This window comes from Apus apus, chromosome 2, assembly GCF_020740795.1.
Source record: "Apus apus isolate bApuApu2 chromosome 2, bApuApu2.pri.cur, whole genome shotgun sequence".
Classification (NCBI taxonomy): domain Eukaryota; kingdom Metazoa; phylum Chordata; class Aves; order Apodiformes; family Apodidae; genus Apus; species Apus apus.
In genome coordinates, this window is record NC_067283.1 from 33,554,167 (window position 1) to 33,667,469 (window position 113,303).

The 113,303-nt window shown below is 40.7% G+C and overlaps 2 protein-coding genes across 7 annotated transcripts; one reads left to right on the forward strand and one right to left on the reverse strand.

The window, feature by feature from the left end:
• Positions 1 to 13,273: 13,273 nt before the first annotated feature.
• Positions 13,274 to 73,090, forward strand: PALS2 (protein associated with LIN7 2, MAGUK p55 family member). Of its 2 annotated transcripts, none has more exons than XM_051610892.1 (12): positions 13,274 to 13,399; positions 40,564 to 40,682; positions 44,951 to 45,103; positions 54,183 to 54,335; positions 54,820 to 55,047; positions 56,187 to 56,318; positions 58,256 to 58,355; positions 58,904 to 58,972; positions 59,965 to 60,126; positions 62,744 to 62,946; positions 63,720 to 63,848; positions 66,119 to 73,090. In XM_051610892.1, the coding sequence occupies exons 2-12, from the start codon at positions 40,566 to 40,568 to the stop codon at positions 66,293 to 66,295; spliced, it is 1,623 nt and encodes a 540-aa protein (XP_051466852.1). In that variant the 5' UTR covers positions 13,274 to 13,399; positions 40,564 to 40,565; the 3' UTR covers positions 66,296 to 73,090. The 2 variants fall into 2 exon arrangements, with proteins under 2 accessions (XP_051466852.1, XP_051466853.1); XM_051610893.1 differs by having other exon boundaries at positions 13,317 to 13,399; positions 40,561 to 40,682.
• Positions 73,091 to 75,038: 1,948 nt separating this feature from the next.
• GSDME (gasdermin E) lies at positions 75,039 to 104,918 on the reverse strand. 5 transcript variants are annotated; one of them, XM_051611314.1, is made up of 12 exons: positions 103,949 to 104,009; positions 102,099 to 102,211; positions 100,106 to 100,225; positions 99,435 to 99,665; positions 96,902 to 97,094; positions 88,033 to 88,204; positions 86,877 to 86,997; positions 81,383 to 81,571; positions 79,138 to 79,265; positions 78,839 to 79,022; positions 77,220 to 77,293; positions 75,039 to 76,400 (listed from the first exon to the last, which is right to left on the reverse strand). In XM_051611314.1, the coding sequence occupies exons 4-12, from the start codon at positions 99,643 to 99,645 to the stop codon at positions 76,170 to 76,172; spliced, it is 1,503 nt and encodes a 500-aa protein (XP_051467274.1). In that variant the 5' UTR covers positions 99,646 to 99,665; positions 100,106 to 100,225; positions 102,099 to 102,211; positions 103,949 to 104,009; the 3' UTR covers positions 75,039 to 76,169. The 5 variants fall into 5 exon arrangements, with proteins under 5 accessions (XP_051467274.1, XP_051467278.1, XP_051467277.1 ...); XM_051611318.1 differs by lacking the exons at positions 102,099 to 102,211; positions 103,949 to 104,009 and adding an exon at positions 104,411 to 104,918; XM_051611317.1 differs by lacking the exon at positions 102,099 to 102,211 and having other exon boundaries at positions 103,949 to 104,003.
• Positions 104,919 to 113,303: the final 8,385 nt, after the last annotated feature.

The window sequence follows — 113,303 nt, forward strand, 5'->3', positions numbered from 1 at the left end:
CTGCCAGAAATTTGTCTGGGGCAAAGGAAATGAGAGCTTTGTCTGTAGCTCCTGCAGGCAGATTTGTGTTGTACAGCTCCATATACCTATTTTGTAACCAACCTCTTGCCTCAGAAGAAGTTGTACAAGTAAGTTCAGGAGGCCCAGTTTTCCCTGGCTTTCCAGAATGCACTCCACAGCAAAAGTGGTGTTTTGACTGGACATAAAACAAAAGGATACCATTAGTCCTACGAACCAAGTTTCTCAAATGACAAGCAATTTTGTGAAAGAAACTAACTTCAGGGGCAGAAAGTACAGGCTTTGGGTCTGTTTAGACCATACAGTAATTAGACTTGAAAAGGAGCGATACATGTGCCTACACTGACACATTTTTGAAGCTTGGTCTGCTGTTGTGGCCATAACTGGATTTCCTTCATATAGTTTTAGGACAAATGGGCCCAAATCTTTAAAGTACACGTTGCAGTCTTAACAGCATGTGAAAGTTAAAGAGGAAAAGGAACCACAAGTTATGGAAGATCAATATTGGTGGAATAATTCTTTAACTGCTCTTCCCATGATATTATATTTGTTTGAAATGAGAATTTGAACCTTGACTGTGATTGTAAGATGAGTCCTTTCTAAAAAGTACCTAATCAAGACTTATTTTTCCCTTTGTTTCCCCTTCCAGTCCATGAAACATTTCAAATCACCTCGTATTTGTCTTCACTATTTCTTCTTTATTTTCTCATTCAGGCAGAAAAGTGTCCTCTGATGCTGCTGTCATCTTTGCCAGACTGATTTGTGGGTTTCTTTAAGTGAATTTGCAGATAGCAGGGAACTGGCAGCAATGGTTGCTACTGACAATTATCTACTGACAATTATCTTCTGACAATTACTGACTATTGTCTTCTACTGGATTTTTTTTTTTAGAGGGTAGAAAGGAGGACCCTGTGAACTGCTGACCTGTCAGCCTCGCCTCTGTGCCTGTGAAGATCATGGAACAGATCCTTCTAGAAGACATGATAAGGCACATGGATGACAGGGAGATGATTCAGGCAACCAGCATAAATTTACTAGGGGCAAATCCTGCTTGACCAACCTAGTGGCTTTCTACAATGGTGTGACTGCATCAGTGGACAAGGGAAGACCTATGGATGTCATCTATCTGGATTTCTGCAAGGCCTTTGACATGGTCCCCCACAACATCCTTCTCTCTAGGTTGAAGAGATGTGGGTTTAATGGGTGGACTGTTCAGTGGATAAGGAATTGGCTGGATGGTCACATCCAGATGGTAGTGGTCAATGGCTTGATGTCCAGATGGAAAACAGCAACAAGTGGTGTCCCTTAGGGGTCTGTACTGGGACCAGTGTTGTTTAATATCTTCATTAACGATATTGACAGTGGCATTGAGAGCACCCTCAGCAAGTTTGCAATGACATCAAGCAGTCAATATACCAGTAGAATGGAATGACATCCAGAGGGACCTGGACAAGCTGGAGAGGTGGGCCCAGGTGAACCTCATGAGGGGTACTAGTGGATCAAAAGCTGGACAGGAGCCACCAATGTACAATTGCAGCCCAGCAGGCCACCTGCATCCTGCTCTGCATCAAAAGAAGTGTGGGCTGCAGATCAAGAGAGGTGATTCTGCCCCTCTGCTCTGGTGAGATTTCACCTGGAATACTGCATGCAGCTCTGGGGCCGCCAACACAAGAAGGAGCTGGAACTGTTGGAGTGTGTCCAAAGAAGGGCAACAAAAATGATCAGAGGGATGGAGCACCTCTCTTCTGAAGACAGGCTGGGGGTGTTGTGGTTGTTCAGCATGAAGAAAAGACTACAGGGGGACCTTATAGAGACCTTCCAATACCTGAAAGGAGCCTACAGAAAGGGTGGGAAAGACCAGTTCACAAGGGTATATAATGATAGGACAAGAGGTCATGGTTTCCAGCTAGAAAAGGGTAGATTTAGGTTGGACATTGGGAAAAAATTCTGTAATACAAGAGTGGTGAATCACTGAAACAGATTGCCTAGGAGAGGTGGAGGAGGCCCCATCCCTGGAGACATTCAAGGTCAGGCTTGATGGGGCTCCAAGCAATCTATTCTAGTGTAAGATGTCCCTGCTTATTGTAGGGGGGTTGGACTAGATGACCTTTCAATGTCACTTCCAACCCAAGACATTCTATGATTCTATATTATTATATAGAATATAATGGTAGCATTCTATAATATTATATATATGACAATGTATATATTTATGTCTATATTATTATTCTATTCTATTTCACCGAAGATATAATTTTTTGCTGGCATCCCATTGAACTGGAGATATGAATGGCAATGTATTTTGTCTTGTGTCTTGGGGTAGAGGTCAGTGTGAACCACAAACCTGAGAGCACAATTGCTCTCTATTACCCACCATCCACCATCCCAGGGGAAGATCAAAGGGAATCAAGGAAGAGAGACTTAAAAATGGAAATTAAAACTGCAACAGGTTTACTGTAACATGGGAGAAAGGAGTAACACATGGGGTGAAGGACAGATACATAAACTTATATAGAAATACGTACAAAACCAATGTTGATGATTGCCGGCATAGGTGAGTGAGGGTCACTTGTGGCACGCCCAACTCAGCAGTGGGGTCCACAGCTCTTCACAGCACTCAATGGAGTAGGATTCTGGAGACCATGTGGAAAGTTGAGGGGAAAATAGCAGCCTCCAATTGCAGCAGAGGCAGGGAAGAAAGGCACAGGAGAAGAAGTGGGGCTGAGCTTCCACTTCTCCTGGCTTTTATAGACTATGGCAAGAAGTGGGAGGGAATACTGATCCCTCTCTTTTCCGACCTTTCCAGGTCCTTCGGGTCCTAAAGACCCTCTCTTGTTCCTCTTACAGGTGTCAACAAATTTGCTGGGTCCACTCAAACTATAATAACATCTTGAAAAGATTTGCAGCCAGAGTTTGGGAAAGGAGCTGTCTTTTGTAGCCAGAGCTACAACAGCAGCTTAGGGAAGAGGGCCTTGCAGTCCAAAGCTGCTAAAACTGCTCATTTCTCTGTTGCAAGGGATCGTTCTTCCTGACCTTAGCTAACAATTCATTTGGCCTTGAAGCATGAGGATAGAGTGTCTCTGGCAACACATTTTGTAAGGTGGAGAACACTCAGGAAATGAACTGAACCTACTCATGAAGGCTTCTGAGAAGTGACTTTTCTGATATACTTAGGTTCACAAATTATTTGATACTCTTGAGCTTAATGGAAGTTTTTAATTAAAATTCTCTGCATTGATACTCTGATTTTATTGAAAGTGATAAGTATTTGTTTGGACTGGATTTTTGTTTAAGCTGGGGTCCCTTTACAGCCAGCACAGGATAAAAGAATTTTGAAGTGGGTGTAAATGACAACATTTTAACAATGTAACAGAAACCTTAGGGAAAAAGAGAATGTCAGTTTTTCTGGAATTTTGTCTTTGTGTGTCTGGACTGAAGGCAAGATGGTGAAATTAGGGCAATTTCTGCATTATCTTTCAAGAAATTATTTTCAGATATGAGTACCTTGCCTAGAGATCTGGCAAGCATTATTTTCAGAATTCTGCCATGGCTTCTTATTCACTTTGGGGACCTCCTTCTCTGGGAAGAAGGCTATTGAAAGAGAAAAAAATTAAGACATTTTTTTGGGTGGCCATAAAAGACTTCAGAACATGAAAGCCTTCCTCCTAAAGCTGTGCAGCTGAGAGTGCGAGGCTGCTGAGGCCAAAAGGAGAGCAAACAAAGAATAGTATGGAACTACAGCCAATTTATTACAGCACAGCTGGGCAGTTGTAGCCCAGATTATCTATTTCATTGGATAAACCATATCTGCCAGAACTGTCTTCTCTCCCTGTAGATGTAGCTCCTTTTCTCCATGTTCTGGATACAAATTATGAACTCATTGAGTTATTGAATCACTGATTAATTCAGGAAGGGAGCTCGGGAGGCTAGTCCAACTGCATGGATCAAGACCACATTCCTCAGGGCTTTACCCAGCTGAGTTTTGAAAACCTCCAAAGATGGAGACTGTACAACTTGGCAAACACTTCCACTGCTTCCTAATGATGAAAAAGGTTTTATTTATCTACACCCTGAATTTCTCTTGATTCCATCTATGTCTTTTGCTTCTCATCCTTCAGTGATGCACCACTGAGGAATCTGGCTCCATCTTCCCAAAAACTTCCTTATAGCCACTCCCAGGCTGCTGTTATGTTCCTCTCAAAGCCATTTCTGCTCCAGACTGAGTAGGCCCGGTTGCCTCAGCCTCTCCTCACTGGCTAAGTGCTCCAGTCCCCAGAGATCTTGGTGCCCCTCTGTTGAACCTGCTTCAGTTTATTCAGTGTTGTTCTTGTACTGGGGTTCCCAAAATGGCAGGCAGTATTTCAATGTCGTCTAACAAGTGCCAAGTAATGGGGAGCAATAATATACTGACTTTCCTCCTATATTAGTAGAGCCTGGGTTGCTGTTAATCATCTTTGCTGCCAGAGGACCCTGCTGGCTTGTGTTCAGCTCAGTCTATCAATACCTCCCCTGGGCCTTTTCAGAACAGCTCCTGCCCAACCACGCAGACACATTTTCCCCCGGGCTGGATCAGTGCAAAGGGTTCATCTCTGGTGCAGGACTTGACATTTGTCCTTGCTGAATTTCATGAGGTTTCTGTTGGTCCATTCCTCCAGCAAGTCAAGGTCTTTCTGGATGGCAGCCCTCTCCACTAGCATGTTAACTCTACCCCCAACCAGGTCTCATCTGCAAATCTGTTGAGCAGTCATCACTCTGTCACCTCCTCCAGGCCATTGTTAAGGATGTTCAACAGGACAGGTCCCAGGACAGACCCTTGTGGTCTTGTTACTCTTGCAACTAGCCTCTGGGAAGAGCCATTAACCACTGCTCTCTGGAACTGACCATCTGATTGATTCAGTTTTCTGCTCCTCCAGACTGAAGTGCGAACCTGGATAAAAGGACAATGTGCCAAAAACCTTGCTGTAGTCTATTAAGCTTTTTAAGCCCTGTTAATATCTTGACATCCACAGCTCTCTTGTCATCCACAAACCCAGTCATTTTACCATAGAAATGCATTCCAGCTGGTAAGGCATGATTTACTGTTTCTAAATCCATGCTGATTTTTTCCAGTCACCTTCTTCATATGCCTAGAAATGTGTTCCAGAAGGACTTTCTCCAGGATTTTCCCAGAAACCTAACTGAGGCTGTCCCTCCTGTAGTTTCCCAAATCATACTCTTGGCATTTTCTGAAGATGGGTGTAATATTTTCCTCTTTTCAGTTGTCAGGGAACTCCTTTGATGTCTAGACTTTTCAAGGCTGGTAGAGAGCAGCCTTGTAAGGACATCAGCCAGCTCTATCAGCTCTCTCATATGCAGCCCATCTGGTCCCATAGACTTGTATGAGCTGACTTCTCACAAGAAATCACTGTCATGATTTTCATCCATTGCTGGTACTTCTCCTCCTTGCACAGAGGCCTGATAGACTTTGTTGGTGAAGAATGAGGAAAAGAAGACATTGAGTATTTAAAATGTAGTGGTGTTTGTTGTCACTACATCACCTACCCTATTCAGCAACAGACCCACATTTTCACATTCCAGAAAAAACAGCTAGTTATTTTCAATTGCAGCTAATAGAATTTCTCTGATGCACACACTGATGGAAAATAAAATTCAAGTATACACACAGAACACCTACAACAATATGCTCAGGCAATTAAAGAAAATGAACAGTACTTCCAAAACTAAATATTCCAAACATGTCATTTCATCTCCTAACTAAGAGCTGATAATCTTTTGGAACTACGTCTTTCTGCAAAATCTGTAACATCATTGACCTAATCTGAGGGTCATGTGAACTTGCAACCTGTATCAGCTTAGTCAACAGTATTCCTGTGTCCAACCAGTGACCGCTATTTTTGAACTGGGCTGCCAATCCCAGGTGTAAGAGTTTTGACAGATTTCAGACAGTAACACACTCAGGCTAACATGTTCAGGGGAATTTTATGTTTGTTTTTGTTCGTTTGTTTGTTTTTTTAACAAGCCTAAGTATTTTATCTCTCAAACTCTGTCAGGGAAGAGGAGCAGAGGTAACATAAGAAAATAGAACTCTTTTCTCTATCTGGCCAAGTGCAGCCTCTGTTCTTTGGTAACAGCATGTTGCTTTAGAAGGCTGTACCTCTGCTCCCCAGTAATAACCTTGCTAATTGTATAGTGTTGTATATAGTGGAAAGATTTTTCCTGACCCTGCAGGGAACTAGTGCTGTGAAGCATGAGATTTGATTAGCCTTATTATCTTAGCTTGCCCAGTTACCAATGTTGTAAGCTGCCACAAAATTATCCACCCCTTTTAAAAATAAAGCCATACTATTTGTCTTGATTATCTTCTCCTGCGGAGCTGAATTTCAGATGCAAACAGACCTCAGTGACGAAAATAGCATCGGAATCAGACATATAGCCTTTTAACTCTGTAGGTACTGTCTCCTTTTATTCTTTAACATAGTCTTTCTATGAAAATCAACATTCTCCTAATTATTGCAGTTTTGATTACCCTTCCCAAAAGAAAACTGTTTTTATTTTACCTTCAATATATGTAATCACCCTGGTGATGTTTTAATGAGTTCCTATGGGAAAGTTTGGAAAATCATGCAATTTCTTATGGATTTTGCTGTTTTTTCTGGATCTTTTTTAAAATCTTGAATGACGTTTTGTGTACAGACATGAAATCGTATTGTATATCAAAAAAAACCAGCCCCCTAGCTCATTTCTTTGGCACAAAGAGCTTCATTTAAAAAACAAAATCACTGTTCTGATGATGATGATCTTGGAATTGTATGCCAGTGGATACATAAACAAGTTATCATTATAAGACAAAGAAGCGGACATTTTATTGTCTGTAATTTATTAGGTGATGAAGACAGCGTAGTTTAGGTGTTATGAAATAAAGAAGCAGTCTAGAGTTCCAGTTGTCTGAAGGCTGATCATAACAACTGGTTATCCAAGTGTGACGTTGTTAAACTACAGTATACAGAACACTGGACTTGTAGAGTTTGCCAGTAATTGGCTTAAAATATAATTAAAAAAAAGTACTGCCTCAAAGTTCTTTACTCAATGCCAAGTGCTCAACATCAGTTCCCCAAAACAATTAAACATAAAAAGGGGAACTAAGTCAATGAAGTAGCTCTTCTGTGAGTATATCTGTTCACTTTGTCATTAAAATACTCATCAGTGACAGAGAATTCAGACCCGGAATTCTACAGGGCATGAGAGAGGAATTTGGCACAGTTGATATCAGCCAGTAGGTCATTCCTCCAGTAATAAGCAAATGTGGTGGTGCAAATGGTGTCAACAGGTTTTGTTTTCTGTTTGTACACCCAGAACTGTAAGGGGATCAAAAACCACATCATCATCATCCTCCCCACATTTTGTACACTGGAGTGTCTGCTCCTCTAACTCCTCTACAGCACGGTAGGAGCCCTAGCAAAACCAAAAGACCCTGAAGAAAGGCTTCTACCGTGTTACTTGTAGAACCAGCAGAGAACTATCATAACATTAGCAATTCTAGTCTCTGCAGTTTTACAGAGATGAATATCAGATCTCATAGTAAAAGGAACCTTTTGCTTGAGTGAGATCCGTATCATCAAAGGCAGAGTTCAAAGCTCTGCAGAGTCATAAACTCCAGTTCAAGTGAATACTAATCAATCAGCCCCAAAGTATGAGGGTTGGGTCTGTTCTACCATAGAGTCTTTGTGCTTCCTGAATCCTGTGGCTAGACAGAGACTGAGATAATCCCTGGCATAAAGCAACTTGGCTTTGGCACTATTTTAATTTATGCCTGGCTGACTATGATCACTAGCCAGAAATTGCTGGGGCATAAGTCAGCCCTGGCCAGGTCCCCATCTTCTCTGTCCTACACCGGGAACAGGCTGAGGCTTGGCTGAAGTGCAGTAATTGCCTGCTAAATGGATAAGAGAGATTTACAGCCGTTTTGCACTGCAGGAATGATGCAAAGCTATCAGACCCATCAGGGTCCTAATGACCATCCTTGGACGAGGGATTTCTGTTATGAGCGGCATGTGAATGTAAGTAATAAAAAGCCAAAAGGATATGATAAATCCTGCTAGAGGGTAAAGATCGATTTCTAAATTCTTCTCTAGAACAATACATCTCTGTTTCTTCCTTGACCCTAACAGGTCAAATGGATTAAGTAGTGGGAGAGAATCGTGTGTGAGCACTTGGGACACATTCCCTAAAGGGCTCTAATAGCCAAACAGCAGCTGCAGAGGCCAGCATGGAAGACAGTCAAAAGGCTGTGGAGCAGTCAAAGTACTTTGGGCTTAGATATTTCTGTTACAGCCAGAAATGGGCTCTCCGGTTTCACAGGTTTGGATTCAAACTTTGAGTTAAACTGTAACATGGAATCTCTGTAGTGAAGTGATTTTCTTTCATTGGCCACGAAGGCAAGGTCAGGATATCATGCAAGACGCCAGTATAAATTGCTACAACCCTTTCTCATTAACAGAATAATGTTCAGCCTCAAATACAGGGTCTTTAAGAGAAGAAGTCAACAGGATGTTGAGTTGTGAAATACAGGACAAGATGACAGTACTCATTTTGTGCCTCAGGTTCAAAAGATTTTCCATGAAAACATTGCAAAAAATAAATGAGGGGAAAAGGAGAGAGAAGGATCTGGAGTTACTTTTTGGAGTGTGAGGATTTTCGACACCTGTCAGCTTTCCCATTGTTGCTGCAGGAGTTCAAACGTGGAAAGGGTGGTAGGTCATTACTTGGCTTAGAATCCCTCAAGACACATTAGGTTTCCTTTCAGTTTAATAAGGAAAAGATAACTGCTTGTGAAGCAGATTTTCAAAAATATGTTCATTTTGGACTTTTTAACTGAGACATCACAGGAGGGCTGTAAGCTCTTTGGACCCAGGGATGCGTAATTCCATGTACTTAGGAAGCTCTCAGCACCGTGACTCTTTTCTGAGCATACTGTTTGGTAGCTACTGTAATTTGAAGAGTAAGTAAAAATAATTCCTAAAGGAATTTTACATGCTGGTTTCCTAAGATGAGGTCAGCAAGATCTTACTTACTTGATGCATCTTTATTGGTCAATCTGAGAAAGATTTTTCACCTGCTGGCTGCCGTCCCACAATTTATTTAATTATGCCCATCATAGATACGATTCTTCTTTTGACATCTTCAGTTGCATAAAAATAAGTTTATTTGTTATCTGGTAGGAAACCACATTCCAAACCTGTTAAAACGAAAATTGACCCCAGTGGAATTTCTGTCCTAACTATACCCTCACATAGTTTTGGCTTTCCCTTTCCCCAGTGGCTCCCAAAGCAAAAGCCAGTGCAAACTGCAGACAGCTTATTATTTAGGGTTATCATTTGTCACACCAGGCAATCATGTGTTCTTAAAACAGCATACTTAAGTAAATTACAGTAAAAAACATGGACTTGGATTTACTTACATTTTGGATTTACTGGCTGGACAGTGGGGCCCAAAGAGTGGTGGTCAATGGGGTCAAATCCAGCTGGTGGCCAGTCACAAGTGGTGTTCCTCAGGGCTCAGTGTTGGGACCATTTCTGTTTAACATCTTTATTGATGATCTTGATAAGGACACAGAGTGTAGTGAGTTCACAGAAGACACCAAGCTAGGTGGGAGTGTTGATCTGCACGAGGATAGGGAGGCTCTACAGAGAGACTTGGATAGATTAGATTCTTGGGCTAGTGTTAATGGTCTGGGCTTCAACAAGGCCAAGCACTGGGTCCTGCACTTGGGCCACAACAACCTCAGGCAACGCTACAGGCTTGGGGAAGTGTGGCTGGAAAGTGTCTGGCAGAAAAGGACCTGGGGGTTCTAATTGACAAGCAGCTGAATACGAGCCAGCAGTGTGCCCAGGTGGCCAAGAAAGCCAACAGCATCCTGGCTTGTATTAGAAAAAGTGAGACCGGCAGCAGTAGAGAGGTGCTTATCCCCCTGTCTTCAGCACTGGTGAGGCCACACCTGGAGTTATTGTGTCCAGTTTTGGGCACCTCAATTCAAGAGAGATATCGAGGTGCTGGAGTGAGTACAGAGGAGGGCAATGAAGCTGGTGAAGGGCCTAGAGAATAAATCTTGGGAAGAACGCATGAAGGAGCTGGGAATGTTTAGTTTGAGGAAGAGGAGGCCGAGGGGAGACCTCATCAGTCTCTACAAGTACCTGAAAGGTCATTGTAGAGAGGTTGGTGCTAGTCTCTTTTCACAGGTAATTAGCAACAGAACAAGAGTGAATGGCTTCAAGCTCCAACCGGGTAGGTTTAAACTGGACATTAGGAAATTTTTTTTCACAGAAAGAGTGGTTAGACACTGGAATAGGCTGCTCAGGGAGGTGGTTGAGTCACCATCCCTGGATGTGTTTAAGGGTCATTTGGATGTGGTGTTGGTGGATTTGGTTTAGGGGACAACTTTGTAGAGTAAGGATGATGGTTGGACTCCGTGATCCCAAAGGTCTTTTCCAACCTGAATAGTTTTATGATTCTATAAAAATTCTTGGAAAGTCAGTAGGAGAAGGAAAAAGTGAATGAAAACAAGTTGAGGAATGAAGTATTGTTTTGGATATGAACATTTTATTTTCTGGGACAAATTTTACCATGAGATACACACTCCAGCATCCGTGAGAACTGTGCATGCAAGACTGACAATGTTTGCAACTCAAATTTCAGTAGGTCCAAAGATGAGAGTCTTCGCAAAATCAACCAGAAGCAGAAAGTAAAAGCTAGTCTATCACTGTTGTAAACGAACAAAATGTCTAGAGTAAATAGTGATCAGAAGTGCAGGAAAATAAGTTTTACAGTGTTGCTTCCACCTCAGTAGTCTTGAATGTTACTAATACCAGGGGGAATTACCCCTCCACACAAACGCCCTTTGAAATATTTGGCTTCCTCTTGGCCAGTGCTTCTTACACGGTGCCTGAACAGGCAGCGCCAGGTGAAACGCTGACATATCCCCCTCCTGACTCGGGCCGGGGAGAGCCCAGATTGGCCCTCCCTCACACCCACAGACACTTGCCTTTTTGCACTCACACGGGTGCCCTCTCACACCACCACCCTCTCCGACACACCCATCGCGCGGTCGGTCACACGCAGAGGTGCTCGCTGCACTCACTGCCACGGACACACGCCCTTGTTCTCACATACGGTCTCACGCACCTGCTCTCACATTCACAGCCCCCTTCACACACACACACACACTCACACACACACTCACACACACACTCACACACACACACCCCCGCGGGGGCGGGACCCGCCGCCAGGCAGGGAGCAGGCAGGGGGCAGGCAGGCAGGGCACAGGCAGGGCACAGGCAGGCAGGAGCAGGCAGGGCACAGGCAGGGCAGGGCACAGGCAGGCAGGCAGGGGCAGGCAGGGCACAGGCAGGCAGGCAGGGGCAGGAAGGGGCAGGCAGGGCACAGGCAGGCAGGGCACAGGCAGGCAGGGGCAGGCAGGGCACAGGCAGGGCACAGGCAGGCAGGGGCAGGCAGGGCACAGGCAGGGCACAGGCAGGGCACAGGCAGGCAGGGGCAGGCAGGGCACAGGCAGGGCACAGGCAGGCAGGGCACAGGCAGGGCACAGGCAGGCAGGGGCAGGCAGGGCACAGGCAGGGCACAGGCAGGCAGGGCACAGGCAGGGCACAGGCAGGCAGGGGCAGGCAGGGGCAGGCAGGGGCAGGCAGGGGCAGGCAGGGCACAGGCAGGGGCAGGCAGGGAGGGCACAGGCAGGCAGGGCACAGGCAGGGCACAGGCAGGGGCAGGCAGGGCACAGGCAGGTAGGGCACAGGCAGGCAGGGCAGGCAGGGGCAGGCAGGGCACAGGCAGGGCACAGGCAGGGGCAGGCAGGGCACAGGCAGGCAGGGCACAGGCAGGGCACAGGCAGGGGCAGGCACAGGCAGGCACAGGCAGGCACAGGCAGGGGCAGGCACAGGCAGGGGACAGGCAGGGGCAGGCAGGGCACAGGCAGGCAGGGGCAGGTAGGGGCAGGCAGGGCACAGGCAGGGCACAGGCAGGGGCAGGAAGGGGCAGGCAGGGCACAGGCAGGGGCAGGCAGGGCACAGGCAGGCAGGGGCAGGAAGGGGCAGGCAGGGCACAGGCAGGCAGGGGCAGGCAGGGCACAGGCAGGGCACAGGCAGGCAGGGCACAGGCAGGGCACAGGCAGGGGCAGGCACAGGCAGGGCACAGGCAGGGCACAGGCAGGCAGGGCACAGGCAGGGCACAGGCAGGGGCAGGCACAGGCAGGGCACAGGCAGGGGCAGGCAGGGCACAGGCAGGCAGGGCACAGGCAGGCAGGGCAGGCAGGGGCAGGCAGGGCACAGGCAGAGGCAGGCAGGGCACAGGCAGGCAGGGCACAGGCAGGGCACAGGCAGGCAGGGCACAGGCAGGCAGGGCAGGCAGGGGCAGGCAGGGCACAGGCAGGGCACAGGCAGGGGCAGGCAGGGCACAGGCAGGCAGGGCACAGGCAGGGCACAGGCAGGGGCAGGCACAGGCAGGCACAGGCAGGCACAGGCAGGGGCAGGCACAGGCAGGGGACAGGCAGGGGCAGGCAGGGCACAGGCAGGCAGGGGCAGGCAGGGGCAGGCAGGGCACAGGCAGGGCACAGGCAGGGGCAGGAAGGGGCAGGCAGGGCACAGGCAGGGGCAGGCAGGGCACAGGCAGGCAGGGGCAGGAAGGGGCAGGCAGGGCACAGGCAGGCAGGGGCAGGCAGGGCACAGGCAGGGCACAGGCAGGCAGGGCACAGGCAGGGCACAGGCAGGGGCAGGCACAGGCAGGGCACAGGCAGGGCACAGGCAGGGCACAGGCAGGCAGGGCACAGGCAGGGCACAGGCAGGGGCAGGCACAGGCAGGGCACAGGCAGGGGCAGGCAGGGCACAGGCAGGCAGGGCACAGGCAGGCAGGGCAGGCAGGGGCAGGCAGGGCACAGGCAGGGGCAGGCAGGGCACAGGCAGGCAGGGCACAGGCAGGGCACAGGCAGGGGCAGGCACAGGCAGGGGACAGGCAGGCACAGGCAGGGGCAGGCACAGGCAGGGCACAGGCAGGGCACAGGCAGGCAGGCCCTCACGCGCCCGGCCGTTCGCTCCGGGGGCGGGAGGTGCTCGCGCGCCATCCATCGCCGCGGAGGCCGCGCGCGCGCCGGGGAGGCGGGTCGGGAGGGGGCGGGGGCGGAGGGAGGAGCGCGTGCTACGGGCAGGCCGGCGGCGCGCGCCGAGGCGGGCGCAGAGCGGAGCGCGCGGGGGCAGCGGCAGCACCTCTGGCTCGCGCTCTCCCTCCGCCAACCGCCGGCTCGCGCGCCCGAGTTCGTAGATGGGGCTGAGCGGCCGCCGCTGAGCAGGGGACGGGGAGGGGCAGCCGGAGCCAGCCGGTGAGTTGCGGGGCCGGCGAGTTGCGGGGCCGGCGAGGCGGTCGCGTGTGTGTGTGTCGGGGGGAAGGGTTCGTCCGCCCGCTCCGCCCCCCCTCCCCGCCGGCGGGGTAGCGGCGGGAGGCAGGGTCCCGCGGCCATCCCGGCCGAGCCCCTTGCCCCGCGGCCGGGCCGCCGGAGCGGGGCGCGCTGCCCCGGCGGCTGGAGCTGAGGCGCCTCGTGTGCGTGTGGCGTGAGTGGGGAAGAGCCGCCCGCCCGCAGGTATCGGTGCGGGGCGGGCCTGCGGGGGAGCGAACATGGCAGCGCCGGAGTCGGCGAAGAGGGACTTCTTGCCCCCAGAGCAAGGATTAACCCTCCTCCTCCCGCCTCCGGATGCGTCCCCAGGAGACTCGCTCTTCATCTGCCGCTCCGGATTATCTACCCGCCCACCCTCTTTCCCCCACCCCCTTCCCGGTATTTTCTCTCCTCTTGGAGATTATCAGATTTCCCGCCCCTCCCTCTCCGGGATCCTCCACCTCCCTCCTCCTCCGAGGGGATTATCTCCCCCCTTCTCTGCCGGATTATCCCCCCGGTTCGCTGTCCCTGCCCCTCCCTTGTTATGCCCCTCCGCAGCCTCGGTTCTCAGGGATTATTAACTCTCCTTTGGGGTAATTGCTCCTCTCTTGATCTCTGCCCCGGCCTTTCCCTGCTTATTTTCCTCCCGAGGAAGTCATCCCTCCCCTTCCGTCTGCTTCTGACTGGGGAAAGGGGAGAAAATGTGGTTGCAGTCGGGTGGGCAGTAGTTTCCAGTAGTGCTGTCATCTCCTTGATCTCTGTACTAGTACTACAGGCAGGTAGGTGGTAGGAGAGGCACCAAGGATGTACAAAGCTTGTGGCAGAGTTCAGCCTGTGGTCTTGTGCTCTGTGTGCAGGAAAATATCTGCACCCTTTCTGCAGTGTTACAGCTGTTGGTGGAGATGCTAGTGACAGAGAGCCTTTCTGATCCCTGCTTTATGAAGACATGCCCATGCATGGCTAGGTGGTGGATATTGCGTGTTATCCAGAAACTGCACTGAAGGAAAGCCAACAGCCTCCTAGCTTCTTTAAGGAAAGTGCAATGTAGCATAGTAGTAGTATAAATAAGTGGGAAGGTGCATGGTTGACATTGCTGCTGTCCAGGGGTCAAAGCTGACTCGGATAGCTTCTGACTTGGCTTTCGTGACAGTTGTCTTAGGCTGTTGCTCTGTGGTGAGGGCGAAGGAGGCAGGAATCTTTTGCTTAGGCGCTGATTCTTATGTGGTTCATTGCCGTCAACATGGTGGCAGAGGAAAAATGAGTTTGTTTCTGACAAGGAGAGATATGGTTTATCTCATGCATTTGGCTCCTGTGTAGGTTAGACCATTCTCTTCTCGTTACTCCGGGTCTTACTGCACATGGGATTGCTGGAGGAGAGTTGTAGATCTGTTGACCATCTTGCAGCATGCGACCCATGATTATAACCATTAAAGTTCCTCAACTTGGCTTTGAGGGGAGGAGGGGCCCTGAGAAATTGTAGGGAGGCTGAGCAGCTATTAATAGATGTTGGACTAGAGGAGGCTTTGAATGTATCTTAGCATGCTGCTTCTGAACAGATAGTGTCTGTTAAACTGGTCGGGTTGACACTAGCATCATAATGTTTCATTTTATTTCTTCTGAGGTGGTTGGCTTTCAACACTTTAATGTGTGACTGGACCATGCAACATCTGTCACAAAAATCTTCTTGAAAATGCCATAGAGAAAATTCTTATTTAAGTAAAGTGCTGATAATTGGGATCTGGTTTGAGCTCATTTTAATGTGATTTTTAAAGGGCTCTTCAGAGAAATCTGTAATTTCCTCTTCCCTCCCTTGAATTTGGAATTTATTATCTTTCTCTCCTTATTTTATTTTTGAAGTATTGCACTATGTAGATTACCTGAGATCCATATTGTTGTGAAAAATCTGCAGTACTGATGAGGCATGGTGTCATAATGCTGGTAGCATTGTTTGGTTTTTATTTCCTTGCTTTTTCTAGATCAGACACTTGACTGCTGTCTTTGCTGTTGGGTTTTTGCAGGCTTTTTTAATTTTTTTTTTTATTTTTTTTGTTTAATTTTAATGGAACCTTCAGTGTCTAACCAAAAGGGTGTGTATTCAGCTTCTTTGAATTCTGGGCGGTTGCATTTGGTTTAGATCCTACAGATGACTGCTGTTTCAGTCTGTCTCATCAAGACCTATGTCATATGGAATTTATTGATAAATATACTGTACCAGCTATGTGGAATGGTCTCTGTTGTGCTGCTATATTAGTGGGCTAACTGTGCATACTAAAAGTCTCTAAAATGATTGAAAAGCTGTTGCAACATATGTGCAGTGGGACCTTTCTTGAACTACCTCTTGTTGCTTTTTTTTTTCTTTAAACAAATAATGGAAGCTATTAAGATAAATCATGGCTTAATTGCATATGTTTTGGTTTTTTTTAAAAAAAGAAAAATAAGAAAAGAAGTATTGAAAGCATGATTGACTAATGTGAAGGCGCCTTAATGAAGGCTAATAGAGAGGGTCAATGTCTGCAAGAACCCTGACTTTTAGGGCATTTTTTTATTTAAAGCATAAATTTTAATCTGAATTTTTTTTTTTGGGGGGGTCTGAATTACTGTGTATACGAACCTCAGGGAAGCAGGAAGGAACAGAAACCTAGGCAATATAACTTACTGCTTTTTGGCGTTTTTAATTGATGTTTAACCACAGTAAAAGCAGAAAACCCAAATAATCTGCCGAGTAATTTGACACGCCTTATTTTGAGCCATTAGGGATGTGATCTGAGCATTGTCCTCAAACACTTAGCTTCTTAAGTCAGAATCAAGTTCTAGCTTGATATTAGGTCCTTGTGTTGGGTATTTCTACATGCAGAAACAAAGGTCAATGATCTGGGAAAAACTATAGTACTGTGACAGACAAAAGAGTCTTTAGCATGAGTCTCTTCATACAGTCCCTGAATAGTTCTGTTTTTCTAAATGTATTTATTTGTATAAAGTACTTACAGTTTGAATATAGTTTTAAAGAAGTTTAGCATCCTGCTTTAAAACCATGCTTTCTGCTATAGCTATAAGTGATTTGAAGTTCTGACTTCATGTGACTGTCTCAGGCTTTTCTGAGTGCCCTTTGATCCTCTGTGAAGGACACTGATCTGTAGAACACGGAATCTTTTCTTATGCTGTAGAAGAGGATTTCTTTTTATTTAAGAGGCAGGCATGCACTTGGGATTGTGATAATGTTTGTAGTAGTACTTTAGGTGATGCAGTCTTCGGATGTGGAATGAATTATACTGTCTTCAGATTTGAAAGGGTGAAAAGCCCACACAAGTTTAAATAAACCATCCTGTTGTGTTCTGTGTTTAAGGTAAAAATGGATAAAAAATAAGTCAACTTGGTTGGAGGGAGCTGACTGGGATAGTGATCGTGCTGCAGGAAAAAGTATTTGCTGCAGAAAGAGTACCACAGGATGGAGAGATGGTTTCTCAACACTGCATACACCTGAAGTTGCTTTTTGCTGCTTATTTTTTCTCTCTCTTTATGTTGTTGGGTTTTTTTTTTGGTTGTTGTTGTTTGTTTGTTTTTTGAGCTGGCCTTTAATGAGATGGGTTTTTGGTTCTTTTGAGGAGAAGAGAGCTGATAGAGGTGTTGAGATGTACAAATAAACTCTTAACAAGTCAAACAAGTTATTGTACACAGTGTAAGTTCTGTGAATTCAGTGCTGAAGCAAGATGAGTTTGGCCTTGCACATCTGGTAAAAAAATGACTTTTTAGAAACATCCTGCAACTGGAGTGTCACAGACACTATTGAAGTGTTTTGTGTGGAAATATGAAGCAGATTATGATGATAGCTTTAAGAACGATTCTGTGAGAGGGAAAGTTGCCTTACTGTCTTCCACAACAGAGAAGCTCCTAAAAAGGGTCCTGGGGAAAAGTGAGTTTAGTTCAGGCTGACATGTGAGAGGCAGGCTGATACACAGATGTGCCAGTTACAAATATTATTAGAGGAATGTAATGGTTTGTTTTCATCAATGGGAAGGTATCAATATGACTTTTTAATTACAGGATAAATAGTAGGTGATGATTGTTTCAGAGCTTAAAACTGATCTAAGATTTTATTGAAGTGTCTACTAGCTAAAAGGCATTGCCAAACAGCTGAACCAGTAGATGTTACTGGCTAGCTCAATGCAGTTTTGACTGAAATCTTTCTAATCTGAGTTAAACAAAATGTCAGAATAATGGTTCAGGTTTTGGGGGGAGTGAAGATAATTTGTAAGTTAAGGTATCGTCTGATTCCTTGATCATTATATCTGCAGTTGGATCTCAGGTTATAGTGCAGCAAAACTGTTGTCTTTTGCAGTGGGATAAATAAAGCATCATGATGTTAATGTGCTATCTTGTGGCTTATAAGTTGCTTTTTCCAGAATAAAGCAAGCCTGAATTGTTCAGTTACTGCTGATGCCATTCTTACAAGAATAATGGAGACAAAAGTAAAAGAAAAAGATTAGGAGAGGTATTTTTCCATGTGAAAACATTTGCATTCCTATTTTGGGTTCATTAGAGTCTTCATGGAATCACTTTAAAATTATGGGAAGTAATTTCAGAGCCTGTATTAAACAATAAAAAATTGAAAATGGGGGATTCTCTACTTTTACCTTATATTTAATTATTTTCAAAGTCCCTTTGGCTTAAAATAAAAGGTATTACATAATGGGAATGCTTTGTATTAGCAACCACTCTGTGGCTTTTACTAGTTAGTTATTTAAAGAACTTTTTCTAATGTTAGTGTACAGTTCTCATGAAAACATGGTAGAAATTAGCAAGGTATTGAAATGAGATGACGTTTCTTATTTACTAGCAACAAAGGGTATTTTAAGAGTTACGTGGATATTTTATTTTAAGAGAATTGACTAGTTTTACATTCTGAGAAGCAACCTCGTGAAATCCATGCTGAATGTGGGGAACATCAGTGGTTTCTGCTAACTATTTTTTTGGGGGTGGAGGAAACCAGTTCTTTGCATCTTACACAAAACACTGTTCTTACAGCTTTGGTTTACCCAAATCTCAAAGGATCAAATTACTGTTTAAGTTTAATTCACTTTTCCAGTAGGTGGAAGCACAACTGTTGATTTCAAATGAGCTTAAGCCTTTACTTTTTGATTCCAAACATTTTGTCAGGTTCACTTAAGCCCCTTTTGTCAGGTTCATTTTGCCTCTTTTGTCTTTGTTAAAAATGTCATTTCAGTAGTAAAAATGAGTACTCAAATAGTTGGAATTTAGTTTTCTAATTAAAGCCTTATCTCCACTCAGGTGAAAAGTACGTTAATGAAAAGTTAAAGTGATAATAATTTTAAATATCTAAAGCTCAGGATGGAGGAAAGTAGATTGAGGGTAAATAGAGTAAGTAGTCTCAGGGTAAAAGACAGGGCTAAGTTTTTTCTTAAGTAACATGGTGTAGAGAAGCACTCAAGTAAATCTGTAGGGAAATGAAAGAAAAATGTATCAGCAGTTCTGACTGTGTTATTACATTCCTTGATATGTTTTTTAAAAAATTCTTGATTCCATGTTCATTCCTTAGTTACCAATTTTAAGTTCAGAGATATGCATGCAACTATCATGTGAGAGGTTTTATATGTAAAGCCCCAAACTTTTAATGTGACAATTACTTTTTTAACAAGTAAGTGGGCTAACTGGTAAGTCAGCTTTTATGTTTCGTTGTATTAAAATTCCACTCCGTGCCTTTCCTGATCAACTGTTGAAGCTTACAGAAGTCTTTTGGCAAGTTGAAACTGCTTATACAACAGAATTTCTGAAACTGGGAAGGCAAATTGCAGTGTAGTGAATGAAATGAGTGAAAAGTTTATTTTGCCTTACTAAGCAATTCCAGCTTTCTATATTGTGAACTACTGCCCTGTAGCAAAGCTCAGTGTTGCTAGACAGAAATTGCTTGAATGATACTGAGTTTACCATGGTCACGCTGCTTCTTAGGGCTTCACTTTTTTTGGATTGCTAGAAGTGCAGGAGGAGGAAGTGTAATTAACAATTGAAAATTCAGTTTATGCACTCATTGGTAAAGAACATGTGAGCAGGGAGAAATTGCCAAGTGAAACTTAATGTTTATAGAGTGTATGACTGTAAGGCTGTCATCTGAATGTGAATTGTGCAGATACTCAGTCACTATTTCCAGATCTGCTGATACAGTTTTGCTGTTTACAGTAGATTTGATATGCAGTAGCAGAATGGTCAGCCCTGATCAGTGAAGCTCTTTTTTGTAGATTTAATCTATGTAGAGTTTGAGCAACTTCTAGAAGCATGTTGCTTGATGTAAATGGCATTCCTCATATATGATCTTCACTCTGAGGGCAAACTCTTTGTGTACAGTGCTATGTGTGATATTTAAAGCAATGTTCAAGTGAAATTTATTTATGAAGTGAAACAAACACTAGTGATGCTTGGGCTGCCTCTGTGATTTTGTTTTCATTCTTTCATCACTTTCTCTGGAGTGGCCCACTTGCTGCATAGATAAAATATAACCTTGACATTAAACTGTTGCCTGAGAGAAGTTGTCCATCATTAGGTCTGATAATCTCATAGGTGTCTTGGCTGAAGACTGATAAAATGTACATACTACATTTGAGTCACTGTTCTTTGGGAAGCAAGATAAACTGGTAAAGAGTGTTACTGAGTTTTAACAGCACTTCTTTAACATTAGCTGGTTAAATAGAGGTAGTGATTGTGCTTGAATTGCTCTGACTGGTGGTTGAGAATGCTTATTCTTCTGCCTGCAGGGATCATGTCCGTTTCATGTTCCCCTTGCTAGGATGGAGAAATGTTTGGGCAGTTTTGAGGACAGGCAAGAAATACTTTCAAAGAAACATTAGGAAAGGGGTAGGAGAGCGCTGAATTGTCTCTTAAGCTTGAAACATAATTAGGTAGAAAAGAAGTCCATCCATCCGTCTGTCTGTGTGTCCATCCTATCCCCCAAGCTCCCAATATGTAGGTCTTAGGGATCAAGACATTGTTAGAAATCTTGCTATTGGGATGCAAGAGTAAGTGGATGTGTACACAGGAGAGAAGGGTAAGAGGCTTTGGGTGTTAAAATATGTAGAAAGGTGTTTTTTATTTTACTGTTCCCAAGTTCCGAGTGTCAGGTATGGAAGCGTGCATCAGAGCCCCTTCTGTTCTCAGTAGAAATGTAGCTCGAACGCTCCCTCTCGTGGTCACACTGTGACATCGAAGTACTCTGGGAAGCCGCGGTTACTACTCCGGATGAGTGACGGGAACCCGCTATTATTTTGTAGCTGTCTCAGTGATAAATAAACCGGTGCTACTTAGTAAGTCAGTATCTAAATACATTAGAAAAAAAAATCCACTGTTGCCAAAACTTGATACATTTGGAAGTCTTGGTCTAATAATTGAATAAAAAAATTAATTTACCATCCAGTAGTCTATTGCTTGGGGGAAGTTGCTGCAGGCTGTTTGCTGGGACTTTTTGTGCTGTTACCATGGAATTTTACTGCTGAACAGAACTTCTTAGCTATGAATTGAAGCGTACTCATTTAACTGCCGAACCTAGGCAAATAGTTCTGCAAACAGCACAGAGTAACTAAACAGCAGCAGAATGAAATGTGTACCAAGTTTACCATACAGTTGTCAGTCTTACAATCAGATTCCATGCTATTACAGTTCAGAAAAGCTGTAAGCAGCAACAGTAAAACTGTTTAACACGGGTCTTCAGAAGGAAGTACTTAATTGGTACTAATGAACAGCACCTGGACTCCTAATAAAGTGGAAGTTCTCAAGATGTGTTGTCATAAGTTGTTTGAAATTTCCAGAATCGAATGCTTCAAACCTGATGCCAAACTTCTGGTGGTGTTTCACTTTGTTTCTTTTTAACTGTTCAAAACTTGAGTTTCTGGTTCCTAGTAAAGTTATTTTTGGTAGACAAGACATAAGGTTAGGCCTTGTTTGACCACACATCTTATTCTTCATGAAGCCATCAAAACTATTATGAGACAGTTTTGTATTGCAGTGTGACTGTCAGAATCGTGCTATTAGGTCTTGCTGTTAACTGGAGGTGTTGCATTAAAATGCTTTATGTAGACTATTAAGTAAGTTAGAGCTCATAACAATATAGTTTTATTTTTTGAAGTAATCTCATTTGTAAGATACTGGCAAAAACTTGTATAGAGAAGCTTTCAGCTAAACCAGTAGGAATTTTTTTCTTTAGAGCTGTAAGGTTTAGTCTAATTACAGATTGGCAAAAAGTACTTCTGCAAGAAGTACCAATAGCTCTTAAGCTACTTGACTTAAAATGTATGGCCACTATAGGGAAAAGTGGAACTGTGTGTCCATTCATGCTAGCCATCTGGTGTTCTACAATCTTACTGGTTGCACATATCCATTTATCACCACCAAAAAAGGCTATTACACAGAATGTGTACTTTTGTACATAAAAATATTTTCTCAGTATTCATGCCATTATGAAGCATTTATGCATTTCAAATAAAAAAATAGTAATAATAAAAGAAATCCCTGGGGCCTCCTCACTCCAGGCATAAGTGATTTTACTTTACAAATATAATTACTGTACTTCCAAAAGGTAATCTCTCTGGACAGCCGTAGACTAGTATGAATTAGATTACTCTGTTTTTTCCTCCAGGGTAAGTTAATACGTTGAGTTTTATTTTTCTGTAATTACTTCAAAATTCAGATCACTTTCAGTTCTTACTATTCTTCCTTATTGCCAGACCGGGATAGCCAAGAATACTTGCATTTTAAAGGCTAACATTAAATTTTATTTACCCATAATTTTATTTTCTTCAGATAGGTATCGCTCTACTCCTGGAGCTTATGTTGTGTTCACTTAGTCTCAGTTGTAGAGTTTCTTAATTTGGAAATACTGGAAATATTTACTTAATAAGCAGAGAGTAAGCACACTAAATCTTTGAGTTGCAACATTTAAGTAAGTCTAGCTAGAGCAGTGTTTTTGTTAAATCTCTATTTCCAGAGTTCTGAGTTTGCAAACTCTTCAAGTAGTGTGGCAGTAAACTGTGTGAATAAAACAAGCTAATACATTTTACCTCTGTTACAAAATCTTGGGACAGAAAGCCAGTCAGTATGATAAACAGATGAGCAGAGGTAGTATTGGGAGATACTACAGGCAAGGAAATGTTTTTCCCATTTTTCTTTATTAACATCATTAGGAAGGGCAATTACCTGGATAGATGACTGTGAACCATGGTCCAAATGAGCCAGTTCCAAAATGCAGATGCTTTTATATAAATGGCCTTTTTCTATTTGGATTTTACTTACTTTAAGAAGTAGTGAGGCACTTGAGCATTAGATCAGAGAAATCTACAAAGGTGAATTTGTAAGTGAACCTCATATTTTTGGAACATAGTACTGTTTTGAAACAGAAGGAAGTTGTGGATGTTTTGATGTGTCAGGACAGGACTTCCTGTTTGTATTGAATACAGGACTTGCCAGAATATCTGTAGATGAAGTTAATTTTAATTCTGTAGTTGGCACCTGGTGTCTCAGTGTAGGACTGTTACATACTAATGCAAGATTTGCTTGTTAAATTCAATGTAATGGGTAAAACTTGTTACCTTGTTACTTGCATTGTCAGTGAAGTCCTCCAGCCTGGCTATATAACACTTGAGACCATTTCAAATCTGAAAGGTTTTGGTCGTTCTTTAATATGGTAAATTTTCAAATAATAAGAATTGTTATTGAGTCAGAACAAAGGTCCATTTAGCTCCATATCCTTTTTCCAACATGCAGTCCAACTTCTGAAATTATTCAGAATCTATGAGGAGCTCCTAGTAACATTATCTCTCAGCAGATTTTCAAGAAGAAAGACATGGAAGTCTCTTTATGAGAAGGTGCTGGGGCCAGGCAATGTAGTGTCTGGATAGCCTTATTTCACCTTCCAGAAAGGGATAAAGAAGCATATCATGGCCCCTAAGTGCCTAGACATCATTAGCAAAAAACCGGTGAATAATTTCATTGTTCTAATCTGTAACGGTGGCAGAATCCAATATGTAATGTGTTGTTTGCACCTAAAATGACATCTTATGCAATTGCCATGGGCGTGCACATTAACAGCTTCCAAAAAAGATCTGATTGCTTTGCAGAGGGGATTGAAAACTAAGGCAGCAGAATAACCGATAATGCTAAAGGTTTAAGACTGAACGTCTCCAGAAAGTCCGTCCCTTTGTAGACAGCAAAGATAACACATTTGCCACCATTTTTCTTTCTTTGCTTTTCTACCCATCGTTAGGGAGACAATATAAATTCAAGAGGATGATCTACAATATCAGGCACAGGTAAGCAGCTGTGGGTATGGCTACCTGTCAGAAAAAATTCTTATTCCCTAATATTGCACTGAAGAAAGACCCTGCATCAGGACCTTTCTGCTGTTTGATGCGATATTGCTTTATATTGAGTTAATACTGTTTGAACTGAGTGGGGTTTTTATCAGTAATGGGTTGGAGCTAGCAGTCATTCCATTAAATGCTCTTTAAAAAATACATATATTCTATTTTTGGTTTTTATGTGTGCATGTGACTGTGTACGTACATACATTTATGTATACATAGTTTAAAAGAGAGCCTTTTTAATAAAGTGTAGTGTTTTATGTATACATATTGAGTGTATGTATATACATACATACATGTGTATCTTAAAAAATGGAACTTACCTGTGACCAGGATCTATAAGGTACCTAAGAAAGCATAAAACTAAAGTAAGCATACATGATACTTTCCTGAGGTAGTCTTCCAGAATCCAAGTAAAATTTAAGACTTTTTGAACTAAATGGGGTTTATGGATTGTTTGTGTAATTTGTGTTATGTGCTTTTACTATTTAAGCAGCTTCTATTTCAAAACTGGTCTCAGCTTCTCCATGGACTAATTCATATGTGTGCACTGGAGATCTGTTCGATTAAACATGAGATACTCCTATCCTTGGACTGGATTACTCTTTAGTTTCTTTAAATTATTTACATGGATTTTATCTGGAGTTCTTGATAACTGAGATGTGATATGTGTATCACTGTAGCCTACTGTGAAGACTGAGACAGCACTAGTGCTTCTTTTGGTAATAGAGCTGGTCGTAAGTTTGCAGCAGATTGACTGTTACCTATCTGTGTAGTTTAGGAAGCATGTCAGATTGACCAGGTTACCCACAGATTGGTCTTCGCTTGGCTATGCTTGGCTCCATGCTGCATAATGTTATATCCAGATGAACAACAGAATTAGATGTTTAGCCTTCAAGCGCTGGAGCCTGTATGCCTGTTTACGTATTTACCTGCTCTTCAGAAATCTGACTGCTGCTGTGTGACATGTTCCTCCTGATCTCATTTTCCACACAGGCACCCTGTGTAAGGTAGACCTAGCCTTGGCCAAGATCTTGATGTAGCTTTAAGCATTCTTTTGCCCACAGTGTGGGGATTTAATAAACAAAGAAAGATACAGTGTGATGGGACTAAATGAAGAACATTTTAATGGTTTGAATTTTGGGTTGGTTGGTCATAGTGTTCTTTGAACTTACATGTCTGTGCTGCTAACAGATTGTCACCTGAAGCTAAAGGAAAGACTTCTAGCAATAGAAATAGTTTTTCAAGTCAGTCTGACATTTTGGTATCCTGTGCTTGGAAACACATCTTCAACCAGTCTGTGGAAATGCACTGATAATAAGGAAACAGTGATCTGGTTTAGATTGCTTTGATGAAAAAACGTTCTTCCTAAAGTTCTTCACCTTGTCCTATATCTGTACTCAGGAACAAACTGTAGCAACTGACTCATCTTTCACTCACTTCAGTAATTTTATGGGCATTTTGTTATGTCAGTATCTCTTGGAAAACACTTGCAAGTCTACAGTACTAAACCAATGACTTTCAAGCTTCTTGGTTCAGTTCTCTGATGTAAGTAAGAAGGATGAAATCAGGACTTCTATACCATCTTGTATTGAAAGTGAACAGATGTATTTTGCTTAGTGAAATCAGCTTGATACGAGATTTTGGAATCCAAGCACTGATTGCCATTCAGAATAGAGTCCTAATACTATAGAAATAGTTTCTGCTACCTGTTGGAAATGTGGTGACAAGGACCCAGAGATGTGTAAAGACCTCTTTCCTCTTGTGTTCCAGTGTTTAATCTTTCCTCACTTCTTTGGTAAAAGTTGAAGTTCTTGTGATTGATCAGTTCAGCAGTCAGTTGAAGAGGTGATAAAGAAGCAGTGCTCCAATATATTTTTCTAAAAATGTTTTAATTTTTTTTTTCGAGGTGACTTTTTTACTACCTTTGAACAAGAGGTATAGTTGCTGGTAAATTCCAAATTTAGAATAACTGGAATGTAGAAGTGTTCTCAGGCTTGATATAAGTTGGGACATATATAAAATTAAGAGCAGTTCCATTACCAGTAACTTGATCTAGGCTTTTTGAGGTGCTCTTTCTTCTTGGGATAAGAGATTTTTATATTGGCAGGTAAAACAAATAATTGTTTGTTTGGTTTGGGGTTTTTGTCATTTCGAAATAATGCAATAGCGGAGTTCAGAAAAAAAAAATTACCAACTTTTCTTATCTCAGGTTGCACCAGGAAAGCAGGTCTTCCTTTAGTTGTTGGTGTGTCTTGCTCAGAGAAGTAACGATGGTACATCTACCTTCCATTCTCAAAAATAGCTGTAGTTTGATCTTCTCATATCTTGAAAGTGATGCTTGACTAGACTTGTCTTTTCTTTTGCTGAAGAAATAAATCCTGTGGAAGAGAACTGAAATGAAGTGCAGCATGCATATATGTCTTGTATAGAAATAGGAGAAAATAAGAGGAGTGAAATTTACCAGCTGAAATTGGATGTTATCTGCTCAAATGATGCCCAGAAATACTCTTGTACATCTGAAGATGTTGAATGCATCATAAATCTCAGATAATATTATCTGGAATTACTATACTTAAGTCATCTTCCAGGTGGAAGTGCCAGGCTGTGTACATGACACAGATGGAGCACGCGTCAATCCCAATTAACCACTACCCCTATCCTTTCATGATAGACTGTGTGCGAAAATGCCAGGCTATGTATGGTTCCTGCACTATCAACTGGAGCATCCTGTAAGCTATCTTATATTTTTTTGTCTGTCCTTTTGAACCTCTCTCCTTTTGTTGTATCTAGTTTTCCTAACTTCATTGTAATGTGTTATCTAATTTCCAGCCTTTATAATTTATTTATTTATTTATTTATTTATTTATTTTAATTCAATACATTTCCAAATAATTTGCTATTAAATAGGTGTTCGGGATTTTTGGGCCTCAAACAAAATTCTACTCTTGTTTCTGTGTTGGAGAGGTGACCAGCTTTTCTGTGTATGGTATGGTTAAATTTTGGCTAATTGTTTGGGTGTGTGTGCATGCATGTGTGTTATAATGGCTCATGTAATTTGGAAATGTACAAAGAGATGACTGCAAAAAAACATGAGAGAATTTGACACTTAAGATAATCTTGAATTTCTGCATCTTGGTGGTGACTAAGCTCATTAAAATATATTTTCCTCCCCTCTCAAATGTATAATATAACAAAAACCTTCAAAGAATTAAAATCAGCTCATTTTTTACTAGAGGCATCTTTACTAGAGGCATCAGAACTGCTGTGTCTGTAAGTTTCTTTGGGGTGCTCCTATGGTAGTGTGTGCTTTTTATGCAATCTATTTCCTTTCCTCAAAAATCATAGAACACTCTGTGTTGCACTGGCTGTGCTGTAAACACTGGAGATTCAAGTAAGAATTTTAGGGGAAAGCAACAATGTCTCAGATGCATTTTGCAGTGATATTTCCGTGTTTCAAATTTATGGTAGAGTCTTGCGGCTCTGCTGAACAAGCAATTTATGCTGCACTATGTGCTTCTCTTCTTGTCAGTCTGCATTGCTTTTCTGTATCTGTCATACAGAATAATCTATATCCACCTCTTATTTGAAAGCCCCATAACTGAAGAGCTAGACTGATATAATTACTTTACTGATTTATTTATTTTATGAAGTCTTGAACTGAAGGTAGTCTTCCTTATACTTCAAGGAAGATCTGACATATGTGCTCATGCAAAATTGTATGAATGTTCCTTTCTCACAAAAAGAAAACTTGTTAAGTTCAAGTATCTGTCTAAAACAAGGACTGTCTGCTGAGAGGTGGACATGGTTAAAGAAGAATTAGGAAAACTGACAGACAGTGATTTATCTGTAAGTCTTATTTGAAAACCCTTTAGGGGAATGGTTGTACAGCTTCCTGCTATTAGTCGGTATTGTCTTCAGAATGAGTGAAAATATTTTTCAGTTTGTGCTTAAGTTTAGACTCTTTCCAAGTGTTACACTACTGAATATGGGCCATTGACTACTTTTTGTTTTAAGATCAAATAACTGTCTTGGGGCTCTCATTTGACATTTGTCATACACATTTGTATGTGGGTAATTGAACTCTGTTGTGTATCTTGAGGCAGTTAGTGGATTTGGTAATGCTTAGTTTTATTTTAACCCACTTCCTGTGGGAACAGAGAAGACTAACAGCTCATGAGTCTGATGAGGTGTAAAATCCATTGGTACAAAACTCAATTTATTGTAGTGAAAATCTAATTGCTCTGTTAATCATAGTTCACGTGCACAATCTTAGGTTTGGGTATCTACATGTCCACTGGCTTCCTACACTTCTTTCTCTTCTTGTAGTAAAGTATGTATGTATGTATAATATAGATCAAGAGTAGTTAAATGGAGCCACAGTATGGATTTGCAGGTACTGTCAGAGCAAGAAAAGTGCAACAGGCATACGAGACCAGGAAATTACAACACTACTTGGTGTACTCTTCTTGAACTTCTTAAATATTCCAAAAATTCATTTATTAAGCACAGGAAAACTGCAGTTTTTGAGCATGTGAAATTGACGTAATTGTGTTGTGAATTTCCAGTTCTTAGGATATAAGTAAAAATGCTGCCATTAGACTATTTAATTCTCTACCCTTTCAGCCGTAATGTAGTCCTATGTTTAGCCGACATGGTACATGCTTGTTTGTATCTTTTTCCTTTATAGCCCTTACATCCATTGTTCTGGACAGGGGGATGGCAATTAATTTGAGAAAAGTTTTTTTAATACAGAGACTTGGCATCTTATTTCAACTACTGTCAGGAGCTCATTCAAACTAGTCTCTCTGGTATTAAAAAGCAAGTGCCGATTCCTTCTGTGTGAAAGTTAGCTGGTCTGGGTTTGAAAACTTATGCTGAGAAGTGATGTGGTGTTTAAATCCTGACACTGTGTTTAGAAAAACAGAAACTGCCAGAGTTTCTGCAACTGAGAAAGCTTCTTTCATGTTTCTACTGTTTTAGTTATTGAACAGAGTCCTTCTTACAGGATCAAGTATCATTGCTATTTGCAACTGTGGGAAGTTTCCATAGAGAACTGCTCGGTGCCATCAGTAAGCTTGATTTATGGAAAGGATATTATAGTAATGAAAATTAAAAAAATATCTTTCTCTTCCAAACTGAGTATTCCAAAGCAAGTTTCAACAGGAAGATCTGATGCTTCTAATGGATCTCTGTGCAGACTAATGCTAGTAGGTGGACTGGCAATCCACTGATTGCTTGTCTGGCTATGAACAGGCAGGCTCCTGGGCTCTTGCCTTTGTTAGTGTGCCCTGGGATCTCTCCAGGCAGGCAATCTGCCTGCATGTTATTAACTTTATAGCTGTTTCCACAGGCAATTTTCACCTCCCAGCTGGACAAAAAAGAGGCTAAAGTCCAGCATGCTGCCTTGCAACTTTGCACATGCATGTAGGTGACATGTAGGATGCTTGCAGCTGATCTATCAGCCTCTGTTGATTTAGGGAGGTGCCAGCTTGGTCTACTTGAAAATCTTGGCTGCTCTTCAGGGAGCAACATGCAACTAGATTAGGTCCTAATACTTGTTCCTGTACCACATGGCAAGTGGAATGTGTGCAGGTATGCTGGGGGTCATGTTAACAGACAGGGTATCCAAAAAGTCAAGCAGAATCAAGATTTCACATGGGTTTTGCGCATGTCTCCAGGAACAATGTGGTGGAAAATGAAATAAATATAGCTCATTATTAGGAAAAAAAAAAAACAACAACAATGAAACAAATTTATTTTCTTTGCAACAAGCAATTTATGTTTTCTGAAAATACATTCTTAGACTATGTTTTGTTTCAGACCTTTCATAGAATCATAGAATCATAGAATCCTAGGGGTTGGAAAGGACCTCAAAAGATCATCTAGTCCAACCCCCCTGCCAGAGCAGGGTCACCTAGAGTACATCACACAGGAATGCGTCCAGGCGGGTTTTGAATGTCTCCAGTGAAGAAGACTCCACAACCTCTCTGGGCAGCCTGTTCCAGTGCTCTGTCACTCTCACAGTAAAAAATTTTTTTCTGATATTCACCTTAAACCTCCTATGCTCCAATTTGTATCCATTACTCCTCCTCCTTTCAAAATTATGAGGAAGCGTTTGGCCGTTTAACTTCAGCTCTGGGTTTCCATGTGGTATTTACTATGTATCTATTTGGTTCCTGCTACCTTGTGTGTGCTGAATGACGTATCTGCTGGGATAGTACTTGTTTTCTCTGTTGCCAGTCATTATGATTGTTATTAATGTTTTTTTGACCTTGTAACACCAAGAAACTGTTAGATATCTTAGCATTACAGAAAAATACATTGTTGCCCTTTTAAGTTCACTTAGGAACTTGCGGGTAACTTCATGTTAAATTATTCTGCAATCTTAAAACAAGTTGTGTCCCTAGTATGAATTTATCCATAGGAGGTTGCATTGCTCTCTTTTTACGTATCTCTCAGGCCCAATACTCCTCTGGTAAAGAGGAATTTAATGGGAAGTATAATAAGAAGATACTACTATGGATGGGACTGATTACTCTGGGAACTCATTTAGTGTGATGAGACAGGCCTTTTAACTGCCATACTGCAGACAGTTGGCAAAGCAATTGCTCTTTTCCAGGTCAGGACCCAAACCTCGTAAAACCTTCTTATATAAAAGAAAGATGGAATTATTTATCCGTTGCAGTGGAATTCCAAAGATGGAAATGGAGAAGGGTCATGGACCCTAACCTGCCATTCCTGATTATACATAGGAGGACTTGGCTATTTTGAGAGTCCTCTCCACTTCTTTTCTGTTGATGGCATTATATTGTAAGTAATTGTGAGTAAGTAACTGGGCCTAGAAACTTCTGCCAATCTGAAAGGTTCCATTGTCAAAAACCAATGAGGTTCTTGGCTAAGTCAGGTACTGTTTGTACTGACCTCTTCCTCTCTTCTATCCTTCCCACCCCTTTTTCTGACACCTCCTAAGCAGCTGGGGAAAGAATGGAGCAAAGGATTTAGGTCAAAACCAAGAGAGTCTGTGGCTTTGTTTGTTTTACCATAAATGGGATTGAAGAGAGTTAGCGTGTGAGGATTTGTATGAACTGCTTTTAAGAAACAGCAATTGCAGCTTGAAGTCTAGAAAATTTTCTTAAAATGGCTTTAATTTGTTCACCTCTGTAGACTTTCTCATGTTTCAGATGCACCCAAGATGTCAAGTTCCATCATGGCCCCATTTTTACAAGAAAACATGCTATAAAAGAGATAATGAAATTTAAGTGAAAGCTGTAGTTTTTCAGCATTAATACTTTCAGATATTACAGTAATTTATCTGTCCCAGAAACAATAAAATGCCTGGATGAGCTGTATTATTTTATTAGTTTTTGCTGTGATGTGAAATGTCCAAGAAGAAGAGTTAATCTGTCTTAGTGTTTGCCAGAATTTCTTTTGGAAATTTCATTTTGGCTTGTGCAACATTAACAAAGGGAGTGATTCGTGTGAGTGGCTGGAAGTATGTGCTTGAATAGTTACTGCTATGGAAGACATGAAATAAACTGAAGTGTGATCACTGCCTTCCTTTACAGCAGTTATTGGGCTCTGTGTGCTTTCATGTCATCTGGTGCAGGCTTGATACAGTAGCAGTGTATTATATCTGGAAATATAACATGTTTCTAACTTCCCACTAAATCTTTAGTACTGGTAGTAAGCTGTACTTCATTTAACCACATTCTTTGGACATCAGGAATGGAGCCATCAATAGTTGCGGAAGCATGATTTCTGTTTATATACAAAGCTGATAATGTAATTTCTGGCCATGAACTATATTCACCTGTCTTTTACTGCAGCCCTTCCTCTACTCTGAAGTTTCTGTCAGCTACTACCCCAATTTCCAAAAGAAGAATTTAATGGAAGGATGTTTATAACTCCCATTTTAATAAGAAAACTTGTTACTATTTGGTTGCAAGCTGTTCAGTGTAAGTCTTTACTGAAAAAATTATCTGGTTTTGCTTCAGCTGGGGAGACAGAGTACATGACTGAAAATTCCAAAGCTCCTAGGCTAAACTTAATGAAACCAAACTTGTTATTCTAAGGAAATAGAGTAGAAAAATTAGAACTTTTCAGTATGCATTGCAGGTGCAAGTGCAAAATATTATTTGTAAAATAGCCTTTGCAGTTTCTCTATCTGTGTGTCCACATTATAAAGTGCATAACACTGTCATTCACAGTTCACAGCAGTAAGTTTAAAACTAACTTGAAAGTGAAGGTGGTAAACACTCAAAGTGAACATTCAATGTGGTAATTTTCTTAAAAACATCTAGTTCTTAATGAGAGCTGTCCTAAGACCTCTCAAATACTTTTTTCCCCTGTCATTGAACTAAGATATTCTTAAATTGAATTTGATTTTCCCATTTTTAATTAAGCATTTGTGATCCCAAGTAAATCCTGACAACATTCTGCAGGGAAGTAGTCTGGGAGGTGAAACACTTCACTAAGTGCAGTGTGACTTACTCTGGAATTTTTCAGTTCCCTTCGAAGTCTGAGTCTCAAAGTGATCCTTTTATTCCTTTCCCAGTGTTCTTGGACATGCCCTTCAAAGGATTAAAGGAAGGTCACTATTTAGGATAATGAATAGTTAATTGTATAAATCTTTACTGTGTTAAATTAGAAGTTTAGAATACTCTTTCTTACTAGGGAAGTGGCTGAGATGTATTTTGGACATTCATGCAGGTCAAGTAAGCCTTGTTTGGCCATCTCTGTATTAAAATACAAAGGTCTTATATGGCATCTTTCACCTTTTAAAAACATCAGCATCATTGTTCTGCAAGCAAGTTTGGAAAATCCATTTTCTATCCACTACATCACTACTAACATTCCAGGTGTGTTTTGGTAAATGTTTTTGGTAGTTAAGGCTTTACCTTGTGTCTTACAGTAAACAAGAACTGCCTCATAACAAGTTTCAAGTCACCTTGAACTAAAACGTTGTTAATTTAGCAACTTACTTTTACAGCTTTGTTAGGGCAGAGATGGGGAGTGCTTGCATAGGAGGGATTAGTTTTGTGGTAGTGGGAGCATTAGAGTTTAGGAATAAACTTCAAATGAAACTACTGGAAAATGTGCAAGATGATCATGTAAAATTGAAAACTGAAGGTCCTGGGCTAGAGATTATTTAAATTTTATTATTTTTGCGGTTTCATTTCTGTCTTAAATTTTTTGCCTGAAAATTGTGATGCAGGGTAAGACTTGATGAAATTACATAGACTGAATCAACTGAATACCTCCCTGTGGAAGATTTGCATGATGGGGTTTTTTCTTTCTAGAAAAATGGGGTAGATGTAATAACATCATAGTAAAATATCTTTTTTTATTTCAAAGTAGAATCACTTTCATTTTTTAGTAAATAATGTGTTGAGATAATCTAAATCTGAAATGCTTTAATTTTAATTTTGCTCTGAAAAACTCTTGAGTTTGTTTTCTGCATAAGAACTGAGAAATTTTCAAATACTTGTGCAGTATCTGTAGTACAACCTCAAATAAAAATATTTTTATGTCTTCAGGTTTAATTTAAATACTCCAATGTTTTAGGTTTTAAGTGAAAATGAAACAAATACTTCACAATAGCAGAAACAGAGCATGCATGAGATGTTGATATATGGATGTGATGTAGTAAAAGGCGTAAGTGTAGTTTTTGGAGTGACTGCATCATAATGGGGCAATCAGAATTTGAAAGTGTTGTGTTTGAATGTTTTAATTGAAAAAAGCATTCTGTTAAGAATAAATCTGAGAATGTGTTCATACAGCTCTACTTCACTCAAAATCAAAGTCCTTAATAATAAAATTCTTAATTGTTACAGTTCCTCAGTGTCTCCTACACTTAAAGCTGTAGAAAGAGGTAGTGTTAAAAGCAGTAGTAGTATCTGGATGAAATTTGGTTTCTGGTGAAATTCTCTAAACATTTTCACTGAAGCAAAAGAGGATCAAACCGAAGTGCTAAAAACTGATTTGAGTAATAGCAGTGAGACAAAATATGCGTGTAGTGTTTTGCACTTACGGAAGAGGATACTTTGTTCAGCTGCAGATTCAAGGTCTGGAGGAGACAGAGGTTCAGAATGGTCATTTATGTTCTTTTGTGACAAACCAGTAGATTGAGCTGACAGTATGATGTAACTATCACAGTCAAAATGGATCTCATGATCTATCTGTTTCAGGAGAAAAAGAAGTATTAATAGTGTTGTGCAAGGCATTCATGAGGCTGATATACTTTGCACAATTCTGACTATCCAGAGTGAAAAAAACGTGCACGCTGGAAGAGGTACACAGGAATTATGCCAAGCTTGCTTCTTTCCCAGTCACCTTATTATATATGTGGGGAGAAATTGCCCTCTTTAGGTCAGAAGAAGGAAAACTTAGGCATTGTTTGCTAGCTGTAAATAATCTGGGATAAGAACAAGGAACAGAAGGAATTGTTTAAGGTAAATGTTCATATTAAAAAAGATTGAAGAAACACTCAGGTATCTGAACTGTGGATTTTAAAATTATTTTCTACTGGTATTTTATTAGATAATCTGGTACTTTCAGATGGAAGGATGCAAACACCCCTGAGATATAAACTCCAGCAGAACCAACAAGATCTCTAGTGATCAGATTTGTCATGGGTCTCTGGAGATGCATAGTGTTGTTACTTTGCTCCAATTTTTTGTATCAAAAGTACCTTGTCTTGCTTGCAGACATGCCCAAACCACATTACAAAACGGCTCTGTAAATATTATTGTTATCTGTGATGTTTACACTGGCAGTAGTCTACTTTACAATCCTTGTGAATTTTAGATTATTATTATTTTTTTAAATATGCTTGTATAGTGTGCTTAGATGAAAGTGTGAATGGCTGAAGAAAGATGTTCATAACAGAACTTGAACCTCCTGTTTTGTTGCTGCTGGATTTCCTGTGCTTAGAAGTGTAGACAGAATGTAATACTCTAAAGTTCCACAGCTCACCTTTATCCATTGTGGCAAGGTTGACTGGAGACCAGTAACATGGTGATGCTTTGTTCCCTTTTTATCTTAACTGAAATTATTTTAAAATAGTGCTTTTCTTTCCAAAAGAGGCAGCTGTGAAGTCCATCTGTTCTTCAGAAAATTTGTGCTTCACCTTTTTTTTCAAACTTCACAACCTGAAAGAAGAAGGGGTACAGTGTTTGAGATGGGGAGGGGTGGTTTGCTCTTCCCAGTAGCTTTTTTGACCTTAAGAGTCATGAAGAAAAATGGGCAAAAAAGATGTAGCTGAGATAGGTTTGATATGGGTAGGAACTGCTTGAGCTTCTATTCATAGAAATGCTAAAATAGTTCAATCTTGGCTTGCCAGGAGACTGGGAAAAGATTAAGTAAAAAAATAATAGACGTTTGTAAGCATTTCTGTTATTTTTTTTAAACATGCAAAAATTCTGTGAGCAGACTTTGAGTATCCATTCGTTCTTATAAATTAAACTTTTCCTTCCTCCTTTACTGATTCATTGCCATACATTTCAGTCCTGCAGTCAGTAAGGTACGCAAGCTGCGGACAACAGTTCCTTCATTTAGGAATCTTACTGTCTTTCTAGAGGAGGCCCACTGTATTTACTGGAAGAGGAAAGGTTCCTGTTTAGAAAATGTGCCTATATAAAAACAGGCTGAGAGAATTGAGGCTACTCTGCCTGGAGAAGAGAAGGCTCCGGGGGGAACCTTTTAACAGCCTTCCAATACCTGAAGGGGGCCTACAGGAAGTGGGAAGTGGTGGCTATTCACCAGAGAGGGCAGTGATAGGACAAGGGGTTATGGTTTTAAACTGAAACAGGGTAGATATAGGTTAGACATCAGGAATAAATTATTCACCATAAGGGCAGTAAGGTGCTGGAATAGGTTGCCCAGGAAGGTTGTGGATGCCCCCTCCCTAGAGGTGTTTAAGGCCAGGTTGAATGAAGTTCTGTACAGCCTGGTCTCGTGTGAGGTGTTGCTGCTCATAGCAGGGAGGTTGGAACCTGATGATCTTTAAGGTCCCTTCCAACTTTAACTGTTCTATGATTCTGTGATATTACAGTGAACTGCTGCCCAGAAGTACATGAGTTAAGGTGGCTACCAATAGTCTGTAGCTGCATTGGCCCAACACTCCCTGCTTGGCCATTATTTGTCATATAGCCTGGACAAAACCTCACACTGATGTAGATGCCAAGTCTGTGGATGCTTGAGAGCCCAAGTATGATTGTACCCTACTACAGTAAGGAACACAGGCATACCTCGTGTGTGATCGTGTAACTAATTTGTAGCCCAGCGCAGAGGAGCAGGGGGGTTAAACTGCAGTTGTTTATCACTTTCATAGTACTTCTCTGGAGGTATTTCTTAATGTGATCCCTTCTCACTAAATACAGTTGCTGGCTGTGTCAATGCAAACATAATATTCTATGTGCTCACTGCATAATACTTTCCCAGAGACTTTTATCTTAAAACCTGGTTTCTGAAACTTACTCTAACAGTAGTAACAGAGGGCTTTGTCAGCGTTTCATGTATATTTTGTCAAGTATGTTAGTGAATGAACTAGTTTGTACTATCTAAAAATGTTAACTTCTTAATAAGTACTCATTTTCTCAGACCCAGGCTGCCAAAAATATAATTTGTAACTGGGGAGAGAAGTGGCCAATGCAAAATAACTTTTTTTTTTTTTCCTGTAGTGTTGTAAAGCGTAAGTCCATTTTTAAAAAACATGAATACAAATGGAAAAAAACATAAACAGCTGTCATTGATTAAGAGCTGTATGAGTTACAAATTAATCACCTTCTGTCTGTGCATATTGGATGTCTTGTAAAATTTTTCTTTTGGATATGTCCCTCCTGAAAAGGTTTTAAATAACACAGGAAATTGTTTCCAAAGTATAGTTGTGGCAAGATTTCAATCTAACTTTCTAGATTGTGTGTGAAGCACCATCCTCACCAATAGTCCTTGAGGTATTTATTATACCTTCCTATCCAGATGAGTAGGTCATGTGCATACATTTATTTAAATATATTATACATAACTTTCTTTTAATTCCTTTTAGGTTCTAAGACTAATAAAATTGAATTGAGCTAAAAAAAACCTAATCCATGCAAGGTATTCACTCTGGAAAGCTTTAATTTTCCCCAGTGAGTGACACATTTGTCTTCTGTCTGCAAATCTGGAAAATTTATTTAAATGTATGCTTCCTCTTTCCTTTACATAGAATTAATGTAGACAAGAATTAGGCACTGAAAGAAAGAGTAAAATCAAATTTGAGAGAAGAGTCACTGTTGAGAGCTTGTTGAAAAGCTGTCTTTTTCTTACAAATACAAGAAGAGTTATCATAGTATCTTTTACTTCTATTTGGTCTTAATTTACTGTTGTAAGGTACAGTATGTAGATTAAACCTTTGAAGCATCCTTTGAAGGCTGGAATTGCTGTGTGTGAATTAAGAAGAGTTAATTCTGGTTAGTAAATTTTGGATTTGTGAGTAAAATTTCTGTATTCTTATGCCTCAGGATGCATGGTGTTTACCACTGAGATCAAATAACTTGTATCCTTCCCACATTCCCCTTTTGATATGGGGTTCAAATGACAAATTAGTTTCTCTGAAATTTTCTTTGAAAATTGACTGTGGAAATTAGGTCTACATGTTCCTTGTCACAAAAAAACAGGGGTTGAAGTGAAGGGTGTCCCATTGTAATCTCATTTTCTCTTAGGAGTCCCAGCAGAAAGTCAGTTCCATTGTCACTTTTTCCTAAGAATCCCTTTATTTCAACACCTTATCTCAACTGAGAACCTTTTTTTGGTTTTGTTTCTAGTATTGAAGCAACACTGTTTACAGCTAAGATGACTCTCACCATGATAGCTGTGCCATAAGAGAAGGCAACTATCAGATGTACAGCAATAGGAAGCTATTTCTGAAAACAGCTGGCTTTGGTTGGGATGCGAATCTGCCTTTGTGAATTTTTTGAGCTCTTCTTATTGATGAAGGTGCTTCCTGCTTTCCAAGAATGTGAAAACATACTTAAGCAGTTTTGATTCTAGAATTTGTGAAACCTTTATGAAATAAAATATTCATTTGAAAATAACTTGTCTAGCTTCACAAAGCTTGAAAGTCATTCTTGTGAAGCTTAATGTTGTTCTGAAGAGTTTCTCCTTGATGATCAAGTTTTTATATAGAAAGTTTTATTTTTTAATGTGATAATTCTAAGATAGGCAGAATTTTGAAAGGGTTAGGGAAGAAACAGCTTATTAATGCAGAGATCTATAAGGAATGTCATTATTATGCACACCTCTGTCAGCATCAAGTGCTGGAATTGCAACTGGTACTTGAGATCCATGTTTTGCATGCTGAAGAAAGCTGTATTTTTACTCAGAGTTTTATAAGAACAAAAGTGCTAGCCTGAAGTCCCCTAAAAGCAATTAACAACTGTTAATAATAAGCTTTCTTTACATTTTTACATTTTTATAGCACTACCTAGTACAAAATGTAAATTGGCTAGAAACACCTCACCTATTTCTGCAAATAATATATTAAGTATTTGTTATTAATAATAAAGTATTACAACTACATTAAGAGGAGTTAATCTGTAACTAGGAACTGAGAAAACATGAAACAAGGCAGTTGCATCTGCAGCTAGACTAGTCAAATAGGACGTACCTCATCTGAGGAAGATCTGTACTATTTGACATGCTGAGAGAATTAAGGTTGGTCAGCCTGGATAATAGAAGGCTCTGGGGAGACCTCATAGCCTTCCTACAGGGGGGCTGCAGTAAAGCTGGAGAGGGACTTTTTACAAGGGCAGTAATGAGGGAGAATGGCTTTAACCTGGAAGAGTGTTGATTGAGATTAGATATTAGGAGTGCGAGGGTGGTGAGACACTGGCACAGGTTACCCAGGTAAGTTGTGACTGCCCCCTCCCTGGAAATATTCAAGGCCAGGTTGGATGGGGCTTTGAGCAACCTGGTCTAGTGGGAGGTGGCCCTGACCATGGCAGGGAGTTTGGAGATAGATAATCTTTCAGGTCCCATCCAACCCAAACCATTCTATGATTTTATTTACAGGTTGATTTGGTGACTTTATGTAATGTGTGATTGCTAACAGCACTTTGTCTATTAAAAAAATAGAGATCATATTGCTTCAAAATCTGAAAGCACGAAGTGTCATTTTCCCACCTACTCACGGTTTCACAGAAGATTCTCTTTTTGAAAGCAAGAAATACGTTTAAATTTTTTTTTATTTTTTTAAATGAAGTCTTTTGACATACACTGCTGTAGTTAAAATGTGGCACACAGAACAATTTGATTGTTGAGAAGTCAGTTCCATTTGACGGAAAGAATGGACAGACAATTTTTTCTTGGAATGGAATTTTCTGGAAGAATTGAAATTAGAAAGTAGGTGTTGAGAAATGCTGTTTGTTCTATTAGTGTGCAGTGTTTCATAAGAGCTTTCATTATAAAGCAATGGGAAAAGTTAAGGGTAAATTCCTGTGTGGGAGAAGGGGCATATACGCTTTCTAATTCTCTTGATATATGCTGCTGTGCAACATGCAAAGCATTGCAGTACACAGTGGTTTCTCCAATTTTTTTGTAGCTTGCTTAGGATCTCAACAGAAAATTTTTTAGTGTATCTGTATATGTGTCTGAGCATGCATATATAACTCAGCAGGAGTTTAAAAGAGTACAGTTAAAAACAAGAACAGTATAGGTGTAGCATAAGATAATACTATGAGATAAGAATATTTAGTCGTATGTTGGAAAACGGGAAAAGAATGATCTTGCGAAGTTCCAGGGGTGCTGGAACTTTTGAGCTCGGCCTAGGCTGGCACAAGCTGCAAGCTCTGGGCTAGCTGATGTAAATACCTGCTAAGGGCTGCTGCACACCCAAGAACTCCGTAATATGTGAACATGCTGAACTTCTAACGTAAAGCACGTGTTTTGTTCAGCTTTTTCTTAAATTAATGGGTTGAAACAGACAGTTATAAAATAAATTCTCAGCACTAATCTCAATGACTTTACAGGACAGGAGAGCTGGGATGGTGGGATTTTCTGACTTTTTCTTGGGCTCTGTTGTTCTCTCTCACCTAAATTGCTGCAGCCAGCTCTGTGGATCTGTACATAGTGAGGAAAATGTCCACTGTGGGTACTGAACAGGCATGATAAGTTTTAGATTTTAGGATATACTTCGTGTTGTAGCATGTTGTGGTGTTAGCATCTCCATTACCCTTAGTGCTGGAGTGCAATAAGGCAGAACTAGTTGTAAAGGACTGGGGGATGGCAGATGCTGGGGGTGGACACAAGTGTCTCCAAGGTAAGAATTGCCTTGGAAGCAAATTTTTGGTTAAAAAAATTGGTTTGTAACTATGTGTCAATTTTAAAAACAGTGGCTGAGAACTTGTTCCGAAAAGGAGATTAAATGAAGACAGAAATTAACAAATTGCTTTTATTGTATTTGGAAGATTATATGTACCTTATACATGGTATATACTTGTTTGATTTCTCGGTCTTTAAGCAGTTGTGAATCTTGAAAGGAATGTGCTGGGTGTGGATTTAAGTTGATTGTGATGATAAGGAGTTGGATAGATCTTTTCCACCTTTCAAGCAATAACAAAATAAGTCCTCTTCCCTTTGTCCAATTGCTCTCAGTAGGTGTAGTTGGCTGCTTAACATCTCTAAAGTTAATACTGTGGAGTTTCCCAGAGCTTTTGTTATTTATGCAAACCTGTTTTGGTCAGTACTTATCTTTTGTTTTTGTTTTGTCAGCAGCCATGCAGCAGGTCCTGGATAACCTTACTGATCTGCCGACATCGACAGGTGCTGAAGAAATAGACCTGATTTTTCTTAAAGGAATTATGGAAAACCCTATTGTAAGATCACTTGCTAAGGTATTTAAACTTGCTGCTCGGAGTAGAATCTTTGAATGTTTTAACTCTTACATTATTGTGTGAATATTGGTTATGGATTGAGGTATTAACAGAGGCTTTTATGTACAGTAGGTCTTATTAAAATACTTGAAGATATCATATAATGTGATTTCTGTGCATGCTGATTTATTGTTATATGGAAAAATCTAGAGGAAGAAGACAAATTCAGAGAATTCAGAATTAATGTGGAAAAATTATTTATGAAGAAAATGTCAAAATACTTGAAATTAGAAGCAGTGTGTAGTCTCATCACCACTGTTGTGTGCAAAACCAGTATGCCTTCTGACTTTCAGCATTTCTGGCAAAGATGAAACGTGAGAGCAATAACTCTTTCCCCCATGGTGTAAACAAGTTTTCTTCTTGTGTCTGGCTGAAAATTACTTTCTGATGAGCCCAGTAGTGTTCTCTCCATGCCGTTTCCTGGATTTCAGAGTAATACTGGAACCTTTGATTGTCAGCTCTCTGAAACATGAGCTATCCTTAATTTTGGTCTTGCCTTATGAAAATAGTTTATTTATAGATGGTACATATTTATAAGTGTGTAAGGTGGTATTTATAAAAAGATCTTCGGACTTTTAAATGAAAATGTAATAGGAGATGCAGTCGTTATTGCACAGCACTTAAATTCTTAGTCTTCCTGAAAATAAGGTCCTTTAATGAGGAAGAAATAGTTTATATGAATAGACATCTGAAAGCAGTGCCCTCTGGGCAGGCATGAAATACTCTGTAAAGGTAAAGGATTGTTGTTCAGGGGTTTTGTTCCATATAAAAATCTGGAAAGGAAAATTTCTCATAAGAATTCATAGAAGAATTTACTTCTATTTAGCTGTTCAAAAAAATGGGTTGTGAGTGGAAGACATTGTGTAATAATAAATTTAGAAATAATGGATGTGTCTCATCAGCGAGTAAGATTACTACAGAGGGGAAGATTTGTGTACTCAATTTACTAGAGTAAGTAAAAACATTTTCTTACTTAGAGTTATTTCCAGCTTCAGTGTCTTCTGCATACGTCATCTTTAATATTTATCATGAAGAAAATGTTCTTTGCAAAGGATTTTTTTCTAATCAAGAAGTTATGCTTTAATGGACAATGACAATTATGTGGAATTTAATGACTAGCATGTAAAAAAAATGCTTGTAATGGAGACAGACTCTTAGTGATAAACTTGCCTTATCTACAATGCTGAAAGGTTATAATTGTGTTCATATGGCATGGCCTCACATTTTCGTTTGCAATTATTCTAAATTAAACCCAAAAATTCAGTCCTAACCAGCACAGCTAAGTAAGGACAAGATCAACATGACAATACATTTCAATAATTATATGTTGTCCATTTTTCTCTAAAAATATTTAAAACTTGTTTTACAATTAGAAAAAGTAGGCAATTCTCAACACCCTAAGATGGTCAGATTGTTTAAGCACATTTATTTCAGGCCAGGCCAGAAAGGTTAAAGCTTTTTAATTTTCCTTTATTAGTCAATTATTAAGACTATCATTATGTAAAGTATCCCAAAAGGACAAAAAGAAACTTAGGGAAATGTTCCATGAGCCATATGAGCTTATTTTTTCTTTTCAGTCCTTCAGAAAAATAAGGCAAGCAATAGCATAATAGCTATTTTATAAAAATTTGCAATGCAAAGTTTGGCTAATCTTTTAAAATTGTGTTAAATTTATTTCACACATTTTCAGTCTAGAATAAAGGCATCAAGGCAGAAATTACAGATCTTATTTCAGATTGTGCTCTTTTACTGCACCTTTTCATTCTTCAGTGGGTAGTCAGGGAAAGGGCATAACTGTAATCACTTAGATGTGGTTTCCTGTCATTTACTGATGTTTATGCTCAGTCCTAACTGACCTTTAGAGTTATGCTTTTTTGGTAACAGTTGAGTTTAGAACATGCATTTTACTCAGTTTTGCTACTGAACTGTCATATCAAAATTATCTTCTGAATTGTTAACTGTTCTTTTGAACCTCAAAACTTCATCTTCTTTTAGAACTACAGTCACACTACTGCTTTGAGTACTGTAGCATCGTCTAAAGCATACCAGGTGAATGCCTAACCCAGACCTAGGAAACATTTTAGGAATAACCTATAAAAACTGAATCCAGTATTCAGGGTGTCAGACTATTGGAAGCAAAAGCCTTACTGTTTCAGTATTTGGCAAGTATAATAAATATCAAGTGAATCAAAAGACTCAATTCAGTATCACTATTTCCAAAATTATGAACTGAAAATAAAAATTCCAATATCTAAGATATTACTTTTTTTTTAATGGTTCATACCACTCCATATCCTGCTACTCCCCTACATACCAAAGGATCAGAGATTGTTGATTGATACACTTTCTGTTTCTCGGTATATACATGCCCTTAGTTTTGAAGAGAAGGGCAAGGATATTTGTATTTAGGTTATAATTTGTGTTACTGGTAGTATTTAAAAAAAAAAAAGGGATAAAGAAGGTAACCCATATTCTCTAATCTTTTAAAGGTTTTGCAGTTGTAGTATGTTTAAAAGCCAATATATGCGTGTTTTTAAAGTAAACTTTAAAGAAGGATATTGTTTACTGTACATATTGTGTACAAAATAGCATTCTCTTATTAAGGGGAATGTGTGTGGGAATGTGTGTGCCAAGCTTCCTGTGACATTGTAATTATGGTCATTTGGTTTGTGCATGTTGGTGTTGGGGAATGCTTGATATGTCTGTCTTTATGGTGTTAGCCTTTCTAGTGTTTGGTCATCAGTCCTGCAGAAATACCATTTTAAAGATATGAAGTAGAATTTAATGCTCACATGATTTCAGGAAACTAAGTGTTCTGGTTTTAGCAAAATTTTCTTTTAATATCTGTTTTAAAGCTCTAATAACAAAGTAGATGTGTTTTGCATACCTTCAAGTTGTATGTATGGAAAGTATATATAGATGACTGCCAAATACATTTGTTATTTGTTGTGGTTTTACATCCCAAAGTGATTTTTATGTACTTCTTGTTGCTACTGTGTTGTAAATAGCTCTTAATTGAGGGTGTAGAGAATCTTAGTTATTTTTGGCCTCTTCTTATTCCCTAATTTTATGATACAGCACTGCCTGTAATGAATAAGTGCAGCATTTGGATTTATGAGATCTTTCTCTTGAAACTCAGAGCTCCTGCCTTTCAATGAATTTGTGGGGTTTAGGAAACGGTTATGTTTGCAGCACTAGCTCTATAAAGAGACGAAAAATTATCACAGAATCACAGAATGGCTGAGATTGGAACATACCTCTGGCAGGCATCTGGTCCGACCACCTGCTCAAGCAGGGTCACCTGGAGATGGTTGCCCAGGACCATGTCCAGATGGCTTTTGACTATCTCCCAGAAGGGAGACTCTAGGCAAACTGGGCCAGAGCTCAGCCAGCCTCACAATAAAGAGGTGTTTCCTGATGTTCAGATAGAGCCTCCTGAGTTTCAGTTTGTGCTCATTGCCTCTGGTCCTGTCACTGGCCATCATTGAAAAGAGCTTGGCTCTGTCCTCTTTGCACCCTCCATTCTGGTATTTATGCACCTCAATGAGATTGCCCTGAGCCTTCTCTCTGTGAGGCTGAACAGCTCTCTCAGCTTTTTATCAAATGTGAAGTGCTCCATCCCCTTCAACATCTTAGTGGCCCTTTGCTGGACTCTCTCCAGTATGTCCAGAACTGGACACAGTACATGTGGCCTCACTGGTGCTGAATAGATCTCAGCTTTCTGGCAACACTCTTCTTAATGCAGCCCAGGATACTTTTCTTGAGAATTTCCTTTAGTGGTGCAGACTTCCCTTTAGAATTTGCTGTTTTGAAGGTGTTTGAATGAGTGCAACCTGAGGGAAATGCTTCTCTTGCAAACTTTATTTTTTTTTCTGAGCAGATCCCATAGTTCCTTTTTTTTCTTTCTTCTAGAAGGTATACTTGTTCTGGGCTGTGATGCAGAAGAGACCTGAGGCAATAGTGTTCAGGGAGGACTGTTTTGTGTATACAGCATAGAGGTTATACGAAATGAGGACATACGAGCATCTCTTAAGAGGTGTTGCTTAAAAAGTTTGTTGGGTCACATAATTAAGCATGCAAAATCCTTCAGCAGTTTCAAGATAAAATATAGAGTTTACACTATATGCAATTTTTCTGGCTTTCCTGCTAAAGTTTACACCGAAAATGAAAATTTGTAAGTTTGAGCTGCTTGAAACTCACAGTATAGTCTCATATGTTTAATCCTACAGGCTCATGAGCGACTGGAAGATTCTAAACTTGAGGCTGTCAGAGACAACAACCTGGAGCTGGTGAATGAAATTATTGAAGACATCAGTCCCTTAGTAAATAAAGATGAAAATATTGCTGAATTGGTTGGAATACTCAAGGAGCCTCATTTTCAGGTGCCACCTTTATATTGTATATTACCAACTTACTGTATCAATGGCCACATTTGGACCAAGAAATAATAATGAAACAAAACCTGAACTGCAGCAAACATTAATATGTCGGACTTTACTTTGAATGAAACGTAAAGCAGAAGCCATGTGGGCTTAAGAGCAAGCATAATTTTATTCTTTCATGTCACCTCAGGAACATCTTTACTTGTTGTATTAAAATCCACTTGAGTTATAAATCTGGGACAAACATTTACTTCCTATATAACTGGATTTTCCATAACAATTCCCTCAAGGCTTCATCCTTAGCATTTCCAAGTGGTTGCAGTTCCATTCTGCACTTCAGTTCGGCTGTTGGCATCCATACTCACTTGTAAAATGTAGAGCTTGCAGAGTGAAGGAACTAGATTCTTCTGTGATGAGCTCTGCACTGCAGCTTAAGTTGAGACTTTGTCTCCCTCTCACTATTGCTTTACTTAACATCAATGAAGTTTTAATGTACACTTGTCAAAAGCAGATGTTTTCCCATAGCTGCTGTTCTATTACCAGCTTCCATTCTGACTCTCTGAAGATTAGGGTTTGTAAATCCTTGGTAGATTCTGGACTTTCTAGGCAGGCTTCAGCTGACTTTAGTACTTACCTATCGATAAATCCTGTAGAATAACGTAAGCAAACCTTTTCCCACAGTATAGATATGCTTCTTTTGGCAGACAGGTCTAGAGTCATATGTGTTTTTTGGGTATATGAGTTTAAACACACTTTTTTCCCCCCTAAATTTTCAGTTACACATTATACAAACATAGCAGTGAGATACATTACCATTTAACACAGATAAACACTGGAAATGCTGCCAAGTTGTGGCCTTTTGGAAGAAGGAACACTTCAAGAGCTCAGCTTTTGAGGTAATAGCTATTCTGAGTGTTGAGAGTTCCTCTGCCTCTTCTGAGGAGCAGTTCACCCAGAATCACAGAATCTTAGGGGTTGAAAGGGACCTTGAAAGATCATCTAGTCCAACCCCCCTGCCAGAGCAGGAGCCCCTAGAGTAGGTCACACAGAAATGCTTCCAGGTGGCTTTTGAATGTCACCAGAGAAGGAGACTCCACAACCTCTCTGGGCAACCTGTTCCAGTGCTCTGTCATCCTCACAGTGAAAAAGTTTTTCTGTATGTTTATGTGGAACCTCCTGTGCTCCAGCTCACACCTGTTGCCCCTTGTCCTGTCAATGGATAAGCCTGACTCTGTCCTCCTGACATCTGCCCTTCACATATTTATGAACATTGGCCTCCCTTGTGCTCTTTTTCCAGAAGGGCATCATAACCAAGGGATCAAAGACTGTAATTTGGAGGCTTACTGGTGAATAAACCTTCAAATCAATCTTTGATCCCTTAGCAGTAGTTGATACTGGAAAAGGAGGGGATGCGTTTGAAGGAATTGGTAGTTACAATACAAAAAGATTGAAATTGGGGACCACCTGGTGCAGTGACAGGCCTGACAAAGATCCATTGTGTTAGATAGAGAAACTAAAGCTGACAAGTCCAAGAGGATGAATCAAAAGATGAAAAGGACTTGATAAGTGAAGAACTTCAGCTGAAGAGTGACTCTGAAAGGCACTGTAGCAATGATCTCTGAAGAGAGATACCAAAGACGAGAGAGCAACTGGACAAAGAATCTTTGTGATGGAGACTGGAAATGTCCTGTAGGCGACTGAGATAAAATATTAATTTTAATGGGAGTGAATAGTCAATACTAAGGTAAACCCAGCATTCAATCCTGTTCAGTGGTCATATTTACAGAGGCACAACATAATTCTGGTGTCAGTTACTGCGTTAGTTCAGGCTTAAGCAACTTACACATTTAAAAGTTCCAGAGTAGCTGGTGAACAAAAATGCCAATATTTACACCATTTCCTGTACATTTTTGTCATTTTATTTATAAAGAACTGACTTGAAATTGCATATATGCTACATTAACCTTACAGTTTTGCTCTGATCTTCTCTTAGTGCCTCCTAATTGTATGTTAAATGTCTGTTTAACGTATCTCTTCTGTTTTCTTTCCCTATCCACAGCAGCAGGCATTTAGTTTAGACTGTAAGGCTAGGACTAGCCAACAGTGGTACCTTCCAAAATGTTTTGTGAGGATTTAGTGATTGTTGCTAAGACTTCTGAGTGAGAAATAGTGTCATCCCCTGCTGTGGTGGTGTCTTCCGTCAGCTTGTTCAGTTGGTTCTTTGAACCCATGTAAAAATCTGGCATTCATAATGTCCCCCAGCAGAGTGGTCACTGTGCTTTTTTGTTTTTCAGACTGTTTCCTGTCAGTTTCACTTAATATCCTCTTGCTCTTGTGTAGGAAGAGTGAACAGTTTTTCTTAATCAGCTTTTCCCTGTTACTCATGATTTGAGAGACCTCATTGCATAGGTATGTTGCTCTGTCTCAAATTAAAAGAAGTGAAGCAAAGCTGTATTCAGCTTCCCAGAGTCATTCACAGCAGCATAGATTTATGAAGTGGTGTCATGATTTCCACTGCATTTCCTACTAATTGCTTAAAAATTCCTAGTGTTTGGTTTGCCTTTTTTAACAGCTGGTGAATAGAATGGAGTAGAGTAGAATAGAACAGAATGGAATGGAATGGAGTGGAATAGCTCAGTTGGAAAGGGCTTACATTCATCATCCAATCCAACTGCCTGACCGCTTCAGGGCTGACCAAAAGTTAAAGCACGTTATTAATGGCATTGTTCAGATGCCTACCAAACACTGACAGGCTTGTGGCATCAACCACCTCTCTAGGAAGCCCTTTCTAGTGGTTTGACCACCCTCTCAGTAAAGAAGAGAGACGTCTAGGCTCAGTAAACAGAGAAGTGAGATTTTTTGTTTGGTTGGTTTGGTTTTGTACTGTTTGCACCTCTGAGATAGCACTTCTGAGTCTGTCAGTTATTATGTTGAATTAGGATTGTATTTTCCCTTTCAGTCTGTGTTGAATTTAATTTGCCTTGTTGCTCATGAAGTGCTCCTGCAGGTTACAATCAGTTCTATTCCTGAATAGTTCAGCAGCATCAACAAACCCTGTCATTTTTCTTATCATCCCCATTTCTTAGATCACTTACCTGACATATCAGTGTATTGGCAGGTGTAGAACTGAGTCCAGATGCCTGTGGGAAATATTCTGGTGACACAAACCGTGAAAACCCATACTATATTCCTTGCCCCAGCTCTTCTGTCTTTTAACTAATATTTTCGGCCACTTGAGAACCTTACTGTTTATCCTACAGTAGCTTTATTTCTTTAAAGGACTTGGGTAAAAGAATCCATCAAACGCCCTTTGGAAATTGATCTCTATTATCAACTGTAACTGCCTCTCTGTCATGGTTGGTGACTCTTTCAAGGAACTTAAATACATTTGAGAAGCATGACTTCCCTTTATTACAGCATATTGATGCTTTCCCATGATCTGTTTTGTCCACTTATTCTGGTTTTTATTATTATTAAATTGTTTACTATCAACATCAGACTTACTGGTTCACAGTTTGTTGGTTCTTCCTTGGAACCCAGTTTAAAAATTCATGTCATGATTATTGCATACAAGCAACAAGATTGCATGTTGCTTCTTTCACTATACTGCTGAGTGAGTCGTGCGTATTCAAGACAAGTAAGCTATTTCAACAGCTCCCTACTCCATGTACTGCAAAACCTGGATGATACAGAAAGAATTAGGTATGAAAGGAAAAGACTATTTGATGGTTAAGATAGTTTAATGCTGCCCTGGAGAACTAACCTGTTCTTCACTCAGTCAGATTTATAGTTAAAAAAAAAAAAAAGTCTGAAGCAGCTTTACCTTGTGCATTTTTTGTTTCTGTTTTTGTTGGTTTTTTAATATTCTTTCTTTATTATTTTCCAAGTGCCTGTTGTGAGGTGTTCAGACTAAAAAGTAGATATAATATTCTTTATAAGGCTTGAGGAGGCTGTATGTCTCTGTCTCTGAAAAGGAAACAGAAAATGAACTAAATACTCAGGAAATAAGTGCTGTCCTTTCTGCTTCATTTGGTGCAAGAAGGCATATTCCAAATTCTGCAAGAAGCAACCTGTAAAGAGGAAAGCAAAGTACAATGTAATTTTTAATTACAGAAAATGTAATTTGCATCCCTTCTCCAGTTCAGTAAATGTATAAAGAAGCCATCTTGACTTGACTCTTTTAAAGTTTCATGGACACTATTGTATAACTGTTTTAGAGGCTGACTCTGTATTTTACAAATTAATGGTGCCACTTTATCATGGTGTCACCTTAAAGATGTAACCTACCTCAGCGTGTAAGTATGAAATGTGGTGTACAAGTCATCAGTGCAATAGCTTATTTGAACATATCATGTAGTGCTGAAAATACCAAATTACAGAATTTATTTTATACGTGTTTATACAGAGGATACAGTGGTGAGGGGCTGGCTGATGGTGTGTATATGATTACACTAGTATGGGGTCAAAGTGTGGAAGATGATAAGTTCTTACGAGTTTCACAGTATGGATGGCTGGCCATCCGGCCAGTACGTTTTGAATAGCCAGCTGGTGCATGCTGTGCCTAGAAAAGGCTGTAGCAAGTTTTGCCAGACAGTAGCAGGAGAGCAGGGTAGAGGAGTGGTAAGAGAGATTGCCTTGAGGGAAAAGGGAGGAGTTGAAAGTACTGCATTCTTGGTTAAACATGAAGAAAAATCGCTTTTGCTGCTTATGGAAGAACTTGTTCACTTTCCGTCACCTTTCCAAGAATTATGCAAGCAGTTGATCTTAAATAGTAGATTCTATTGGCAATAAAATACTTGATCTGAAAAGCAGACAATATTTTATTCTAATAGTTAGTTTTGTAATTGTAATGGCTAATCATCCCTTTAAAATATTACATTTAGAAAAGTGATCTTAAGTTGCCTCCTGGATAGATCTTAATTTATGGGGTTTTTTTTGCCCCACATACTCATGCTTTCTTACTAGCCCCCCTGATTTTTCTAAGATCTTAAATTATTTCCTCACTTATCCAGAACAGCCTTTAAAAATGTCTTCTTTTCACATGTAAGTTAGAGACCTGTAGTCCATTTATTATGTTCTAATATTGAAACAGTGTTATCAGAGAAGACTAGCACATATATAATGCATAAAAGAGGAATAGAAACATTTTAAGTACTTCTGAGGCCTTAAGTGTTAGGAAAGGAGTCCTGAATTCAAGAACATAGAATTGGTTTGCTTTTGTGTATTGCCCCACTTCAGCCCCCAATTTTTAATTTTATTGTTCTACTGGATCACCGTTGGGGAAATAGTTACCACGTAGGGCAGGCAGCTTCATAACAGGTATAGATTGTGCTGAGAACTTTTTTAGGAAAAACGTATTTTGAATTTGAACTTGGCTTCAGCACTGCATAGACCTTTGGAATTTTAATATTTACTGAATTTTTAATTACTTTTAAATTATTATTTTATCTGTCAAATAAGTACAGCCACAGCAAACTACCATAAAGAAGTCAACATGTTATAAGTTTATTGATTACTCTATGACAGTATCTTGCATAAAGAAGCCATACTGTCTGTGACAGGACTGCATGTCCGTTGTGTGGTATCTCTTGTGATTGCACCCTTCATAAGTTTGCAGAGACATCAAATTGGGTGGGAGTGTTGATCTGCTTGAGGGTGGGGAGGCTCTGCAGAGGGATCTAGACAGGCTTGATTGGTGGGCTGAGGCCAGTTATATGAGTTTCAATAAGGCCAAATGTCTTGTCCTGCATTTTGGCCACGAAAACTCCTGGCAGCACTACAGGCTTGGAGAGGAGTGGCTGGAGAGCTGCCCAGCAGAGGGGGTGTTGATTGACAGCTGACGGAACATGAGCCAGCAGTGTGGCCAAGAAGGCCAATGGCATCCTGGCCTGCATCAGGAATAGTGTGACCAGCAGGACCAGGGAGGTGATCCTGCCCCTATACTCAGCACTGGTGAGAACACACCTTGAGCACTGTGTGCAGTTTTGGACACTGCAGTATAGGATGGACATTGAGGTGCTGGAGGGGGTGCAGAGAAGGGAAACTAGGCTGATTAGGGGTCTGGAGAACAGGTCTTAAAAGGAGAGGCTGAGGGAACTAGAATTGTTTAGCCTGGAGAAGAGGAAGTTGAGGGGAGACCTCATTGCTCTCTACAACTGCCTGAAATGAGGTTGTAGTGAGGCAGGTGTTGGCCTCTTCTCCCTAGGACTAGTGAAAGGACAAAAGGAAACAGGGTCAAGTTGCACCAGGGGAGGTTCAGATTGGATATTAGGAAAAATTTCTTCATAGAGTGGTGAGGCATTGGAACAGGCTGCCCAGGGAGGTGGTGGAGGCACCCGCCCCGGAGGTGTTAAAAAAAATGGGTAGATGTGGTGCTTTGGGAGGTGGTTTAGTGATCATGGGGCTGTAGTGCTGACAGTTGGACTTGATGACCTTGAAGGTCTTTTCCAACCTTAATGATTCTGTGATTGTGTAATAGGCAGAGTTCTTATAAATCCCTTATTCTGGCTGCATTGCTGTTTTTTCTGTGAGAACCTTTCTACAGATAGCCAATCTTGGATAGTCAGCTGATCCTGTTTGTGTATGCTGTATGTATGAAACTTTGAACCATTTAATCGTTGTTGATTATTCAGTCCATGTTGTTTTGCAGACTTTGGCAGTGGTTTTATAAGTGTTCTAGTGCCACTATGGGAAAGGTCAGCTTCCATGGGATTTCCTAAGTTGCAGGAGTGCAGGATATTACTTTTTCTGATACCATAAGAAAGGAAAAAGTGAAGTTCGTGCAGCTATTTCACAGATCACTCAACCATATTACTGAAATAGGAAAGTAACTGTTAGTGACCAAAAATGTTGGAGGGCATTTCAACAGTAGACACAGACACATAGTCCCTGTTGTCAGCTGACTTTGTTTAAGTGTTCTTCAGGACTATATGCTATCACCTGGCTGGCTGGAAACAGTCTCCAAAAATTGGTATAGCTTCTTGAGTTCCAGAATTAAGAGTTAGGGATGGGAAGGTAATAGATTAACTATGGCTCGTTTTCAGGAAACCAATGAAGTACTTTTCTTAAAGAAATAATTTTATAATTGTAGCCAGTAATGTATAGTCCTTGCTAGTCCTTCTGTGACTCAGCCATCATGTAAATAGCAGGAAAAAGATTTTGTAATCGAGAAATGGTTAAGTAGTAGTTGATGAAATTAATGCTTATCCATAAAACTGAGTGAATAAGTAGGATCAGAATGTGGAATGGGATCAGATCTAAGAACTGAAGAATCTTACAGAGCATGTTATTTTGAAAAGGATGACACAGACTGTTAGCTTAGTAGTCTTTTTTGACTGTCAGATTATAATTTGTAAATTATATTACTGTCAAGGGTAGGGAGCTGTACAGGCATGGTTATGCATAAGGCTCCACGAGAAATCTATTGGTTTGTGGCAACTAAGTTTGGGAACAATTTGTTCTAGCATATGAACAAAAGAGAAAATTGGACTTATACTGGTTTATCTACCTGGTTTTGTCAGTGGTAATGTGTTAAAACATGTAGTTGCTGCTAATTAGTTTCATTTTGGAAATCTAGAAAGATCCAGAAATGTTGCTTGCAAACATTGGCAAACAGAGATCTATTCTTCTGTTTTCTGGATTAGATGTGTCTTGGATAATGAAGAACTAGAAATTGATACCATCCAACAGCTGCTTGTTTTAAATACGTTATTTTTTTTTTCCTATTCAGTTTGATTTGGTTTCTGTTCACAGTGTCAGAGCAGCCACAATAAACTACTGTTGTTACAGGCTTAATGGCAGGGGCAGAATTGCTGAATTAGTACCTCCTTGTAATACCAAGTGAAATATCAGTGAGGTTATCGTGTAGTGGGCAGACTAAAATGACTGCTCAGGTTTGTGACACTTTGATGGCTTGCAGGTCAAGCTTAGCACTGAACTAATGTGGTTGCACAGCTTTTAGATTCAAGGTGGCTTACAGAAAAATGGAGCGAACTGCATAGCAAAATTGTTACATTTGCTTATATTTTACCGGCTCTGCTTTCTCGTAGTTTGCATGTGCATGTCTCTATCAGTGATAGTCCTTATAATCACCTCTCCTTGATGACTTCTCTTTAGCTACTTACTTGACACCAGTTCAGTGATCCAACTTTATTGGGTCACTGTTTGAAACAAAGCCATGTTGTTTGAGGCCTAGTATGCATCTCCTCTACTTACTTCTTTCCCTCTTTTTCTGTCAGTGAGATTCTCTTCACTACTTTATATGGTGGCTATAAGGTGTCCCTTTTCCTCTTCAGAACAGAAAGCCTGTCTAATTTTACAGGTTTCATCTTGTTTTACCTGTATGTATTGTCTTATGAATCTTTTATTTAAATCTTTTATATTTTACAAGAAAATCAAGTCTAAATGGACATGTTTTCCAAATATTATTATCTTTATTTGGGTCTCCTCCTTTTGCTCTTTGTGTATGTGGACTGGTGAAAACACCATTAATTATAAGATGTGAGCTCTTGTCTTCCAGAAAGTGAATTCTGTCAACTTGGAATCATTTGGTGCTAGGATTCTACCTTGGCATTATACAAGCAGAAAGCACTCGTTTTGTAGATTGCTAGAAATACTTGCATACCTGTAATTATCTAAATTGCTGTGGAAGAAACTTCTATTACATTAAATACAAGTATCTAGTGATGAGTTATCTTCTTTTTTTTTTTTTTTTTTCACAGTGGGTTGTTCATTTACTTTAACTGTTTGCTCAGTTACTGTCTTGTTAGCTGAAAGACTATATTAGGTACTCCTTTTTCCATCTTCTTCCCTGCAAGATCACATATTCCTCCCAAATTCATTACTTTTATCCTGTATTTCCCTAAGAAGAAGCATTTGTATTTACAAACAAGAGCATATTTTTCAGGGCAGTAGGCTGTCAGGCCATGTGAGGACTTGTATGTCAATTTTTGCTCCATTTCATGTGAAGTATGAGTTTTATGATCTGGCCCCAAAAGGGTAGCTATAGTGGTTATTCACTAAATCCTTTTGTAAATGCTTATTTCATTACTTAAAAAAGGCTTTTTCTGCTTTTTTGCAGTCACTCTTGGAGGCACATGATATTGTGGCTTCAAAATGTTATGATTCACCACCTTCTAGCCCAGAAGTCAATAATTCTTCAGTGAACAACCAGATTGTTCCAGTAGATGCTATTCGTATCCTAGGAATTCACAAAAGAGCGGGAGAACCACTGGTAAATAATTGCAGATGAGCGTGTCTTTAATTTAAAGTGCAAGTGAAAACATCTGTGTGTTCCTGATTTCTTGCATTACATTTTAATTATTTCCATTATTACTTTGTATAATTTAGTGGGTGATAGGATCAGGTTGAAATAAGATATTTGTGTATTCTCCATCTTGTTCTCTTTAAGAAGGGATAATGACTAGGCAGTCACTAGGCTGACTGACTTGCTGGCATAACTAACACAATATCTGTTTGATTCTGATGCAAAATGACAGGATTGTGTAGTGCAATCGTATGAAAACCTTGTCTGAAACACTTTTGTGTCACCTGGTTCTTATCTGCATATTAGAAACCCTTAAATTGTAGTAACTATTACTGTCTGTTTTCATTGGGGTAGACAGGATATCCCATAGCTGTGTATTTCTGTTGGAGAAAATGGTAAAATAAAATTGCAGTTAAACAATGGCAAACTAGGTGTCACATACCTCTTTCAGGGTGTTACGTTTCGAGTTGAGAACAATGACCTGGTAATAGCACGAATTCTTCATGGTGGGATGATAGATCGACAAGGTCTTCTGCATGTAGGTGACATTATTAAAGAGGTGAATGGCCACGAGGTTGGAAACAATCCAAAGGAATTGCAAGAACTGCTGAAAAATATTAGTGGCAGTGTCACTCTGAAGATTCTCCCCAGCTACAGAGATACTGTTATTCCTCAACAGGTCAGTAGCACATTTGTAACAATTCTGTCAAAAGAACTTCTGCTTCGTGCCTTATTCCGTAAGATTATGTTGAGATTCTGGATTAGAAATACTTTTATTATTTTGTGTGTTTAATACTAAAAGAAATGCTAAAATGTAGATATCTGTGTTTACCTTTAAGTACCTTTTGGAAATAGGTATATTCCGTAGATTAATACCACACCTAATACGCTTGCCTAAAAATTGTGATTAGTATCTAAGATTGGTAAGTGTCTGTGCTTCTAAGCACAAGACTTTGACATCCAGTGACTTCTGATGACCTAGTCATGATCCCAGGAAACTGTGTTGAACTGCATGTGTTTGTAACATGATCAGAGTCCAAGTAACCTTTCATGGAATTCAGAAGCATACAGAATTCAAGAGATGAGCTTGAAGTCGCTGACTTCAGTAGGAACTTGGATGGTGGCTGTTCCCTATCATTGTTGCTGTAGGCTGTTGATTTCTCCACTGCAGAAGTAACTTGTTGCTCTAAACTGTGCATTTGCAACATCTAGTAAGACACTGCTGCAGGTTTTAACGCTCACAACAGTAACAGATTATGCTTACACTGATGAGATGCTGTGGGAACGGGCTGTGTTTGAGGCAGGTGCACACTGCTTCCTTTGCTGTTTCCATTCTACCAATGCAACTTACTGTTTTTCCCCCTGCATCAAATTTGAGTCTTAAGCAGTCACATACCTTGTTTGTTTAAAAACACTGAGTTTATGGCAAAATTAGTTCTTAAGATACCACAAGCCTTGAAGACAGGGCTCACATTCAGAGAATTTTTTTTAATATTTTTTAGTTATTTATAGTCAGAATACTGAGTTTTATACAGTGAAACGCAAAAATAAGTGTCTTGTTATACATTGTCCAAATAGAACAGTTGGCTATTTATTTTTATCATGAGGCTCCTTCAGCCAAGGTTTGCACTGCTGATTATTTCTACTCTCTCGGCTGGTATCTGTCAGTTTTTTTCCAAATATTGTATTTTACTTGCCAAATGTGACTTGTCAAACTTTCTGTGCTGTAGATATAAAGACATTACTTCAGTTTGATAGATAAATTAGTAATAGTGTATTTCATAATGTTTAAGCTTTGTCAATTTTTATACATTTCAGGTTTTTGTGAAGTGTCATTTTGATTATAATCCATATAATGACAACCTCATCCCATGCAAAGAAGCAGGTTTGAAATTTTCTAAGGGAGAAATTCTACAGATTGTAAACCGGGAAGATCCAAACTGGTGGCAGGTTGGTAAAAAGATTTAAAAACAAAACAAAAAGCTTCACTAGTTGCCATAATAATAAATTCTTTCAATTACCATCTACCTTCATTTAACAGTAGCTATAAGAGAAAATTTTTACACCGTAATCCAATTCAAGCTAATGTCAAGATATTAACAATCCAAATACTAGAGAAAATTGAATATTATAAATATGTAACTCATTTTCTTATTACTACTATTGATTTGTTCTTGTATCCTAAGCCTAGATGTTCTGAAATCAGTCTAAGTCAACAATTTTTAGCAGAAGGTCTTAGGTTGACTATGTTAACTGTGGTAAGCTATCCCTGACAGCAGCTGTGGAAGAAGTGGACCCCTACCCAAGTTCTCAGAGTTGAGGAGAGAGAGGGAAATTAACCCTGTGGATTTGAAGAGGGGTGAGAATAGCTATTTGGAGAAGCTGTATCTTTTTCTTTCCACAGTGGTTGTCAGTGTCTGTGAGCTGTTACATGCATGTTCTTTATCAAAGTGTTTGGCACTATTTTAAGTATTAAAAGTTCATACTGCTTTAAGGTTGTATTTCTACATTAAGTCCTTCAGTAGAAATGCTTATGCTATTTTTTTTTTTTTTTCAAGAAACTATACATGTCATAAACATCACCAATGCCTTTGAAAGTGGGAGGAGCAAACCTTTAAGACACTTCTCTCAACCAAGATACAAAAAATTGCCAGTGACATTGGCAATCTGTGCAAAGAGATTAGCATTATTAATTTCCCTTCCCGCCCCTAAACTGCTCATCCTTTGCTAGACAACAAGCAATAGTGATTCAGATGTTATTTGAGAGCAATGTACATTTATGACTGCTTTAAAAGCAATAAAAATATCTGAATATACATCAACAACTGTTGCTGAATTCCTTGGCTTGTCAGTGCCAGTAGTAACAGAAAGAAAGAGAATACAAAGTCTGAAGGAAAAGCAGAAAATATATTACTGCCAAGTTAATGAATTTCAGAAGTTAAACACTCCAAAGCTTTGGAGTAGTTTGACACGTGGCTTACATGCTGTCTTCTGAACTGCTTTTCAAATTCTCCAGCTTGGAACTTGTGGGAGTCCAGGAGAAACAAATCTTAAACACTGAAGCAGTGGCAGAAATGAAACGCATTAAACCAGCATTGTGTGTTGCAAGTATTGCTACACAGGCTGTGCCACTAAGAAAAAATACAGTTTTTCCTTGTGTTTTCTAGACATGCTACACTGTTACTGAAAACTTGCTAACTGTGAGAAATCACTTAGCCATAGGTAAAAGCAAACAGATGCTGTTAGCAAGAGATAGGCCAACCAGTTATGGCGAAGTGTACAACATTTTGTAACTGTGTGTATGTATGTGTTCAGCTTGCTGAGAATTGAGCTTGCCATGAAATTATTTTATAGAGAATCTTAAGGAATTCTTAAGTTACTAAGATTTATAATCTGTAGTTATTTAGTGGAAGAAGCTTGAAGGCATTATTAGGCATGTGTTAGTGACATTCACTTCTTGTGAAATGGGAGTTAATACACTGCACTGGAGTGCCTCAAGAATACAAAATAAGTGTACTATGTGTACTAGAAAGTCTTGAGTTTTGTCACTTGAGAGTTCAATGTCTGGAGCCCTGGAATTCCATTTAGGATTTTGATGCCAAAATTTTCTGGCCACAGGAGCTTACTAACTTAATAGGAACCAGTAATGAGACTTCTGTCTATTTTATTTAAATTTCCTGAACTTTAATACTTAAGGGCAAGACACTGTTACTGTAAGACGGAATTTTGCTGTTCACATCTGAATTTGAATTTCTAAGTCTCAGTTGTAAATGTATCAATGCTCACTATTGAGAAACTCTGGCAGTGTGAAAGTCAGTCAACACCATGTCAACGAGAAAAATGCTTCTCACAAGTTACTTATGATTTTTTTAATATTTTTTTTCCAGGCTAGTCATGTCAAAGAAGGAGGAAGTGCAGGTCTTATTCCTAGCCAGTTCCTGGAAGAGAAGAGAAAGGCCTTTGTTAGGAGGGATTGGGACAACTCAGGTGAGATTTAATGAATTTCAGGAATAGATTTTTCTCTGATTAAACTGTTTTGCTTTTCCTGACTTCGTAGATACTAGAAAACTGCTGTATGAGAATACAGAGACTATTGCAAAATGCTAATTTTATATTTTGGCTTTGACTGAAGGACAAAGGCTAAAGGCCATGCTTAGTTTTCATAAATATATGAATTAATTTTGCTACCTGTGATATAAAACTAAATGAGGTGGGAAAAGTATAAGAATTAGCTCTTTTTTAATTATGCTTTGATAGTATGCACTGAAAGTAAATAAATTAAACATGCTTGGATTTTTTTTGGTGCTGCTCTTTACAAAGCTTTCTAGAAAAACTGATCTTTTTCTCTGTCTTCAGTTTTACTGTGCCATTTGATGCATATGAAAATGGATGTCATCATCTGCCTTAGAATGTATAACATTCTAAAATAGTCCTTGTAAATTTAATTAGTCTAAACTTGCATATATTAATGTAAATAAGCTTCAGAAACACACATTTATCAGAAACAATGAATTTGTCTTAATATTTATTCCTAGGGCCTTTCTGTGGAACAATAAGCAGCAAAAAAAAGAAAAAGATGATGTATCTCACTACAAGAAATGCAGGTATGTCTTATTATTACATATGAATAAAAGTTCTTACAGAGTCTACTGTATCCAAAACTGAAAGATTTGCAGCAAAATATTTTATTATAAATTTGGCAGATAAGATAGTTTTTTATGGTTTAAAAGCAATAGTGACCAGTGAAGATACAGTGGTGCTGAGTACATCTCTCAGTAGTTGAAAGTCACAGGAGAATGCTGTATTAAAAAATAGTGAAAGCTCTGTTGCCAGCTGGTTGAGGGAAGCGATCCTTTCCCTCTACTCATCACTGGGGAGGCCACCCCAAGAGGGGCATGCACATGCAAAGAGAATGAAGGGACTGGAGCATCTCTTCTATGACAAGAGAGCTGAGAGACATGGGACTATTCATCTTCAAGAAGAGAAAGCTCAGGGGGATCTTACCAATGTGCATAAATACCTGAAGGGAGAGTGCCAAGAAGATGGAGCCAGTCTTCTTTCAGAGGAGCCCAGTGACAGGACCAGAAGCAACAAGGAACAGCAGAGCAGGTGCCCGGAAGCACTTTTTGCACTGTGAGGGTGACTGAGCAGTGGCACAGTTTGCCCAGAGAGGTTGTGGAGTCTCCTTCTTGAAGATATTCAACAGCTGCCTGGACATGGTCCTGAGCAACCATCTCCAGGGGGCCCTGCTTGAGCAGTCAGATTGAACCAGATGACCTTCAGAGGTACCTTCCAACCTCAACCATTCAGCGATTCCATGATAACTTGCTAATTATTAATCACAATTTCCCCATTCTGAACAATCTGGAATTCTCTCCTTGGAAGTAAAGGTAATAATCTGAGTTTATGCTGTGCATGAAGGGGTAACTATTTTATTCCCATACCAATTTAAAACAAGAAAGCTTGTATCAAACTTCATTCCCTTTGAGTACTATTTATATTCACATGTGGTCTGTTGATGCATAGCAGGACTGCTTAGAATTTTTTCTTACAGTACTGACTGTATATTATTATTTTTGTACACTTCTCAATGTAGAATTTGATCGCCATGAAATCCAGATCTATGAGGAAGTAGCCAAAATGCCTCCTTTTCAGAGGAAAACACTGGTCTTAATTGGGGCCCAAGGAGTGGGGCGAAGAAGTTTGAAGAACAGGTTTATAGTACTGAATCCTACTAGGTTTGGAACTACAGTGCCATGTAAGTTGTCAGCATTTCTATTGTAGTATCGTACTTCAAGTCTGATTATCTGGAAGATACGGGATTATTATCTCAGTGTTTCAGGGAACCAGTAATTTTGTCAGAGTATAAAAATTGTACAGAGTGGGAAAAGTGATTCTTCATCTTCTCAGACAGCTGGACTAACATGTCATAACAGTGAAAATATTTTGAAGTAGCAGTTAAGTGCTGCTGATGCTGCAGAAAAACAATTACTGTATGTGCAGTGTTCCAGTCTGTTAGGTTTCTTCAGTGTCAGTATCCATCAGTTACTGAAGAGATTCTACAAGTCCTCAGCAGTCTTCTGTAATGAAGAGCCGGTGGAGTTTCTCAGGTCTGCTCCATGGTTTTCCATCTGTAGAAGTAATCTAGGCACTTTAGTATTAGAAATGTAGGGAAAAGCAACAATCTTCCAGTAAAACTAAAGTGTTTGTGGTCTCCAAGATTCATATGATAATCTGATGCTTTAATACATCTAGCCTCAAGCCCATGATCTTCCTTTTTTTCTCCCTATCACCTTCAGAAAAACATCATCCCTTACTGAAGTATTGTTTTCTTGCCTACCTTCCTGATGGTCACTTTGCTCATTCTTAAGGTCTTTATGCTTTTTTTAACTGCCCCCTCCTATTTGCTGACCAGATAAGTCCACCCTAGCTGCATTATTACTGTCTTGCCACCTGCTTTTCAGAATTTGAAGAATAATTTCTTCTGTTCTGTTATCGGTGGGCAAGAAGTAGATCTAGTAATAGGGGAAGAGTAAAAGGTCTTAAAATAAATTGTGCAACATGAGAGAAAAAGTGTCTTATTTCCTGAATCTCTACTGCCAAAACTGGCCAGAGCACCAAGAATTGGTATGTGTGACTGATAACAAAGTTGACTTCTCAGTGTTACTTTTAAAAATAAATCTTCCACTGGGAATCTTTCTATTTTATAATGGCAGAATAGTAAGACAGTTTTTATTATTTCTAAAATGCTTTATGCCATTCAAAAAAACCCTCAAAATTAGTGGTTTCTCCAAAATGCTATATAGGTGCTTATATATATGTGTATATATATATATATATATATATGAAAGTAGTGCAACACAGTGTGAAAATTCCTTTACTTGGAGCTCTTGAAAACCCTTCAGAGGCATAAAATTAACCTCTCCAACCTAGCAATCTGACTATCTAATCATGCACATGCAGTACATAGTTTGCTGCATATAGAATATCCTCTCTACTTCATATTTAGGTTTTAGGTGGGATAATCAGTAGTCTTAGTTGACCTCAGCTTCTTTGATTAGAAGAAAATTCTCCTGGTTATTCACAAATTACTATGTGTGGGGTTTGGTTTTCTGGGGGAAGGGTGAATTTGGGTGATTTGTTTTTACTGATGGATTATTTTTTGAAAATGGCTGAAACTGATCCATTTTGCTATGGGGAGAAGCATATCCTTGGTGCTGAGCTCTAATCCAGCACATGGTGCTGTGTTTTTTCCTTCAATGTGGACAGCTGAACTGTTACATCATCTTCTGGCTGTAAACTGTTAAAGCTCATTCTCTGAAATTTATTTCAAGCTGATAGGATTTTATTTTTTTTTTAATTATTATATTAGCCATTATAGTTTTAAACTTTCTTGGTTAAAACTAGGTATTTTAGAAACATGTTTATTGCTAACAACTTCAGAAGATAATTTCTCTTGGGACTTAAGTTTTCTGTAATAATGAAGTTGATAATAATCCCTGGAAGGAGGAGAATGATTTCTGCCTGTACCACCAAGTTGCACCAAGCAGTGATATGGCACCAAGTGGTGATACAAGTATTACCAAAGGGATCCATTCACTGTCATGTTCAATAGATTCTAGTGTTCAGATCTAATTAATTGCAAGTAGTGAGCAAATACAGTGATAGGACAGCAAAATTGGTAATAATTTGATATTTTATTTTATTCTTTTCACTTTTTTGCTTAAATAATGTCTGTACTGAGCAGTGTAGACAATACCCAAGTTAGCTGCTAATGTTTTACTTAAATATTTGCTTTAATCTCTCTGCAGTGAAAATACCTGGCTTTAAAGGGTAAGTTGTCCTGGCAGGCAGCATTAGCTGCCCTCCACTAAGATTCTGCTAGAGTGCCTGGACTTCTTCTGATGTTTAAGGTTTCTTTATAGCTAGCTCAGGTAATTCTACCCTGAATAACAGGGCAAATACTGTGAGCGAAGTGTGTGATAAGGTTTGGGGGGCAGAGTGGGGCAGATTTTGATGTGTGTGAAGTTATGTTCAGCAATACCTTTTTGGCATTTGAGAATTACATTTCCATTTGATTTTCTAGTCACTTAAATAATTATTTTATTAAGTGAATAATTACAAAGATTAAATGAATAAGTGGGAAGGAGTAATACAAAGGAAATAAGCAAATGGGTGAGTAAGCAATGTATAGGGAATTAATACAAATTAAGGGCACAGGGGGGAATGTGACATTAGAATAATTAGTCTGTATATGGAACAATGATAATTGTATATGAATGTGTCTCCCTCACATAATATGCAGTCCAGTCTCCTATTTATATTGCAAATATAAAAGGAAAATAGTAAATTTTTATTTTAAATATTTTGTTTAGTTACTTCACGAAAGCCAAGGGATGATGAAAAGGATGGGCAAGCATACAGATTTGTGTCACGAGCTGAAATGGAAATGGATATTAAAGCTGGCAGATATTTAGAGCATGGAGAATATGAAGGAAATCTTTATGGCACCAAAATTGATTCCATCCTTGAAGTTGTTCAGACAGGAAGGACCTGTATCTTAGATGTGAATCCACAGGTACGTAATTTAAAATGTTAATGCTACAAGTGTAGGAGTATTGTGGTGGGTTTGCCCTGGCTGGACACCAAAGCTGCTCTATCATGCCCCTCCTCAACTGGACAGGGGAGAGAAAATATAATAAAAGGCTTATGGGTCAAGATAAGGACAGGGAGAGGTCACTCACCATTTATCAGCCTGCCTCACCATAGTCTTCACCATGGGCTGCAGGGGAATCTCTGCTCTGGCACTTGGAGCACCTTCTCCCCCTCCTTCTTCACTGACCTTGGTATCTGCAGAGTTATTTGTCTCACATATTCTCACTTGTCTGTCTGGCTGTAGTTGCTGTTGCAGTTGTTTTTCCCACTTTCTTAAATATCTTATCCCAGAGGTGATGCCACCATCACTGTTGGGCTCTGTCTTGGCCCATGGTGGGTCTGTCTTGGAGCCAGCTGGCATTGGCTCAGTCAGGCAGGGGGGAAGCTTCTAGCAGCTTCTCACAGAAGCCATCCCTGTAGCTTCTCTGCTACCCAAATCTTGCCATGCAAGCCCAATACAGCACAATGTTGAAGAGGTTTGCCTTTAAATTCACGGGCTTCTTACCTGGTTCAAAGTTCACCCTATCAACTGCATTCTTGCATTTGTGGCAGTGCAGAAGTTTCTAAAATAAAAATAAGAATCTTTGCTTGTGTGTTTTTGCCCATTATAACAGACAAGTTTTGCAGTGCCCCTTACATAATGGTGACATATGGTGAGTCATTCTCAGACTTAGGGTTTTTTTTCTTTGCTTCTAGGCTCTGAAAATATTGAGGACTTCAGAATTCATGCCCTATGTAGTGTTTATTGCCGCTCCAGAGTTGGAGACGTTGCGTGCTATGCACAAGGCGGTGGTAGATGCTGGAATTACAACCAAACTTCTCACTGTAAGCAGATTATTTCATATTTAGTTTGCTTTTAACAGGATGTTTTCAGATTTTTTTCACTTGTTTCATTTCAACATTTCATTTTAGATGGAATTTGTTCTGAAAGTAATGTCTCTAAGAAAGGTCATGCAAGACTTTTGCCGGTTACTTAGCAGAAGTTAATAAAATACTATCTATAAGGCAGATTGCTTCTTTCTTAAAAAAGGACCTCTTACAGAGAAGTGTTGATTACAACAACTACTTGTAATGTGTTCTTTGGGGAGTGTCAGCTTTGAATATTTGCAGCAAATGGGAGATATCTCATGGTGGAAACTGTTCTGATGTGTAAATATATTTCCTTCACTTTCCCCATCTTTCTCCCCAAAAAGTTTTTTCAGGTTTGTCTTACAATATGGATATCCTTTAGAAATGGAATCTGTAATCCTTAGGAAAGATATTGCAGCCTGCATAAAAAACCCACCACCACCAGAATGCAGCCAGCCCTTGTTCCTGCAGCTGCACTGAGAATGGCTGAGAGCTGCCCAAAAATGAAATGTTTAATAGCTTCTCTTCCCCTTAAGTTCCTTGGATTTGTCATGTAAAGCAAAGGGACACGTTTTATTCATTAGATTTTCCCTCCTTTTGTGAGACATGCTTTGCCAGTGCAGCAATGATAAATATTCTGTATGGGCATGAACTTCCCCAGCTGTAGAACCAAAGAGAAAAACCCCCCACTGAGCAGCTGAGAAGACTCTCCTCTGTGTTCAGGGGTGCAGCTTCCCCTTCTGAGAGAGCCACAGTCTGCTGACAACTCACAACAACAGTGCTGCTGCTTAGATAGCAGGAAGATCTTGTGTAATGTTGATAGGGTATTCAGAGCAATAAAATGAAGGTTGGGTTCCTTCCGTCCTGCCCGTCCTTCTGTCTTGCCCGTCCTTCCTGTCCTTCCTTTCTGTCTTTTCAAATCTCGGAGATCCTGTTTGCTTAACCATGAGAGACTGTTCAGCCCTAGTCATGGATTCTGGTTACTATAGATTCAAGTATCTCTGTGGGTGCTCTGCCTTTCCTCTTCCTTGCCCCAAATGAACCCTGCATTTTGTGGTGCATATGCTAGAAGGCAAGGTTAAAACCACCCAGACCAGTATAAAAAAACCTATTAATTATAAAAATAATTTCCTGCACTTCCTAATACTTGATTTCCTACGGGACATCCTTGCCTTTGTTTTACTTATCCTTATGAGTAATAAAGAGAATAGTTATATTTAACATACACATTTATATATCTTCGCAGATTCTAAATCACATCTGTGCACATGTATATAAAGAGTATGATTTCCCATTTTATATTCTTGTACTTCCTGAAAACATGAAAAACAAATGTCATTTAAGTATTTTCTGCTTGCTGGTGGGTCTGTCTACATGATTTCTAGCATCCTAAGCCATTCTGTTGCAAAAATTCTGGCTCTTGTGGTGCTACCTTGGCTTGTCTGCCTCATTTACTGTGAAGGAAAGGCTACTCACAAACATTTTCATTTTGGCTTTTTTATTTATAGCTGTGTCAGGACTTGAAAATACGAAAATAACTATATTGTCAGGGGGACAAATCTCATAACTGCCTACAAAAAAATTGCTTTGTCCAAAAGTGGAGAGGAGTTTTCTAAGAATTTTTTTAAAAAATGCTCAATGGCAGCACTTCATGAAGGCTTCACAAAGTAGGAATATAAGTTTCCTGCACATTTTGCAGCTCATATCAGAACTAAAATAATGCAGCAATGGTTTACAAATGAGGAATTGACGGCAGGTGAGTGAGGCTAAAATGGAGCCTCTAAAAGCCGTAAGTATTCTAGAGCTTTATTCTACTAGAAATAAGTCTTTTGTTGTCTTTCATCCTGATTTAAATTCTTGGATTTTTAGTGCTTTCTCAGGAAGCAAAAAAGTGCAGAAATACAGTTACAAAACTGATGGACTCAGTCATTCCTACAGCATTAATGTTATTCTGATCGGATCATCAGTTGCATGTACAAAATGAACTGCTCATTTTGCACACGTGTGCTTCTATTGACTTTCTTAAAAGCTGCAAGGTTTGCAAACATTTGGTTGCTGTATGAACATTATTGGCACAGCTCACACCATTTTCAGCCCTTTCAATGCTTTTATTTTATTTTTTTTTTAAAGATATTCAGTATATAGCTTTAAATAGTTGCAGTAAGTAATGAAGGGACAGTAGGTCTGTATGTGGATTTATTTGCCAAGTCTTACTTTCTTAGTGATCTTTAAAATCTCTTTCACAGGACACCGACTTGAAAAAAACCGTGGATGAAAGCGCACGGATCCAGAGAGCGTACAACCACTATTTTGATCTGACCATTGTAAATGACAACCTTGACAAAGCCTTTGAGAAGCTGCAGACAGCTATCGAGAGACTGAGGCTGGAACCCCAGTGGGTCCCTATTAGCTGGGTATATTGAGATCCCCCAGGAGGAGCTTCAGGAACAAATAAAATCAACTGCAGCAAAGAGGCTGTTGTGATGTTGTGTAGATACTGACAACAACCTGAGGCACCTGTGCGTTTTTACTCTGTGTATATTCAAAAGTACACTGTTCTGAATTTTTATAAAAATGTTGAAGTGAAAGTGTACTTAAATATGTAATTTATTTTAATTTTTCTAACTTTTTACAGATAACCTTTCTATTCATATCCCATGGAGGAAATGCGTTTAAGCATTTTTATATGTTTTGATTTAGTACCTTTGCCTTTTTCATCTAAGAAACTTTTGGTCATTCACTTCAACATTTATGTCTTGGTCTTACATTTTCACTGTGATTAAAAAAAGGATACTTGAAACAATTTTTGTAAAACTTGTTAACGTCAGTATTCAACTGGTCAAAAGTCTCTAGCTCTTAATCAGGAAAGGACACTAATTTCTTTGGGTTGTGGTTAGGTTGGTTTTTTTTTCCTTCCTTAAAAGAATAACTACTTCACGGGGGCAGAATTTTAAATATTAAAAGCAGCAACCAACACACAGCTCCATTGCTCCAGCATCTTTCAGCTTAATGTTGGTGCATTCTTGATCTTCCACAAATTCTTGATGTCTCCTGATTTAAACAACCGTTGTGTAGGTTCCCTTACATGTGTCTCTTGAAATAACACAAAGCAATACCTTGCAAGCAGATTATTAGGCTGTTCTTGAGAGCCAACCTCTTAGCCCATTATTGTTGAAATACTGACATTAGAAAGCTTTTATGCAAGGTAATTCAGTGCAATTTGAATAATGGTAAAGTAGCCTGAGAGAGAACCTGATGATGTGGAGCCTTGTAGAGTAACACAATGTTTAGGACTGTTTATTCACACTTGTGAAAACACATTGCTTAGAAAAAACAAAACAAAACCAACAACAAAAAAAACCAACAAGGCATTTTCTTTCCTTAGGACATTGTTTTATATTTTATAGTGATCTGTGGCTTAATTTCCTGTGAGATCTAGCTGGATTCTATATTATCTTTTTGAGTATTTGTGTGTGATCAACTGCTGTATTTTTATGAGTCTGATGTAATGGAATTTCTGTGCTTTTTGTTACATTGTTTTTAATTGCATTTTCATTAGGTAGCTTGGGAATTGGAAGCTTACTGCTAAAAAGCAATGTTGTTTATAGCTTTTTGTTTTGCAGCATATTTATTTCCCTTTGTTTAGTGACAGTTCTCTCCTCAATAGGCTCATTGATAGAATTCATATTAGAATCACATAGAATCATAGCACCAGGTTGGAAGGGACCTCAAGCATTGTCTGGTCCAACCTTTAAAGGTTGAACCTTTTAGGGTCAAGTTCACAGATCAAAACTTATGCTGATGTAAATTTCTGCTGAGCGAGAACAAAGCTTAGCTTGTCACTAAGACTAGTGCTTTTTGCGACCGTATTTTATATTAGAATGTCAGCTGTTGTATATAGTAACATTCACCATCACTCACCAGGTTAGGTGTCTAAACTGAAATAATCTATTTGTTTAACTTCCATCTGGTGAAAGACACCTGGCTTCTGAATTCTTTTTTGACACCAAAGCGTGATGCAGAATGCTATCAAAAGGCAAATTCCTCAGAACTGTTTATGAAGGAAGAGAGGCTTACACACCATAGAACAGTATTGCTTCCTGGGGCTCTTAAAGACTTCTGTGTGCACAAGGGAAAAAAATGGACTTGATGTAGTATGGGAAAAGTGTAAGTCTCAAAAAACCCTCAATCACCAGTATAATCCTTATGATTTTAAAAAGCCTATAAAGTTGGTTGTTGTGGGGGGAAATGGGCAAGGGGGCTTTTTGAGGTCCCAGTGTTACGTGGGAAATGTTAGTGGAAACTGTATAGCACAGGTAATTGTTGTGGCTCTTTATAGTGATACTTTGAGGGAATCTGAAATTCTTTCAGGAAAACCTGTACCACTACTTTGTTTCATTGTTACACTTTTCAAGATGTGTTTTCTCTGGTTTTGCTTTCAGTTGGGCACAGCTTTTAACAGTGACACCAGCATGAGACTTATTTTCCTTACCCAGGAGATACCTTCTGTGATCCTATCGCTCAGAGGCTGCTCTGAGCAATGGATCGGGTGTTGTATGTAGCAGCAATCACAGCAGAGCCAGTGCTTGACTATTTTAATGATTTGCTATTGGCATTACATGCTGAAGGTGACCAAACTGTGTTTGTATTCTGTGTAATAGGAAACCTACATATGCTGTAAATAAGATGTGCTCCCTGATGCCTTTTCATCGAGTTAGAAAATACTCTAGTTGTGATGCCAAAAGTGGGCTGAGCTCACTCTTCCCTAATGAATGGAATGACAAGATTCTTGTTTCCACACCATAGTACTTCACACTGCAAATATAATTCATTTTCATCAGTTTTTTTTTTCATACATTTACTTAACCAAATGAAATACAAGCACCAAGGTGTAGTCATGAAAACCTCTATGCTCCTTCTCTTTCTATCCCAGAAGGGATACTGTTGAAAGAGCCTCCCAAGCTGGCAGTCTCCAAACAGCCATGCATTTGCAGAAGCCTCGAGCTTTGGCTTTGGCTGCAGGTTCACAGAGTGTTGTTAAATCAAGCAGTTAGCACAGTGGAGCCCAGTGGCTGATGATTTGGTGGTGTCAGTGTAGATGCTAGTGAGAAGTACAATCCTGAAGCAATAAGAGAAGATGGCTTGCTTAGGTTGCATGCAAAGAGCATACCAAAGTGTCTGTGGGTTTTCATGAGATGTCCACATGCAGGTTGTAAGGGGGAAAAAACCCCAACCCAAACACCACACTTCTTGGATCTACTAATGAAATCTTGAAAACTCAGAGTGCAGATTGGTGGGTATATAATGTTGGGGTGGGATGGGGAATTGGTTTCGTTTTGTAGTGGTGGGTTTTGGTTTGGTTTTTTTACATAATCTGATTTTCATCAGATAGTCTTAGTTTGTCACTACCTGGTAGGATGACTAGCATGAGAAAGACAGTTACTTTTTTCAAAAAAAGAACATTCTTGGAGGGTCTTAGAATGATGGTGCCATTTCAGTCATATATGTAGCAGTGACAGTCTCTGCCTGTTAGGGCATGCTACATCAGGTGTTAGAGACCTGTACATTGTGCAATTAGGGGAGAAAGACACTACGAAAGGATAGTTTTGAACAAGTAAAAATTTCACATAACAGCTGCTTTTGCTTATTGTGGGGGAGAGGTTTAAAATAATTAGAATTTAATGTATTTTATTCATTTTCCAAATACTAACAGGAAAACTTTTTACATTGACTGTTAACGATAACGATAGGTGTGTCTGAGCGAAGTGAAGATGCTGCTAAATGTTTAAGATATGTGGTATGTATCAGAAGATAAATATTTAAGTAGTTTAGAAAAGTAAATTATCAAATAGTTGTCTATGTATATGTATGTATGTGGATGGTAAAACAAAAAAATGCTCATGTCTGCTATCACTTTACTAAGCTACAATGACTTAGTCCAGGAATGTACCTGCATGTGAGACTTTAGAACTGGTACACTTCTCTACCTGGTTTATTGTGTTTACTAATGTATATTTTTCTAAATATACAGATATTTCAACCTAAAAATTCTATATTTATCTGTAATTTCTATCTGGTTTGGACAGTGCATGAGGTGCTGTAAAATTCTGTACATACAGAGACTTATAGAAGAAACACTGTAGTTGCCCTGTGAATGAAAAGTTATACATAAAAGTACAGTCAGTATGCCAAGACCCATAGGTTATTTCCTTAAATGCACCCAAAATTCCCTTAAGCGTGCACCAGTCTCAATTTTAATGTAAATACTTTGGTGCATGTGTACCCAAGTGATTACCTTGCTATCTGTAAATGTTACACTAGCAGGTCTTTAGGTTCTACATCATGTGGCAAGATGCAGTCAATTAAAATTTAATAGGATAACGGGATATGTCATCTTGCATAGATTTATAAAGGTCTTTTTAAATGTTCTGCAAATATAAAATGATGGTAAAATTGGAGCAGATCACTGCCTGACACTGGTGAGGGCAGCCGCATGTGTAACCAAGGCAGTGCACTCAGCCCGACAAAGCTTTGTGGAGCAGGATGGCAGATCAGCTCATCACTTCTGAATTTGTGTTTAGATAAACTGTCACATCTTGGATAGGCTAAAAATGTGACACTTCTTTCCCAATCCTCTGAACAATTCTAACTCCTCTTAAAATCGTACCTACATGACCTGCAGTACCAGTTGCCTGCAGCTCAGTGTTCAGGAAGTCACCAGTTTTTTGTTTGTTTTGATGCAGAAGTAGGAAACTAGGAATAAATATGAAACTTTTAAACACAGAAAATTCCTCACTAGTTCCCCTTTGGAGCCAGGCTTATCTTTGATATGCTTAAGGACCAGTGGAGAAGGCTCAAGTAGAGCACCACTCCAGAAATCAGGAGACTGGGATTATTACCTGTCTTCACACAAGCTAATTTTGTGAACACAAATTCAAACTTCCTTTACCTATTCCTTGGTTTTCCATCCGGTCTTTATTGCTCTTGCTTCTTCATTCAGGCTGAACTTTGAGGCAGATGCTGTTGCTCAGCACATCTGTAGTGCCTCCTGCAGTAGCTCGATTCCCCGTCACTCGTGCCTGTAGGTACAGCTTTCAGACAAACCACAGCTGGTCTGCTGCATCTACCATGCAAATGTATATGGGCCATTTCCTTCATGTAGGGCTTCCTGCCTCACCCAAATCCTGAAGAGCTGCAAGTACTGCATTGTTATTGCCAAACTTCTGATACTGCTTTTGCAAAAGTTGTGAGAAATCAGTTTATTGATGTCTAGGTACTGGTTATTAGACACAAAGACTTGTAGTCGCTAGGCCTCTTGCCTTAAGTACCCTGCCAGCTGTCAGTCCCTGCCTCTCCTGGGCTGCTCAAAGGATTTCCATAGTTAAAAGGTACTTTCATTTGCTTTCTCTGGTGGACTGTCATTTCTGAAGGTGGTGAAGTCCTGGCCCAATTTTTTAATTATTTTGCTACCTTTCTTTTTTGGCCTAAACGTCTTGGTTTTCATGTATGTTTAACAAGCTCCTGAGGGGAATTGTATGAGATTCTCAGCTTGTGTCTTGTAGAGGAACTAGTGGTCAATACGAGCATTGATATTTAAGACTGGTAGAGCTTATGTTTTCAGGCCCAAGACAGATACTAGGGGGGGGAAGGAGGGGAGATGAGGAAAGTTGTAAAATAACACTTGTAAAATAACCAATTTTCAGAGGCAGCTTTGGCTTCCAAACAGGAGAAGTACCCATCTGTGTGCACACTCATGTAGACGCATAAATAAAACCCAGGGGTAAGTACCCTGAGCAATTCAGGCAGTATGTGCTAATTTACCCGAGTTCTCCGTTGTGGGATGCTGTGCCACAGACTGTCACATGCTGAGCTGCTGCATTCCTGGTTCAGTTGCTGGGGCTGGAATTCACCTGTTCAGGATTTAAAACAAGCTCCAGCTTGGTGAAAGCTATGAAGCAATTTCACCTCCAATGACTTTTTTTTTTTTAAGCAAAGTCTCAGCAGTACTTGTATAGAATAAATTACACTTTAAAGTAGATGTGAATTTTGTTCTCAGTATTTGTAAACCTTACTCATGCCAGGGAGGTATGGAGTTCCTTTTGCTGCCCAGGCAGTGGTTGGATGTGGGATATATACTGACCAACCTGCCAGGCTAATGTAATTTGAGTAGTCCTGGAAATACTGTCTCCTGTTTAATCTCGTTCCTTTTAATGTCATTAGCTCCATGCTAGTGCTTGTCCATGCAAGTCTGGCTGTCCTCACAGCTCATCCAAGTATTACTCCCTAAGTAGTCAACATTTTCCTAGAATACAGTAAAACTTCTTCCAAAACCCCAGAATCTTCTCCGGTATTGACCTCTTCTGTGATACAGTGTAGGGCAAAATGCACAGTGCTGCTTTGTACAGTTCAGGGTTGGGGTGGCAGCAAAATTCTTGGCTGCCAATTTTTTTTTTTCCTGTTTGATTTTTATTGGTTTAGGTTTTGTACACAATTATATATGGAGATAACTGTTGAAATGTATTTTTCCCTCTTTAAAACATGCATGTTGCACATTCTTTCCCCTCCCCCGGGGCCCTCATCATGTATTGCCTGTGAGTACCATAAACATGCTGTGGTGTCAGAAGGGGAGGCTGCTTCCTTGGGTTTTAACATACAAGAAAGTTTGCTGTTCTCCCACCCTGAACTGTGCTAAGCCCTGTAAAACCCTGGTGAAGTGTTTGGATTTACATGTGTATTAGAGTCTGTCACCGTGCATTTCTGACCCTGCTTGTTCTCACAACTCTTTTTGCTTATTGGAAGCTCTGGTGGGATTTTTTTTTTCTTTTACTGTATATTAAACTGGATTTGACATCTGTAAAACTTTAAAAACTGCTCTCCTTTAGCTGAAAACACCCTGCCAAAAATTGTAACCATTAGCTAAACTTTCTAATGTAAACATGAAGATGATTTAGTACCTAATTGTTATTTGAATACAATCCTGTACAGCAGGCCTAGGAGATGGGGCTTGTTAGCATTTTGACTTCATATTGATCAAGTCAGCTAATACATGGACATTTTTAAATTGTGAGTTGTTTTCTAAAACCCCTGTTGTCTTTTTCACAGCTAATATTTTCACAATAAACACAGCCAAACAAAATGTTAATGTACAAATTGTGAAATTCTGTTAATTCCCAACAAAATATTTTTGTATATAATAAAGATTTAATATTGAAAAAACATCATTTGCTTTCTTCTGATTTTTGGCCCAACTCTGAATTTTAGCCAACTAAGGAAGCTATCAAGTGCACATCTGCCCTTTATCTTTGCTTAATCCTTCACTGCTGAAAATTGTCTCCACATTAACACACACGTGTTTCCTGCTTGTGCACCCATGTTCATGTGCTAGTACCAAATATTACCCCAGTTGGGCTTTGTGCTCCACGTGCTGCTTTGTTGCCTGTGGGGCTTTGACAGGGGTGTCAGAGGTACAATGTGCACTGCGGGTGGCATGTGCAGGGGCCTCATTTAGTGCTCCAAGTTGAGAAAAGCTGCCTTTCAGTGGGTCTCATTTAGCCTGACGTTCTTGAACGCACCGAGTCCCCACTCACTGTCCAGAGCACCTGCAGCACCTTCAGCCATTCTGTAACTCTCACTGCTGAGTTCTGGCTGCGTGTTCTCTGAGCCCTGCAGCATTAAGGGAGTTGTTCTCCCGGGCCCACACTGTAATTAGCCAGTGTACAAAAACCCAAGGGACTTGGGACTGCAGTGTGGACAAGGCGAGTGCCTGTTCCTGATAGCCAGGCTGAGCCTCTGGCCTCTGGAGATGGCATCTGCTCTTCAAAAAGAGCCTGCTGATCTCATCTTCCCTGGTCCTGAGCCGATGCTGAACAGCATGCTAAGCTGTGCTTTCTTCCTCCTTCTCCCTGGGGAATGGAGACGTACAGCAAAGGGAAGCAGCATTTCTGGGAGGGAAGCCAGAGCATGAAATGAAACCTTTTATGAGCCAAGCACCATCCTTCTCTGAAGGAGCCTACAGCTCCTTCACCACCTCTGCTTTCTAAGGAAGACCCCAGCTAACCTTGAAAAAGCATTTTCTGCATGAGACCAGCCTGTCAGAAGGCATCTCTGTTTTATCTAAGATGTAGTAGTGGATGCACATCCACCTCTTCCAAAGTGGAGTCTGAATCAATTTGGCTCAGTGCAGCTTAGGCTGGGACCCTGAAGGGAGTATCCTCATTTAGCTCAGGGAAGGGCAGGACAAGAGTTACTTGGAGAGCGAGACGCTGCTTCTTCTGTTCCCTTGGATATTCTTATCCCCAGCCTGAGCTATTTTTGATATTAATGTGCACAAGGATCTTGCTTTCAAGAGTGCAGAAGAAGGAACTGGAAGGGGAAAAGATGAACATAATAAACTGCCTTAATGTTTCTTTTTCCCTGGCTGTGCTGCTCACTTAGTTCTAAATAGGCCATCCTAGGCTACCAGCTGGTCTAGAGGTGCTTCTGTGGTCACGTAAGTGCTGCCAAATGGAGGAAATTTGGGAAAACCCTCCACAAAGCACATACTAATGGCTGTCCTCCCTGACCAGAGGCCCTGGTGCTGCTGCTCTGTTCCCACCTCAGATATGTAGCCCAGCTGGGTGGTGCCTCATACAACATCTCCCTGAGTTCCATCTGCAGCAGAATTCCATGACAGAGCACAGGGCCCCCCTCCATCCTCCCTGGCTGTTGGTACTGGCAGTCAAGCTGGGAAGCTGCTGGGGCTCCTGGGTACCACACACACTGCCAGCCCCTCTGGTGCCCTCACCTTGGCTTTGGCAGCAACTGTTGTACTTCTCAGCCTGAACTTGCTCAGTGGATTTAGCTAAAGCTAGACTGATCTGCATGTGAAAGCATAAAAGCTGGAAACAAACAAAACCTTTTATTTTTCTAATGATGTTTCTATAGAACACCTGGGGTTGCTGGGATTTTTTCCCCCTCTTTAAACAAATCCCCTCTCCTACTTACTTGACACAGCTCGCACATCCTGAAAGCAGTAATGCAATACAGTGCAGTAAAGGCTCACACCTAAACTCTGTAAGGAAGATGAGAGCACTACATGGATGCCCACATATCCACCATCTTTCAATACCAAGGGAAAGACTGGAATCCCCAGAAAAAAACAATGGAAATTAAATGCATGAGGTTATAAGTTATTCTATTGTTTTGACATAATTTTTAATAGAAAGGTTCGATAAATTAGTTACAGAGGCAACTTTTGAGCAGTGACTAGCAAAATAAGACATTTACAAACACACATCACCCCCAGAAGCAGAGCAACATACTCCTAAAGGACATTCCCAAATCCACCCATACAACATAATCAGCTTCATTTAAGAGATAAGAGACAGAAACAGCAGCAGCTCCATGTCCATGGCTCTCCTGTGCTCTTGGGCTATGGAAAGGTACCACAGGATCACAACAAATTCCAATTAAAGGCAAAGCAGTTCAAAGCACAAAGTGCTTTACTAACACTTCACCATTAGTCAAAGAAACAAGGAAAACATCTGCACTTAAAATGTCTTATGGGTAGAAGGATCATTTTTGTGGAGTGCAGCAGGGACTTTTCATGGGCACACACCAAAAGGCATCACCGTATCTCAAAGTTCAGAATATAAACAGCTGAAACTTGGTAAGGTAAGAACTTACTAGAAAACAGAGCAATGTTGTAGAGAGGCACAAATCCCCAAGGTGGTCTTAGTTTTTGAAGTTTTTTATTTCCTGCAAGTGTGCAGCTACATCCCTAAAGCCAAACTGCACTTAATAAATGCAAATGGAATCAAGTACCTCTTTTGAGTGCCCTCCGTTCCACTTGCTGCAGAGGGAAGGCGTTTTGCACATCCAGAACTACACAAGCAAAACATTCACTGTGTTGCAAAACCCTGGATTTCACAGCCTGCCTGTTTGCTTCCTTACAAAAAGCAGTTTGTACTTTGCAGTTTTCTCCCACGCATATTAATGCAGGCGATCAGGCTCCCACTGCTGTGTTCTGTTCTGTTTCAGGCGTGTCTTTTTTTTCCTTTCCCCCTTCACTGCTTATTTATGTATTTCCCAGTGCAGAAAGACCTCAGTGAAGCTGCAGAGCAGCAGCAGACCTGGTGGGAGTGCAGAATGTTCACCCCAGCCATGCAGAGTCCACCCTGACCTCCACAACCCCTGGCTGGACTGCACTAAGTACTCGTCTGAGAGGCTCTACTGCGAGCTCCAACACACAGACACCACCCTGCAGAGCTACAGAATAAAGAACAGGCTAGAGCAGCAACTGGGTCCTCAGCGAAGCTCCTATTCATTCCCACCTAAAGCATAAAATCCATGCAGTGCAACATAAACAACAAGTGGGTAGAATCTCGGTTCTTTCATAGTTACAGCTTTTACAGAAGACTCTGTCATTTCCAAATTAATGTTTGATGATGCAAACAGCCTTTGCACGACATCAAATCTTCCTCTGTCAGTGAGAGGAGCCACCAAAGGACTGCTCAGTGCCACAGTGCCATCGGCTGAAGTGATGTTAGGCTGTATTTATAAAAGAGAGCAAAACACAGAGATTAAAGAGGTTTTCCAAGCAGAGCTATTCCTACCATCGCAGAGCTCAGCTCCTTCTTACAAAACCACCAGAGAGCTCACAAGGCAGCTGCAAAAGGGCAAGACTCCCTGTACTATGAGCCTTGACAAGTACATCCTCCTCATCCACAACCAAAGCTCTATGGCACCCTTTAAGGAGAAACATCTCTCCTACCGCCATGTTTCCCCCCAGTCTAGCCTCTCTCATATCAAATCACACTTGAACTCTTGCTCTTACTCTAAGCAAACAGCAGCACTCTTCTTGCCTCTACACATTTCCAGGTTTTTACTATTATTTTTGTCAGTGAGCTTAAAAATCTTTTTTCAAGCCCCGTCCCATTCCTTCACTGGTTTTAAAGAATGGCCTCAGAGTTTTGGAGCTTCAGAACTTGCCAAGGCCCAAGCACTGCTGCTATCCAAGTAAAACTTCTGTTTCCCAAGGGCAAGTGATTACTGTTATGGAGACTTCAAAATGGGCTAGCGAGACTACTAGTTAATCAAAATTTGAGCTTAAGTTAAAATTTTCCTTTCCTCACGGCCCATGAAATCTCCCAAGTACAGCAATGTTTTAGAAGTTAGGTATCCACCTGCAGTAAATTATCTCCCTCTTTTGCCACTGTCAGCCTCTGACCTTGCCTAAGCAATGCCTACAGCTGAAATCTGCACTGGAGCTTGACATCTTTATTGGGTGAGAAACACAGTAAGGCAGAGAAAAGAGTCATTATGGCTGCTGGGGCCACATGCTACACGGTCACAATTTTGATTACTCACCAAGCAACACAATGCAGGAACAAGGTGAAGATCACAGCACGCACGCAGCAGGACAAGAGTGTAATCAGACAGCTCTGCGAAGGAAACATTAAAAGGGTAAGACTGTTTCCAGTGAGCCCTGCACTAGGCTGACTGCTGGATAGAGGAGGTTCTTAACAGTGAGCTCCGGTACAGGGTTCTCCTACAGAGCAAAGACAGACAAGCTGCATTTTCGAGGCCCATCTGCAGATAAAGCACCTCATGAAATGGATGCTGGAGACCAAAGCGATTCAATGCTGAGGACATTGTGACAGTTGTCACAAGTGCTCTGCTGGATGTTCGGAAGTGGCTGATTAAGACCTTTCCTGCCTGCTTACCAGAGTGCAGAATAAAAGGGAATAGGCAATGGGTACAAGCCCCACACTGACTACTCCTGCCCTTGAAAAAATGCAGCTCAAAGGAAAGGGGACTTCCTCCCCATCATTCTCATCTCCTCCCCAAGTATCTCCCCAGTGTTTCCCTCTGAGTCTGCAGGCTGGATGAATGATTCAGGCTTGAATAAAACAAGAACCTCTGCCCTCAGAATCTATATGAGATGCTGACTTCAGCAACACCATTTGAGAGGCATGACATAGGTGAGACTGCCTTGGGGCAGGGAGATGGACTAAATTGTCCCTGTGGTGCCCTTCAACTCTGTAACTCAAGGCTGTAATTCCTCATAGAAGCAACAGACAAAACAGCATTTGATTCTTGATCCAGCTACATTTATACCTGGACATTAGCAGTAGACATTATGTCCAAAGCCAGGTGATAATGCAGCACACTCAATTAACTGTGCCCTGCAGTTAATAGCTTCTGACAAGTGTTACTACATCAGCAGGGTTCTGTTTTCTATTTCTTTTCTGTCTCCACAAATGAGTTAAGCTTTCCTGCCAGGGTACTGTGTGTGTACGGACGCACATACACACATTCTGCTGCACAGTGTGACATCTAACTCATACCACACTGGACTTCCCTTCATTATCTTAATGTCAGGAAATTCTTCTTGTATGAGGGAGAGAGGAGAAAAACCCAGGAAGGAGTCTGCCTTGGACTTTGCAGGTAGCTTTTAATTAACACTCTGGTGCCAACGAGAGTGTGAGCATGGCGTTTGTCTGACATTCGTGTTTAATCTCCTTTTGCAGCAGCTGCAAAACAACCCTCTAACTGCCATGTCCTATGTTAAACTCATTTTTGCTAAATGTAGTTTGCACCTCAACAATAAATGCTGTTACACTGAAGACAACACCTGATTTGTAATTCTCAGCATTCAGATGGCAAGAAATCTGGTATGCAGATTTGGACAGATAAGGACAGAAATGATCTAGGCAAACTGCAAGTGCCTACACTCAGCAGAAAGTAGAGCTGAGCAATCTTGGGGAAACATGTATTTTATAAGCAAAATCTGTCAGTGATTGAGGGCTGAATTTAATTCAGTCAGGAATGCCAAGAATGGCATACAAAATCCATAAAAAGGAACAGAACAGATGATATTCACTCAGCTCACCAACTGCTCAAAAAGAGCCAGAAACACTTTAACCCAGAGGGAGCTTCTAAAAGGAAAATTTAAAAAATGGCTCTTCCCTTCGTTCACAACATACCCGAGATGGCACTGATGAGGAGGTGAGCAGCTGAGAAGAGTTCTTCATCTTGAGGCTGGTACTTCTGTAACAGCTCATCCTGTAAACTGCAGCCTAAGAGCTTCAAGATGTCAGCAAGGACTGCAAGTTCTGCAGGTTTTAACTCCTTCAGATCTGGCTTGTCTCCTGTGCAGATATCATCTAACTTTAAGCAAAAGATAAGTGAAACTTCTTGAAAAGATAAAAGCTCAAGCAAAAGAAAATACTAGCTCTAACCTGAAATTGCTTTTAGGAAGCAAGCAAGAGTTTCTTCATCTTACCACATCCTCCAGGGTAGTTAGCATTTCTTCATGGAGCAGGAGTTCACAAAGGGTTTTATATAAAGTTCTTTGCCTGTCTTCTGTCAGCTTCACAAACGGCTGGAACTGAGTCTTCAGCTGTGTCAGATCTTTCCCAAGAAAGCAGTAAAAAGTAAAACTAATTATTTCTACACACATACCAGTAAAAACAGTTAGCATTTTTGCTGTGTCTCATAGGCACTTCCATTTATCACCACATCTTGACATTCTGATTTCCATCAGCACAAGTTATAAACCAAGGCTGGAACACATCTGATTATACTTCCCTAATGAGCCACTGGAGCACCAATGAAAACTCTAAGAAAGAAGAACAGCTATCAAGGATCAACTTCAGTGTTCCAACATTCTTAATATTTTAGAATTCAGTATTTTAATGTTACCTGAACTTCTTCACTGTGAGGGTTACAGAGCACTGGAACAGGCTCCCCAGAGAGGTTGTGGAGTCTCCTTCTCTGGAGACTTTCAAGACCTGTCTAGATGCCTGAGTGATCTGCCCTAGTGTTGGTCCTGCTCTGGCAGGGGGGCTGGACTCAATCTTCAGAGGTTCCTTCCAACCCCTAACATTCTGTGATTCTGTAACCATATATCAAGCTTCTGATTTTAAAGTTCATCTCCAGAAAATACTCATTTATAAGGCAGAATGAAGAGTTCTGCTCATAATCTTACTTCTTAATCTGGGAGTTAACATGAACTACAAAGTAAATGGTTTAAGTCCACAGAGAGAATTCAAGGTTCCTACTGTGATACTAAATTGTTATTGTCTTTATATTTCATCAGGAGCATCAAAGAATTACACCCCTCTATCCCTGACCTCAAAAGACTTATTACAAAAATCAGGACAAAAATCTCCTCTTAATCACGAGAGGTCATTGCGCTTCTTTCTCCACAGTTCAACTATGACACTAAACCAAAATGTTTCATGACATCAAAGTACCACTTCGCTAAAAAGAAAATAAGTTTTCAAGTCAATAATGCAAACTGGAAGGTTGGAATTGTTTTTCCACATTCCAAATGCATGGGCATGCAAGCGTTCTTAACTGTGTTTGAAAGAAATTTCCCTTCATGTCACTCCAGTCAAGAAACACGTTCTCTTTAAAGATGCCTTTTATATCTAAAAATTACTTCACTGGGAAAAAAACAACAAAACAGGAGTCCAGCCACAGGCAGTTAATCTTTGTACCTCATGCAATCATATGACTGTCTATTCAAGTAACAGCAAAGGAAACCTACTTTAAATTGCTTTAGTAGAAACAATTTTTTAGGGTTTTTTCCAAGTTCAGGTTAATTAATTAAAAGAAACCTCCAAACCCTTTAAGCAAGAAAGGCACAAAAGTATGTCAAGCTAAAAAAAATAACAACCCCAGTGGCATGCCATTCTTTCAGAAATAAGTGTTTTTTATATACACATGGAGACACAGTTACCTCTTTCAAACCAGTCTACATTGGAGAACGACAGAATTTGTTTGGGGACAAGAAATATCTACAGTTAGTCTGTTGAACAGGCAAAATTTAGAGACAAGAGAAGTGATGTTAACTGTTAAAACAAGTTGTAAGAATTCTGCCAAGAACTGATGAAAAGTAAAATGTGTTCAGAGGCCTTGATTTGTTTTCCCCTTTTTCATTCCTCTGGTGACAATTCTGCCCCTTCCTTCCACATTCCTAAAACAAGTTGTGCCTGACTTATTGTATCAATTTGCAAACTTCCATTTAAATAACATTTTAATTTCATCAGCCTTAGTTGATATTGAAGATTTCTATAAAGATTCTCAGAAAATATTTAGGCTAATTGAAGGCAAGGGAGATGTTGCATTTTTAAGACTTAAAATAACCTTTAACTGAGAAGCTTTACTGAGAGTATTTTCCAAATAATGGAAAAATATTTTCAGTAACTCTTTCTGAAAGCATAAATCATCACTAATTTATGGAGCTTCCCTGGAATGTAACAGAATTGGCATAAAAACCTAATTTTGTAAGATCATACAGATGACAAAGGGATTCAGGATGTCCCTAGGGAACAGTCCACTGCATATACCTATTGCAGAAATAAATTTTTCTGTTCTGTCAGTGCACTCCCCTAAGAGCCCTTGACAAGGGCTATTAAAATGAACTAATATGATTTCTTATGTGCTATTGTACCTGATTATTTCCTCCTATCATGTTGCTTAACTCACTGTAATGTAATAATGTAAAGTATTTCTGATAATACCTTGTTTCAATACACTTAAAGAAGCATCACTGGGAATGAGGTTTTTAGACCCAGAGAACATCTCATGATCAACAGCATCTGTCTGATACAGAAATGAAGCATCTCTGAATAGTGCTGAGTGGGGAGAAGCTGAGCCTTCTGTGCTTTCTTTTTCAAAACCTCCTTGCTGTTCATCTAGCAGACAGAACTCTGTAATTAGAAGAGATTTTTTAAAATATTAATAAAACACACAATCAATTACTGAGATGCTATTGTATTATCTAGTGTCCTTGCATGTGAATGCTCCATGTCTTGTCTCTTTCTAGATGGGAAGGATGCCAGTGGTTGCTATGTGTGTGAATTACTGAGCATTACTGCAGCCCTCATGGTTGATACAGTGTGGACAGACAAAAGGTCCTGTGGTGTAGCTACCAACTACAAAATGTGACACAAGCTCTTGTGCTCCTGTGAATGAAAGTAATGTAGACAGCAAATGAAAACTTCTCATCAACACCATAAGCCTGAATGCTGCATAACAAGAGATGCACAGAGGAAATTTTCACATTTTCTACCAATTAAGAGACGTGCTGTACGCTGGCTACAGGATGCATTAACAATGGAGACACATGAAAGCACTTTCTAAGATTTGTAAGAACTCTGAGAATCCCTCAAAGAGCTGCTTTTGGCCATGGTACTCTTCCTGAGCCAAGTCACAGTTCTCAAGTTCTCCAGACCAGTAGAAAATAGGAGGCTTTTCAAGCTCTCTAAGGGACTTCACCCAGCCATGTTCACTAACAGAATCACTCTGTACTATGTAGTGAATCTCTGAAGTAAGTTTGTGAAGAAAATAACACACCCTGGCTGGATTAACCCTTTCTGCCTCATCTTAATGACAAGCACTGGCCTACCTCACCCAAACAGGACTGTAGATTTCCTGCCACCCCAGACCCCTCAACTTGACGTAGCAAAGGGACCCCTGGTAGGTACACAAGGAACCTTTGGAAGAGTTATGTTGAGAAACCTGGAACATCACATTCTGTGCTCATGTGTCCAATACTGTGCCCCAAAGATGCAGAATATAATCAAAGCCCTATGTATTATTTTGATCATCTTTTAATTGGCTCAAATGCAAGACTTGAAACTGCACCCCTGGCACTCTGCAGCAGGTCTGAGGAGAATACAGGCAGGTTAGCAAGAGGAACTCAATTTTAAAATAATACTTGACAACAAAGGGAAAAAAAAAAAAAAAAGGCAACCAATCAAGAACAGTGCTCACATGTACCAGGCACAAAACCTAAATATAACCTTCCTGCAGTTGTAAGAGACTGTCTCACCAAATTAAGGACATTCAAAGCAGATGAGAGAGCACGGGGAGCACTCCATCAGCAAAAAGCGTTTTCAAAGGGAGAGCAGACAAATTTCTGCCACAAAGAAAGACGACAGAGACCTTTATGCCTGCATAACCCTTCACGGAGAAGAGTGAGCTGCACAGGAGCAGAAACACAAACTAAAGAACCTCCCAAAGCAACAAGACTCGGCGCAGCAGCTGAGGCACCACCAGGCCAACATGCTCACGTTGCTTCCATTGATTGTAACTAGGTTTTCATACAAACCCTGAGGGAGGAAGACAGTTCTAGTAAATTATCTGCCCTCCTAAGGCAGGATGATGTTAATGAGGGAAATCAATACACAGCATCAAGTGAAAAGTTTCTAGTTTTTAGATAGACCCTGCTGTTAAATTTTGTAGCAGGACTTGATTCAGAGGAAAATACAGGACTATGAAAGTTTTGTATCAATGGGACCATTAATTCATTTTGTATCTCACTAATTTGTCATAGTCTTAAAAAAAAAAAAGGAAAAGAAGTGAATGAAAGAATATACACTATACTGTGATAACTTCTCCATTGAAAACTATTATACCCATAGATGACAACTCTCCAGTAGTGCAGGTAGATCTTGTTATTCTGAAACATTAACAAAAATGGAAGAAAACAAGAGATGATCAATGAAAACAATCAAAGGGAGATTCTTCGTGTGGAGAAGCTGAAAAGATTGGGATTGTTCAATTTACAGACATTTAAGAGGAAGCAAGTCACACATACATAGCAAAAGCAAATCAGCTGGGTGCTACTATACCTCCTGTTCTGCAAAGCAAGCACAAGAGGATTTGCAGTGAAACTTTAGAGACACAGACTGCAAAGCCTTTAACGGGAACGGCTTTTACTTGTAGTGGAAAATTAGCCTGTCGAAATCAAACAGAGCAATTACAGGAAAACATTATGTTAAAGGGATCAGAAAAAGACTAGACCTTTTTATTTTTATTTTTTTGTAAATTATAAACATGTTCAAGCATGTCCAGTCTTATTAGCCAGAACATTTCTAATTAAGTTTTTATACCATTATTCCTTAAAGAATAACTCAAGCACTATCGGTGGCAAGGAAACAAAAAAAAACCCTACATGCACTTTATTTCAAAATTATCCTTTAAGAGAATCCCATTATCTTACCCCTGCTACCGGTCACTTTCAGTCTCATGTGAAAGGACTCCATTAGTCACTGGATTTAACTTCAAAGGCTATTTTTATTTCCATGAACAGCCACTGGTCACCGCTCAGAGATTAAGAAGTAGAAGGCTACACTCCACCCAACATATTCCTGATGTAAAATCCCTGATTTTATTGTTAGTTCCCCAACTTTACCTTTTATATGACAGTCAGGCAAAGAGAGATAGAACAAATTAAAAAAAAAAAAAAAAAGAAGAAAAGAGGCAAGACATAGGTTGTTTGAGATAAAAATTAAAAGAAGATGTGCTGGTTCTGATGCTTAAAAGAAATCTTTGTCAGCAATGTTAACAGTGGCATTGAAAGCAGCCTCAGCAGGTTTGCTGATGACACCAAGCTGAGTGGTGTGGCTGACACACTGGAGGGAAGGGATGCCATCCAGAGGGACCCTGGCAGGCTTGAAAGGTGGGCCTATGACAACCTCATGAAGTTCAATAACACCAAGTGCAAGGTCCTCCACATGCATCAGGGCAATCCCAAGCACAACTATGGGCTGGGTGGAGAATGGATTGAGAACAGCCCAGAGGACAAGGATTTGGTGGTGCTGGGTGATGAAAAGCTCAACATTAGCTGGCAATGTGTGCTTGCAGCCTGGAAAGCCAGCTGTGTCCTGGGCTGCATTAAAAGAAGCATGGCCAGCAGGCCAAGGGAGGTAATTCTCCCTCTCTAGTCCTCTGAGACCCCACCTGTGTCCAGTTCTGGAGCCCTCCAACACAAGAAGGACATGGAGCTGTTGGAGCAAGTCCAGAAGGGGGCCATGAAGATGATTCGAGGGTTGGAACACCTCTCCTATGGAGACAGGCTGAGAGGGTTGGGCTTGTTCAGCTTGGAGAAGAGAAGGCTCCAGGGAGACCTTATAGCAGCCTTGCAGTGCCTGAAGGGGCCTGCAGGAAAGCTGGGGAGGGACTTTTTACAAGGGCTTGTAGTGAGAGGACAAGGAGTAATGGCTGAAAACTGGAACAGGGGATATTTAGGCTAGATATCAGGAAGAAATTCTTCCCTATGAAGGTGGTGAGACACTGGAAGAGGTTGCTTAGGGAAGCTGTAGACGCCTCATCCCTGATGTGTTCAAGGCTAGTTGGATGGGATGTCTGCCCATGGCAGGGAGGTTGGAACTAGATGATCTTTAAGGTGCCTTCCAACTCAAACCATTCTATGATATGATTCTATGATATGAAATAAAATTAAATCTGAAAGAAAAAAAAGGTCAAAAAGAAGCGGAAAAAGAGCAGAGAAATACAGATCATTAACAAGACGTGCATACTAGCTAGAGGACATAGAAATTTCCATCTAGAAATCACATCACTAGGCTCTCAGCTATACATCTATGTAGTCAGACAGCTTTAATTGTACCTGATTACTCTGAATTACAGCTGTATTATGACCAAAAAGTCAATGCCCTCTACTATATCTCTGTGTGCAATTTATGTCAGAACAATTCCACATTTCAGAATTTTTTTTACAGGTTACATTATTTTTACTTACATTCCTGAACCTACTAACTTCCTTAATATCAGAAGTCAGTTAAAGGAGAACAACGGAAAATATCTTCTGTGCTTCTTATCCAAATAAAGTGCATCCTGATTCAAATCCCAACTACACTTCAATTATGTCTTCAATGTATCTCCTGTTTCTCTCCACATCAGTCCTTTCCAACTTCCAGCCATACACAGTCCATCTGATTTCCTCCCTTCTTGCATAACAACCCCTGAAACCTCCTTTAGGTCTGACAGTTTAACTGAGGATAGACAAGAAGAAATCCCAAGTGATTCTGCAGAGCAGAGCTACTACTCCCCCTAAAGCCAATTTTAACATTTTTTTAACTTGACACCTGAAAGTATTCAACCTGAAATAAGTAAAGCACAAGCAGAAAACAAGACAAGGACACTCCTGTAACCATTCTGAGAACAATCTATGTATGAAAGTGTAAAGCAGACAGAACCTGACACTCTAGTCCTATACTTTACAAATAATTCTTTTCTTAGCATGACTGTAGTCTAAACATTCCTGGTTTACCATCAACTTATATTCAGTTCACTCTCCCTGCCAACAGGTGAAGGCAACAGCACGGGCTGAGGGCCAATTAGCTAGAAGCAAAATTGCAGAGAAAGATGTAGACAACAAATTTGAGAGGAGGAACAGCAGTATGCCCTTGCAGCTATTGAAGTTTGCTGCATACTGGGCTGCACTGACAAGAGTGTAGCTAGGAGATCAATGAAACGATTTTTCAATTTGGTAAACTGCATCCAGACTGCTGTGTCCAGCTTCAGACTCCCCAGTATAAGACAGAAATTTACATACTGCAGCTATCCAGCAAACAGCCACCAAGACCCCTGGGGGCTGAAGAACACCATGTATGAAAAATAGGCTGAGAGGCTGGGTTTGTCCAACTTGGAAAAAATATTCCAAAAAGAGAACCTTACTGCAATCCACAACTACCCAATGCAACCATGAAGAGAAGACAGACTCCTGTATGATGATAGAATAAAAAATACACACAAAGTAAGGAAAGGGAAATCCTCATTACATATTAAGGGGTAAAAAAAAGTTCACCATGATGGTGGTCAAACATGAGAACAGGCTGTCCAGAGGGGTGATTGGATCTGGCTCTGGAAATAATAAAAATCTGAATCAAGGATACAAGCAAACTGATCTTACTCTGCAATCAGACAACAATTCAAAAGTTGGCCCTGCCTTGAGCTGGGGCTTGAGCCAGATGATCTCCTGTAGTCCCCTGACACTTAAGCTCTTCTGAGTTTACGATTTATTCACACCAGTGAAAAAGCATTACTAAATCATAAAAGCAGCATTTCACAGCACCAGTAACTATCAAGATAATGGAGATTATACAACACCATAATCTTCATAAACCCAGAAATGCAAAAATCACTGCTCAACATACAGCTCTATCCACAGCTCAATCAGGTGACACAGAAAATGAGTTTTACACTTACCAAACTGGCCACTGTGCTTTATAAACAGTTCAATTACACCATAGGCAATAGTGGTCGCAGGAGGAATTTCAAGGATCACACTAGAATCCTTCATCATACTTCCATTTTCACTCACTGAAACCTAGAGGACAGATTTATCTGTTTATCTGATTTAGCTATTGTGTAGCTTAAACTCAGAATTAGTTGAGAGGAAAAAACAGAGAGAGAATGTGCTTTATTCTCCATGATATCTAACTAAAGCATGTTACATATGACGCCTATGAAAGGAACTAAATGAGCAGTGAGGTAGAAGTACAATGCCAAGAGCAGCACTCAAACTCTTAGCTACCCTGTCCTCATACAAAGGTTAAGCTCCAGGTGCAGCTTTTGTGACACATGAAACAGTGTCACTAGGAAATGGGCATCCACCACAGCATCCTGCCCTCTTCTATCCTGACACCCCTTTTGCCCAGCTGGAGACTGGTTACCAGGAAGGTGGCACTTGTGCAGATGGTTCTTGAACTGCAAATCCCAGATTTCTGCTACTGGAGACACCCTGTACACAGAACTTATTCACCCGCAGCTTTAAAAAACACCAAACCCAAAACAACTTAGAACTAACAAGCATGTGTTTTGACTTCAGCAATTTCTTCTCAATTCACAGGCAATTTTTTCTCAGTTCATAGGCAGTTTTTCAGATATCATCACAATGCAGTTAATTTCTACACCCATGATCAAAACCAAATAGCTTCTCAATATGTACTAAAACTCAGTAGACACTGCAGACATTCTTGATGAATGACTACCTGGGTTTTCAAATGAATCTGCTTCAGCAGTGATTTTTGCTCTTCAACATTCACTGAATTGTTACATTTGGTGCATGTTCTGCTGTAGGCAGGAATCCACATAGAAACTGAATCACAATTTGACAGTATTGATAGAAATCACATTCCAGGCTCACACTAAAAGATGGCATCTTTTGCCAGTGAGGCAATGGAAAAAAACCATTTTACCCTTCAGAAGTTTCACAGCTAAGCAGTGCAGTTCTTACACCTGCAAGAGTTCAACATTAAAGAATCGTGAAAAATATTCTGAAATCTATTTGGAGAAATCATTAATTTCTTCTCAGTTAATCTGCAAATGTTTTATTTCTTGCAGATTTTTTGATAACTTTTACCTTTACTATTTTTGTACTGCATCCCATCGCTCCGCGGATTTTTTCTTCTGTCTGGGTATGTTCACATATCATACACTTCTGAGTTGTTATTATCTTTTCTCTCAAGATGCACAGCACTTCACGTTTTCTTTCTATTACTTTCTGCAGTAAACTACTGTTTAGATTTATTGTTCTGAAAAAGAAAAGAGGCCATTAACAACATACATTCTAGAATTGAGAAAAAAAACATTTTCTTTATTGCTTGATGAAGCTTCTATTGAAAAAAATAACAATGGTTTCTGTATGAGCAGTGTCCTCAAAATGATTATGTCCTCTTTTGTTATCTGGTAGCCATAATTATATGTATCACACAGTAAGTCCAAACACACATATTGAATTCTTGATTCCTTAATCTGAGGAAAAAATGGCAGTTTTCTGTATACTTCCTAAGCAAAAGAAAAAAGCAAGGGAGAACTAAAGACAACTTTAAGCTTCCAGTGTGATATGAAAGCAATCAGCCAGGCTTGTGGACACTGAATTGAATCCTCTGCTATTCACTCTGACATCAGCGGGTGACATTAACAGGTGACACTAACACAGTAGCAGAGTAACATCCCTGGCAGGGGATGCCAGCTAACCATTCTCTTCAGAGTCTCACGTTAGCACAAACAGTGCCAGTAAGTCCATGGGTCACATCCTGCAGTCTATACTCCAAATAATTATTTCAATCAAAAAACGTTAACGACGAGTACAAACAAATGACCTGTGCTCACAATTCATATTATGAACTCCCTACAGCCTCGCACAGTACTGCATTCATTTAATAGCCTAATACATAATAAGAATGTAATATAATAGTATCATCTACTTATCACAAAGCTCTGCTCAGAAAGATGGAATGTGCAGTCAAGGTACTGGAAGTCAAGAAATATACAGCCAGCAATCTTCCAGTCTGCTTAGTTTCTCCCTTTGCTATCAACTCCCATTTTTCCTTATAGTAGTTCTCAGGTTTTTCTCTCTTACCTGTCCAGATCAAGTTCTGTTTCTTCCCCCTCCCTCTCATTCACCTCAGCTTTGTTCCACAGCCAGCCAGCTCAACCATCACACTTTGTGTGATTTTTCTAATGTCTTCTACCCTTAAGATGACACCAGCTGTCCAAGGCTCTCAGCCTCAGTCTCCCCTCCTTTTCAGTTTATTGTCACCACTTTGCAGCCATCTGGCCAAACCCACTGTAATTTATCTCCTGTTCACCATTCAGTCCTGTTACCCGTCTTTGTACATCCTCTACCTTCTGCAACTGTGCCACCAGGTGCTCCTTAATAGGGGAGGTGATGTGGGCTCCTTTGCACCCAAGTGCTGATGTCCAGACTCACCCAGGACTAGGACAGCTTGAGTTGATCACCATTAGGACTGCTGGTCTCTAAGAGCTCACATGCAGGCAAAGTAGTGTCCTGACACACTGCTACCAAGTCACCAGAATTTCCCCTTGAGAGATGAACAGCAAAGCCCCAGTGCCAACACTCACAGCTTGCTAAGGATCTGTTGCAATGTCCCCTTAAGGCCTGGCCTGGCTTATTGTGATCAGCACTGACCAAGTATTTCAAAGGGCTGAACGAGAAAACATAGAAAAGATTTCATGGCTTTTGGGACTGTAAAGTCCTGTGTTCTTCATCAGTATAACCTCACAATTTACAGGTAATGACCAGGACCTCTACAGTCAAAAAACAAATTCACTGTGTGAGTGACCTCAATCTTTGGTCCAAACCTCCAACTGAACGAGTCATCTCTACTCCACAACATAATTCAGCGTGCGTTTAAAGGCTGCAGGAGGTATTTTCAAAGTTAAGTCCTTCTTAGAATGAGAAGAAGAAAGTGAACTCCCAGAAACAATATGAGGATTATTTTCTAAGAAAAGATGACAAAAATCACTACCCTGTCTTCTGGGGTGTTAACAGATTTTCTGGTTAAGTTAAATCAACTTCCTAACTGTATTTGATCTATTAAAATGCGCCATTTATATTAAGCTTTTGCAAAATATCCACCGCATGTCCTCTGATGAGATGTCATATATTCTATGAGCAGATAACTCTAGCAAGACAGCTGGAAGATTACAAGATTGCTATCCCTGGCTCAACTTACTCAGTCTTTTCTCCTCCCTTTTCCTGTAAATGGCTATTCATGGGGCTGAATGGCAATTCCGCCAAAATATGATGGAAAGACATGTCTGACTCTGCTTTATTTGAATCGATATATCTCTACTTTTAATTAAAAAGTTTTAGATTTATTAGATTCTGGAGTTTGGGATTTATGCAGTCTGTATAAGTGAAGTCAGCCTGGTTCTTTATTAAATTAAAAATATCCTGAGGCGATTTTTGATCTTTGCAGAGTTACATGCTTATATGAAAGTTCAATCAGTTGGAATGAACTGTCTGAATACCTTAAACTTGACTGTTTAAACATGGGAAAGAAAGCAATGCAGCAGCCAGTAGAAAAGCACCACCAAACATTCCTGAGATTATTAATATAACTTTTTTTTTTTGGTGCAAAGCTATGCTTTATGCTTGGAATGCAATGAATTTTTGGATTAAGCAACAACGGAAGAAATGTCAAGCAATCACAAACACTGCTGCACTTAGAAGTGTCTGCCAAACCACACCTATTAGTTTTCACAACAACAGACCATGCAGCCTATCATATACTTCACAATAGTAACAATGATTCTGAAGAAGTGTGCTAAGCATCTTGAAAATATAAATTAAGGCACTAAGAACTTGAAGTTTTAACATTCAACCTCAGAAACCACTGGGGAAGAAATACAATGAAGAAGCACAAAAGCAGTTTGTCATTTACTTTCATATGATGTATTTTTTTGCCTGCTTTAGAGGATGACAAACTCACCAGACATCCCTTAAAGTTACAGTAAAACAGTAAAAGAAACAAAATAATTTAAGGTAGAAAAATATAGATTAAATAGAGATTTGCAGTTTCTGAATGAATGTTAACATGAGAAGCATACAGAATATGATTTAACTCTAAACAAATGAATGACCAAAATAATTCAAGAGACTTCTACAGCATTCTGCCCAAGGTGGGACTGGCTCAGACTCCTGAACACTCTCGGCCACTGCCTCAGCCCCAGGAGTCAAGTGACTTTAATGAGATGCAGTCAACTGGAAAGCTGGCAGAAATGCTTTCCTCTTCTCACTTAGTGAGTGAATCCCACCAGATTCAGAGCTTTAAAACATGTACTTTTACCAACTGCTACACATACCTTCCTTTTAGGACAGCACATTTAAATGCTCTCTAGACTTCTGGCACTTTACTTTGTCATAAAACCCCTTACATTCTTAGTGCTCTCTGTGAGCACATCACGGGTTACCACTGGGGCACAGCCTGTGGAAGGCAAAACATTCTGCTCTTCTCAGTGACTCAAACAGGAGACAACATGAGGTAAGGAAATACCCAGCTTATCTACATTATCATTGAAAATAGCTAGCAAGAGCAAAATGCAACAGGGTTAAAGTTTGACAATCAGAGAAGGGCTTAAAGTATTGCAGGGCAATGGCTGCTGAATCTGAGCATATTTTTTGCCAAGGCTGAACTCATTTGCTAATATTCAGATATGAAGAAGATATCTGAATAGCAAGAGATGGTTGATTTAAACCCCTGAGAATACATGCATGCAGGCATAGGAATTGCATAGCATTATTCTTTATTTTACAGGTTCCGCTTCAGAGCTTCTTCTTCTGTCCTACAACCACCACTCTTTCACCATCTACTGTACAAGAGCCATCACTGATCTTGTGTGACCTGTACTACACCACCTCTCCTTCCCACCACAAAAATCTGAGCTGAAGTACTCAGAAGTAACACTACAAAAAACACAGTAAGATGTTGGTTTGCTAAGTCCCATTATCAACACTTGGGGATGAGCCTGTATAAATAAAGATCATTTCAAAGATTCTGATTGTTTGTTCTTCTTAAATAACCTTCCTGAGGTCAATGATTTACTGTGCTGGAACCTCTATAGGTCAAACATAAACAGAAAAGAATTTCTTTGAGCTTTGGTCTCACTCTCTCCATATTTAATTGGATGAAACACCTCCACTCTTCCTCCGCTTTTATTCAACCTTTTTCTTCCTGCGTGAGGAAAGCAGTAGAGAATAGAGAGGCATAAAGGCAATTTGCTGCAGACTGGAAACAGAAAACAAGGGAGAAAGGCAGAAACTAATGGAAAGGAAAGGAAAGAAAGACAACACTTGGCAGCAGAGCAGGTTCACACAGTTAAAGGAGAGGGCAGGAGCCTGCTCTAAACCCCACAGTTGAGACTGAGGGTCTTCCCTTCAGGTACAAAACTGCTGACGACACCATCCATAAAAGAGGTGGCTAAGACCATTTTTCCATCAAATCCTGTTTAGTCTTCTCAGTAACCCACCCCTCAAATCCTCAAAGCAAGGAGCTTGCAAATATGCAATGAATACCAAAAAGAATGGTTACTGCTATGAGTACTCTCCATCCTCAGTCTGAAGTCAGCACTGTTGCCTGCCTGCACAAATTTTCACTACTCCAAACTACTGATGAGTGAAAAACCTTTTCAGCTCTGCACTGGGCAACATCACCTTAACAGGGCCCCTCTCCCAGCTGCAGAGACATGGGTGGCCCACTCTCACAGCCTCACCCAAACGCAGCTTCTTCCATAACATCCACATGACTAACTTCAAAACATCTCTCACTGCTCCACCAGAAATTATCCACTTCATTTATAATGTGCAATATCTGCCATCTTCCACACAAATGCTGCTTGCTGCACAGTGAGAGCATTCACCCAAATTTGTTCCTTCTCTAAAGACCTCTAGATAAATCCATGGAGTAAAATCCACCGGACCTTGCTCTGTCACTTTCCATAAGGCACAGATGCATAATATTTCTTTGGTTAATCTGTTTCAAATATAACCTTTCTGACCTACTTCTTACAGTCACATTGGAACACAGTCTCTGCTATAGTCAGCTTACTGATAGCATTTCAAAATTTTCTCTACAGAATAACCTGACAATTACTTCATAAAACATCTTCTGCAAGAATGCCAAACACTTTTGAGAGTGCAAGTGACAGACAATTCACCCTCTTTATTTTTTAAATCAGACACACACAACTGATTTATTCAATTCTGTCTCATAACATTCTGTGACTTCATATTATCCATGTAGCACCTTTGGTAAAAAATGGAATGTTTTTCTCATCATAGTTATAAATGTTCAAGGAGTTTTAAACAAAACATCACAAAACGGGCTGAATTTTCATTGTACTCAGATTAGGCATAAGCAGCTATTTTTGTCTCAGCATGGACAAGAATTGAACCAATGAAAATGCACATGAAACGCAATATACAATTGTATAAAAATGTATTTCAATCATACCAAAGTATACTACTACTAACACCTGGGTATTTTAATATGCTAACTAGAGTTAGGAGTAATTCACATGAAATCATAGAAGTGTGACAGGCAAGCCTTTCTGCACCTGATATGCACTGACTAACTGCTGCCACATGGTCCCCTTTCTCTCTGCTGTCTCTGTTCTCTCAGAACTTCTATTTCAATCACCCAACACAACTTAGTGAAATGGTAAAAGCAAATGAATATTTTAATCCATGACAACTAGAGAGATTATAACCTCCTTGTAATCATTTTCACTGAAGGGAAATACAGACCAGTTGAGGTTGGAAGGTCATCTGGCCCAACCTCTGTGCTCAGGCAGGGACACCTAGTGCAGGCTGCCAAGGATCATGTCTCCAAGGTGGGAGACTCCACAAGCTCTCTGGGCAACCTGTGCCAGTCCTCAGTCACCCTCATTGTAAATAAAAGTGTTTCCTGATGTTCAGAGTCTCCTGTTCTGTCACAGGGCACCACTTAAAAGAGCTGGCTCCTACCTATCTGTATCTGTCCTTCAGGTATTTATACGCAATTAAGCAGCTCCCCCCTGAGCTGTTGGCTCATGTCCAAATGAGTGTCCACCAGGAATCCTAGGTGATTTTCTGCAAAGCTGCTTTCCAGCTGGTCAGCCCCCAGCACGTACTGATGTCTGCGGTTACTCCATGTGCAGAACTTTGCACTTGCCTTTGTTGACTGTGTGAGGTCTCACCAGCCCAGCCTATTGAGGTCCCTCTGGATGGCAGTGTGACCCACTGGGTTTATCAACCACTTCTCCCAGTTTTGTGTTGTCAGCAAACTTGCTGATGATACACTCATCACCCAGGTGACTAATGAAAATGTTGAACAGGACTGACCCCAATACTGTCCCCCGGGGTACACCATTAGTCATTAGCCTCCAAGTGAACTGTGCCACCAACCAATATTCTCCAGGCCCAGCCATCCAGCCAGTTTTCAGTCTACCTCCCAGTCAGCTCATCCAGCCTATACTTAATCAGCTTCTCTATGAGGATCTTATGGCAGACAGTACTGAAAGCCTTAAACCATAAAATGGAATATAATCTTAAATCCATAGCAATCTCACTGAGTTAAGGGCATAGGACTCTGACCTAAAATCAATATGTTACAGTACTCTGTGAATTAGCAAACACATTATAATACAAAAAGTATTACGTATCATAAAATATGCCAAGTTTATATACCTAAGAGTACCACTTACATAATATGCAATATGAAAATAAAGTGTGTTCTGTGTTTAAAGTGTCATTGCTCCTGCAAATCAGAAAAGATCTCCTCTCGCATCCTTCAGCTGTCATCCCTTTTCAGAAAAGGACTGCTATGTGGCATCTGGAATCTAATTAAAAGATCAGTAGGATTCTCCTCCAGAAGGTTCACATAAAGGTGACAGGAAACTGATTAGCTGCAATTCAGTACTTCCCATTTGTTCAACCTTGAAGACTCACATGACTTTGTCCAGAAGCCATGTCAGCTTTGACTTTTGTATTCAAGAGTTTTCTGCTATTTATCTGCAACTTTGACTTACAAGAGTAACACTTTAAAATGCAACTTTATTAGGCCATATATGTGGAAATAATAAATGAAACAATGATTGAACAAACAAGCAATCAGCAACGTATCTTATTAGATGAAATCAAGGAACACTTAGCTGACTCTCATCTCACAAGGACCGACATGTAATCAACTTAGTACCATAACGCTTTGCATCCAAAAAATCACTAACTTCTAGGCATCAGCCACTCCTGAATGCTGAATTCCTGAATTTCACACAATTCTCCATGAACAAGATGAAAGCTAGAGGTATGGACACAAGCCAGCATAAAATATTTATGAATGAGTAACTGCAATTCCATTTGTATGGCACTGCCACAGTTCCCAGTGAGCCTCAGTGATATGCTGAAGAAAAAAATAAAAACTAAGCTATCCTCATAATTTTCAGGGCTCTGACAGAAGCCAGACTGTGTATCAATTATATACATTTTATCATAAGCCTTAATACACTATGAGCATCTTCTCTATGAACTAAGACCTAGCTCCTTGTATAAAGGGGCACACACATTAGCCCCATTTATAGTTAGACTCAGATCAGCACAGAGCTACTGATTTTCCACACTCAAAATAAGATAATGTATTTGTAAGTATTTAACTACATTCAGGATTACAACCTCAGGATGTGCTGAAGTGAATTTAATTTGCTATGGGAGGATTATTTGTTTGAACAGAGCAGGTAACTTACTGAAGAAACCTAAGTAAAAGCTTACTGATCTGAATAGAAGTTACTCCTGTTTTGTTTTGTACAGGACTCTATCTAGTGGTAGAAACAAGATTCTAAACCTTGACTGACACTTTTTTTCTGATACTAGATGCATACTAATTATACAGGCCTGGTACACACATTTACCCCAGTATTTTCAGCTTTTAACAAAGCATTTAGTAACAAGATAGCAAGGTGCCTTGTTTTAATGAACAGGTTTGTTGACTTGTGAATGCTCACAATAAAAACAACAGCAGGTAGCTGTTCCTGTGAAAATGGAGAATTGATTATTTCTAGAACACCAGTACATCCAAAGAAAATTTACACTGCTTCCAAAAACTATTGCACTGACAAGAAAAATCTATCATCTTTGTCTTCAGAGCACCAGCAAAGGCTATTAAAATGTATGACACCACCTTCTATAGATCTAGGGTACAAGGCTGTCACAAATGAACCATCCTCTTCTCCCATGAGTCAGCACCTGCAAAACCCAGTAGATCCCTGACCTGCCAGCTGCTTGCCAAGTAAGCTTTGGTCTGTGACCGTCCTTCTGCAAGATTAAATAGGACAAGAAGTGTTGTGTACCTTGTAAAATTACAAATACAGTTTGGAAAATCTGGGGTTCTCCCCTCAGTTATTAAGAGTGTGTAAGAGTGAGCAATAGATCTATAAAGTGCATTTTGTTCAACATGCACTGACCATGCTTGCTCACTTTTACTACTCCTTCAACTTCAAATAGCTCAATTTTCTAGCACAGCCACTCACACACACAAAATTATAAAGCCTGCTTATAAGAATATTCTTGTAAGGTAGTTCTGAATTCAGTTGCCACTGCATTTCCCCCAGTAACAGAGAAAAAACAATCCATTTGTTCTTCCAGATTCTTACCTCAAATACAGTCCCCCAAAGAAGGGAGGATTTGGTTCTTGTTCCACGTGGTAATTCATGAAATCACAGAGCGATTTATTTAAAATGAAAGGGAAAGGTTTGACCACCAAGCTTTAAAAATCTGGAAATTCTCCTTTTCGTATAGATTACTTATCACCTGAAGATAAGACCTTACAATAAAAATAATCCTCAAACTATGACAACACTAAAGAATCAATGATACAGTGATCACAGCTGGCCCAAGTCTTTCAGCTCAGCGATCTTTCCTGGCCATTACAATGTCCACCTTAAAAACATACCTATCCTTGACGTCTTTCATAAGCTGCTGCAAGTCAATCTCCTGCTTCCTCAGGTTTCCAAATGAGGACTGGTTTTCCACATAGCCCTTCCCTCCAGCTCCCAAGCTGATCTTTCCAAATGATGCTTCAATACTTCCTTGAACAAAATCTTCAAACTTTCCAGTATATTTTGCAAAGTCAGACTCCACAATTACTAGAAAAGCAACAAAAATAATTTTTACCTGTGAAGAGAAGTGCTGAAATAGTCCTGAAGTGATTGGAAAAACAGAAACTTATGGAAAATATGAAATGTTAGTGAAGGCAAGGAACAGTACCCAGCAGGTCAATAATGACATTTACAGCTCTGCAACTCTTACTTCTGCTTCTTCCATATTTTCACCATCTTTGCCTCACTATCTTTTTTGCCATTTAAGGAACACATAAGGTGACTGAAATGTTCTGCTATGCAAGTGCTATGCAAGATTTATAAAGAATGATTGAAACTTTTTTTCAGCTACAAGGGAAAACTACAAAGCAGACCTGCTTGTAAAATAGGGTTAATATTCTGCCATTATCTCAACTTATCTCAGCATAGGGCCTGTCCCAAAGCTCACTGAAAAACAATGGAAGCACCTAATTGGCTTAAAAAAACCCTGAATCTTATATACATCTAAACCAAAAAAACTGACACAGAATCAGCTAATCTTCCAAGCCAGCTACAATTAAAATCTAAACTTAGGGACTTATCTCTTTTCCTATATGGAATTGAGACATGCCCAGAAAGATGGGATACCAGATCATTAATCCTAAAATCTGGCTAGGACTGCCACAGCTGGATGAAGAAAGAAGTACAAGGGTCAACTATTTTTAACAGTCTGTGCAAGAAAGGAAGCGGTGGTAAAACTTGCTTGGCCTTGCCTGTGCAAGCATTCCCTGGGCTACTATCACTAACAGGGCACTGTTTATCCAGTGCTTTTTGACATGGAGCACAGTGTATTTTCATGCTATTATCAGATACTGGAATCCCAAAAAACACATAGCATCATAGAATGGTTTGGGTTGGAAGGGACCTTAAGGATCATTACTTCCAAACCCCCTGCATGGGTAGGGACACCTCTCACTAGATTAGGTTGCTCAGGGCCCCATCCAACCTAGCTGTGAACATTTCCAGGGATGGGGTTTCCACAACCTCCTTGAGCAACCTCTTCCAGTGTCTCACAGAATCATAGAATCATAGGGGTTGGAAGGGACCTCGAAAGATCATCTAGTCCAACCCCCCTGCCAGAGCAGGGTCACCTAGAGTACATCACACAGGAAGGCGTCCAGGCGGGTTTTGAATGTCTCCAGAGAAGCAGACTCCACAACCTCTCTGGGCAGCCTGTTCCAGTGCTCTGTCACTCTCACAGGAAAAAATTTTTTTCTGATATTCACCTTAAACCTCCTATGTTCCAATTTGTATCCATTACTCCTTGTCCTATCACTGGTCATCACTGAAAAAAGCTTAACTCCATCTTCTTGACACTCACCTTTTACGTATTTGTAAACATTGATGAGGTCACCCCTCAGTCTCCTTTTCTCCAAACTAAAGAGGCCCAGCTCCCTCAGCCTTTCCTCATAAGGGAGATGTTCCACTCCCTTAATCATCTTAGTAGCTCTGCGCTGGACTCTTTCAAGCAGTTCCCTGTCCTTCTTGAACTGAGGGGCCCAGAACTGGACACAATACTCCAGATGCAGCCTCACCAATGCAGAACAGAGGGGGAGGAGAACCTCTCTTGACCTACTAACCACACCCTTTCTAATACACCCCAGGATGCCATTGGCCTTCTTAGCCACAAGGGCACATTGCTGGCTCACCACTCTCCTAGTGAAAAATTTCCTCCTAATGTCTAACCTAAATCTCCCCTCTTCCAGTTTTCAGCTATTACCTCTTGTTCTCTCAATACTAGCCCTTGTAAAAAGCCCCCCATCAGCTTTCCTGCAGGCTTCCTTCAGCTACTGGAAGGCCACTATAAGGTCTCCCTGGAGCCTTCTCCAGGCTGAACAGCCCCAACTCTCTCAGCCTGTCCTCATAGGAGAGGTGCTCCAGCCCTCAGATCATCTTTGTGGCCCTTCTCTGGATTTTCTCCGTGAGCTCCATGTCCTTCTTACGTTGGGAGCTCTAGAATTGGACACAGTACCCCAGGTGGGGTCTCACAAGAGCATTACTCTAGGGGAATTTCAGGGAAAAAAAATATACTAGGGGAGCTCCTGTGGCTACAGACAGCACCGTTATTAAACAGTAGGCTGCTTGACAACCTTCAGCACTCCATTTCAGCAGTCTATCTATGCAAAATATTTCTATATTAAAAAAAAAAAAAATATTACTATTGGTTTTAGTTAAATGAATAGTCAAGTAAGAAAAGATCCAGTCATCTCATATCCATGGATGGAGAACACTTCACACCATTCCTCTGAAAGGAGCCCTCTTGTAACACAATTGAGAATAACAACAACAAAGATGAGGCTTTGCCCTCTTCCTATCTGCAATAACAGTGCTGCCCAAGTATGGCTTTACCTGGTTTTATTGGTTTGTCTTCAGTAAGCACATCATTCAGGGTGACTGTTAAGAAATGATACTTGGGCTTCTGCCAGCACCAGAATTTCTTCCTTTTTGTAACTAAGCTCAGAAGCTGCAGCTTGTCTGAAGCATTCAAGTGGGACACAGCGATCAAGTCACCTCCGCTGTCAGTTTCTCTCACAAAATTCTTTGTTGCTTTTGCAAACATTTTGGGGAATCAATTAAAACCTGAAAGAATACATGTTTTTCAACAACTACAGCTGGAAAGTGTAAATATTTACATTATCAGTTTAAGAAGCTTTTCATAGTATTGGTATTAGTGCAGGAACAGTTAGCGTTTTCACCCCAACTTCTCCACTCTGAGCTGGGAGTCGTGACAGTTTAAACCACTTATCCCGAAGTTCAAAGGTCTCCACAGTCAGAGATTAAAGAATTTTAGTTAAAATTTTAAATAAGCAACAGTGAATAAGCAAAGAACAATGCATTGCAAACCCAATATACAAGGCTTAAACATTACAACAGTAACAACTTAAATTTATGACTGCACAGATAATGAAGAAAGAAAACAAACATATAAGAAAAGAAATACTCCACTCAGCAGTTGGGAAGCTCCTTCAAGGAATGCTCCCAAGTGATTAGTCTGTTGGGCAGGAAAAAACAAACCTTACCTGAGGTTCCAAGAAAAGGCATCTACTAATGAGCACCCCGCAGAGACTGGCTGGGATGATGAGAGCACTGGTGCAATGGCAGAGGATTTCTGCCTCCACGCAGAATTCTTCTTTTATTACCTAACATAAAATTATCTTACTCCATATAAGGTAATGGGTTATTAGTCACACAAACTATCTTGATCATCTGAACAGTGTGTAAACACATACAGGGATAATAAAAAATTATTCTATAAAAAGCAACAAGCATTTTTGTTGGCATCTTTGTGACCAAGTTTTGTTTCTGGACTATACCCCAGAAACATCTCAATTTTTTACTTTCTGAACCATTTTACCCTGAATGTTTTCCAATTTTACATTTTCCATTAGTGTTACTACAGCTAAATTGAGCATGTTATTTGCAACTGTTATTCATACCTGTTGATCAGCTACATACATTATCTTATTCTAGCTTTTAAAGATGTTCAATTAAAAAATATTGGCATCTCTTACTGTGTAAGATTTCCTTTATCCCAAGAAATGCATTTTGCTGTATTTACAACTGTGAACAATTTAAATAATGGAAACTGGCTAAATATTAAAAATGACCACTCACAACTGCTAAACACACAATTCTACTAAATTAATTTTTGATCTTTTTAAAAAAATCTAATATTTTTTAGTTTTTCAACTCTATGTTACCTGAGCTAATTATGTTTCCAGAACTACATCAGTTTGCTAAAGTTGGCAGCATTCCTTTGAATTGCCCAGCTGACAATGACTGGAAAGTTCAACTAAGAGTATAAGATGCCTTAGCTGGATACCTACATGTTCATTATTAATTATGTGTCTCACTCTGCAGAGATGTTAGATTCATCATTTACAAATACCAGCCAGAATAAGTTAGAACAGACTTCAAACAAAAACTGATATTACAGTGGGCGATGAGGATTGTTGAGAGAACACAGAAAACTAAGACGTAAATTGCTGGACCACTGGCTCCATGTTTTAGTATAAGCCGAAGGATAGGGGAAAACAAACAAAAAAAGCCTTTTTGCAAATGAGAACTTAACCTTCCCTTTAGCTTTTCCCAAATCCCATTTCAGGTAACATTTCACACAGTATTTACTGATTCGTGTTGAGGCATCTGCGTTCTCATGAAACCCCCATGGCCTACTCTTAGCTCTCTACCTAAGCAAGTAAAGGGTGTTTCCCAACAACACCTGCATGGAGCGGATTTCAGCAATGTCAAAGGCACGTAACATTTTACTGAAGGGTCTTCTGGACTTTCATTGCAACTGTGGCTGCAACAAACATCACAACAGCCCCCGCTGTATGCAATGGGAGTATTTCCACTTGTTTTCTTGCTCTTTGAGCTTTTACTTAACAAGACTGATTTTTTGTGTGTTCTTAAAGTTCTCCTCCTTAATTTCCCTGATTTTAATCTCAGTGAGAACACCTTTAACAGAAGGAGCAATGCAGCTCCACTGCCACAGAAAAAAAATCCCACAAACAAAAACAAAGCAAAGCAAACAAACCAATGCTCAAAGAGCCCAAAAACCTAATTTTCTTTTTCCCTGGGACTCCTGCATGATGCTATATTTCACAACCAACCAGATGACCGATTTGTACAGGAGGGGACCATTAAGAAAAATCTCATTGCCTGCATTAACTACTCTTCCCCAGCATAACCTTCTTCAGACATGCATTACATGACTGTTCACTCATTCTGATCCCATCCCTACCACCATCAACTCATGTGGGATTAGTCTCTGAGAATAAAAAGACCCACCAATTTCTGAGGAGTTTTTCGTGAGACAAAATGCAAAAAACAGTTCCTATGATTTTGTATCGCTACACGCTCTCTAAATCTCATGAGAAGAACCATCAATTAATTCTACAAAACTTCCAATTCGTGGTGGTTTGCCTCCACTACCAATCACTGTGCTTCTGACTACCAAAAAAGACATCTGGGAAAGACGACAGAGCACTTACAAGGGCTGCTGACACTCACCAGGCAGAAGAGATGGGACTGTCTTCAGCCTCAGTGTCAGCATTAGCCTCTCCCACACTCTGCTGTGCTGGGAACGTCTCTGCAGGGAGCATATTTGCTGGTGCAGCTTGTACCTGCAAAGCCAGAGTGTTCTATCCAAATTCCTGCTTGTGCCTCTTCAGACATAGTGTCTTTAACATAAATTCTAAAACGTGCACAAATATCATGTTTCACTAGTTCACAAAACAAAGGCATAGACTATGCCCTTAGCCAGCGTCAGGGAGGTAGTACAGCTACCAGGATCCACAGCATCCTGACTAAACGGGACACGGAGCGGTTCCAGATATAGCATTAAGGAAACTCTGCATCTGGAGTTTCTTCTGGAAATTTTGTTAGAGCTGTACTTGGTTTGGCAGAATTAAAAGGGAAGGTATCAAAGCTAGCAGGGAAAGCCTGTCAAGAGTGAATCCATTCTTGCAGACCAATAGCTAGGCATGAAAGCAGAAGAGGAAGGAGGTCCCTCCTTGCCTACCAAGAAATTTAAAATCAGCCTGGAACTGAGCTACAGGAGGGCTGTTCAATGAAGGGGATGAGATCAAGTGAAGATGTTTACAGCAACTTCATTATTTACTTAAGCAAACAAATCTTACCCTGCTTCTTTATCACAGCTCCCTAACTCAATGTTGTAGGACATTTGATCCAAAGAAACATTTTATGAATAACCAGTGTTTACCTTTGTCAGCACAAAAGCCAAGTTCTCAACAGCTGCCCAGCATTTCTTACATTCTGCATACATTTACACTGACCTTTAAAAAAAACACCTTATTTCTCCATTCAACATCAGACTACGCCGCACACCTGGCACAGCACACAAGGAATTTGGGAAGAGGGCAACAAATGGATCACCAAATGTCAGCACATCCCTCGCCAATCCAAGTTTTAAGGAAGGCCAAAGATGACCATGCAGGAGCCGTGGTGTCGGAAGAGCCACGAGGCGCCAGCCCTGCTGTGCAGCAGTGGTAACGGCCCTTGAATCCTAATGAAGTCGGAGTTTATGGCAAAAAGCGACTAAGGCACTGAAATGATGACAAGCAGCATGTGTGTTTTATTACAAAGCCTCACGGCTATTTTCACCTCCTCTCCAGATAATGTAAAACCAGCCATAACCACAAAATGCAGTCCTTGAGCGCACGTGGTCCCTGAAAGAACACCTGATGTATTTTAGCCCCGGACCCTGCCCTCTCTTGTGCCTCGAGGCCCGTGCGGTGCGTGTCTCGGGAGCTGCTGCACAAGACCAGGGCCGCTGGGCGCAGCGGGAGCCCGGCCCCGTCGCAGCCGGCCGGGCGCCATCCCGCCAGGCAGAGGTGCGAGGGCCCACGGCGGGAGCCACACGCGTCAGGAACGGGCCCAAGGCAGGACAGAGAGGGGACGAGCTGCCCTCACCCTGGGTGGACAAAACCAGCCGCCCTACCAAGCCTGAGGCGCCTCGGGCGGGGGTCCGAGCACAGGGATCCCCCTCCGAGGCTGCGGCGGCCCCGCCGCTCCCGCTTCAGCCCCTCTCCGCGCTGCCAGGGCTGAGCCGCGGCCACCCCTCGGCTCTGCCCCCCGGGAAGCCGCAGGACGCCCATCGGGAAGGAAAGCAGGGCTTCAGCAGCCAGCGAGGCCGCCGGGGGCTCCTCCCGAGCGTGTGGCAGGCTCGGACGGGCACACGGCGGCCGAGGCCCCGCGCTGCCTGCCCCGGCCAGCGAGCAGCACGCAGCGGCTCGGCCCGCCGAGCAGGGAGGGGCGGCAGCGGCCGGGCCCCGGGGCGGGCGCTGGGGAGCAGGGCACGGCCGCCCTCCGCCGCCTCTCCGGGCCCCTCCTGTACTCACGGCTTTCCCGGCGATCCCCACCGCAGCCGCCGGGCCCGAGGATGCGGCGAGCCCCGCCCGCGGGGTGTGCCGAGCCGAGCCGCGCCCCGAGGCGAGGTGCGGAGGGCGAAGCTCAGCCCGCGGCCCGGGGGCAGCCCTGGCAGCGCACGGGAGGGCTCCCCGCGGGCGCAGGGGCGCGGAGGGGCGCGGCGGGGGAGCGCGAGCCCCGCCCGCCTGCTGGGGCCGTGCGGGAGGGCGCGGGGCAGCGCCGCGGGGCGCGGAGCCGCCATCTTGGCGCAGCGCGGGGGCAGCGGCGCGGGAGCGCGGGCGGGTTGTGTCTCCCTCGCCGCCCGTCCCTCCTTCCCTCCCGCCTGCGCCGGGCCTGCCTCACCCCCCGGGCGCGGGAAATCCGGCCCCGCGGGGCTGCGCGGTGTGGTGGTGCCGCCCTGCGAGGGGCTGCGCTGCGGGCTCGACTGTCCTCACCGGCTCAGCCAGGGGATGGGCCGCTGGCTGTGCGTGGCTCCTGGCGTGGGGTACTGCCCGTCAGAGAACACAGACAGCTTCCACTACGGCGAGTTACCCGATGGTGACGTTCGATGGCGCAATTAAAAAGGAATTTTTCGTGGCATCCCCTCAAATCTGGGTTGATCGCCCCCGGTCAGAAATGCAGCGGGTCAGTGGCCTGTGCGCCAGGTCTGTTGGAAGCAGCAGCCCTGCCGCGTGTCTGCTGCAGGGTTGCGGCTTTAGGGTTGGCACAGTTGTCTTGGGAGCTTGCAGGGTGTCCTGGCTTCGGCTGGGGTAGAGCTAATTATTCTTATCAGTGGCTAGAATAGTATTGGTTTCAGTATGGGATTTGATGTGAGAAGAAAGTTGATCATATACTGATAGTTTTGCTTGTTGCTAAGACCTCGAGGACCTTTTAACTTCCCATGCGCTGCTAGTGTGCAGGTGCACAAGAAGCTGGGAGGGAGCATAGCCAGGACAGCGGAAGCTGACCCAAACTGACCAAGGGGGTATTCCGTACCATAGCATGTCATGCTCGGTATATGAAGCTGGAGGAAGAAGAAAGGGGGACATTCGGAGCGATGGCGATGGTCTTCCCAAGTAACCCTTTTGCTTGATGGAGCCCTGCTGTCCTGGAGATGGCTGAACCCCTACCTGCCAAGGGGAACTAGTAAATTAATTCCTTGTTTTTCTCTGCTTCCATGCACAGCTTTTGCTTTACCTATTAAACTGTCTTTATCAACCCACAAATTTTCTTTCTTTTACCCTTCCAACTCTCTCCCACATCCCACTGGAGGAGAGTGGGTGAGTGGCTGTATGGTGCTTAGTTGTTGGCTGGGGTTAAACCATGGAACAGTTGTCCAAATGGGATTTTCCAAGCCTTGAATAGCAGCACTGTGGAAGATGAGAAATGTGGTCAAGGGAGCATGGGGCAGGTTCGTGAACCATAGTATGAAATTCTGAGCTCTGCCACTGTATCACAGCTCTTTGAAAACAATGCAGCACCAGAACAAAACAGCTTGGTTGTTTATGATACCAAAGGACTAATCCAGTGTGAAAAAGATGAATCTTCAGAATTTTGGTTTTTCAAGAAAGTAAATATAAAATAAATAATTTTCAAGAGAACAGTGCCACAGGCCAGGTACTTTCCTTCTGCTTTGAAGAGAACAGTCCCAGGTGACAGGCACATGTAGCGAAAGAATCAACCATTTCTTCCATTCCGTTTAACTGTGTACATTATTCAAAACTTCAAATTAATTTCAGGAGATTTTAATCCATTCTGATTCCCCCAGGTGACATCCTTAGTGAATCAATGATGAATAGATTTCTCTTCTGAGGTTGCTCCTGCTTACAGAAATCTGAACAAACAGCCTGAATAGAACTAAGTGCCTGCCTTTGTAATAATTTACTTTTTTATGGGCTAATTAAAACAGAAGAAAAGAGGACGCTTCATTCTTAGAGCCTCATCCTGAGAAAGAGCACCCACACATCCTCAGGAGATCTCTTTTTAGGGAGCTGCAGAATAGCTAGCTCTGGTACGATCTCCCACGGTGGCCAGTAATAGCACACATTCCATCAGCTATCATGTGTTTTTCCAGGGAGTGGCAATGTGTGATTCATTTCAACTGCAAGTGTCTGTTAAAGCACGTTTTGAGAAACCAAGCCAGGAAGTTGCACTGAACCACATTACCATGGAAATATTTACAAGGGAGGGGGGACACAGAAAGAGTGAAACTCGACAGTCGTTTTAAGGATGTTGCTGGGATTGCAGATACACCAAAAAAGCGTTATTTGTACCCAGGAGTTTTACGTATTTTAAAGAAAAATCTTCAAGCATAAATCTGTCCACTTGAAACACACAAGCTAGCACAGGATAGCTTTAAGATGCTTCTCATTAATTAGAAGAGACAGAAACATAGTTCTGGGTATCAGCAAACAGTTTTCGGGCTATAAATGAATAAATGAGACAATTATGGGAATGTCACCACTTAAAAATGTAAGTAATACACATAATAAGTGAGTAACAACACAACCTGAAAGGAAGAAAAGAACCCAACACAGCAGTCATGTGCTCTTTGAACACTTCTGTAAATTCCTCAGGTATGACATTAAGAAACCATTGAGCAGGCCACCACGAGATGCCGGCATTGCAGAATGGTTATTCCTACTTGCTACAGAAAAAGTCTTTGCATCCTACAGAGGTTTCGCGTTAGATTTTGGGTGTGTGTGTGGTGGCACAAAGTGGCCTTATTTTTTTTCAACCATTGACCTTAAGATACAGGTTCAAAATTGGCTGCAAAGGGGAATTTATTAAATGGCTTTTTTATTTTTTGTCTCGGATTTCTCTAGCTTAAAAACTTCTAAATGCTTGCACAGGATCAGTATGAACAGAAGTACTAATGGTATATAATGCCTCGTAGCCTTCAATGAATTGTTTCAGGTTTCATCCAGCCTGGCTACAAGGCACTCACTGAAATTCAGCCTATATATTGACCTATCAGGGGGTTGTCCAAAGCTTGATGTTGCTGCATGCAAGGCTTTTTTTACACTCTCACACTGGCTGGAGAAGGGTCTGCTGGCTTCAGTTCTGTGGAGGAAATGGAAAGAAAGTGTGAAGCTATTTTGGGCTTCCATTTTAAAAAAGATACTTGGGGGAGCAAATCTTTTTAAAGGTGTCCAGGATGGTAAGCCAAATCATCCGCAAAAGAATGAACTTCTTTATTCCCCCATTTATTTTCGTAAGAATAAAAGATCTGAACAGTTTTTTTGTCTCTTTCAAATCAGCTACCCAGCCTCATTTGTATTTCACATTAAAATTCATCTCCTGTTCTGGTGGGATGCTCTGTAGTTTCTCCTGCACCATTCAGCCCTCCCAAACATTTCCTGTTGCGAACAGCAGCTCTCTCGCTCTCCTGCTGGTCGGGCTGTCACCAGCAGTGCCAGCAGCAGGCGACAGGCTTAGCAAACAGCAGCTCACTGTGCTCTGCTTCGGGGAGATGAGCGGGAGGGTGCCGTGAGCCTGTGAGTTCAGAGCAGCCAGGAAACCATTCGGCTGCATTTCCCTACCCGCGGATGTCAGGTTCTGTCCCGTCAGCTCTAGATAGCAGCGATGGGAAGGTGGTGCCTTTAACCATCTGGAGATTTTGCCTCTGAGAGGAGTTTGGCCTCTGTTTATAGGCTGTTTTGTTGTCAAGTTCAGCTCTGCTGCGTTTAGGAGTACGAGGAAACTTCTAGGCCCGTGGAAGGACAAGTGGAGGGTGCCACGCTGAGATGCGGGAGGCGGCAGGTGTGTTCAGTGTAAGTCAGTACAGCCTGTTTGCTGTAACTCAGTCAGAGCTTGGTGTCTCAACTATTGGTGTTGGCATGGTGGGAAATAGTACTACATCTACCGTTCTGTAGTAAATGTATTGTGGTGCTGTAAAAGCTCTTATCCCCATGGTGACTGCGTTTTAGGGTGGCTGTAACTGTATCTAAAGATCTACCTATGAAAACCTAGTGATTATTTGATGATTTTCCCGTGACTTTAAGAAAATTGTCAGAAAGGGTTGGTAGGATCATGTCTAATAGATTGTGGTTACCTAAGAAGACACCTAGTGATGTCTTTAGCCATATTACGGAGGACAGTTTGCATGAAGCTGCATGAATGAAGTGCTTCTAACTTTAAATTGTAGATTAAATGGCAGCCACGGAACTTTATTTCTTTTACAGACCGAGGGAGTGTTGGTTGGTGAAAAGCTCGGCATGAGCCAGCAACATGTGCTTGCAGCCCAGAAAGCCAAGCATGTCCTGGGCTGCATCAAAAGAAGCGTGGCCAGCAAGTCAAGGGACATGATTCTGCCACTCTACTCTGCTCTCATGAGACATCACCTGGAGTGTTGTGTCCAGTTCTAGAGCCCCCAAGATAAGAAGGACATAGACCTGTTGGAGTGAGTCCAGAGGGCCACAAAGATGATCTGAGGGCTGGAGCACCTCTCCTATGAACACAGGCTGAGACAGTTGGGGTTGTTCAGCCTGGAGAAGAGAAGGATCCAGAGAGAACTTACAGCAGCCTTGCAGTGCCTGAAGGGGCCTGCAGGAAAGGTGGGGAAGGACTTGTAGTGAGAGGACAAGGGGTAATGGCTTAAAACTGGAAGAGGGGATATTTAGGTTAGACATTAGGAAGAAATTCTTCCCTATGAGGATGGTGCGACACTGGAAGATGTTGCCCAGAGAAGCTGTGGAGACCCTAGCACTGGAAATGTTCAAGGGCAAGTTGGACGGAGCTTGGAGAAACCTGATCTAGTGGGAGGTGTCCCTGCCCATGCAGGGGGTTGGAACTAGATGGTCTTTAAGGTCCCTTCCAACCCAAACCATTCTATGACTCTATGAAAAGTCTTTTGCCATAATAGTTTATTACAAGCCATCTGGTCTCATTAATGTTTTATCAAAAACCATCTGGCTGCTGTATTTTTCAAGCTATTCAGTAGCAGGACTTCCTCATAAATTATCCAAAAGGAATGGCTATCAAACTATTGTGTGGGAGCCACAAACATTTATGTAAGCCCTATATAAACTGTTATTTTCAAAGCATCTTATTCTGCATTAAACTACAAAAGACTATAAAAAGTATCAGGAATAAAATTTGAAATAAAGCTTATTTCCTGTGCTTCTTAATTTTTCGACTTTTTTTTTTACATCTTTTGTTCTCAGCCTGTTGGAACAGGACCTACAAAGTCAAATTATGAACTGTATTAAAATAACAAATGTTAGGATTTTTTTTTTTTTTTCAATAAGTCATTATAAACAGAGGATACCCATCACTGAGCCTTCAAAAAAAAAAGAAGAAAGGAGCCCTTTATCTTTGTGTCTCTGCACACATACACCTTTCAGACTTGTCAGCATGTTGGCAGGGCTCTTTATAATACAACTGTGGCAGTATTTAAATTATAGTTGTACAGTGCCTAGTGCTATGGGCATCTTGGTACAACTGATTGTAAGCTATTACAAAATATGCATTGATTTAATACATTGTTCTTCCACTCCTAATTGCTCTACTGTTACATTTTCAGATCAATAAAAAACGAGATCCTAAAATTAGTGCAGTTCATACTGATTTCGTTATCTATAGACAACCTTAAAAGTTGCAGTGAATGGAGGAACCAGGGAGAGCACAGCTAAGGAAATCGCAGGAAGTTTAGGACAAAACTGGCAAAAAAAGAGGAGTTAAATGGCCTGTGGGGAAGAGCCTGTGACTGGAGCTGCCTGTAGAGAGGAAAGTTGGCTGCAAGAAATTATTGTCATTGATCAGCTCCGCAGGTTTATTCTGGGTCACACAATTCCTCTTCCATCCTCTGAACGGATGTGTATGCACAAGTGCCCTCAAAACCACTCACTGTCCAACGGTGGGAGCAAGTGATTTGGGCAGAATTTCCCAAAGAATCCGCAGCGTGCAACAGCAGTTCCTCAGGAGGATGGTGTTTGTGTTACCCTGATGCACAACTGGAGCACAGCTGTAGTCAAGCCTTGGAAAATGCCCAGAAGCTAACATCAATATGTCACTGAATAACACCAGATGCCTCTTTTCATCTACTACAGCATTCGTAGTAACAGCATTTTTATGATTTAAAACCAATTTTGTCTCTCCTATTTGGTTTTATGTGCCTTTTTTGTTGTATTTCCCAATTATTTTACAACTCCTTAAGCCCCATTCTCATTACCTCTTAACTGTCAGCTCAATCTCTCAGAACTGAACAAGAACTGGAATTAATGTTCCAGGGCAATCTGAAAGGGGTTTCTCCAGGACAACAAAGTAAAAGCATTTTTTAAGTACCCACAAATACAGAAATTGAGAATTTTGTTTAGAGATCTTTAAAGCAGGCCATGACCCACATGAGTAGCAGACACACTGAGGAGGAGACCACAAATGGCAAGGAAGCCATTGGCTCCAGAGGGTCCTAAGGAGCTGTGAGGCCACATGGCACTAGCGGGGGAGGTCAGGGCTCCTGGGGCTCCCCAGGGTCTCTGCAGCAGGAGCTGCCAGCAGCTGTGTGCACCTTCTGCTGTGGAAATGCACACCACAAGGCAGGACAAAAGGAAGTAAACTCACCCCGTTTCACACAGGGTTGATAATTCAACCCCGTTGGGTACCAAGACTAAGGTTTAATTTTAAAGCCATTTTATTTTTCACTGTGTTATTGCTGCCTCCTAGTTTCAGCATGCGAAGGGTCTGCTTTTCAGAGTCTTGCAGACGCTGGGGTAAGAACAGACCTGGTTTTCCCCACTAGAGGGGAGCAGGGTGAAAAGAACACTTCTTAGAACCAGGAGGAGGGGCTGGCAAGCAGCTCTAACATGTGTGGGCAGCTAATTGCACGGGAGTTCTTTTTATGTAAAGCAAACACGTTGCCCAAAAAGACAGCGAGGTACCATAAACGGGGTGATGTGCTTAAAAACAGATGGGTGATCAGGACAGTCCTGAAGAGAGGGGCAACCAGTGCGCAGTGTCCTGCACATTGGCACAGATGGTGGCTAGGGCTGCAGTCACACAACTCCAGGTTATTGATGCTGTTCATCATTCTGCAGTTACACAAGCAGATCAGGGCTTTGCTATGCTGGAAAAAACCCCACGTATGAAACCAAGTGCTGGCCTGTTCTCTAGCGATTAAAAATGTCTTTTATTTGCTCTATCACAGGACTGAAACTGGTGTCCTTGCTTGTACTGCCCTTGTTTGTCTGAATGATTTGAGTGAGTAGCATCTGCAACAGGTGATGCAAGTAATGTGGGGTGGATGGCATCGTTATGGCCAGCACTGCCCTCCTGCAACAGGAATGCACTTCCTCCTACAGAGCTGGTCGCAGTCAGCTTCAGCTGGGGCTTGTTCTTCTGCAGTTGTTGCCTGGCCTCACCAGTGCTGATACACCACAGTGTGAGCAATGCAGTTTGTAAGAGAGAAGGAAGACCAGCTGTGTCCTGAAAGGAAGTGTTAGTATGAAAGCAAACAATGAGCAGCTGGTTCTGGGAACTGCAGTGAGTCTTTTAGCTACGGCATTGTGACTGGACACTGCAGTACAGTGAATCTTTTTTTAACAATATATATACTCTTTCCACCCATTCCTTTCTCCTGTCATTTCAAACAAACAAGCCCCATTGGTATCCATACCAAAGCACCCACATGAGCTTCAGCTTTAGGAAGATTTGCAGACAGGTATAGATAAAATACAGCAGAGCTCTTAATAAAGCTTTTTTTTTTTTTTTTTTTTTTTTTTTTTTTGCAACTTGGCACATCCAGATCTCTTTCCCAGTTTCTGATATCCACAAAAGGTGAGAATATAATATCCTTGAGTTCTCTCTATCATCTTTGGTTGAAATTTTACTCCCTGTCCAAAACAAGGAGAGGGAACATGTTAAGGAGGGGCTAGGCTCACCATTCTTTAGTACCTAGAGAACTGAGATAGAAAAAGTCAAGCTTGCTCTAACTGACCTGCTTGCAGTGCTCTTTCTCAGGCAAAGTCCTCAGTAAAAGTTTTTTCCTATGAAAGGCCTTAGGAATTTGGTGCACTGTTTTTGAACTTTGTAAGAAAATTTATTTTTCCCATAAAAAAACCCATACAGCTATTATATAGCTCTTGTTGCTTTCACAAGATTTGTTTCATTGACTGAAGTGCAAGAAACAAACAATGAATACAGGTGGGATGATGTCTTATCTTCAGGCTGTCAGTGGCTAACGTGATAACAAGCCTAGGAGTAAACAAAACAGTAAATCTCTCTCAGGTATTAGACAGGCTCTCATCTATTGATAAATCTACATAATCTTCCTTGCTCTCAGCAGCAATGTAGGCACTGCAGACACAGCCTCATAAAACCTCTGAAGGAAAGGCTGTTTCAAGGCATGTACTGCTGAAATTCAAACTAGATTTACTGCAGTCTTTACCATGGCTGCTGCTTTTTTTTTTTTTTTTTTTTTTTTTTAAACACAAGTTAAAAAGTAAGAAATTTGTAATTCAGGAAAGCAAATTTTTATTAAAGGACTTCTAATGAAATCAACGTTGTCTATGCAAAAAACATTAATCCTTTCAAATCTAACAGCTGCTTTTAGTAAATAGCAAGTGAAACATCAGCTCAAAAATCCTCAAAGGGAAACATGCCCTAGCACATTAGAGAAAGTCAGTAATTTCTGAAGTCTGTGAAATTACAGACAGAAACATCAGCTGACGTTCATACACCGTATCTTGTCTTCTGGGAAATTATTATTGTTCCAAGAGCCTGTGAAAACTTACTTCAATGCACTGAGAGTCAAATTCTCTTTTAACTTAAGCCTCAGTTATACTCAATTCAGTAAAGCAATGTTGATTTACCTCAAATGAGGGTTTACACAGAGCAATTTCAAATATTTCCCTTGGTACAGAGTTAGCACAGGTACAAATTCCTAAGTATACAGGAGAATAAGGTATCTGGCCAGCTTTTAACCCCATTTAAACATTCAAACCCTGCAAATTCTTACGCATCTGCTGCACTAGAGGGCAGTCTAAGTTAAAAATCAACAAACTGAGCATGGAAAGCAATGTTGGCACGATGACAGAATGTAACAGGGGCATTAAAAAAACATAGAAAAAGAAGCCCAGATGTGTCAGTTACTATGCATGCAGATCAAGCTTTGCTCAGCTGTCAAGTGTTTTTCCTCACACTGTGGAGGTTTGACTCATTTTGCAGTAAACAAAATTACTTCAAAATAGAGATTACTGTAAATGAACAGACCACTGAGCTTAAACACAAATGGGATGCAAGGTCTATATGAGCCAAGTTTACCTCACACTTGGGTAGGTCAGAACAGCCTGTGTTTGCTTGGGTTGCACTGACCACACCTGGGTACTTGGCATGTGATTAGCTCCACGGGCA

Excerpts from the sequence above, each read along its gene's own strand:
- PALS2 (XM_051610892.1), top strand. The coding sequence starts at position 40,566 with ATGCAGCAGGTCCTGGATAACCTTACTGATCTGCCGACATCGACAGGT. Across the intron at positions 56,319-58,255 it reads AAGATCCAAACTGGTGGCAG|GCTAGTCATGTCAAAGAAGG; the intron begins GTTGGTAAAAAG and ends TTTTTTTTCCAG. Across the intron at positions 60,127-62,743 it reads GTTTGGAACTACAGTGCCAT|TTACTTCACGAAAGCCAAGG; the intron begins GTAAGTTGTCAG and ends TATTTTGTTTAG.
- GSDME (XM_051611318.1), bottom strand. The coding sequence starts at position 99,645 with ATGTTTGCAAAAGCAACAAAGAATTTTGTGAGAGAAACTGACAGCGGA. Across the intron at positions 81,572-86,876 it reads AAAGCACAGTGGCCAGTTTG|AGTTCTGTCTGCTAGATGAA; the intron begins GTAAGTGTAAAA and ends TTCTAATTACAG. Across the intron at positions 76,401-77,219 it reads TTCCTGCATTGTGTTGCTTG|CCTAACATCACTTCAGCCGA; the intron begins GTGAGTAATCAA and ends TTATAAATACAG.